General features: G+C 32.9%; 9 protein-coding genes and 2 long non-coding RNA genes across 18 annotated transcripts; 6 read left to right on the plus strand and 5 right to left on the minus strand.

The window, feature by feature from the left end:
• Positions 1–34,362: 34,362 nt before the first annotated feature.
• LOC110995305 lies at positions 34,363–38,085 on the minus strand. The gene is made up of 6 exons (XM_022262390.2): positions 37,830–38,085; positions 36,925–37,267; positions 36,572–36,778; positions 35,816–35,969; positions 35,078–35,211; positions 34,363–34,452 (listed from the first exon to the last, which is right to left on the minus strand). Exons 1-6 carry the CDS (start codon positions 38,075–38,077, stop codon positions 34,363–34,365), a joined length of 1,176 nt encoding a protein of 391 aa, XP_022118082.2. The 5' UTR covers positions 38,078–38,085.
• Positions 38,086–38,998: 913 nt separating this feature from the next.
• LOC110995271 (RUN and FYVE domain-containing protein 2) lies at positions 38,999–62,304 on the plus strand. 4 transcript variants are annotated; one of them, XM_022262346.2, is made up of 14 exons: positions 38,999–39,280; positions 41,956–42,134; positions 42,685–42,794; positions 43,040–43,247; positions 43,607–43,785; positions 45,804–45,940; positions 46,605–46,660; positions 48,411–48,536; positions 54,453–54,593; positions 56,056–56,153; positions 57,764–57,905; positions 59,287–59,361; positions 59,639–59,869; positions 60,100–62,304. In XM_022262346.2, exons 1-14 carry the CDS (start codon positions 39,109–39,111, stop codon positions 60,223–60,225), a joined length of 1,980 nt encoding a protein of 659 aa, XP_022118038.2. In that variant the 5' UTR covers positions 38,999–39,108; the 3' UTR covers positions 60,226–62,304. The 4 variants fall into 4 exon arrangements, with proteins under 4 accessions (XP_022118038.2, XP_045488416.1, XP_045488415.1 ...); XM_045632459.1 differs by lacking the exon at positions 38,999–39,280 and adding an exon at positions 41,337–41,773; XM_022262345.2 differs by lacking the exon at positions 38,999–39,280 and adding an exon at positions 41,337–41,731.
• Positions 62,305–62,444: 140 nt separating this feature from the next.
• On the minus strand, positions 62,445–69,518 carry LOC110995272 (retinoid-inducible serine carboxypeptidase). The gene is made up of 9 exons (XM_022262350.2): positions 69,376–69,518; positions 69,051–69,304; positions 68,884–68,983; positions 68,536–68,666; positions 68,320–68,430; positions 65,714–66,047; positions 65,155–65,232; positions 63,556–63,704; positions 62,445–62,836 (listed from the first exon to the last, which is right to left on the minus strand). The coding sequence occupies exons 1-9, from the start codon at positions 69,434–69,436 to the stop codon at positions 62,771–62,773; spliced, it is 1,284 nt and encodes a 427-aa protein (XP_022118042.1). The 5' UTR covers positions 69,437–69,518; the 3' UTR covers positions 62,445–62,770.
• LOC123690021 lies at positions 66,131–67,813 on the plus strand. Its single transcript, XR_006750864.1, has 2 exons — positions 66,131–66,733; positions 67,007–67,813. It is a non-coding gene; the product is annotated as an uncharacterized LOC123690021 (long non-coding RNA).
• Positions 69,519–69,813: 295 nt separating the features above from the next.
• LOC110995273 lies at positions 69,814–72,444 on the minus strand. The gene is made up of 4 exons (XM_022262351.2): positions 72,216–72,444; positions 71,913–72,147; positions 71,114–71,311; positions 69,814–70,081 (listed from the first exon to the last, which is right to left on the minus strand). Exons 1-4 carry the CDS (start codon positions 72,246–72,248, stop codon positions 69,837–69,839), a joined length of 711 nt encoding a protein of 236 aa, XP_022118043.2. The 5' UTR covers positions 72,249–72,444; the 3' UTR covers positions 69,814–69,836.
• A 1,034-nt stretch (positions 72,445–73,478) lies between these two features.
• On the plus strand, positions 73,479–84,074 carry LOC110995303 (programmed cell death protein 2-like). Its single transcript, XM_022262389.2, has 8 exons — positions 73,479–73,688; positions 73,794–73,960; positions 74,041–74,229; positions 74,496–74,608; positions 74,880–75,004; positions 75,377–75,530; positions 76,206–76,347; positions 82,748–84,074. The coding sequence occupies exons 1-8, from the start codon at positions 73,581–73,583 to the stop codon at positions 83,019–83,021; spliced, it is 1,272 nt and encodes a 423-aa protein (XP_022118081.2). The 5' UTR covers positions 73,479–73,580; the 3' UTR covers positions 83,022–84,074.
• Positions 81,045–82,319, plus strand: LOC123690006. The gene is made up of 2 exons (XR_006750850.1): positions 81,045–81,236; positions 81,959–82,319. It is a non-coding gene; the product is annotated as an uncharacterized LOC123690006 (long non-coding RNA).
• Positions 84,075–84,722: 648 nt separating the features above from the next.
• LOC110995301 (DNA replication licensing factor Mcm7) lies at positions 84,723–92,186 on the minus strand. The gene is made up of 16 exons (XM_022262387.2): positions 92,025–92,186; positions 91,844–91,947; positions 91,633–91,773; positions 91,397–91,524; positions 90,924–91,015; positions 90,481–90,707; positions 89,632–89,814; positions 89,116–89,300; positions 88,341–88,509; positions 87,964–88,116; positions 87,481–87,647; positions 86,603–86,769; positions 86,091–86,202; positions 85,627–85,725; positions 85,167–85,287; positions 84,723–84,858 (listed from the first exon to the last, which is right to left on the minus strand). The coding sequence occupies exons 1-16, from the start codon at positions 92,053–92,055 to the stop codon at positions 84,778–84,780; spliced, it is 2,160 nt and encodes a 719-aa protein (XP_022118079.1). The 5' UTR covers positions 92,056–92,186; the 3' UTR covers positions 84,723–84,777.
• A 488-nt stretch (positions 92,187–92,674) lies between these two features.
• On the plus strand, positions 92,675–99,382 carry LOC110995284 (DNA polymerase alpha catalytic subunit). Its single transcript, XM_022262368.2, has 10 exons — positions 92,675–92,802; positions 92,882–93,079; positions 93,157–93,341; positions 93,519–93,740; positions 93,834–94,397; positions 94,637–94,828; positions 94,990–95,244; positions 96,040–96,169; positions 96,330–98,750; positions 99,099–99,382. The coding sequence occupies exons 1-10, from the start codon at positions 92,787–92,789 to the stop codon at positions 99,317–99,319; spliced, it is 4,404 nt and encodes a 1,467-aa protein (XP_022118060.2). The 5' UTR covers positions 92,675–92,786; the 3' UTR covers positions 99,320–99,382.
• A 697-nt stretch (positions 99,383–100,079) lies between these two features.
• LOC110995280 (uncharacterized protein CG7065) lies at positions 100,080–121,479 on the minus strand. 5 transcript variants are annotated; one of them, XM_022262361.2, is made up of 23 exons: positions 121,255–121,479; positions 117,725–117,910; positions 115,648–115,809; positions 115,277–115,394; positions 115,048–115,171; positions 114,499–114,652; positions 113,544–113,710; positions 112,931–113,040; positions 112,319–112,374; positions 111,524–111,603; positions 110,603–110,681; positions 109,604–109,781; positions 109,044–109,201; positions 108,201–108,550; positions 106,647–106,730; positions 106,106–106,270; positions 105,355–105,487; positions 104,492–104,617; positions 103,778–103,975; positions 102,748–102,912; positions 101,829–101,971; positions 100,904–101,195; positions 100,080–100,824 (listed from the first exon to the last, which is right to left on the minus strand). In XM_022262361.2, exons 2-23 carry the CDS (start codon positions 117,812–117,814, stop codon positions 100,132–100,134), a joined length of 3,825 nt encoding a protein of 1,274 aa, XP_022118053.2. In that variant the 5' UTR covers positions 117,815–117,910; positions 121,255–121,479; the 3' UTR covers positions 100,080–100,131. The 5 variants fall into 5 exon arrangements, with proteins under 5 accessions (XP_022118053.2, XP_022118051.2, XP_022118052.2 ...); XM_022262359.2 differs by having other exon boundaries at positions 106,106–106,285; XM_022262360.2 differs by lacking the exon at positions 121,255–121,479 and adding an exon at positions 118,710–118,803 and having other exon boundaries at positions 106,106–106,285.
• On the plus strand, positions 119,281–120,792 carry LOC111002073. The gene is made up of 4 exons (XM_045632476.1): positions 119,281–119,522; positions 119,604–119,816; positions 120,186–120,269; positions 120,737–120,792. Exons 1-4 carry the CDS (start codon positions 119,474–119,476, stop codon positions 120,790–120,792), a joined length of 402 nt encoding a protein of 133 aa, XP_045488432.1. The 5' UTR covers positions 119,281–119,473.
• Positions 121,480–121,896: the final 417 nt, after the last annotated feature.

Consider the following 121,896-nt stretch of genomic DNA (forward strand, 5'->3'; position numbering starts at 1 on the left):
AAAAATTTTATGTAAAGTATGACTTGTCGACAACAAAGTCTATGTAAAAAAAAACTGAAAATTTATATTGACGCATATGAAATCATAAAATTATTGTAAACTGGAGTTTACAATAGTTTTATGATTACACTTCATGGGCAGAACTGAAAGATTAAAAAAACACTCGGTGCATAAATAAGGCATCTATTGCAGATAACCCACATTATAAGAGGACTAAGAAGAAATAATAGTTATGGTTCTGAACATGTCCTATGCCCGTCTCTTATATCTGAGGCAGAGTACTACCATTTGCTTTTTCCTCTGGTGCTTTTGGTGGTTAATTGTATGAAACATAAAAAATCAAAACCCGATTATAATTCAAAAATTTCGTCTCAAATGCAAGCGCGCTAATCCTAAATCGATAATACACCCGACAATCAACATACGTCTAAAGAAAATAGCAGTTTCGATAGCCTGAGGTCAAGTACATTGAGAGCACTCATCTCGTCAAATGTAGGTGTGAGTGTCGTCCGAAGTTGGTCTGACTTCTCTCGAGATCCTTTGAGACTTGATCGATACGACCCTTTGGACAAATATTTCACAGAAAGGTTTCAAATTTAAATATGTCCACTTTGAATTTGTTTGTTTTGTTATTTAACATTTTAGAAATATTAATTAATGGATAGGGTCACACCTAGATATTATTTTAGTATAATTCATTTGGTATATTATCTATGGTCAGATGTTTATATTTAAATTAGTGAGGAATAAAAGTTTAAAGACTTACAAGTTTAAATAATAATTTCTAGGCAATCCGAGAAAAAATATACAAATATGTAAGAAATTGCGCGAATATTAGATTAATAAGAGATAATACAAAAAAGAAAAGTAATTAATAAAAATAAATCATCCTTTACAAAAGAACTGTTCAAACGGTTAACGAGAATCAGTAGAATAAGCAAAATAAATTGAGTCGCGCATTCAACAAACAGCATCAAGAAACAAACGCATAAAATTCACTTATTCCTTCGTCAAACACCACAGCCGTTATTACTCAGTCGATGCAAACGGTCGCCTCTAATTAACCCAGTTACCGTATAATTAGCCTGCTGCCTTTCCTAGCTCGGCTGTACACTAAATTTTCACTTTACACAAGCTTCATTTTCTAACCTACGGAAATTTCTGCATTAAATATCTAAAGGATAATTGAAACTTTATAACTAATTATGCTGGTATTTTATAATAAATTTGTTCTTATCAAGCACGGAAACATGTCGAGTTCTTTTACAAGGTGGACTTACGAAACATAAGTATATACTTATGGCGCTAATACCTTTAGTCTGGGTCTCATATTCCTATATCCGTTCCGTCATCTTTTCTAATAGGCAAGAATGTAATCAAGTTCCTTTGCCTTACACGCCGCCGACTTTTTGGGGTGTTTTATACTTTTATCTGACATATCGGTTTCCTTACATTTTCCTCGACCGTGAGATATTTGAGGAGAGAAGTTTTTAATTAGTTTATTGAGATTTAGTTTAAATTGAAGAATAATGCACATGCACTCAACGTTAATATATATTCGTTCAACAATGATTATCGCTCGTTATTTAGCATATTTCAAGCAGAACTAATAAACTGAAAAAGATAGGAAAGTATGTGAAACTGGTAACTACTTTGATAGAATGAAATAAATTATACATATGAAAATTTGGATTCTTATTTACACACTAGAACGTTATTTAACATACTGTATACAAACTGAAATTATGCAAATAACGCAACAAGCGTTTACGCTATCACCATTGCTATCCTAAATCTCGCGGGAGAGTTGCATTTATAGCTTATAGTTGTACGTATAGGCGTGAAAGCTGAACGTTTATTAACAGTTTGTAGTTGCGACGAGCCAGTCGGAAGCGATAATGTCCGTGCTCCACATTTATGGTCCGCTGCGTGCCGTTTGTTCAACCGCCCTGCTGATTCATTCTGACTGCACCCGATGCAGATATCGGCTTTGTCGTCACTTAAACTGTTTAAATAAGGTAAACGATAATGTCCACTTGACCTACTTCATTTTGTGGTCACCTTATGGTTTGACTTGTGACGTGAGTAGAAACGGCCAGCTAGCTAGTAGTCTGTGGGTAGGGGGCAAACGCCGCCCATGGACACTCTCAATGCCAGAGGGCTCGCGAGTGCGTTTCCGGCCTTTTAAGAATTGGTACGCTCTTTTCTTTAAGTCGGCCTTAAGTCGATTTGGTCAAAAAATACTTCAGTAGGCAGCCGGTTCCACGAAGCGGCAAAGAAACTAATCCTATTAATACCTAAAAATAACAATCAATTATACAGTATAATAAGTAATAATAAACATAAATTTAAAAGATAATTTTGCATAAACTACGTTTCGTTTTTAAATTAAATTACTTTTTACAAATGTAAAAAGTGTCAATTAGGAGCATTACAATTCATGAACTATAAACAACATTACAATGTTTTTAAACCATGGTTTACGTTACCTGAATACCAATAGCCCTTTCAAGGCAGTAATTTCTCGCAGACACTAAATCTTAGTATTCATTCTTTGTCTGCTGAGTAAACGTACCTAAATCTTCTCAGTTTCTAAACCATTTGGTCCGACATCGCAGACATATGGTTTTACCTTAAGGCCATTTAATAGAATTAATTTTGCCCATCATGAAATTGATATCTCCTTTGTTTATCTCAAAAAGGACCGGTTCGACTAAATATTATAAATCAAACAGAAATCTTAAACAAACTTTAATATGTAGATTATTTTTATAGCCAAGAGTTGCTTCAGAGCGTCTTATAGGATAGACCGTCTTTTAGAGTGGTCTTATAGGTTACAAGGAATATTTTCGACAAAAGGCGTTAAGTAAATAATATGCATGTATTTATAGGTTCTATTAATAAACTGAAATGAGAAAACACAGTATATATAACATAAGGGCATCATGCTATTGGATTCAGTTCTGAACTACCCCCAACGAAGCTCAATGAAACTAAATCCGCACGATTAGTGCGTTCATCGGTTATATCCAAAAAAACAATTTTTATGTATATTTATAATTAGGAGAATATATATTGGTATACAAAAATGCCTGTGAAAAATTGGATTTTTGGGAAAACATTTCGTTCACTTGTTATTTAAAGAAAATTTTTATCTACAACGCGGTAATTTACATACCTATATTTTTCTGAAAATTCAAATATATATTCAGATATATTCTCCTAATTAAATACATAATTATACATACATTTCCCTTAAATTAATATACATAAAAAATTGCTTTTTTTGTTGCAAATAACCGATGAACGCATCCTGCAGCCGGATCGCGTATTTATTATACCTAATTGGGAGGACAACTAACTTCTAAAACAAATTGTCATTAAAGTAAAGAGCAGTCGTAACCTATAACTTAGTTTTTATAATGACATAGAAAGAGTAAGTCATTAAAAACCTTCAAAGCCTTTGTTAAACCTATAAAGATTTGAATAAAGTTTCAATAATTTTAAAATACATATTTATTGTACATAGTTTACAAGAAGAAAATACCCTCGAATACAAACATATTAATTACTTAGCATATACCTGAAGCGAATTTCACTTCTAATTAGACTCATACTTTGTATATGATACAAATATTGTTGACACTCCGCGGATATTTGAGCGGGGCCTAATGGAAAATTTTAATTGGCATCGCATTACTGTTCCGATCTTAAGTCTCTTTTGACTACGAAAATTATACAGAGATAAGACGCAGCGCAGTGTTTGGTCTCATTATTTAGTTAGTCGACTTTAACTTCATAAAGAAAATTGGTAATTGGTACAGCTACAGCTTTGTGAATCTATTTCAATTATTCGAATTATATTTTTGGTATATGATTCATATTTATAAATAGTGTACATACAATAATTCAACGTGCGAAAGTTGGACATCTCATCTTATGTTTAATAAATAAATACTTAGTTTTAGAAAAATAGGGTACGTCATTTCACATGTTAATTTAGAACTTTACCTAAAGAAATAAAATAACTTTTTGTGAGAAAATTTGAGAAAATTATATAGTATGGAGTCTAGGAAGATGTGCAGCACCAATATAATATATATATAGTAATGACATCAGAATGTGAGTAGGATTACGGAAGAAAATAATACAAGGGGAGCCCAGGCGGTGAAGAGATATTTACTCGAGCGCTTCAGAATAATACAAGGAAGACCATCAACCTTGTCCAAACGTCTGCGGAATACAACGAGGTTTAAAAAATCTATTGTTAACGACGTTGGTAAAAACAAAGGCACCAGGTAATGTAAGATGAATGGATTTCAATAAGAAATAAAAATGAGTTTTTTCATTTTAAGTACATATGCATTACATTGTGTAAGATACCTGTTTCAGGGTTCCCAGCTCTTCCATAACAAACTTAATTATAAATTCCTTAAAATATATTTAAAGATAATTTAATTACATCTTTTGTTTTATTTATTTTTGTTTTTTCAAATGTTAACGCGAAAATGATTTCTCACTACCCTATTAAAAAGCTAATTCCATATCAAAAAATTTGATAGCAATTATGTTGATATTACGTTGCAGAATTAACATTTTTAAATTACCAGCAAATTTATTATCGTATTGAATTTATATTTTCAAAATGTATGTCTTTGTTTAATAGGTGACACGACTAAAATGACAAAGTTATAAAAGCCTCGCCAACTCTTAACCTAATTCCTTATTTTAAACTAATTTGTGTATACAAATTTATTTCAATTTTTAGGAAATTATAAACACTGCAAACGACTAGCACAGTTTTTCACAAGCAAGGTTGACGTCGCTTTTGAGTAGTCTCGAATTTTACTAATTATACGAATGTACGATTTAAATTTATTCTACTGTGTTAAAAATATTACTAAAATTACTAATTTATCATTGAAAAATATTTTCTGTTATATACAAGTTGAATATGTAAATGAGTATGTCTACCTAGGATATCTGATTGCTAATAAAGAATGCATGGGCAAAGAACTGTACCAATGAGTTACAAATACTTGGAAGAGATACTGGTCACGGTCAGAAATAATGAAAAACAGAAACTTGAAATTTTTTTACAAAAGAAAAGTATTTAATGCCTGTATATCACCGTGCCTAACATATGTATGTCAAACCTGATCACTCACTGATATCCAAGAAAACAAACTAACAACAGCAGCTTGTCCTTAGACATAGGTCCCCTCTAAGGACTTTTTGTCCTTAGAGACCTATGTTTAATTGAATTATTAGTAAATAATTTTAATTATTAGTATTTCACACTTTTATGTACCTAATATGTAACAGCAATAAAAGCTTTATTATTATTATATATACAAGTTACAATATAAGATCCATAGTTCATAATGCTCCAGAGTACGTTATCAAAGCACATACAATTTTATTTTTATCACAATATTATAAATCGGTTAAAGGTAGGCAATACAAACTATTTATGGTACTGTGATATTCATACACTCTGATTTCACATGTGTTTTATATTATTAGGCTTTTAAATAAAAAAATTAAACTAAAACAGAGTATAGTAATAAGAAACGAGACTATTTTTAGATCGCTCTAAAACTGTTATTGTTACTGCTAAACAAATCCTAGCCTTCGAGAACAGGACGGTTTAAAAATCCTACAAGCTAAAGCTTACATCAGATCGGTCCATGTTCGTTATGTACACGTGTATCAGGCTCCCATCGGACTATTCTGTCCAACTAGACGCTATAAACTAAAATGGACTTCACTCTTTCAGTGTTCCAATACGGGCTCACAATTTTAATTGCTACATTTTGCATATACGTACACCGATTAAGTTTATGTTTGTCGTTATAGCCTTCATATCGCTAGTAAATAACTATAATTTATGTAATGTGTTGTGGTGATTCTAGGTTATTGCCTAGGTCTCTAGTTTTTATGAAGTGTTTTCATTAAAGGATACGTAGACATTATTTTGTTACTAGTGTAGTTTGTTTTTGGGACCATTGTAGGTAATGGAACAACTAATTTTATTTGAAAAATTCTATAGTATTTTTCTTTAATCGTAATAAATGAAGAATAAGATGTTTTAAGTAAATTGATATTATAAAAACAATTTCCTATTGAATAAATTTTCTTAATTAAACCAGTCATTTTACATCACTCTGTAGTGATGTTAAAATGACTGGTTATAAATGAGTGTGTGTAGAAATTTATGTATAAACATAGGTAATACCCGTATGTCAAAATAACTACGTTTTTATAAACATGTGACTTTTACTTAGCGCTAAGTTTCCACTCTGAGTCTTATTTTTTCTCCCGTAAACAAAACGTGTATTTGATCAAAATACTTGCCCACGGATAATCAGACCAAATATTGACATTCTTAACTTTTACCTTTACGTTACTTCCTCATCGATGTTATTAATTTTTATCGACTTATAAATTCCTATTTTATCATTGTTTATTAGAAAAAATCGCCTTTGTTAGAAAAAATCGAAGTGGCTTACTTTAAATGCCATTTTGATTTCCTTCATCGTCCATATTGTTGGTTAGCAAGAAATGTTTAGCCGCCTTTGAAAGAGGTTAATGCCGCTAGGCAGTCTAACTAATGACCGAGGCAACCTAGAACAAGGAAATTACAGATTAACAACTTTGGTCTCCAACATCGCCATATATGAGAGTAATGACCTTGCAACTTCATTAAAATTACAAATTTAGGTATAACTGCGTTCTGACTTTGATGAACGAAGCCGCTTACGAAGCCGCAGGTACGAGGCCAATTGATGTTATTATTCGTTTTAATAAGATGTTTAAGAGTATAATTCATATAATTGTAGTTAATTCTAATATACCTTATAACTAACCTTAAAATTTAATAATTAAAATATATTATTAAAAGGAGTCCCTTTAGGCAAGGTTCCGAAGATACTGTCATCGTTCCCCCTTTGAATAGCTAGACTTATTCTTTGTCCGAGGTGCCAGCTCTTCATCCTCCTGTGATACATAGATATATGAAAATCGAAACACTATTCTTCTAGTTAAAGTATGTATTACCCTTTTAAAGTCGGCTTGCTTAGAGAGCCGAAACCGCATCTTTCACGATACTCATAAAAGTATGGAGCATTAAAAATATAGCATCATTAAATTAAACTTTTATCAAAACTGCCCTCACAATTTTATTGTAACTACCAGCTATTAATTTACTGCTTTCATTACTATTTGAATACATTAATGTTTAATACAGTACTGCATATAAAAACAAAAATGTATGTATTTGTGCTTTTATTGCTAGAGATTATAATGACTATTTAAATAGGCCTTTTTGTACACAATTGCAATCAAAAATTATGTTATTAAATCACTTATTTTTCAATTCGACTTAGGGTCCTTCAAGAAAAGAGCGTACCAATTCTTAAAAGGCCGGCAACGCACTCGCGAGCCCTCTGGCATTGAGAGTGTCCATGGGCGGCAGTATTACCATCAGGTGAGCCTCCTGCCCGATTGCCCCCTGTTCTATAAAAAAAAACTGATTATTAAAATGGTACAAAAACAGCTTCGTACAACAAAGCAGTGAAATGCAAGGTAAGAGCCGGCGCACAAACTCGCTGAAACGCTGACGCCCGATTAATAACAACAGAGTTGTTGGTGTTGTGTATGCACAAAACTGCACAAGTTGGCTTGTTAAGCTATTGTGCTGAGTAATGCCGGCAACTTCATCACAATATCTTCGTATAAACCCCAAAGTGACTTCCGCTCACACACTCTTATGACAGCTTAACGACGATTTAATTACTTATGTAGTAATAACAGTTGCATCGCACAACTGTTTATGGGTATGTCAGATTTCCTAATTACACAACACATAAATTATCGATATCGCTTAACTATTAGTTGAATGTGAACATAATACACATTTGAGATAAAACTTCCAATTAGGGTCAATTTTTTAATTATGTACGAGAAGGTGTCGCTTCAAACCATCCTTGGGTTCTGGTTTCTGCATCTGTTTTATGATTGTTTTTTCTAGGCAAGCTAATGAAAAGAAGGACACAAGCCAGACACGCGTTTTTACATGCCTCTATCCTTATGATATATTGATTATATAATAAAAGAACAATCATTGGTGTTGTGGTGACCTCTTCTGAAGCACTTAACTAGTGGTTAACACTGCGTTAATAACAAACTAATATGTAATGAAATACACAGTATTAAAACTGATCATAATATTTCTTCTTTTCGCAAGAGTAAATTATATTGTAATAAATCTGAAAAAAATCGCCGAAATTGTAACTTTGCAATAAGATACAATAGAAAATTATTTTAGATCTACGATAGTGAAAATATTCACTTTGTAATTGACGTTTAATGTGTATGCAGAAATGGTGCACTGAGAATACGGGATCAATAATTAATTACTCGAACATGACATCAAATTAGTTAACAGCAAGACAACATAAGTTTGATTATTAAACAAACGGTGTATTTATGAATTTGGTATAATGTAGTAGCATGTACATAGTTTATTTACACAACCTGTTTTTAACTGCAATCGTTCTGGAAATTCATTAAATCTACAATTGTTAGAAATAATATGGATCCATGGACGTTGTCTAGATATGAAGGTCTTTTATAACACATGACACATGACACATGACACATGACACATAATACATGAATATGCTCTATTGTCAATAGTTACCGAAGCGTACTCAGGGATATTTATTGGAATTTTTGAACTTTGATTTTAATATCGAAGTTTTTATACAGATTAATAATTAATTTTAAAATATTTTGTTTTTTGTATCAATTTATTAATATATAAGGATTCCAATGACGAAATAATGTTTCTAATCAGTCAAGTAATTTTTTAGCCTGTTCAACGCAAACACACAAATAATTCTTGTATATTTATATTTACTTCTTGAATTGTATCGGAACATCTCGTGAAAAATGAAGAAAAGAGCTGGTATTCTTAAAAGGCCGGCAACGCACTCGCGAGCCCTCTGGCATTGAGTGTCCATGGGCGACATAAATTTAACTTTGTACCTTCAATTTATTGTAAGACATTCTCAATTTAAGAAAATATTTAAAATAATTATTTCAGCGACGTTTAGATTTCTTGTATTCTATTATGTAATCCCTAATTTAGTTTTTTACAATAAAAAAAAATTCATTTCTACCTCGGATAATTAGTAACAAAGAACAAATACTTGTAGAAAAATCGGGAGTCAAAATAAAAGAAAATAGTCGGGGCGTTCCCAAGAGCATTGTTGACCCTGGCTGGTACTTAAATCAAATGCTCACCGTTTTAGAAAATTATAGAACAATGATTTTATTCATCTTGCCTGGAAAGCTACATTAAACAGAAATATTTTTATACATATATAAGTATCACCAATGAGACGTAATAAGTTGAATCATTTGCGTTTTCATTAATTTCAAGTCATTTCGTCATCCCATTATTCCCACTTTTCAAAAGAAAGCCTTCTATTTAACTAGCTAGGTATGTATTTATATCCACATATTTTTCTCTCAAACTATTAAATCACTTTTCCTTTACTTTTTTTTATTTTTCATTTTATTTATTGTCTTCATTATTGTTTATTTTCTCCCTGTTGTGTTTGACTATTTACGTTAAACATTGTATTTTTTTCCATTATGTATTAGTCAATCAGTGTGCCGAGCGTTGGCAAACTTAACGCAGTTTAATGTTTGATTATCATAAAAAGTATAGTTTTTTATTTGTATTTATAACCTTAAAATTTTAATAGTTAAAAACGAAAAACTTGATGCATCTACTTGTAGATGTATGTTTAGTTAGTTCCCTTTACGTTTTTAATATACAGTACTGATCGTTAGTTAAATCTGAACTTATACTTGCTACTCGTAGACACTATACATATTGTTAGTAAGTAGCGCAAACGCATTCGCGAGTTAACGTTAACATGCTCTAATGCTTCAAGAACAGTGTGGAGAAAGTTTTAATCTTTCTTTGCACACATCTGATAATAGGACAATCGTGTCTTCGATACCTTTGTTTGTTTAGGCGTCTATTTATTAAATACATATAAACCCTCTTATGTAAATACAATGGTTCTAGAATTGGCTTTTAATAGACAAAAACCTGTTTGAAAATATTTACAAATAAGTGATCAGTGGTCTAATTAATTAAAGAACGCGTTGATTAATAACGTTAAAAATTCAGGAAAATAATAATAATAAATGTTTCGGGGGATAAAAAAAAAACTACCCTTCTGCTGACATGCCTACATCATTTTAACTTCCCTTAGTTTAATTCTGTTACTGTTACTATCAAATTATCTCAATTATTACTGGAGTGATGTAATGTACTCAGCTGTATTGCATATCAATCGGTTCCAATATAATGTAACATTTCTATATGGCCTGGAATTATGTTAGATATAATAGTAATTAGCAATTTTGCATCGGCTTTCAACATATAATAATCAATTATTATTGTTCCAAGGGTGATACATTTTAAATATAAGTGCGGTACAAAATGAAATCATTTTATTTTACTTTTTGTATTTAGAACCTATCTTCGTATAACTCGTGTGACTCTTAAGGTTATATTTTAGTTTTTGCTTGTTTTTATTTATTTTATTAGATTTATAATTATATGAGTCTAAATCAATTTTTTTTTTTTTAAGTTTAGTTACGCACGTTTTCTACTTAGTATTTCTTGTTATCTATACTTTTACTTTGCCTGGAAGAGATTTCTTATTAGGGACAAATATGCAATCCAACAAAGTCTAAATAAATAAATTAAATAATAACTATTCCTAGTTAGAGCGCACAGAAGGCTAACAGACCTTAAAAGAAATGTGATTAATAAAAAAGCGCCTATGCTATTGGAAATTAGCCAACATATTATAATATATTCGTAAATAATGAAATCGTTACTCATTTGACACGATGGAACTATTGTACCCAATTCAAAGCCGTAATTTTATAAACGAAGTCGACCGCAATAAACCTTTGTTTATACATTAGTTACACTATTATAGTTCTAAATTCTGTGTCTTAAGGACTTTATTACCCTGTGTGGGCCAACCTCTGACTTACTGAACGCCTCTGTAGCTCCAACCTTACCACAATTTACGACAAGAACAATTAAAATTATGAAGGCAGATGGAATGAGCTAGTCTGAACGTTATATGTGGCAAGTGTTCGCATTAATTGCTAATTACACAAACTCAAACTATAATTTATACATGAGTGTCTCTTTGTTTGATTCGTTTTCCTTGCGTCAGACGAAATGATAAGTAGAAATAGAATAAGCTACTATCTCTTGTGATTCACAATTCACTGTTACTTATATATACTGTGTGACTTGAGAAATTAGCAGAAGCGATAAGATCTTGAAGAAACTGATTCTGATAAAATCATGAATAAATAATTTATTTACCTGATATTTGGTAGTTTCTGTACTTATAAATAAAAATAGATTAATCACATCTTGTCTTGTCAATACTTGACAGAAACGATGATTCAATGTGATGAGTATATGTTTGTAACGTTTTGAACTAAATCTATATAAATTTCAAAAAATAAAACGTCAAAGTAGCTTGTGCATTCTATTATATAGTATATTGTTGGATTCAAAGCCTTCTATTAATTACGTACTAAGCTATCAATAGTACCGGTATTGCCACCATTACTGTGATGTCAATAAGTGGCAAACGAGTTATTATATACAACGCTCTTTTGCTTACTGGAAATTCGTAAATGTTAGAAGACGAATATATTTTAGATTGATATTTGTTTATAATTTTTTAATGTAAATAAAAGCCACCGTTTCTTATCAAATGTAAATAGAGATGTTATTGAACGTTCTGCATACATTATATTTTTAGGTCCTCTGATCCCTATTTGTGAAAGAATATTACCTGCACCAGAAATGCAGAACTGTATACACAGGCCGGAGGCAAACTTCGCGTACGGGTTTTATTTAACTCAAAATAAAAAGCTTTTTTTATATTATAAAGACGTTATTTTTACAAATATGTTTATTTTTACATTCTAAGAGTATGCATGAACTCTCATTGTATGACAAATAGATAACAATTTATATGCATTTACATTTCAGAAGAATTTTCTTTTTTAATGTGATAGGGGGCAAACGAGCTGGAGGCTGGAACTGAATTTTTTGTGGTTTTAGCGTGAACTGGAGTCACTTAAATCCATACATTTCATAGTACGCCAATTCAAAATTAAAAAATCATTTATTCATGAAGGTAACATAACGTACTTATGAACGTCAAGATGAAATATACATTAAATGCTTCTAATTTTATATTTACTGCCAGTTCTCAAATCAAGGGCGTAGAAGGGAAGAGAAGATCTGGCAATGAACTCTCCGCCACTCTTTTTAATCGCCAAGTTTTTTCTTTTACACAACGTATTCGTTTAAGTACTATTTATCCAGGAGTATAAATTTAATACCTAAACAAGTAGGCGGTCCAAATTATACAATCAGATGTATACATAATTTATACTTTTATCCGCAAAATTTTGCGGCATTCGCAATTGAGTCTGTATAATGCAATACGCCTACGAGAACAAACAGTGGCATCAAAGGTGAAGAATCAAAAAAGCAATTTACTTTTTCTACTCTCTCAAATTGGTTTCAGATTCATTCCTGTTGACAACTTTATCGAGCGCTTTTCGATAAATTGCGGTGAGGGTAAACTAAATAAATCCAAGGACTTAAGATAACGTAATGGCGTCAGTAATGTCTGCCTTCAGTAATGCAATCGGAAACTAAACCGGCCACACTCCACATTGCTCCAGTTTTTATCCGTTAACGAGTAAAGTAGTTGTCCTTTATCCTCTATTCCCAATCCAAGTTTGAATCAAATAATTACGGTACAGAAATAAAAATAACACTTGAATCAATAATATGTATTATATTCAAATTCAAAAATCATTTATTCATGCAAGTCACACTTATTACGTCTAAAAGAAATATACATTAAATACTTCAGCTGCCCACTGAAGTATTTTCGAACCAATTCTACTTAGGGTCCTTCAAGAAAAGAGCGTACAAATTCTTAAAAGGCCGGCAACACACTCGCGAGCCCTCTAGCATCGAGAGTGTCCATGGGCGGCGGTATCACTTAACATCAGGTGAGCGTCCTGCCCGTTTGCCCCCTGTCCTATAAAAAAAAGCTTCTAATTTTACATTTACCTCCAGTTCTCAAATTAAGGTAGAACGGGAGAGAAGAACTGGCAATAAACTCTCCGCCACTCTTTTTAATCGTCATAGGTACTGCTAAATGGATTAACAACAATTTTACAATTTACTTAGGTAAGGTGAAAAATGAAAATACATGTTATAATAACTTCATTTAGGATGGTCGTTATGCAAAACTCATGGCGTTATTAATGTAAACATGTCCCCGTAATAGCTTTATTAAAAGTGAAAAAGATTAATAATAAAAAAGCATCAAGCAATAAATAGCACACTAGCAGCGTGTTCTGGACTTACATTTTCTAACGATAAATACATTTTATTATTGGAAGCATAATAATTATACTGTAAACTATATCAGTCAAAATTACATTATTCTGTATCATATAGTGACATGAACAATGTTTATACTTATCATCAAGCAAACATTGACTACGGGCGTTAGAGCGATCTAATTCGACGGCATTGGAGTAGCTTCGAAGGATGAAGGACCGCGGCAAGCCTGGATTAAACTTGTTTTTAAGTTTATCGCAGCTTTAATATTGTTCGCCGGAGCTTACAAAACTATATAGCTTACGTATACAGATTAATAATGGTTTAAAATGTATAATTTTATTATGATACTCTTTTGACATGATTAAATTAAATCTTCTGATTAGTTCAAATACAAAAAAGTCAGCTCTTTGGAAGAAAAGAATGATTTCTTTTCAAAAGTAATGGGACATTTCGTGCTCTTTTCAGCTTTACTTAGACGTAGTTTTGAATAAGGAAACGATTATATAATTTAATTAACAACATACATAGCAGGTTTTATAACATTCATTGAGTCACAATTAGTTAAATGTATTGAATACTTTTTGTTTGTTTGTTCCCTTTTGTAAATCTTTGAACCTTTTTGTAGTAAAATGTATGATGAATTCCATCTTTGGCTATATTTTCAGTGTATTTTTTTGGATTTATACATAATTTATGTTAGCTGTAGGTTTACGAAAAAAAAAATAAAAAAAAACAAAGACATTACGTAGAATCTAATTTACCAAGACGAAGCGTCGGACTTGATCCATCAGGTGACGGCTCGGGTTTGTCGATTACTTTTCCTACTTCGTTTATTTCAGACCGTTGTGTGTTTGCATCGTTAAGGCCAAATGTGCTAATATTTTTTACACTCTGGCGCAGCAATAAGCGACTCCGATGGCCGTAGTAAATCGTTACTTGATAACGACTGCGATTAACATTTTATTTTTTTATCATGTTTTGGCGAAATTCGTTGGCAAATGGCAATCCCTAACGAGTAATTAACCTTTTTGCGTGAAATTATTGTAATTCTTTATTTGTATTATTTATTTAATTTATTATTTTGGTTAAAATAAAGATTATTTATATTTAACAGAGTGTTTTTTTACAATCTGCCCGATGGGCCATGTGTCAGATAAATTCCTGTTTTATCAGTCATTCTTATTATTAGGCAAATATATCATCCTGATTTACCCGACAGTTCGTCGATGTCACATTAAAATAATAATAATAATATATGTATAATTATATTCTTATCGTTAAAAAATATTATTTTAAAGTTTGATCAACAATTTATACAGAAAATTATAAACTAATATTACAGAAAATACTTTGATCTTTCCCATTTCTATTATTTTATTTATTACATTTCATATACACGCCTAAAATATACCTACTTTTCCTGAAATATACAAAAACGTGAACATGAAAACATTACCTTTCAGAACACCGTAATATACTTTAGTGAAAATGTGCAATAATTTATACTTATATCCCACAGGCACACAAGGTTTTTCTTAGAATGAAAAGTAATTTACTTACCTTTAATCTTTAATTATCAGTTTTCTTTGTTTAATAGATCCTGTAGAGATTTCTTTGTTTCTCGAATTCCTTTGAACGGAAGTGATTGCTAAAGATATTAATTTAAAGAAATTGTTTTTCTTGTATAACATTGCCTATTTTAACGAGATATTCTAGCCAGGTCCAAATCCACAAAACTCCACTAGATTAGTATTATTTTAATATGAGATGTCTTAATTAGCTATTAGTGGTAAAAAGCTGAATAGAATCAGCACAAATCTGAATGAGTGACTGAGTTTAAATTGGCATTGGCCTTTCTTAGTTAGGCGTTCAATAACGTCAAAACGTTATTGAACTGTTATGACAATTCACAGTCACGTAGCAATAGATCTACCACCACATTAGTATATTTCATTACAAGTGCGGAAAGCCTGTCATTGCAACGAGTTCCGAAGAATGTCTACCCGAGCCGAGGCGCAGCCGAAGGTGATTGTTGACAGTCGGGACAAGTTGCAATGACGGTACCGCACGTGTACTGAACGACTATTTTTAATACAGTTGCGAAAAAATAAAGCAATTTAATTAAACTATTTGCTTTTTTTCTATTCTCTCTACGGAATAAATTCGTTTCACGTAGATATGTAGCGACTTATATGTTTCCGGTAAATTGTTCTCCGAAGCATTTTATGCAATTATACTGCGTTCGGGTGGTATTCATTCAAATAAAATATCGTCGAAATTACTCATTTTGTGCAACAAATAACTCAACTCGAAAGAACATTTTTGGAAAATGGCGCCAACCGCAAAGAATATGAGCAAAGCTTGTTTTTTCTTTTCTTCACCCATTCTGGGTAGGCAAAGGGAACTTGGCCCATACAGCCAATTCTTCAGTAGACTATTTTTATTGAAAGAAAACCAAATCTAACTCATTGAGTCCAATCATTAAATCTGATATTTAAACAAATATCTGAATATGAATCATAAAAACTTCTGTGATTTTTTTTAGTAAAAACTTCATGGTTAGTTTTTTCTTTTTAATATTTTTTTTATTGATATGAAATATAATAAACCTAACCTAACTTATTGAATCCAATTATTAGTAAACTTTTTAAAAATACGTATTTGCATATATTATAAAATTATTTTTAATATTTTTTTAATTGATATGAAATGAAAAGAAACCTAATCGAACTTATTGAATCCAATTATTATAATATTTAGAAATCATATATCATAAAAACTTCTATGAATCTTTTTAATAAAACCTTCGTGGTTGGTTTTTTCTTTTTAATACACATTGTTTTGACAGTTGGCAAAGAAAACGCACGAGTGCGGGAATGGCAAAGAAAAAGCACGAGTGTGTAATAGCCCACTTTCCGAACGCTATACCTCCCTGCAATATGCCACTTTTTGAGCAACTGTATTAAAAAAGTCTTAAACGCGTTATAATGAAACAGAAAATCTTTCAGTAAACAAATTCAATTAGTGCGTATTAAAAATAAGACAATTAGGAATTTATAATTCGACCAATTAGGTACCTCATAGATACTGAAATCTTAGTTGCGGTGGTAATTATTATTAAAACTCAAATTCAGTATATTAAAGCACTTATAGATTTTTTTACATTAACATTTTTGATTGTTTACATCTCATAAAATTTTAAACTTTTTTACTACTCAACAGTTATTGAGAATTAAATTTTATTGTAACCCATAATTCACAAATCCATAAATAACGATGTCTAACAGGACTTAATTTGAAATTGACTCAAAGTTTTCTTAGCTTTTAAATTGAGAGTTGCTTAGAATCACTGAAGTCAACAGAGCAAAGTTTTATCCAGACTTAAATGTTGGTAGCGATTAACTCGATCTAAGACAAACACTCGCTAAGGTACATTAAATAATTGTTGAGGCAGCAAATTTATTGCAAAGCTTTTTTCAAGGCATTACTCATCCTTGCAGACAGGAAATTTTAATAAAGAAAACTACTTGCATTCACTTGCACTTAGCTTTTATATTCAATAGTCTTTAGAAATACCTTGAAATAAAATAATATAACAGATAAACGCGTTTACTTATTTTACGCGGCTTTGTTTTAAAACAATATTCTTTTTACAGACTAATTAAGAACGCATTTTAATCTTGTCTATAAAAGATTTTTATATTTTAGATACAAGAAATATATTTTGTTTCGACTGTAAAACTATAAAATTGTTGCATGGCCGGGCTGTCAGTGTATTAACAGTATATAAACCTTCTTAAATGATACAACATATCTTACATTAAAATTGCTCTTTAAAAACATTAAATAACATACTTTTGATTTGAAATCATTGGACACGTGTAACTGAATATCGAAAAGCTATTTAAACTCTTGTACTGTTCATTATTTTATGAATACGTATTAGTCAATTCAATGATTTTCTAGTCTGTATTCAAACCCCTTCAATAAATCATTATAAAAGGCCAAACACTCGTTTCATTACGCAGAGAATAAGCAAATCGTATCCGAATATAACGCAATCAGGAACACTTCATTGAAATGCAAACTGACATGAATAAACTAGAGAGGTCGTTCGATTGAAATGTACAATGGCCTCATCACTACTCCCTGCGCAGAGTTGTGATAGGAATTTATATTAATTTCCTGTGTCTGTCGAGCAAAGCAGCCGTTGGAGGCTGCGGTCGCCCGGCTGTCCGGCTCTGCAATGGACATGCCCGTATAAACTCGTACGCTAATTTTACCTCCACCACGAAATTTCCATTCACACACGACTCTCGAAATAGACATTGTCAATTTGTTTAAACTATGTTCCAAGTTTGAAAGTACAATTTACTTTTAGAACTCTCCGTTGGCTTTGTCTATCGAGAAAACTATTTCAATATTAGATGGAAGAAAAAAAAATAAACAGCTATATAAAATCATATTGCCTTTTATGATCTGATAAGCCAACCAAAAGCCGTTTAATGCGAGAGCGTAAAGTAACAAACAAGTTTTATCTTGGAAACTTTCACAACACCTTCATTTTTCACAAGATCCTCTCGACAAGAAGGAAATACCAAATAGTTTGATAACTCTGTAATCGTGGTCTGGGTTTTGATTTAAGGACTTTGTTTTGCTTAATACAATGCGCCTTGGACGCGTCCACAAGAAGCGTCTTTCTGGATTTTGAATTTAGAAAATAAATTCTACGATACGCGAGTGCAAAGTTAACTATTATAATAGCTATATATAGCTTAGGCGTATATACGCCTTATAATAGAATAATAATAAAAACTTTATTTATGACAACAGGGTTGTGACAAAATTCATATATCGCTAGTCCCCATACTAGGAAGACCTTGTGTCGTGGTTAACTAGAAAACATTTATTCCGTGGTACGTGGTCCATGTTTATAACAGATAAACAACATAAAAAATAATAAAAATTTTAGTGTGACAAACAAGAATGAGTGAAAGAATGAGTGTGAGTGGGTGTGTATGCGCATGTATTTGAGAGTGTAGCTGAAAGTTGTTATGATCGTGTAGTGTGCCTGTATTAATTTTTTTGAGACCTCAAAGTCATACCAAGATACATAGTAAGGCCTCTGTAGATTCGAAATCCGATTTGACTAATGTAATTTCTATGTGATTTGCGACTTGTATCCAGATAGTTTGACTATCTCAGAATCCATAGATTTTGGAATTTTATTATAAATGCAAAGAATGAAAGATGTCGGCCAATCAAAATCCTTCATTTTGGCGTTGGGAATACAAAACGTCTGTTCTTGTACCATGAAGTAGATTTATTTATTTATTGTATACATAATCACAAATAAAAAAGTTTATAACAGTGTGGTAGGTAGGTGGACACAGTTAGGATGTATGTAATATAAGAGCAGTGTTGGTTTGCAAACGTGATCCCTTAGATCGTTGTTTTCATCCTTCGCTTCGCACCAATGGAGTATCTGTCTGAGCATTTAACACTCGCTCGGACGGTGAACAAACGGTAACGATTTAGAAATCATATACACGAATTTGATGATACTGATTATGTAGGTGTCTCGGAGGACTTTGATTGTAACACCTCCAAGTGATTTTCACTGTAGGAGTTGCGACTAAGTATTAAAAAAAAATTTGAAATTCATAAACAAACCGTCCATTTTCTACTAAACTAAGAAGAAAACCACAAGAAAACAGAGTGAAAACAGATTTTCTCTCCCGCTAGCCAGTGAGAGAGAAAATATCGGCTATTTTCTCTCTCACTGGCTAGCCCCTCGGCACCATGGGATAACCCACGAAGCGGAGCGATAGGAGTGGTAGGGTTCGTCACTTATGACGAGTGCGGTTTTTTAAATTTCTAGATGGCAGTGGTCTGGTAATTCGGTAATTTTCGGTTGAATTATTTCCGGTTTTATTCGGTAATTTTCGGTTGTATTCGGAAATATTCGGTAATTTTCGGTTGTATTCGGTTTTTTTTCGGTTGTATTCGGTAATTTTCGGATGTATTCGGTAATTTTCGGTTGTATTCGGAAATATATTTTCGGTTGTATTCGGTTTCATTCGGTTATTTTCGGTTATTTTCGGGTATGTTCGGTTATTTTCGTTTATATTCGGTAATTTTCGAATGTATTCGGTAATTTTCGGTAGTATTCGGAAATATTCGGGGTTTTTTCGGTTATTTTCGGAAATTTTAGGTAAATTTCGGTTGTATTCGGAAATATTCGGTTATTTTCGGTTGTATTCGGTTATTATCGGTTATTTTCGGTTATGTTCGGTTATTTTCGTTTATATGCGGTAATTTTCAGTTGTATTCGTTTGTTTTCGGTTGTATTCGGAAATATTTATTAATTTCGTTTATATTCGGTTGAATTATTTTCGGTTGTATTCGGTTTTTTTCGTTTATATTCGGTAATTTTCGATTGTATTCAGTTATTTTAGGTTTAATTCGGTTATTTTCGTTTATATTCGGTAATTTACGGTTATAATCGTTTATGCTCGGTAATTTTTGGTTGTATCCGGTTATTTTCACCTTCTTCGAGAATGCCTGAGGTGCAACGGTTACAGTGATGGTGTATATTTCTTACATAAAATCCGAAATAATACTTTCACTTTTTAATTTATGCAATTTGTTTTTTTAATTAAAGTTTAAAATCGGCGGTTATATGTATATAAGTGCATATTATAGTAGCTAGATTATTATAGTGTGAATATTATACACCTTTTATAAATTTGAGGCCTAGAATTAAAAGGTTGTGGCTCTACTGGCTATTTAGAATATTAAAATTATATATTATATTCAGAGTCGCTCGTCGTTGGTCAGTTAAAGAAATTAAATGTATGTTTCCGTAATTAATTTAGAAACATTTGCGTCTCGTGTAATTAAATATGACCGCATTCAAAAAGCCGTTTTACTTACTATTATATTTATTATATATGGCTTCTTAGTCCCATTTTACTAATAAAAACGATCGAGATATATTCATCAAATATTATAACTAACATCACAAACGAATATTGCAAACAAAAAGTTTAAACTGCTGACTGATAAACCACTAAGGGGCTGTTTCACAATGTATTGATAAAGTACCTACCAAATAGCTATGCAACATATAAATTAATTGAAAGATAAAAGTTCCAAATAAGATACTTCTCGTTTCATGACAAATAGCGCTTTCTGACAGTCGTGATACGCAACAATACTGTTTACCCTACCAATAAGTAATAAATATGTTATTTGGGACTTATCCGGACATTGTGGTCCGGGTCTATATAAGTATATTATTATTCGCATAAAAGTAAATTTCAGCCGAAATGTGAAGTAATCCCTATTAGCCGACACTTTATAGTGCAATGGAATTGTCCGGTGTTGAGCCATCGTAGTTTACGAGCAATGAAAACGGGCCCTAGGTAATTATAGGATTACTCATATACTCATATACTTACACGTTACAGGTTTAAGGGCTAAAGGTAAACGCTCATGATGTTTATCGGCCTTCGCCTTTTCACGTTATATTAACGTTAGCGGCAGTCAGCAGTGTAATGAGTATACTATTATAATTACTTGTGTTATATACGTGTATGTTGTATATTTATGTTTTATATTAGTAAAATCAATTGTTTTTATCGTAGGTAAAGTAATTAAATATAGTTTGCCTGTGCAGTATCTTTATAACAATGTAGTGTACATTGTTATAGTAATTCAAATTACATATATGTTTATACAAAAGAAAATATTTTAATAAAATTTACAGGCCTGGACAGGCCATATAGTGAAGCCAGTACTTTATTGACAAATAATAGTTTTTTTCTTTAATTCATATAGTTATTGTTGTATCATAATATTAATACTATATCTTTTCACTGATAAAGATATGTACCAAGATACATCTACATTTATGATAAAACCCTTACTTTAGCAGACCATTTTAGAAATACTTTTACATATTGTTATATTATGAAATCCCAAAGTAATAAGAAAAGGGTTGAAATCCTAGATGTATCTTCTATTAATCACAATTAATTCAGCCGACATATCCTCCCTCGGTGATATATTAATTAGGTCAAAACACCGTGCCAGGACCGATCTGGTCTTGAAGCTTGTAACGTTATATTACCTGATAATGAATCTTCCATGTACGCTGTATTTACCTTCCCATGTTAACCTGTTTTAAATTCAACCTATCGTCACTGTTACGTCGTCGAGTCATTCTTTTTACTTTCTTCAAGACAACCACAGCCATGTACATGTTGGAAAACGCTTCCTCAAAACACTCACTTTTCAAATATTTGATTTTAAAGCAAGCAATAATTGTATGAGTATATAGTTAGTGCTATAGATTTTTTACTCAGTACAGCCTAAAAAGGACAGTCGTCACCCATTTTAGTGAGGCCTTTGCGGAAGTGAAAGCTCTTTTTTTAAACAATTGCTCGCATTTGACAGAGAAGGCCCCCGTAGTCGATTCCACAGTAGACTTGTGATAGATTTTATGTCTCTCTTACATATTAGGATTATTCCTACTTTTGGTGTAGAAAGAAATAAGAAACGAAAGTTCTCTGAGAATATATATAGATAATAAAGTAAAGAAATTTTGCTATTTGTTGGTTTTTAAACAAAAGATTCTTATTGATACAACCGAGTTTGCCAGTACATTTAAATAATGGCCGACAATGCACAAATCCGATACTGCAAGTCTTAACGTTGGTCCGCCTTACTTTTAGAGATACGCATTTTGGCTAAAGGTACCTGTTATTAAACGGAAGGAATCATTGAGAACATTTTAAAAACAATATTTTCAAAGCATCAAAATTGTCAATACAATCTGTTCTAAACAGATATTATCTTGAAGATAGCTTTTCTCAACATTTCCTTTGATGCCTTATCTCGGGAAACTATTAATCTTTTGTTTTTCAACCTTTGTGACCCTGTTACGTTTATTACTACATCGCTATCTCCTTTATCATTAACGGACGGAAAATTAATCTTAAGTTCCATAGAAGTGTTTTTGAAGCAATGTACCTTTAATCAGTGTTTATAAATATTAGTTGCTTTTCTGCATATATGAGAGATGTGTGTATTAATGTAGGATCAAACCAAGAATTTTTATTTCATCAGATATCTTGGCTATTACTTTACATATACTTCAATTAAGATATAAATTTTTTTCATACATGTCGTTACATTTCAAGAGGCGATTCTCCGACAAACACCATGATCACGTCATAGGAAAAGTCTTGACAGTAATCTCTTTTATAACATTTCCTGTAGAAATTCATGCAAAAGTAGGTTCTTGAGCCATCGATGAATCCATTAACGCATGTTTTTGTTATATCTTTATTTACCCTCTTTTCCAGCATATTTTACCGGACTTCGGTTGGCCTACTAAAGTTAATCGGAACCGTTTATGTAGCCAGCTTAACGCATATTATTGTCCTCTGCATATAGCCAAAAATTTTCTAAAATTTTAACCACTACGGACAGAAGACCAAAATATATAGGACTTTGGACTCGTAGTCTTGTGTTTTGTCGTTCTCAGCAGGTTTCTTGAGAACCACTTATAATAAAAACAGTGTTGTCTTAATTTCATGATAATGATAATATTAATATTTGGATTAACATTAGCGAAAGAACTTACAATTATAATTCGATACAAGATTAAAACATCTTGATCATGAAAGAGTATACAGTATCAATGATTCTAAGATTCTGTTGTTTTTTTTAAGGGATCCACAAATATTTGTATAATATGTTTTTTTTATGTCAATTGACCTTGCAAATTTTTGACCTTTATAACCGCTGTCAAACGCCTAACTAAAAACCTGCAAACACTGAAAATGGAAATGACATTTCCGCAGATACATATTTATTCGGTAGAATATGTTTAGAATAAAAGCTAACTTCCGTTTCCGCAGAATTTCGGCTTCGAACAATTTTAAAATTCAACTTCTAAATCTTCCGTGACGCCCCCAAGCGAATAAACTATCATCAATGCAGTAAATCAGTTTCAGTTAGCATGTGCCGGCGTGGAGTGCGGACGCTCGATAAGCTGGACCAACGCTGACGAGACGAATTGCTATTGTTCTATTAATCCACCAGTGTAAGCTGAGCTCTGAATAGAAATACTTCCGTATTTCTATGTCAATAACGGAATGAATGAATAAAATATGAGATATTAATGATGTTATTAGTGACTACATTTATAAAGCGTTCTTTGGAAACAGAGACTACGTACATTCAGAAAGATTCCTCTTTCAATCATATTATAGTATCACATATACTAAAACAGGAAAATATGTGTTCAGTAGTTTCTTAATGTATAAAAGCTTTTTGTTACTTTAGCTTTTTGTTGCCGATACAAATTGAATTCCAAAAGGAAAAATCACAGCAACACAGCGCAATAGTGTTATCTATTTATATTTTTGTGATATTCAACCCTCATCTTACATCCAGTTGTAAAAGCATGAAACCTTATTTGAAAGGAAAAATCGTTTTTGGAAACAATTCAAACTATGAAATCATTTGAAACCGCCATATATACAAACAACAAACAATTACAATTATAATCAGCACACAACATCTGCTTTACACGAACTTTATTAAAACGTTGCTGCTGACGAAGATTGGCTTTAAATAAGTCTTGTTCAGCTCAGTATCAAAACCAGTCATATCCAATAAATTCTACATCGCATTAATTGCACTGGCAATTGCAATTTTATACGGTTAGATTTGGAGCGTTGATTGCATCGAGGTTCTAAGCGAATTGCAATTCTCAATACAATAATTCGATTCCCTCTCCCACTATGAACTGATATTCTGGTCATTTCTAACGTGAGCATATTGATGGGATTGTTAAGGCTTATTTAATGGACTAAAGTAACTAGAATATATTGCTAAACGACTTGTGGGATGTATTGATTGAATTATCTATAAATGCTTTATTATAAAATACTTATGTATAGTTAAAACTTTGTAATTGTATGTATTGGTTGCATTTTTTTTATTTCTGCAATTTAAGTATTTTACGTATCGTATATACAAAATACTTTTTGTCATTTGGTAACAACAAAAAACAAATTTAAGGTTTATTTCATTATGATACTAAAGTGATAAGAACACAACTCTCTTGTCTGATCTTTCATACCAACTTAAACTTAAAGAAACCACCGTCTTACGGGTCTGACGGAAATATAAATTACGGTGGCATAACAATAAAATTTTAATTTACAAATATAAGAATACCTACAGCGAGTCTTTGAAGTAACATTTTACAGTATTAACGTAATACTCATTGGTAATGATTAATTAATTTTGTCTACTTTCATTGTTCACTGCTTCTATAGCGAGCTGAATGCGTTGATGGCGAAGCGATACCGACTCTATGGCTACAATCACCGCGAAAACTGAAACTTTCGTTTTAAAATCTCTCGAAATATTTGAAACAGAACTAATTTAGAGGTACGACAAACCAGGCTTCAGAATATCAAACACCCTTATATGGAAATGGTATTCGTATTTGAAACAAACTCCCAAGCGAAATTAGAGAATTTTCTATCAATAAATTCATAGCTCTCGTTATAAGAAAATAATCAATAAAGCTTTTTATAAATTTGACGAATATTTATATGATCCTAATCCTTGGGATTGATTTGTTACAGTTCAAACATTTGTATGACTCAAAACTTAGCGATTAAAAAGAATGGCGGAAAGCTTCTTGCCAGTTCTTCTAGCCCGCTCTACGCCCCTGACTTGCGAACTGTTAATAAATGTAAACTTAGAATTCATTTAACTTCTTTTTTGAAGTTCATAAGTGTTTACCTATATGAATAAAGTTATTTTGACTTTGACCTCTAAAGAAATTATTGTGCCCGTTAAGGATATCTACAACTTCTCGACCTTGCCCACTGGGGACCTTTGGGCCAATCAGTGGTTAGGCTGCTTCCTTTAGGTTGGGGGAACTGTTCACCATCCGTCCTTTACAATAGAGTTTATTGAATTAATTATATTCTATATACAATCATTGAATTGCAATTAGATTTTATCCTTAGCTTAACATTTTTTCTTAGCTTCCTTAAGTCTTATGTGGCGTGTATTTACTAAAGGTTGACCTATAAAACTTAGGACTCTCTAAACAGCGCTGAATAGACTTCGTCGTAGTGGATTTTCTTGAAGAGAAAATTACTACCTACTTAATCTTCTGCATGACTGCACACAACGATAAAACTCATACATAATATTGCAACGCTTTCACAATGTCAGACTGGGCAGATGTATTAAAAAATAAATAAAGCAATTTACTCAATTTCTTCTTAAATCGAATATTCTCGAACGTTCATTCGGTTAAACCTTTGGGCGGATTTTCATAAATTCTGATATACTCTAAGTGATAATATGTACTGTAATTGTTACGTATTAAAGCACACACACACACACTTACACACCCCCACACATTGCAATTTATCACACACACATAAAAGTGCTAATAATTAGTACATTAAAAATTGTGAATCTTATTGTGGATTTTTAATTAACAGCTAATAAACATAAATTTCTACACTAATAGTTTCTTACAGTTTTAATATTCATTGTCATATCCGCCGGTTGTTATTATTGCAATGTAAGCACCTAGTCTAGTGTTATATGGGTGTAATTAAACCAGGCCTAAGTAGGTCTACAGCCCGTAATAAGCTGGTCCTGATATGATGAAAACATCGAGCCGGGGCTGTCACGCAACGCACAAATGTGTCTGATTTATCTGCGTCGCTCGTCCGACACACTTGTTTTATTGTCGCGTCCTCCCAGCCCTAGTCCATAGTACGGAGATTTATTGCCTACATTTGATGCTGAAGTATCGAATGCTGTTCTGAAGGATAAATTGGTACTTAGTGTCTACAAGGGTACCTGCTACCCGATATCTGTTTGGCTGATAAGGTTTCAGAAGGCTTGAAATGTCTGGGTGTAAAATTCATAAAGAATGTTACTAGTTCTCAAGTTCAATGACATTGGTCGACTCTTATCTAAAACCAAAGAGGCTATTAATGCGTTAGCTCAGCTTAAATCCCTTAGAAAACGCTATTAAAAATATTTTTCTATAATACGAATGTGCGAACTAATAGGCTTAGTAAAATTTTTACTCCAGTTTCAAAAGATATATCGATAACTAACACAGGTGTATTTTCAGCAAATCTTCGAAGCAATTATTTTTTTAAGGTCCCGGCTAAATTGAATATTTACAAGATCAAATTTGGAAAAAAAATTTTAGTGGTGCATTCATAATAAAAAAAGAAATGTCATCAAATTTAATTAGAAACTCAAACAGATTTTAATTATGTTCTATTTTTCATATTAAGACATTGCTTAATACGTTGCTGTAAAATATGTAGCGTATATACTATTTAAATGAAAAACTATTTGATTCGTATTCATATTTGATCAGCTTAAAAACAACGTTTGAAATTTTAATTTTCAAAACACGTGCCAGAATTTAATACTTTACTAAATTGCACACGTTGAAAGAATTCCTTATTTTAATTCATTGTAGTACCCATAGTGAAAATAGTGTATATGTACGAAATTCTAGCTGTTATACGGGTTTCGAGTTTAAGGGTAAAAAGTATACATATATATAATAATGGATTTATGGACAAGGTATTTTTAAGTGGACTTCGTACCCATTGACAAAAAAATATGTATCTTTTTTTTGCAAGACAGGCCAAACGCCCATGAGGCTTATGACGTGATAAAACTCAAACTCAAACTCAAATCTTTATTATATGCCGATCTCGCGAGGCTCGCGAGTGCCGACCTCTTAAGAATTGGTAGGTTCGTTTTCTGAAGCAACTTAAGTTGATACGGTTTGGAAAAACTTCAGCGTGGCAGGTGGCTGTACATGATTTGCGCCTTAAACTCAAAACATTTAGTTGTGAAACGACGGACGTCCGGGTAATACAGGTAAAAAGTCTTATTGTCCTTTGAGGTGCGATGATGAAACTCAGCAGCGGGTACTACCCCAACCACTCCTCTCAATACTATCCGTGGTAAATTAGAAGATGCAGAGAGACTCCACATTCTCAACGTCAAAATCAAGCGGCTCGGAAATGACGATTCAAACCGCTCTCCGTTAAATACGGTCAAGAGGAAGGAGATAGTACTGGGGAACTTCCGCCCGGAGGTGAGAGCAGTACTCCATATGTGGCTGAATTTATTATCGCGCGCGTATCATCTCCTACTACGTAAATGAACATTTAAAAGAATATATGGAATTTCGATAGTTTATAAGCAATACATTTTTAGGCATAAATAAATAGTTTTTTTCTTAATGTTTCATAAATTTGACAACTCCCTAACCAGCGCTTCTATATTTCCAGCTACAGACTGAAAACATTATTTAAAAATCAAGTATACCCGAAACTCCACCACGTTTTCGTTAAATGGCAGTCCTCGGGATGGCAACATACAGATACCGGGACAGAGCTTACTGATTAGACTTATTACAATCAAAAGCTCCACCAACTTACAAACGACCTGAGAAGGTAGAAGGAAAAATCGGATTATGTCACTTTTCTGATTGGATTGGTCATAAAAACCAATTACTGGTCTTCAAAAAATTCGTAGTAATTTCGAATATAGGAGCAGTATTGGCCTAGTGACTTCAACGTGCGGCTCATGAGAGTCACCGACTACCTTTTAGTCATACGTTCGAACCAGAGTTCAGACCATCATGGACTTTCTGTCTATGTGCATTCACCCGTTCGTGAAGGAAAAACATAGCCAGAACACCGGCCTTAGACCCAAAAAGTAGATGGCATGTGTCAGCCATAGGCGCCGTTTGTCTAATTGCATATTAAAAACCTAATGATCATGCAGCAGGTACAGAAATCTGTAGACCTTGTAAGTTTTAGCGCCACTGAGTTTCGGGTTATTTTGAATTTAGAACTCTAGCAATTTATCAATAGCACATTGCTACATTTGCATTTACGACATCCCAAAGACATTACTAAGGCTATTTCCTTATCTAATGCGGCCACAGAATTTATTTAGCCCTTTCCACGCCCTCATATCTCAGTTATCGCTCAATTGCTATGGGTTCGTTTGATATAGATGTTAACAAGACACCTCATAATATTCTTTTCGAATCTCCAATTAAATTAAAACAGGCGCAGACTTTGCAAATCAAGGTGCAAATAAGGAAAAGAGTATTACCAAATAAGGGAATAAATAAACCGATTGACATACTTCATATGAATATAAAACTTAATTGACATTATTAAAGAAATGTTATTTATTCAATAAATGAAATTATAATTAAAGAAATGTCATCAGATTTTTAATATTTTTTTACTATTATTATTAAGTTAATGTATATTTAAAATGCACAAAAATTACAAATATTATTCGTTATTATTTTTAGTTAGTTAATGAATAATATTTCTACCAGAGCTCATAGTAATTAATGCTTTAAGATTTGTTTATTCTTTATTTCCTATTTTAACGGTAACCTAATACAATAGAAAAATATTAATATGATAATTAAACTAAAAACTAATTAAACTATAAATAAAACCTTTTTATTAGTAATAATACAAAAATTCTTGCGAATTCAGCCAGTGTGCAACTAAATATATCCGTCTCACAAGCATTTTATTTAGGGTGCGCAAGACACGCTTAAATGGTGCTTCTCTTAGTAAATTTACGTTGCCACCGAGATATAAGTTAAACAATTTAAAAACACAAACATGTTTATATCATTGAAATGGATAATGAAAAAGTGATTAATGAACACAGTTGCTTTTGTTACGAAAAAGTTAAAAACTAAATAAACAGTTAATAGTAATGTATGTGTATAACATCAAGCAAAATACTATGTCATGAAGATACAAGCGTAAAAAAAAAACAAAAATCTATTGTCCACGGCAATCATTCCCAAAAAGCCAGCGAATACTTCGAGATAATGAAATGGAGGAGTGACAGGGACACGATTTTAACAAATTAAACGTCTAATTCAGAAACTTCAGTCCATTAACTATTAAAAACGAAAGAATGAACAGTTGAAAAAATAAAATTTTGTTGAGAAATAAATTAACCCCACTAAGGGCGAACTCCGCAATCTGCATTAGCGAGACGCACTTCTTTTCCAACGATTAAATAAAATTTCATGCCCGGTTGCCTACGGAAACTGGACAAAGGATATTTAAATTGAATGGATTTAATCCCAGAATGCTATAGATGTTCACTAATGCAGCCTTTTTTCTTATGAGAATGCTTTTGACATTAACATAGCCTGTGATGTTATTTGCAGTAATCGGTTTGTTTGCACTTTTTATTATAGAATTGCTTTAACCAATGTAATTATGAAGTCTTTGATATATGAAGTTTTAAATACTTATATACTTTTTCTCTTTTATTTCTCGTAGCCTCGGAGGAGGGTTGGCTTCAGCATGCGACTCTCATACCCGAGGTCGTAGGTTCGAACCGCGGCTGTGCACCAAAAAGTCGACGACGTGTGTCAGGCACTGGAGGTTGATCACCTATTTACCTATTAGATTTAAAAATGATCATGAATAGATTCAGAAATCTGAGGCCAAGACCTAAAGAGGTAGTAGAGCCCACTGATTTATTTATTTTTTTCTCGTAGCCTACAAGTTTAATAATTATAAATTGATTAATTTAATGTGACTGGTAAGATATAAACCTCTATTTTTATCATAGGTTTTCATAAACCTGATGTAACCGTTTCCATCTAATAAAATACATGGCATGAGGTTTAAGCCTAAGAAACGTAGGAAACTAAATATTTAAAAAAGCGCCTGTCCGAACGCAAAAGCAAATTTTATGTTATTGGCCATAGGACTACGGCGTTACAACCCCATTACACCTTCTGCGAGATTCACACTTATAGCATTTTGTAACAGCCTATTTGCATTTATTTTGAATTATCCGGTAAATTGGATTTGTTTAAAATATGAGCATCAGTTATTTCTTTATATTTTGTTATTAATTTTGATACCGAAATATTTAGATAGTATTAAACAAAATCCTACAAGAATTGTAATAAATTGGGTAAAGTTTACTGAATTATATAGTTTTTTTGGTTATTTACAATATGAACGAAAAGTAGTGCATTTCATATGCCCATTTATGAAGATAATTCTTAATAGGGCTCATGATTAATAATGTAGCTTAAATTAACTTAATACTTGATCACAAATAAACTATCAATTCTCACTACTTAGTAGGTTAGTTAGTGTTATAGATTTTCATTTCAATTATCTCCACACAAACACAACAATAATCGGTATAAAAAAACCAATCATACCTAATGTCCTGTAAACTAAATGATAAATTAAAAATACTATAAAACACAAAGGATATTTCCCCAGGGCAACATTAATGTTCCGGTGGTGGCGTCGGTCCGTTCGACCGAATCTGGAAATTAAGGCAGGAAAAAAGTCAATAAATCCAAGAAGCAGGTTAGGGAAGGATAACAAATGTCTCTGGAACGACACAAAGCGGCAGGCAGACGCGACTGGAGCTATTATGTGATACTAACCTCTCGGAAAGGGTGAATCCGCACTGACATAAACACTGATTTTGTCAATTATAATGTAATTTAATAACTAGAATAAGCACATATTTACGAGGTATGTTGCAAAATTTAAAAATAGTTCTTGTCAAAACAATAAATGTAACGTTAATTGTTATATAAAAATTGCGAAAACATTAAATCTAAAACTAGTTACCTCTGTGCCTAACCCAAATTAATAATTCTTTCACAGGACAGAACCAAATAAACCCATGTGTTACCATTATACCAGGGAAGTGTATAATATGCTGAATTATGCTATGTAGCTTTTTAATAGACACCTCGGTTACAAATTTATTTAATATAAGATCAATTTCATCTAATTTAGTTGGTCAGTTTTAATTAAATTCAGTAATAAAACGTCACCAAGTATAGATGCATGAGGCACAACTCTCGTCCACTACAAGTTTGCGAACTAATCCAAGTTTTCCTTTACCGGCTAATGAGACGAGTTTGATTCGCGTTCCTTGCTTTGAATAGTCCACCTCACTCTTTAGGTAATATTATACAGAAGTTATATCAAAATAAAGTTTATATCATAAGTCTTACATATAATTGATCTACGCTGCAAAAATTTTCGCATATCTTATATTATCTGTAACCCTACCATGAGTACGACAAATTTTAAACATTGTATCTCTCTAACTCTGTAAGGCAATTTACCATAGTGAATTCTTATGTTTACATTCTTTTGTTTCTTCTGTTTATGGATTTAATGTTCTTATTGATAATGTGTTTAATACTTTGTCAATCTAATGATAAAGCTAAAGCCAATAGGTGTCTAAATAAAATAACAATTGTTCGTTACTCGTTAATTTTTTTAAGTTTATTTCACAGCTTTCATATCCCAAAGACAATGATTTACTGAAAATGACTTTCGTTAACGTGATGTACATATACTTTTATCTAAAAAAAATATTAATGAGACATGGAAAATTTAGCCTGAGTTAAAATTGAATGATTTCGTTTTATTCTTTGCGGTTCCAATTTTCTTAAACTGAATTTTAATGAGACACAATGCATTACAATAAATAACTTTAAAATAATCTCTAGCACATACGTCCCAGTATTTACGTAAGACAATGCTTCTCAAAGGCCATTAGAAAACCATTTCTTCTCATACATTAGAACTGTAATTCAACCAACTTCCAACTAGCGTTCAAACAAACGTAGCCCATAATGGAAATTACACACCCCTGAGGTTGGAAATCAAATTGATAGAAGAGGTTATACAAACGATGTGGCCGAGCGAAGACCGAAGCCTGCCGAATATTAATCGGTTGGTAAATGCTCTTTTATTTGTTTTATCCTTCCCACGTTGCCGTCGCTTGGTCAATTGATCAGGCCAACACTTGGACTAGATTAATGGTTCGATAGATTTAACTGATTATCCATTTACTAAGTATTAATGCGTTGTATACAAGGAAATGTTTATGTTGCCTATTTCTAATTCTAAATTTTGTCTTAGCCGTACGCTAAGTTAACTTAAGACTATCAAGATCTCCATAATAATCGTACAATAAATCATATGTAAAGTATTGTTTTCACTTGTGTAGCAGTCAGCAGCAGAAAAAACAGTCCTATTATAAGTTAGGACGCATTATCGTAGTATTACAGTGGCGCTAAAACACTTGGTTTTAGTACCTTATTAAGTAAATGTACATGTTTCTTGATAATGTTTTTAAATGGAAAGTAGGTCATCGCCTGTGTAATAATCAAGTAATAAAGAAAAATGCGAGCGGTAGAACTACAAATCCGTTGAGTTAAATATACCCCAAATGAGGAAAGAGGGATAGCTCACTGGCCTAGCTGTTTTGACTATACTCCAGATCACTCCAGCTTCCTCTGCAAAGATTCTTCGTTACCTGGTCGTCTTTGGGCGGCCACGTTTCCTTTTGCCTTGGGGAATCCAATTAAGAGCTTTCTTGGTAACGTGACTTGTATAATTGGATTCCTTCGGAGCGCCGCTTAGCGTAGTTTTAAGAAAACCGTATTTTATAATTGCACTCTTATGGATGTAAAAATACATGTTATATATAAGACAGATTTTGAGATAAAGAAAACTAAGTTTTATAGAGGCGCGTCCACACAGAGCCAGCAGCCTCGCGAGGCATTTGCCGCGCGAAGCAGCAAGGTTAGTGTGGACGAGGCCAAGGCAAGCTCGCGCGCTGCCGCAGGCGAGCGACCGAGCGACCGAGCGACCGAGCGACCGAGCAATCGAGTGTCTGCTTTTTTATTTACTCAAAGGCGCCTCATTCGTGCGCACTCTGCAGCTCAGGCTTACCGCGTCCGACCGCCTCGCGATGTTTCCTCGCGCAGCAAATGCCTCGCGAGGCTGCTCGCTCATTTCGGGTTCGTTCGAGTGGTTGTTTGCGTGCTCAGCTTGAGCATGTTTCGTTCGGGATGAATGCCTCATGAGGTGAGGATGGTTGAGGCATGCGAGACGAACCATTCGCAACGCACGCCTCGCGATTTCTGTACGCGCCTTTAAGAATTTAGAATATGGGTATTTCTATTCGATTTCGATCTAAAGACATTTTAACATATGCAATCAATTTTTTTTAACTTTCATATTTATTTATAAGTTGAAAACAAAGTGTACACATAAAAATATACATGAAAATAAGACATCACGAGTTGTACACACATACACAAACACATCAATGATGTACATAAGCAAGCTAGCAAGGGAAAAAAAACAACCACAAAATAAAAAAATGATTAAAACGTAATAATAATAACTAAAACTAAGTGAAAACGCGATGGAGTCGCCCTCTACCCCTCCTAGGGGTTATAGGACATTAAGTAAAAAACTTAAACATCATTAAGAGCATGATAAACCAAAATAACGGTAAGCTATAGACTGTTGTATAAAATATATCAATGTTAGTAATCAAATTGTAAGAGCGAGATCGAGAGCCTATTTACTGGACAATCAAAAGTAGCAGATTTGAGCTATATATCTGTTTACCATAAAACATTAAAAACAATTCTTTGGTTAGAGAGCACCTGTGTTACAGGTTACAGGTAATACCTACACGTGCTCTAACCTTTATCAGGCATCAGTCTCACATAAACAATAATTATCCCTCAAAATAAGAACGACAATTATTTACATACATTAATAAATAGTTGTAACTTATCATGTATGAAATTATGTGAGAAAATAAATAAAGATTATTATTACTAATCTTTCACCATTTCAACGCAAACCAATATAACACTTTACAAATAAAAAGCTTCATGTTTTAAAATCTTTTATTATTCGGTTTCAATATACTGATCCACTATCAACGTCCGACGGTATAAAAGCTTGATTAATGACATTTTCCTCTAGAAACCGTTTGCAATGAATTATCAACTGCAACAATTTTATAAAATGTATTTCGGTTAGTGAAATTTTAAATTTTACACGTTTTAATTTTATATTTTTCAATAAATATATATTTCCTTCTGTCTGAAAAATTAGAATGGTAGCAGAAAATTCTTTAAAGTTTAAATTTACTTGTAGTTTACTGAATAAAATAATTTAATACATATTTTATCCTTTGACCTTTCATCGCAACTGTGGTGATTAACTGGGAAGTTGAGTGTTCAAATCTCGGTATAATGAAGTATGTTTTTATCTCACTGCAGTTTGCTTTGAGTACCTAATGGTTTAATTTTTATTGACTATTAAAAACTTTATTGACCATTAAAGTCTTAAAAAACTATTTTATTTATTTATTACTAGCAAAAATATGACAACTATTTAACCAACATAATATTATTTTTCCTTTTTTAGTAATTGTGGCATATATGTGATATTTCAGTATTTATTAACTTAAATAAATTTTAAAGTAAATTAGTAACAGGTGTTATGATATTATTTGTTTTTTATTTAAATAGAAAAAGTTTTTGGTTTGAGATTTGCCTGTAATTTCAATGAACCACCCGTCACTTTCATAGTATTTTAAAATAATAAAGCTAGAAAAGAAATATATTACTCTCTTATGGTGATTTTTCACAGCGACGTTTATCCGTTTCAGCTCTTGCTTTAAGTGCGCGCTCTCTTCGTAGAAACTGGTGTTCACATTCCACGTTTCACCTTTCATTATAATAGGCAGAACATAAGGAAGACCTACGATAAATTATCATGTAGATATATGAAAACTGTCAACAGCAATTTCTTGGAAATTTTCGGGATAAAAGTATGTTTTTTATAACGAACACTAGACCACCAAAGTAATCATAATGAACCATTATGGAAAACACATATAGAGGATGATGAACAAATGATATCGTTATTAATTTATTTCATTCAGTTTTGGTTTCCAGTACCCTCAGAATCCTAGTATTAAACAAAGTCTCAAGGTCTCCATTTAATATCTTCTCGTACCTTCCAGTCATTAAACCCATGATGTTACTTTACATGATTTACACGCCTAACCCTTAATTTTCCTTTACTATCTTTTAGATAAAACCGTACAATAGATATCTGCTATTATGGCCAATGGTTATTTATTTATTAATTTAGACTTTATAAAAGTTTCGTTAATAGTCGAAAGTTCCAATGCACATTGTAATACTCGCCCAAACGATAAAGTACTTTTCAGTAGAAGCAAGCAAACCATCTGCTATATCTCCATAAGCAAGCCCCTTTTTCTTCAATTCCTTCTTAATAATAATGAATTACAGTTGATTGTCTATTAAAATACGAAAGATATACGTCACAAATTAGATACCTTTGGCGGTGCCTAAAGATCCATCACTTATGACACCCATATTAGAGTGTATTTCAGAACTGTCTCGGGCTTTCCAAATGTTCCTCAAAGTTCGCGCAAACTCCGCCGCTTTATAGATACAACCGTATGGGTTCTTAGAAGCAGACATTGCTATCTGTAGAATTATAAATTTATAAGGATACGTTTATAAGTATTCAATTGCGCATCTAGAAAAATGCGATTCAAGGGTTCGAACACACAACTGTACAGCCGCAGGCTTAAAGTATGTTTTCTATTAAAAATGTACTAGATGAGTGGCGCTACCTTTTCGATATCAGATTTCTGTTTCATGATCATTCGTAAATCTAAACAGTCCCCTGACACACGTCGGACTTTTTGAGTCTAAGGCCATCTGGTTTCCTTGCAAAGTTTTACCACATCGTTCAAAGTCCAAATATAAAATGCGCGTATAGACAAAAAATTAATTGGTGTAGCGGGGAATCGAACCTGCTTCGCACGCTGAAACCACTAGGCCAACACTGCCCTCAGAGTGACATATATACATATACGTTATCTATTCTCCTTTAATATAGGTGCGAAATTCGAACGTTAGAAATAACATAATCTATCCTCTATTTATTCAGACCGAGTAAAGGAGAAAAGAAACAGTTTTGTTACATTGTATGCTAAGCGATTTTTAAATTTACATGCACAACCTAGTTTCAGTAAGTAATATATCTCCCAGAATTTTCTTACAACGCTAAAAACCGATAATACCTTCTCAATAAAATCCTTTTTCATCCAAGTAGCGTTGAATTGAGTAGGATCAAGATTCAGTGATTCCAAGAAGTCTTTAGCGAGTAATCCAGAGTCACATTGCGAGTCACTTTCTTCGTGAATAACGAAAGGTTTTTTAACCTCGATGTGAAATGTTTCGTCGTTGGCGGCCCATACTAAGACTTTGTTTATAACGTTGCCGTGGACCTTAAAGTATAGACTTAACTTAGGTTTTGTAAAATGGGAACGCTTATACATTTTGACTTTACATATTTTTTTAAATAAACAAAAATTTATATTTGATTAGATTTTGCAAGAGCGCGAAAAGTTTCTATCGAATAAAATGCTGTTACATTTAAATACTCAGCGAGAATCGACTTTCCGATTGCGGTTATTGGAGTTGAGCAATAAAACACATCTGGCGGCATATTCTTTGACAACGAATTTAAAATGTCAACAGCAATAAGACCATCAGTAACAAAAATTGGTTTCCTTTTAGTTTTATTTTGAATTTCTTTGTTATTATATCCTTCGTTTCTTATATCTTCCGTGTCTTCTGGCCATACAAAATTATTAGCTAATTTTGTTATAAGATACAATGTGTCGAACACTTCCTCTGATGGCTCTTTATTAAAATCAAACGAATTTGGATTCGGGAAGTTTGTTATGAAACAAAACACGTCACCGTCTGCAACGCTGAAACAATAGCAAACTCTCCTTCATACCGTAAGACTCAAACTGTAATAGGATTTGCAACTTGCCTAAATAATTATAACATTTATGAATACTAAAATATGAATGATTTAAAAACCAATTTCACCTCTCATTGTGTGATTAAAATCTTCCTAATATTCGCAACAAAAAACAAATGAAAGCGAATGTGATCTGTGTGTTAGTGTGTGTGTGGCATGGTAATAAGCCACCCTGTATACCCTGAGGCCTATGTTCTAAGATGACCAGCGTCGGTACTATGTAAATTCATATAGTCATAACGATATCATTTCCAAAGTTTGTGTGGAACAAACTGTACAAATATGTCTTGATCGCAATCTTTACCACTATTGGGAGTAACAGAATACCGACGCAATCCAAAGGATGATGATGTAGGATTGTGACAGCTGAAATGGGAGAGAGTCTCTCTTATTATTACATTTTCAACGTGATAAATCTTTGCAAGATTTTTTCAAAATGGGCAACCCACAATATGTTTAAAATCTTTATAATAAATATAAAGAGTTTAAACATATTCTTTTTATACCTGGGTAAATCTGAAGAAACTTTGATTGAATTTATACAGGGAAATGCACATGCTATAACCTCATTCTTCAATCCTTCAGCTATATTGATTTCATTCGAGTAAACAATAATATGAAGGTCAACCATCTGTGCCTTCCCAAAGACTATACCTGACATAATCTTAGCTATAATTAACTTGCTAGTTGGGGATAATCCATTAAATATTAAGACTCTTAACGACTCGTACACTGGTTTGCATTGTAAATTCATAGTTTGATGAGTACCTATTACTTGTAGCGAATATCGATAAATTTAATATTATAATTATTTTATTCAATTAAAATAATCTCTTTTAATCAAATTTATTGCCACATTTACAGATATTAATAATATTAATATTTGTAACACATGTCAAAATAAGACATGTGATTACCGATGTTTGTTCAACTTTATTCTATTTAAGGTTCTATATAAAAGTACATGTGTGTGTACTGCGTAGACGCGTTAGAGATTAGGTATACTTCTTTGGCGTAATAATATCTTTTTTTTTATATTTTGTCTTATTTTACGTTTGTAGAAAAAACGACATTAACAATAGAAATAAGGTATTTAATACATTGAAAGTTTTATTAAAACACATTATCTATTTAAATAAAGTTTACATAAATATCTCAAGCAAATATTTCTACATAATTAAAGAAATTTACATTTTTATTTTAAAATGTTGACTATGCTAACTTCAGGCGGTCGGTTATTGTGACGGTAAGCGCGTGCATCGTAAAAATTTACTTGAAGTTGGTCCTAGGGGGCACATTTTGTAGAAGTTGGCATTACTGCACGGAAGCCGTTTGTGCCTCTTGGCTCTTTGTATCTCGTACCGTGCTCTCGCTTGCATTTCAAGCCTTAAATGGAAGACCTCAGCGAGTGCTCGTCAAGAGCGAGTTAGCGCCGCATGCGTCATGTTTTTTCCTGCGTGCAGCCGGCTTCATCGAAATATAAGATATTGTCACGTCAAAAAATTTCACGGCGATTTCTAAAGTCCCTCTTTGGGATTTTATGAAGTCAGTTTAAAATGCACAGATAATTATGAATTAGTTGACGTTTTGTGATCTAACAACGTCAGCGTCTAATAAAGCTAAGCTAATTGTCGAAACGACAACTGACAACTGATAAATGATAACAAATTTAAGTTTCAAACTATTTTATTATAATTTCAGCGAGAAGCGAAAACAAGGACACTTTCGTATTATTTAAAGAGTTTTCTCTTATAGACATGTTTTGTGAATTAATTAATAGATAACATGGCTTCTGCTTCCACTCAAGACAATTCTGAGGGATCTCCAACGGCATCAGTATCATCCCTTAAAAATCCAAAACAAGAGCGTTCCCCATCAAGATCTTCATCGAAAAACGAAAGATGGCCGGAAATGTTGTTATCCAGGCCAGAAAAATCTTATTTCTACACAACAAAAAGTAAGTACTAATTCAATACTACTTCTTATTTAAATAATAGTATATTCTATTAACCGGTTCAAAAGTTATTAATCAAAAAATGTTAGAAGTATTAATTCCAGTGAGGTGTCATCAACATCCCATATTGTGAATGTTAAACTCTGAGTATTTATTTTACGTGTTATCCATTCCATATGCACAATGTCAATCATTATCTTCACATGTAATTACAAAGAGAATATTGCTTAAAATTTTAGTGCCTTATCAATTTTTTTCCCATATTGATAAAACTTGACTTTCTGTTTTATCAAATTTCAACACAATGTCAACACTTTTTAAATTTATTATATGAATTTAGTGGTCAATCCTTGTCTCAAATATACCAAATTCTTTAAAGTATTATTTATCATATATGTATTTAATAATGTTCAAGTATTTAAATCTAGTAGAGCAACTATTTCACATTGATATGTTTGGTTTTCAATATATTTTCAAATAATTACCTTTCATAAAATTGATAGGAATTTGTTACGGAGCACAGCTCTGTACAGTTTACTCTATTACATGATAGAATTTTCAAAACATTGTAATCTCAAACTAAGTCAAGTCACATATTAAGAAAAGATGTTTTAACAACCTTTGAACCAGGATTCCATTGTTTTAAATTAAGCTATATACTTATTAAATTTAGAAAATATTGCTTTTATTTAGGCAAAATAATTATTTTAAAATATCTATCTTGTATTGACTCACATACATAATTGGAAACTCAAAAAACCATACATAAATTTCAAATTACCAAGAACCAAAAATTTAAATAACCATGATGGGGGAAGGGGAAGAGTATGTGGACTCTGTTTCCGCATTAGGTTAGATGCTCAATAGGTCCGTTGTGCGTAATGGGAGAAGGGGGACTCAAGTAAATAAGAATGATCACAATTCACAATTTATTATGTTTTAAGAATTAAATAGATTATTTATTTCAAAAATAATCATTGTTATCATCTAACAGTCACAGGATTTATAAATGTTTGAAAGATTAAAAGGCCGGCAACACACTCGCGAGCCCTCTGGCATTGAGAGTGTCCATAGGCGGCGGTATCACTTAACATCAGGTGAGCCTCCTGCCCGTTTGCTTGTTCTATAAAAAAAAGAAAATTGAAATATGAATTTACCCATATTTTATCTATATCTATACAATTGACAAGTCTGTGCATGTTAAGTACTTCAAATTATAGTTAGTAGGGAAGTCTGAACTTCAAATTACTTAATTTGCTAAACTTTTTTTACTACTTCTTTTCTTACATTTAAATTAAATGTATAAAGGATTATCCAACAAAATATGGAAATGCTACTAAGTGTATACAATATGTACCTCTAATTTATTTAACTTACTACTGGTAAAAAAATCTAAAATCTGGTAGCCCTCCCAACCAAATTGATCTTAGCCTCAGATTGTATTCACATATCTAACAAACCTATCATCAATTCTTGGATTTGAGACAAGTTATTTCCCCACAATGTTTTCATTCACCGCAGGATGTGAGTGTTGTTAATTGAGCATATTGAAAAAAAAAATAATTGGTTCATATCCATGTTTCGAACTTCGGACCCCAAAGCTACGCCAGCACTGCTCACAAGAGCAAAGAGAGTTTAAATTTATAACAGTACCTAATATTGCTATTGAACGACGGAATTTGTTGGTACTGTTGGTAGAATGCTGAAATTTAAGGGCTATACTTAATATGTATTTTTGAATGTGTAATCTTAAAAAATATAAAAAAGAAATTTTGGAATGAAACTCTTTATTACTACATATAAGTAAATTTTCTACTGGTCTCTGAAACGAACTAATAGTCATTTTAATTAAGTCGAAGACAATTTAAATATCATGGTTATACTGCCAAATTACAAAGACCTGAAACATGTCATCTGTAGGAACTGGACGTAAAAACACAGGTTTCACGCATATTGTAAGTTTCCCGCTTTCCCTAAAGATGGCAGCTCGTCGGTAGAGTATTGATTTTCCCGTTTCCGCCGCGGTCGCCGGAAAATCAATATTCACTGAACTTGCTGGAAAAACCATTTGTGTATTGTCTCTACATGAATCATATTGCACGTATCTTAATATAAATTCTAAATTTGTCTTAAAACACTTTCTATCGGCTTAGTTAACATGCAGTCAGGAGTATAATCAAAATAAATAGACCAGTGTTTGTATTTTCGCTTCAAAGTTTATTTGCTGCTTTACTATGCGTTCTCTTGCCGCGGTCCGTGGGGTAGAACCCGTTCAGGAGTTGGCGGTCCCGTCTTCCATCGAAGGCGACGGGAATTCTGATGCCGAAATGGCTGGAGCGCAGGATACCATATACCTATGCAACTTCCGCGTGTCAGTAGATGGTGAATGGCTGTGCCTGAAGGAACTACACGACATGGAGATGCAGGATTCCTATATCCGACCCTCAGATAATGGTGCGATCACTTCTCCGGACGATCCTATGCATTCATTGATGGGTAAATCTTTGTTGCTACGTTTGATACGTAGTGACTAGCGCAAAAATGTGATACTAGATGCATGTTTTATTCGCATGTCAACTCACACCGACCATGCATCGATTTTTACGCTCCCATCACAATCCGAGGCCCTTTTAGATTTTAAAATGGTGTGCCCTTTATAAAATTTAAATATTTTTTAGCTCGTGACCCAGTGGTGATAGAACGTAGCAATCTTGTGAACATCTCGAAGCTGATTGTAAAGGAATTGATTGAACAATCTCTGCGCTATGGCCGGATGCTCGACAGCGACCACTTACCGCTACATCACTTCTTCATTGTTCTCGAGCATGTAATGCGTCACGGCCTCAAACCTAAAAAGGTATATTTTCTACCTCTATAGCATGCATTACAGTTACCGAGGTACATGTTATAAATGTTATGTCAGCAAAGGTGAGGCTATTTATAACTTGTAGACGTCGCGTGTTCGTTTTATTATTGAAGACTATTCTTAACTATTGACAATCTAATACAAACTATACTTAACATTTGTTTGTGAATAAGCACGACTGTAATGATAAAGATAGAATTTCGTAAACATTTCAAAGCGAAAGTCAAAACATTTATTCATATAGGTCACACAATAAACATCAAAAAAGAAAAATAAATATATAAAATGCTTCTAATTTTACTTTTACTGCCAGTTCTCAAATCAGGGCGTAGAACGAAAGAGAACTGGCAATAAATTCTCCGCCACTCTTTTTAATCGCCAAGTTTTTTGTTGAAAAACAATGCATGTAAGGAGCTACAACCCTTACATCTATCGCTTCAGTTAAAGCCATGAATATGAGAAACATACATTGGTGAAGTAAAATTTATATCGTTTTTTAAAACTATATAAATCTATCTAGTTATTTATCGATGTCATATAGGGACTCCTTGGGCCGAAGAAGGAGCTATGGGACATCTTGCAAATGGTTGAGAAGTACTCTCCTGAGGCGGCAGATATTACAGCAAGTGTGCGAGACTTGCCCACCGTTAAGTGAGTTTCGATTTTTTAAAAACAATATTAATTACAAGTGAAAAATTTACTCGTAAATTTCTGACATCGGATCAACTTTTAGTTTTTGATAAATTGGTGGACATACAAACATTTAAATTAGGGACACGTGCTTGGAAGCCTAAATAGATCATCATACTAAACATACGTTATTTAATTTAAATACAGGTAACCCGACCTCCTTTTTTGTAGTCAGTTAAATATAAGTATGTTTAACTTATGTGTAGAACGGCTATGGGACGCGCCAGAGCTTGGCTTCGCTTGGCACTGATGCAGAAGAGACTTGCCGATTACCTAAGAATACTACTGGAGCACCGTGAAGAAACGTTGGAGGAATACTTTGAACCCCACGCCCTGATGCTGAATGAGGAGGCGGTCATAATAACGGGTCTACTTGTTGGATTAAATGTCGTTGACTGCAATTTGTGTGTCAAGGTTAGTTTTGTAAGCTTTGTACGAAATTATTTATTTATTTACATAATATTGCGCCTAGAAAATAAATAAGTAAAACAATAAACTTATAACATGGTGCAACAGGTCTTATCGCTAGTAAGCGATCACTTCCAGGCAACCCTAGTTAAGAAAGTCACAGATGAATAATTTTGGATAAGCTGATTTGCTGTATTTGTACATTGGATAAAATATATATGTACGTTCAACAAAACCAACTAATGCGCTTAATTAAACAATTTTTAACCGACTTTAATAACAGGAAGAGGAGGTTATCAATTCGATGTAATATTTTATTAATAATATTAATTTCACATTAAAATTTCTAAAAATATTTCATACAGGAAGAAGATTTAGACAGTCAGCAAGGTGTGATCGACTTCTCTCTATATCTGCGCGGGAGTAGCTCCTCCCACGATCTCGCGAATAACGGTAACAATGGAAATAACGAGCCCAAGCAACGACACATCAATACTATGCTGGATCAGAAGAATTATATTGAGGAGCTGAACCGACATCTTAAGTGAGTAATTATTTTTACAGTATAGATAAAAAATACACTAAAAAACAACCCAAGTAAACACTGTCTAAGTCAGATTAATAAAATCCTTAGTAAAAAAGTAATCGGCAAAGATAAATAAGATGTAAACACTTTAGTTTAGACAAACCAGCTGCACACTGAAGTATTTCAGAACCAATTCGACATAAGGAACAAGAAAGGAGTGTACCAAGGCGTATGCGTAGGCTGTATCACTTAACATCAATCTCGTGGTACATAAAAAAATGGCCCCGGTATATAAAAAAAATAAGTTTTTAGAAATAAATTATGGAGAAATGAATTCAATAACTAAACCACATTTACGAACGAGTATATTTTTTAAAACGTTTAATTCTAACATTGTACACTCATACTACCTTGTCTTGTATAAAATAAGCGTGTTCGGAGGAATTGTTAGTATTACCTGCAGCTTATAAAACTATCATCAAGATATAATAGTAAGTTCGTCCGTCGTTCTACCACTGAGCGTTTTTAATGGCAGTTTCTCCCGCACAAGAAGAGAGGAACCTCTTGCCTGTTTACTCCTGCACTACAAAAAAAAAATTAGGAAAAATTAAACTGTTTCTTCGTGCTGTCCATCAAATACGAAAGGCGAAATGATGACGTGCATCCTACGTATGTGCTTGTTATTAAAGTGATAAAATTATTTATTTAGAAATGCCGTTCACGTTTAATGAAATTTGTTTGGACGCTAATGTAGACATTGTTTAAATATGTCAAGTGAAGCATAGCGTAACGGTTTCTAACAATTTCCAAGTACAACTAAACTTGGCGATTAAAGAGAGGCGGAGAATCGCTCATCTCGCTCTACGCTCCTGATTTTAAACTCTCAGTAAATTTAGATACCACTTTTTAATAATGACGTTCATAAGTATATATATATGATATGATTTTAAATGACGTGTAATATGTAATTACTAAATACATATATTCTTAGTTTAGTTACTTACTTAGTTTTTGCTTTACTGTTTTCGTTTTATAGCCATAATTGGCGAGCGTTAAAATCACAAAATAAATATTATACTTGAAGTTATCGCGTTAATGCATCGGAAGTACGGTCCATAATGAAATGCTAATTGTACAATTCGACCGCAGACCTCTGTATTTTATAATTGAAGTCACGAAAGCATCTAATGCGTCACGATAATACAAAGCTTTATGGGCACGACTTTCCATCCATACAAATAAATAATGGACATACCCACACTCCTTCAAACAAGCCGTTTTGGCTTTATTTTTACTTTAAAACTTATAAATATTACAATTAAAAGTTATAGATTATCTATAAACTATTTAATCAATCAATCAATCTTACCATTTAAAAGTTTTTAACTCTCTTTACAGCTTAAACTCAATTTTAATCTTATAAGTCTTTGGCCTTGGTGACGAGGCACGCTATATATTGTAATTTTCTATGATATCATTATATTTTGTTTCTAACATGGAAGTGAGATAGTGTTCGTCGATACATTGAATTAACACTTAATATTAAAAACATGCAGCAATATTTTGATAAATAAATTTCCTGATTCGGCAAATGCATTAAGTGAAACTATTAAGTTACTGTGCCAGGTTTTGTTTCATTTACAAGGAATCTAATTTTCCAATTCTCAATTTAACCAATACGACTTACCTTCCAACCAATTCGACCAATTCCTAAAACATCAGTAAGGCACGGGCGAGCCTACTGGCAGTGTGAGCATTCATTATCACTTAATATCAGATGAGGCAGTTTGCCCTCTGTACTATTACTTCAAATCAAAAATCTTCTGAGAAATCATTATCATAAGCCCCGTTTCTTTAAAATGGTAAGATATGATTGATCCAAAGATAAAGATTCCAATTGAAAAATTTACCTTCATTTTAAGATATTAAGGCTTTGAATTTAGAGCCATAAGGAATATAATTAACACTTAATATTAAAATACTATATATATATATAATTACATATGATATACCTAAATTATAATGTTATATTTTAGTGCCACGGTAGCAAATCTGCAGTCGAAAGTGGAAGGTCTGACAACGACCAATGCTCTCATGAAGGAAGATCTAGCAATCTCCAAGAACACAATGATACAGCTGGTTGAGGAGAATAATCAATTGAAACACGCATTAGGTAATATCGATCTTTATTAAAAAAATCTGTCGATTCATTTATCCTAAAGTAGGGGTACACATTTGAGGATAATAAGTCTTATTCTAACTCCGCTGTGGTTATTGGAGTATGTTCACCTATATGAAATACTTTGTTTGAACTGTTGCGACGCTAACAAAAAAAAATTAACTTAAATTATTTAAGAGTTCTTATACATAAGTATACTCATTCTATTAGACATTATCCGAAATGAGAATGTTATATGACAATTTTGGAGTGTATGAAAAAGTAAAGCGGAAGTGGATTGCTAACATTTGATTATCGCTTCTAATTATTTACTAAAATTTATGTAAGTACAATATTACTCGCGTTAAGGTTTTAATAAAGCAGTGGCTTAAATTAAAACAAACTAACTTTAGTCCTCCGAAAAAACGAAAAGAAGACGGAAGGAAAAGTCTTGCAAAATGTAAACATTCAGAGATAATTATTGTGAATTTCGCAACAGATAACAAATGAGTCACGTCTATTGTATCGCTTAGTATACATTTAAATTTCGCCGGCGCATCACGTGTGCTATGGGTAATTCAAATAATAAACGGAATAACTTTTGGAAATCATGTCAGTGTTTATATTGAGTGTTCTTTTCGAATTACTTCGAGTGTCTAATGTCCATTATTCTGTTCAGGTCAAGACATTACTAAAGATAGCAGGATCAAAGTGACAGAGTTGCATGAAGAGGAGGTGAGTGATTTATGCGTTTACACTTTTTTCCTTTTTGTAGTATACATTTGCGATTTAGTTATTTTTATAACTTGTCATGTTCTGTAATACAGATTACGGTTAATTCATACGTTTACCCAGAGTTTGATTCCCGGTAACATTTTTTTTTAAAGTGACGAAACGTATCTTCGTGCCCTGTTGGAGGCTTAAGAGGCTTGATATATTGTTTTTTTTATTAATATAGTAAAGTATAATAGGTTTAAAATGTCTAACAACATTGCAAATTGATAATAACTCTTCTGATTATTGTTGTATTATTATTATTATTTTTAAATTAAGGCGATTCTTCGATTGTTTTTGTCATGTACACTTAAGACAATATTTATGTTTGACGTCTTAGACTTATATTAGTAAATGTTTTTATTAAATGCTTACAAAATAATTCATTACAATTAAATGTTGAATAAACATTTGCATTAGCAAATTATTCAAGTCATTATTTTAATTTAAAAAGTAGCAAATGATATGTGAAATAAATTTTTAGTGGTTTTATTCAACACAAGGGCAAGTTTATTGCTAACAATCTCTTATTCAGGCTGTCGTAGTAGTATAAATAAAACACCGACAACATTTTAAGAAATATGATATTGAGTATGAAATATTACTTATATAGAAATATTAATTTCATTTCTAGTATAATAAACATTTATATAGAAGAACATGAGAAAATTTCTTTTTAATTACACGCATAATGTCAATACGGTTCAGTTGATTTAATGTCACTTACTTAATAGCCAGAAAAACAATCAAATGGAAAGATAATATGATTAACGACACCCATATTACATATCTAATTTAATAATTTTTATAGATTTTTACCTTTCTAAGTTTTGTAAATGTTTGAACCTTTTTGGCTATATCTTTAGTGTAATGTTTTTTACCGTAGGAGTACAAAATAAATAAATTGATGTTTGTATAAAAAAATTAAGACTCCGTGGGGTAAACGGGTACAAGATGCATCTACCGAATAGAATACGGCTTTTATACATTTTGTAAGTCAAAGAGATGTCAAAATATGAAAATGTATTATACGAATACTAGACGAAACTATCGTAAATGTAGATTTAATGATTCGTAACGAAAATCGTGGCTGATATAGCAAACATAGTAGCAGTACGTTTTGCTCTAATTGATACTAAATAAACACCTTGTGACAGTTTTATCTTAACACTTGTTATAACCTAGTTTATAGTAGTACTTTCGATACATAGCACGAAATACGCAAATATATGAAAAATTAAAGTCGTTAAATAATAAATAAATATATATAATAAATAAATATAAATATATTAGAATACTATAATATTAATCACATTTAGTTAATGTTATTATCGCGAAATAAAATCAAATCGTTAATTCGCAAAGAAAGAGGTTTCACATTCAGATTGATTTATTATAAAACACCGCACAATCAGCGATATAAAATAGGCAGGCACATGTCATACTAATTATCATAATAAGAACAGTTTAGTTATTTGTAATTGTTGTCAAAACTCTCCCACACTATAACAGCATTTGGATCACCTGTCCCTTGAAAGCATTACACGGCAGTGATCTATTACTTCTAGGAAGTTAGAGCCATTGTAACGTATAATTTTTTTAATGCATCATGTTGCAAAATGCAGTCACCTACAGCCGTGTTAGATCCCTCGGTACATATAGGAAAGTTTCTTTAACAACAAATTTACAAAACTATAATTTGTGTTTTTAGGAAAAACGCAGCGTGAAAAGCACAACGTCAGACAAGTCTAAAAGCGACAAAGACACGGAATCTACCAAACTTTTGGAGGAGGAAAGGAAGAAGAATGCGGAACTTCAGAAAGAACTGGACTTGCAAGTAAGTTGAGTTTTTTTAATAGAAAACCCAATGCAATGTTCATTTATAAACGTCATTTGATGCCAGCCTCTTGGAAGGCAGTCCTCGCGGCACTGGACTACGCAGCGGCGTATCTTCGTAAAACAAAAGAACTTAAGAGAACATCCCTTTTTATATTGAGGGGAATACATTTCTGCACAGAGTATGGGAGTCGTTCTAAAAGCCCTACCCACAACTCCCGTCTCACCAATCACGACACTGTTGGGGTAACTTGGGGTCGCGTTAGCATTCTACCAAGAGACCGCGTGACTGACTGCTGCAGCAACCATCTTCCATTACATTGACATCGCCTTAGAAGATAACACCCCTCGTAGAATGATTATTATGTATTGATGATTAACTTAAGAGTCTTGAATTGTCGTGGTTTGCGGGAAATATTTATCTTTTATTATTCAATTATATATTGAAATATTTGTAAGTGCACTTGCTAAGTAAAGACGCGTTTTCAGCAAAGAAGTTTTCAATTTTCAACCGTGGTGGAAGGTAGTCCATAGCCGTGTTAAAAGTATTATTAGCCGTGTTATAAGTGTTATTATTCAATTTTTAACAATAGTGTTAGCTTTTATAAGTCAAATTTGAAGTAATACAGAATACGTAAAATCAGTGAAGTGAATAATAGTGAATCTAATCAAGCTATGAAGTGCCATGGCTGTAATAACGTATTAAATGTCGATCATTTTTTAAAGTGTAATAATTGCAAACGCAAGTTTTGTTATGAATGCCTTGATGTTGCTGCCGGGTCGACTAAGCAGCTCAGTGCTGAGCAATTGGCATCACTTAATTGTCCTCTGTGTCAGAATGTAACTCGGCGTAAAAACAATGACGATAATACTCCTGTCCGGCGGGGTCGCAATAACCAATCACCAAGCGCCTCCTCATATATAACGACGTGTAAAGAGCCGGAGTGTGATTTTGCTACGAAAACTTCTGCAGGCGCTGACTTTTCTAAGCAGCCGGTTACGTTGGACAGTATTAGCAAACTTATAGACTTGAAACTGTCCCCTGACTCATCGTTTATGCTAAATCTACGGTCCGCGCTTAGAAAGGACTTGAAGGACATGGTGACCGACGAGGTTAGCCGAGCTGTTGAGTTGGTAAAGGCTGACTTCACGACGACAACGGATTTTATCATCTTAGAACAAAATGATTTGAAGTCAAATATTGCAGACAAAGACAATCGAATCAGGGTACTCGAGACTGAACTTACGAAATCTCAAAACACGTTATCAAAACTCCAGAGTCGTTTATTTACAGTTGAAAAGATTTCACGTGACTTAAACCTCGAGATTCACGAGGTACCCGAAAGCAAGACTGAGAATCTGATGGAGTTATTCAAAAAACTCTGTGAGTGTTTAAATGTTGTGGTATCTGAGAGTGATGTTAAAGCATGTCGTCGTGTAGCTAAGATGGACTCAAACTCCAAAAGGCCGCGAAACATACTAGTTACCCTCTCAACGCAGCGTCAGCGTGATACACTCTTGTCTGCGTTGACTCGCTTCAATAAGTCCCACCCTGACACCAAACTATCTACTACCGATATTGGTATTGGCGGCTCGTCGTCGAGCAGGATATACTTGTCTGAACATTTGTCTCCTGAAGCTAAAGAGTTACACCGTGCGGCACGTAAATTTTCTACTGACAAGAACTACAGGTTTGTTTGGGTGCGATATGGCCAAATTTATGTTCGTAAGGATGAATCAAGCCCGGCCATTCTAATTAAAAGTCATGATTCCTTCACTAAATTGTCTTAATTGTTATTACTACTACTAATTTGTTTGTTTATCATTGCTTAGTAAGTTACTTGATCAATTTTTGTTTTTATATACTGAATCACACGTTATTTCCACAATGATTAATATATTTTATCAAAATGTAAACAGAATTCGTAGCAAGTTAACTCAATTTTCTTTAAATCTGTTAAATTCTAACTTCGATATTATATGCTTGACGGAAACGAACTTAAATATGAGTGTTTTCGATGGCGAAGTTGTTGACGCCCGTTACAATCTCTTCAGACGAGATCGTGCGGATTCCTCCTGTGCTAAAACCGAGGGAGGTGGAGTTTTACTCGCCGTCCATAAAAAATACCAGGTCATCCGTCAAGCATCGTGGGATAGTGATATGGAGGATGTCTGGGTTACTCTTATTCCTGAAGCACGTGACACTTCTCGCATAAATTTATGTGTTTGCTATTTGCCTCCTGATATTAGAATTAACAAGCTTGAACTCTTTTATAGCCATTGCCAAAATTTACTTCTTAATCGTTTCCCTTTGGATAATTTCTTATTAATTGGTGATTTTAACACACCTGATTACTCTGATTCGATTAATCCCTCTCTGTCAATTTCCCCTAACCCGAGTAAGAAGCTCCTTCTACTAAATGAATTAATGTCACTGTGTAATCTAAAACAGCATAACTTTATCACAAATGCAAACGCTCGCTTGTTGGATTTGGTGCTTTCTAATATAGATTGTATAAGTGTCAATGAAACACTTGCATTAAGTTTGTTAGATAAAAATCATCCCGCAATTTTGATTACTCTTTCTCCGATTCAGATTTCTAAAGGGCTTCAACGCGCTAACATTAAACGGCTTAATTTTGCTAAATGTAATTTTGAAAACATTAAATCTGAACTCCAGTCTGTGAACTGGTCCGAAATCTTATCGTCCCCTTGTATTGATGAGTGCACCGAAGCTTTTTATGAGCTTTTATTTGAAATAATATCAAGAAATACACCAAGTTGTTGTAGCAAATTCTCATCTTATCCAGTCTGGTACAGCAAATCCTTAATTAAATGTAATAAAGAAAAAAACTTATATCATAAACGGTTTAAGAGGTTTGGGAATCCCCGCGATTATGACGTTTTCTCTTTGCTGAGGGAGAGATGCAAATTTCTTACCAAGATTTGTTACGACAAGTATATCGCATCCATCGAGGACTCGTTGGCCAAGGACATAAAATCATTTTGGAGATTTGTGAATAATCGTAAAGGCCATATTTCAGTGCCTCACACCATGACACTTGAAAATACTTCTGAGACAGACGGTCAGGGGATATGTGACCTTTTTTCGCGATACTTTGGTTCAGTTTTTGACGATAAAACTAATAAAACTATATACACTGACCAATCTGGTGCTGTAAATAACACGTATTTTAATATATTATCTGGCTTTTCTATTACGGTAACAGATATCAAACGTAAAATAGATAGTTTGGATATTAACAAAGGGGCGGGTCCTGACCTTCTGCCTCCTATTTTCATAAAAAGTTGCGGAAAGGAGTTGTCCATTCCATTATGTGTTCTCTTTAATAAATCGTTAACTAGTGGTGTGTTTCCTAAGCGCTGGAAAACTGCCCACATAATACCTATTTATAAAAGTGGTGATAAGTCCAATTGTAAAAACTATAGACCGATAAGTATTTTATCTTGCGCTGCTAAATTATTTGAGTCAGTGATGTATACTCATCTGTTCAGTCATTTTAAGCCTGTTCTTTCAGACAAGCAACATGGTTTTGTTAGAAACAGGTCTACGGTCACTAACCTTCTGGAATACAAAAACTATCTCTGTCAAGTGTTTGCCACAGGTGGCCAAGTTGACTCTGTTTACACTGACTTCTCTAAGGCTTTTGACAAAGTAAATCACCATCTGCTCTGTCATAAGTTAGCGTCACATGGTATCCACGGCAGTTTATATAGATGGATCTGCTCATACCTAGACTCTAGAACTCAGTTGGTTGCGTTAAAGGGCTTCATCTCTGCACCTATCGCAGTTACATCGGGAGTACCTCAGGGTTCCCACTTAGGGCCATTATTCTTCGTAGTTTTTATTAATGACCTTATTCAACAACTGTCCTGCAATTGTCTCTTATATGCAGATGACTTAAAAATATTTACTTCTATTACTAATTTAGATGACTGCTTAACATTACAGCGTGATATCAATACCGTATCACTATGGTGCAAGACGAACTACATGTATTTAAATATAGACAAGTGTTTTGTCATATCGTTTACTAATAAACGAAACAAAATCGTATGGAACTACGTCATAGATGGTCAATTAGTTAACAGATCAGATGTTGCAAAAGACCTAGGTATCCTGTTCGATGACAAGCTTTCATTCCGTGCCCACTATAGTCACATCACGTCTAAAGCAAACCATCTACTGGGTTTTATTCTTAGATCCACAAAAGGTTTTAAAAATCCTCGTAGCACCTTGTACTTATACTTCAGCCTCGTAAGAAGTATATTAGAATACGGTAGTCCAATATGGTCGCCGAATTATAAGGTGCACATTGACGATATTGAACGAATTCAGAGGAAATTTCTCAGAATTTTATGTTATCGTATAAAACCTGGCCGGTCTAACTTAAATTATTGCGATAGACTCCTGAAATTTAAAGTTCAACCATTAGAATCCAGACGCATAGTCTTCGACTTAGTTTACCTTTACAAAATCACCCACTCCATTATAGACTCTCCCGAACTACTAGCTCACATTAGCCTTAACATTAGATTTAGTGCCCGTAGAGCTAACGAAGTCAATTTATTTTCCCTTCAAACTTATAAGAATAACATCTCTTTTTACAACCCTTTGACCAGGATGGCTCGTCAATATAACGAGATGGCAAAGAGCAACCACTTACTTGTGGACATATTCTGTCGCAACATCAATAAATTCATTAGTGTCGTTAAAGACATCCTCCATCGTAGGTTAAGTGCTGACCCTTGTGGTCCTGGTTAACGTTACGTTAAATTGGTGTCGAGGAACTTATTATTATTATTATTATTGTTTTTTTTTTTTACTATGTTACCTTTGTTAGTTATGAGCCTTTTATTGATGTAACATTAATTTTGCAGTGTGCACATGGTTTTACATTAGAATCCTGTTCATAACTATTAGTTTTAAGTTTATTTTTGTAAAGATTATAATGTGTTTTGTGCACCAAATAAAATAAAAAAAAAAAAAAAAAAATATAGTAAATTTTATAATAGAACTCCAAATTCACCAGACACCATTACACCAGTGTCTTTACCACATTAGTATTTTTTCAAACAACCATAATGAAACAATGCTTAATTAAAAATAACTTAGTCTTCGCACGAAAGATTAACGGAAACTTCGTTTAATTACCTTTTAAAAGTCCAGGTGTTCAGGTATTTAAGAACTTATTAATCACTAATTTAATAGGTATTAGTTAATAAATATACCTATTAACAAAAAACAATGTCTTTAATTTATCAGTTGATTTTAGATTTGCTGGAAAATTTTACGTTTTATGTAGGCTGTTTTTTTATAGCATGTTAAGTTAAAACGTTCTTATCTCTTTAAAGAATACCAATGATTCAACAGTCGTGGTACTGAACCTAACATTATGAATTGAAAAATAGATTATATAAATATAAAACATTTCGAAAAAACGGCGTTTGTGCACAGTTTTACCTATTTTCTATCATATATATATTTATTAGATATCCAAAGGGTATTCTCATAAGTGAATTACTACTACTCTACTAGTACTGGCATTAGTGTTATTGAAACTTTCTTATGTTAAATATCCTTTTAAGCAAATTAGATTAGACTTAAATTACTTATAAGTGTTATGTTAGGCTAGATCGTAATGTTAAATTATGAGTTTGTGCGTAGACAATTTACAAAAATGTATATTTATATTAAAATTATTTTTTTCCTTATTGGATTAAAGATTACTTTTGATTTCACATATTAATATTTTCTTCTTATCTGCGGTCGTGATGGCTATGTGGTAATAGAAGGGGCAGATGTGATGCTCTTCGCGATGTTCCACCATCTCCAATATTAATATTATGTTTTAATAAATTGTCGGATTTTGATGAAAAAATACGAATTTTCCAGATATCGCTTAAGGCAGAAATGGAGGTCGCAATGAAATTGCTAGAGAAAGATATACACGATAAACAAGACACAATTATCTCTCTCAGACGGCAGCTGGATGACATAAAACTGCTCAATTTGGAAATGTACAAAAAATTACAGGTAATTTTCTTTATTATTAATGATTATTTTAACTGTGGCAGTTTTTATTAATACGAATAGAAATGTAATATGATTCTAAACAATCAAAAATCGAGTTTTCTTTTTAGTAGCGTAATAATATATTATAAATAACGATGGATTACATCACTCTTAATAAAATGTTATAATAGACTGTCTTAGCTGATTTAAGACAATTTATTTTAAAGACCAATGCTTTTGATTTTGGTTTTTAGACTTTATTTTTACCATAATTCTGCTAATCATTACAATTAGAGCATGCCCTATGTAGGATTTTGTACCCTTTACCTACCTTGACCGTTTATTGTAGACCTTGAACGAGTTATATTATAAAGGCTATTACTATAACAATTAATTGACCTCAAAATCAGTGAGTCGTAATGTTCAAGGTCATAGCAAATTTTATGTTGGTATAACATGTCGCTGGTAGTATTACACCTTTATGGAACTATATATATGTGCTGTAGTTGTGTGTAGTTAACTATATATATGTATATTTTCCGCTTAAAATACTTTGTTGTGTTGTAAAGATGCTCTTCATTGCCTGGTATTCTTATATACATTAAAAGTGACTGACAAAGAAACCATACATTTTGTTAGCTATTGTCCTTTTGCTGGTAATAATAAATATAAATCAATAAGTTTAAGACTAATAAATTTGTGACAATACAATTTCTAACAATTCCTTCTGGTATTGTTATGTTCAAACCTCCGATTACTATACGTGTCATTGTCCCGAGAAGGTCGCACTTGAGTGTGGGAGCAGGTATTCAAATACCCACGCGTTCTCAAATTAATTATCCGTTACATTATTGAATAAATCTTGTCATACGTATTTTCCCGCATTTATCATATAGCGATTGTTTCAATAAGAAGATAAACATTTCGCACTGCAATTGCCAGAAATTCTGAGAAATTAAAAAAAATGCTTTTCACCGCTGTATTTGCTTAGTACGCTTTACCCAAGGCTTATATAGTTCAGATATTATACATATGTAACTAATGCTATTGTATTCACCAATGCCGCGCTTATATGGAAGGAATGCGAGGTGGATCTCACGAAGAAGGGCGAAATGGTCTCCAGGCTTCAAGGAAAGGCTGAGCAAATTGGCAAAATACTTCACAACTTAGAAATATATAATAATTTGCTAGGACCCGAGCACGATCTCGTTAAAGCGCTTAGATCGCCCTCTAACGAATCTCTCGGGGCCAAAGTAGACACTAGCGCTCAAAAGGGTACAAAGTCGAAAGATGACGGTCCGCCGAAAAAGAAAATTAACCTTCAGGAAATACCACCGTTTCGTAAAAATAAAACTATTAAAGAATAAATTGATCGTGTACTTAGATATATATAGGTGGTGTTTCCTAAAAATTATTTTTAACCGCTATGTAGAGAATCTTTATTAGGCAATAATTCTCGAGTTAAATAGTGGCTTTGTTTTAGGAATGTGAAAGTTCCTTGAAACATAAAACAGAACTAATAGCCAAATTGGAAGCAAAGACTGAGTCAATGGGCAGCACGATACATCAACTCGATGAAAAGTAGGTTTCTAAATATTTTCTTAAAAGTGCCTAGATGTTAACGATCGTGTCTTTACTTACGGCTTGACATATCAGGGCCTAGTGTGGATTGACAACGAAAAAGACATATCTATTGCGTTCAGAATTTGGCTTAGAACGTTTTGAATATTCTTGAATTTGTTGTATGTCACGAAATGATTGAAACTGGCAGTCGTTAGAGATTTGTATTCTGAGTGTATTTAATTTCTCGTTGTTTATTGGATTATTCACGTTTCTACAGAACGTTTGACGGACATCGTATGACGTGGTAGTTAAGTTTTATTCGTTGTTAACTTAAACTAGGCTTACAGTCGCACATTGTGAGCGATGCACAGCTTATTTCGTCATTGGCAAACCGTTACAATAAACTTTCGTGATTTTCAATATTTTGATATCAATTTTATTGAAATGTATTATGATGAATGAAATGATAATAAGCGAGGCGCTACGCTTTTGCTTCGTTGCTGTGGTTAACATGTTTTTTATCTTACCAAATGTATTGTATTATTTTAAAATTACAATTGTCTTGTATTAAATATTTAAATTATTTTGTACTCTTTATCAGTGATAGTAGTAAGCATATTTCAAATATATTCATGATCTCATATATTACATTATAGTCGGTATGTTTTAGTCAAAAAAGTCACTGGTGACAACTATCTTTACACATTGCGCAATGTAAGCGTCGTTATTTAGCGTTTCATGTGAATTTTTCTTTTATAGTTTTGTAATTCAGAGCTTAGTTGTAATGCCTTCGTTATAATAAAGGTTATTCGAACATTAATGGTATTTCATTTATCAAAACCGCAGATTATGTTTGGTTTATTGTCTAGGTTTGCCATTGTCCATTTATTTGCATGATGTGTGTTACGCCTGTTTTTTATTTGATTTTGTTTATCTTGTATCGCTTACCCATTTCCAATACAGCAGACAACATTATTTAAATATCCAATCGATATTTATGTATTCATATTGGTAAATTACTGAAACTTTAAAAAAGGGGGGAAAGTCCCAGGGCCCAGAATATTTTTTTTAGTTTTTGTGTTTTAATGCTTATCAATTTTGTTTAGCAATTAAAGAAAATACCTTTATAAAATACCCCTCCACTTCTTTAAGATTTTATATTAAACTTTGAAAACAGTTGGAGTTCGTTGTTAGCTAGAGAATTGTCACATTAATTATAAAACAAAATATACCACTTATCAATGAACTAGGAGTATTTTAATAGTTTTGTAAAACAAAAGATAAAAATGTGGCCCTTACTACTTTAAAATAATTAATGAATATATGGGGTACATAAAAGATATATACAATATGTTATAGATAGTTATTACCACATTTCAATAACTTAAGTAAACTCAAACTCAAAATATCTTTATTCATATTGGTAAACAAGTACACTTATGAACGTCAAAAAATTCATTAAATGAAAATTTACATTACCAGTTCGGAAGTCAAGGGCGTAGATCGGGCAATAATTAGATAATATTAAGAATTAGCAAGTAAATTGAATTAGCTTTTTAATTTTGTCGAAATCTGTCTTTGCAAAAAGTAAAGAACTTGGACTAACATACGTTATAAATGGGGCATAGGTTACAGGAAGATAAGATGGTTAGGAAGAGTCTGGAGGACAGTGCACGTACGTTAGGACAAAAGGCGGTGACCGCTGAAACAAGAGCCGTGGCTGCAGAGAGTGATCTTAGGATAGAGAGGGAGTGGCGGGTATCATTACAGGTTGGTTTTGTTTATAGAATTACAATTTAATTGTATTATTGTGTTACGTATGACTGAAAGCCTATACAGCTTACAAATTTCTCAAAGATGACTAGGATAAACAGACTAGTTTTTTTATAGAATAGGAGGTAGGAGGTTCATCTTAAAATTAATGATGACTGGAACACCAACGCAGGTCATTAACCACCCACTATGTGGAACCAGCTTCTAACTGAAGTATATCTGAATCCTTTCAACTGTAATATAAAAAAGTCTTAGAAAAGCCCGCAACGCACTGAGCCATCTGGCAAGTCGGTTACTTTTATATAGAACAGGGGGTTTATAAAGATATAGTACGCTCTTTTATTGAAGAATTTAAGAAAGTTGAATTGGTTGGGAAATACATTAGTGGGCAGCTGGTTCCACATAATGGTGGTTGATAACCTACGTTGGTGTTCTAGTCGGTCTAGTCATAAAACTTACGGTCATGTCCAACTATGTCTAGCGCCTTATTGGAAATAAACTGTGCTAGTAAGGACACATATGTTTTAAAAGTTAAAGCTAATTATAAAGTGATAAGTTTTAGCTTTTAATATTTATTTAATTAAATTTTAAACTTTTTTTATTGAACATATTCTTTTCTTAAGATTCTTGCTACAAGTGCGCATGTGCAATAGTTGCTCATTTGACTCGTTCGGTTGTTTACGAATTGTTACGAATTGATTTGAACATCTCCCCGAAGTGGGATGGTGAGACGGAGAAGGGAAAGACTATAAAAAAGGTTGTGAGACATGCGCACGGGCCATTTCTTGGTATAAATTTAAGTTATACAGTTTACATAAAGTCAATGAATTATAGTGAATCAAGTCATTATTGGAGGGTTTAATTTCCTACCCTAAGAACCAGATCAACTAGCTCTTACATAAGTCTCAATATAAGTTAAAGATAAATAGATGAAAAGGCAATCTAGGTTCCAGAAAGGAAATCAAAGCTAGCAATAGTCTCATTGTTGTGATGGTAATTCTGACTTTAGTAGTAATTGGTCCCACAACACGCGACAAGAGGGACTAGTATTAACGTGAAATTGGATTATAACTTATTTCATGGATATAAAACACGAATGTATTATTTAATGCTTTTGACCAATTTTGTCAGTTACTGTAAAAAAAGTATCGGTTGAAGACTAATTCTAAACAAGTTCCTTGCATATACATAGTTTGTAAATACAAACAAGTTTTCTGTCAAAAGACTATTAAACTGAGCCTCATACATCATTTTGCCGTATTATATATTAACATCAGCCTTCTGTAAGTCGCATGTCTGTGTGCCTCTTTTACTATAAAAAAGATAACAATATTTTTATATTTAGGAGCCAAAGAAACTATATTTTTTATTCTCTTAGGATTCAATGATACGGGATCGCGACAAAATATCGGCGTTGACCCAAGAAGTAGAATCATTAAAATCAATAGGACAAGTGAGTATTGAATAATATAAATAGTACGTTTTAATCTTCCTAAATCAATTTTCTTATTAACTGATTATTCTGTCTTTGCACTATTCCAAGTAACTTGAAGTCCCACAAATAATTGGTGCATATGACAGATATTTCTATGCCCATAACCCTTCTCCCGTTACAAAGTCTTAATGCCAATTAAAATGTAACATTATTTTGTGATTGCATGTATCACCTACATTTAAAATCCCCGCCGAAAATGTGATTCATACAATTATTCGTCTTATTAACCTTTCAGAAATATATGGCCTTACAAGAAGAACAACACCAACTTAGAGTTCAATACAGTGATGCGCAGAAAACTCTAGAAGAAGTCGGCGCTACGTTAAGTGAGAACAAATTGCAACTGGCCGAATTGTTAGAAAAGGAAGCGAGGGCGGTACAAGACGACACTCCAAACTGGACTAGCGATAAGGATGCAACGGCTTGTGCGGCGTGCGCTAAAGAATTCACTATTGCTAGGCGGAAGGTATTACTTTAGCTCCAATAATTGACATTATAAGCATCCGAGTTTTTCTAACCAATTGCCTTAGTGTGAGTGAAAATTATTTAAAATAAAATACAGACTGTATAAAGTCCAATTAAGTTCACTTTATTTAAATAAAATGTTATGTAATGTCTATGATCATAGACAAAGAGTTGTATCATCAGTAACAGTTTTAACAGTCCTTTGTGTTAAAAATATTTTCCCGTTTTCAGCACCACTGTAGAAGATGCGGTAACATTTTCTGTGGAGCGTGTAGTGAAAAAACCGTAGCGTTAGCTGGCAACACCAAACCTGTTAGAGTGTGCGACGCATGCTTTGTCGAAGTTCGACTTACGTAACCCAAGACCTACAAGCTTGTGGTATGACAAAGACTTATGTAAAATTTATATTATAAACTTGAAATTTATCAGAGAAACATTCAGCGAACTTGGTTGTAAGATTATATCTATAGGAATTTGGATTAAATAATACATGGATTAGGAATAGTGTGCTATTAAAAAAATTCCATACAAGGGTATTCAAAGTCTATTACGTAAACCTTGATATCATAAACACACTGGATTTTAAATAGCTTAGTTACCCTGAGGAAAGCAATCGAAGGACTTCATGCTGTATATACATACAATTTTGTGTATTGAACGCATTTCTATTTATATGATTAGACTCAAAAGAATATACGGCAATTGGGTACAGAAGATGGAAAAAGATATATTATATGATTAAATAACAGTGTGCATGCTTTACAATAAATAACGTTACTATTCTGTCACTGTCTTTGTTTGTTGTAAAGTGTATTCACCGTTAGGTACGTTGTAATTACACAATTCTTAATCCCATATATCCAATCTTTAGTCATAAAATAGTTATCAAATTCGTCTAAAATGTCTCATGCACGTATTGTCTGGATATCCATAGTTGCTCCCATCACAGTTTTAAATCGATATCGTTTAGTTTTTTTTTTAATTTGTTTTGTTTAATGTTTTATTATATTTTCGTGTATGAGTTGTGCTTGTCATATTTAAAATTTTATGATTTTTTCTTGTTCCAATGTAAACAAGCTTTTATAAATAAATAAAGTTAGACATATTTGCATGTAAGATGAGATTCTGACTTGACATACGACGCGCATTACGTATATGTCCAATACAGTCTACGTTCTTTACAATAAGCGACGCGGAATGTTTGCATCAATATGGGGCTAACCGCCTTTATCATTAACACTTTTTTTTTAAAGTGACCGGGCTTTTTGTGAAGTCCGTTGACTGTTTTTATATCAATTATGTTTTGAAATTGCTTATTTTCATAGTTCTACCAAAAGATGGCGCTTATATCAACATGTCTTAACGAGTAAACGAGTTTTAACCCGATAAAATACATGTAAATGCTTTGTCGTAAACAAAGTGCTCAATATTATTATTTTATTATTACAATTAATTGAGTATGTTAGTTAATTAGCTAACTTAAAAATCATGATTTTATAAAAAATAAAACTTATTAGCTCATTCATTGGATGATGGTTATATTAATTACATATTTATAAATATAATAATGAGCAGTGTTGGCTTCACCAAGCGACTCTTATCCATGAGGACATAGATTCGATCCCCGACTGTGCACCAACGTACTTTCTTTCATAGTGCGCATTTAATATTGGCTCGAACAGTGATGGATCGTGAGTAAACCGTCTTGCTTTTTACCCAAAAGTCGGCGATGTGTGACAGGCAAAGGAACCTGATCACCTACTTGCCTATTATATGAAAAACATACGGAAATCTAAGGCCCAGATCTGAAAAGGTTGTAGCACCACTGATTTATATATAGTCATTAGGATTTATTTTACTATTGCTATAAAATCCATCCATCTATTTGATAAAGGTTAAGATCATTCTAAAACATGAGACAAAGTACCTTAATCTAAATTCTAAACTAATGTTTAAACTATTATTATCTCAAGCGAAGCAAACTTTTGTTCTATATAAACAAACTGTTGGATGCTTCTGGTACATTACAAAGGCGTACTGTGGCAATAATGTTTATTTACAAAATGTGTTTTATTAGTTAAATTTCAAAGAAAATACACTTTATTTGAAATTAAATTAAAATAAAAATGATTTTAAAATAAAAATATACATTGCTAGCATGCCCCGTGGTTTCACCAGCGTTTATCCTTGTATAATCTTATTGGAAAACTCAAAATTAGTTTTATTCGAAACTTTTCTGAAATTAGCGTACTAAGCCATACAAATCAGCTATTAACATTGCTTTACCGTGCAACCTTCGAGGACATACGTTCGCATTATGCCTGTGCACAAATGGATGTTTATTTTATGTGCGTAATTAGCACGTTTTGATGATGACTACGCGATGAAACCGGTATGTCTCAAACCCAATCTACATGTGTCAGACAGAGGGCTATACTTGACTAAAAAAAATAAAAACAATCGAAGAACACGATGCAATCTAAAGCCAAGGTCTATTTAATGTTATAGCGCACTAATGTACACAATGGATTCGTAATTAAATGCGTATGGTAAAATGTATTTTCTTTTGAGAGTAATTCTGTGGCCATAGGTCAGAATATGATAAGTCGTACTGTGTTTCTCAGTATATTGTTATCTATGACCACAGAATTATACAGTATTTTTTATTAAGCTCTGCTAATCAAAATCTATTATAATGAAATGTGTTCTTTTTAATAAGAACCTAATACAGAGAAATTAGAATATAATATTGAAATCGAAATATGGTCTCGAATTACTTTTTTAATTTGTCTACGTGCTATATAATCATTGTTATTGACTGTTTATGTAAATATTGTATTATTTTAAATTCAATATACTATTTTATTTATATCTTTTATTTCTTACACCTATAATAAATATTTTAAGAATCGTTCTCAGTTAAAAACTGTAATATTTGCTCCATAGCGGTTGGATTGTCTTCGGGGACCTGGAAAATAGATAAATTCTTTCAGTTTAGTTTTATACAAAGTTAAAGTGCGTTGCCGGTCTTTTGAAAACGCTTTTTTCCTAATGGTCCCCAAGTCTTATGCTTGGGGACCATTAGAATAAGCGAAAGAGTTATCTCTCTCACTCAGAGACTAAGCCAATAGTGAGTTTATCTCAATCCACGAAGCTGACTATTCGCTGCCATTTAAGCAATACACGACAGAAATATGTTTTTTGCATATATATGTGTAGCAATGATTAAGTTTTCATTGGGTATTTAAAGGGATGCATTACCTCCCTAACCATTTTTTTTAATAATCCCTATCGGTAGGCTCATGGGTTCCCTGTAATGTCCCTTAACATCCGACGTCCCACATCGCACCACCACTATGTAGAACCAGCTGACCACCATGTATTTTCGAACCAATTCGACTTAGGGTACTTCAAGAAGAAAACGTACCAATTCTTAAAAGGCCGGCAATGCAGCCTTCCAGTAATGCGAGTGTCCATGGGCTTATCACTTAACATCGTGTTAGAATCCTGCCCATTTGCCACTGTTATATAAAAAATCAATGTCCTTGTAAACTTGAACATTAAAAAAAGCTTTGAAGAGTTGCAAGTTCTTCTCACCCGCTCAATTGGTTTGGGAACCGATTGTAATGGTAAATTTAGATTTGATTATTATATTACATATATCCTCTCAATAAAACTGAAGCATACCCAATGACCGGAACCGAACACTGCCCAAAAACTCAATTTTCCGTATGTTTTGTAGAAGCCGTTTCTTTCACCTCGTATTGGCACTCTTTTCGCATCGAAAAACTGTTTTGATCCGTGCCATTTCAAATTATGAACCCAACTTGTAGCACCTAAAAGTATCTATTACGTTAATAGTTATTTTCGCAAGAGTCCAAGAGAAGAACTGAAAACACTTTAAGCATTTATTGAAAAAAGTTTATTATATTGTAATGCGAAAATGTTGGAGAGCCGGGCTGCGTGTGCCAAATTCACATTCGGTGGCAATTGCTCGAGGACGTACAAATATCGCTCAGACGAGCGCCATTTATGCTTGTCTGGCGCATACTGATTACTGAATACTATTGCTTGTGACTTGTGAGACGGATATATTTAGTTTCACGCTGGCTGCATTCACAAAAAATGCTTTTAATTACAGTTATAAAGTGGTTTAGGTGATATATTTCCTTATTTTGTTTATATTATGTTTTCGTTAAATTTTTATATTAATAAGATTTCAATCTTTTATCAGAATTCTTACAACTATAAATAAGTGATCTAAGTATAAAGCGAGTCTGTGAGTAAGAATTCTTGGTAAAAATATAATAGAATTCGTGAATGTACCAATTAAATAAGCTTCTTTTATTTATACCTACTAAATTTCTGATTATTATTTCGTCCTTGACAATACCGTTATCTTGTCAAGATGCCTGCTGTAAATGCTTAAACTTGATAGTTTTCTAATAAAATACAAAAGTAACATATTGTAGGCCGGTAAAATCTACTGTGATACATGTCATGTGTATATGTCTTAGGCAACTTAATAAGCCGTTCAAATAACAGCCTAGCCTTTTTACTATACATCGAAGTTTAACTAGTGGCCTAATAGATGTTCAGTCGTAGCGTTTGTAACAATATTGAATTAAGTGGTTGGCTAATGATTCGGCGATTCGTACGTTACCAGTGACCACGTGGTAAAAATAAGAGTAAAACAGAAATAAAATATGTTTCATAGGTACTACAAAAATATTTCTTAAGTATTATTTTTAAAATACTGCTTGAGTCAGTCACACCTAAATTCGGGTTGGACATATAAATACGTTGCCTGAATTTGATGATTATGTAGATGTCTCAGTCGGGGTTGACCAACCTTGATTGTTGCCAACAATTTTTTTTTAAGTGCTTAGTGACAGAAAGTGGACAGGCTATTCAAGTAATGCAAAATCATCGACACAAGTCATTTAGGTAGCCGATTGATAGTTGATATCTTTCAGGCCGCTAGTTAAACGGCGCTGTTTAGTTAAGAAGCTGTTGATTGAACGGCTAAATAAGCCTGTTTGCTGCGACATATATACTCCACTTATTGTGAAAATAAGCTACATACTTGTACATGCGTTTAAAGGATAAAGAAAAACAATTATAATGGCGTAATCCTCAAAAATAAACATCCTTAATTCTTGTTTAAACTTTTAATAATGAAAATATTTCAAAGGAAGTTGTTAATAATCATGAAAATTAACATCTCAAAAATAATGATGGTACTTTACCTAATAATAACGGAAAAGGCCAAATTAAATTACTCACCACACAATGGCGTCACTGCATCCAAATTTCCATTGTACACAGCAACTTTTAAGTTTGTTCGATTAAGTAGAATTTCTACTGAAAAATAAATGTTTAATTGTTAATTCAAATGTGCCGACGCAAAGTAAATTTCATGTTTATACGGTTATAAGTTTTGATTATAATATCGATTGTGAAATTGTACCTTTATCTATAAGTCATTATACATGTACTGTTTTTTGTTAATATTCAGGTTTGGTCATTGTTTATTTTAAAACCTAAAGTAGTAAAGTACTTTTACGTACGTCTTTCATTAGTTACGACCTTTTGTCTAACGTACTCATTCTGTCATATGTGTGAATATAGGAGAAATATATCATGAATTAAAATTGATTAACACCTAAACTTTAACACGTTTTCACAAATTTTTATTTGTTCTTTGAATGTGGGACGTATTTTACATATATAGACATAAGAAACGATAGCTATCGGCACATAATATCTACTCATTCCAATTACCGCTTATAATTTTAAATATTCAATTTCGAAAATAAATTAATCCTCATAAGTAAATACTTACAAAATCTAGTACCAGGCTCAACAAAGCTATTTTGCAAACTAAAATAGACATCGTATGTCAGATGTTTCCATTCGATACTTTGATTAACGTTTAGAGTCGGCTTAACAAACGTATTCATATTCTCATCTAGTTTTTTCAAAAGTAATCTGTAGCTATAATGATTGACATTTTCCAAATTTATCATGTCATATCCGAAGGACGCGTCGTCCATTATTGTACCGAACATAACGTAATCGAGTTGTCCCGCCTTATAATAATTCCTCGTTTTAATAAGACTACTGATATTTTCAGCTATTTTTGTAGCTGTCCTAAAGGCTTTGATGTCTATTAAACCCTGAAACAAAAATCAAAATGACAGTTTAAATTTATTATCTGTGTTAGTGCTATTTTACTGTTTACATTTCTTTTTAATTGTAATGGGGCTTCTAAACGGGCCATGTTTTTCTGCAATTGATGGCTGCACTATTGGCAATTAATTGTCCGGCCATCACAAAAATGTTTTAATGCAGATGATGGCCGAGCAATCTATGGCCGGGCCATGTGTTGCAATATGTCAGCAATAGTATGGCCCATGATGCAGACTCCTAAACGGGCCACACATACCGGCAACAATGGCTGATGAAATCACACTTGTCGCAGCAGCTTATATTAATTTTAAAAGAACAGAAAAAGAAGAGATTGAGGATTCGACCTTATTTAAATAGGCGTGAAACTGTAGACAATTTGAGTCTAGCAGTAATAAGCCTTGATAATAAATTATTCAAGAACTTGGCTAGAATTTCAAAAGGCGACTTTGACTTTCTCTTAAACAAAATTGGACCAAAAATAAAAAGAAATGATACAAACATGAGAACAGCAATACCTGTTTCATCGCCATCACGAGATTTGCGATAACTCTACAGTTTTTGGCAACAGGAGATTCATTTAAAAGTTTTATGTACCTGTTCCGAGTGTTAGATTTCAACTTTTATACAAGAGGTGTGTACAGCTATTATAGAAGGATTAAAATAATACATCAAGGTAAGTTAACATAGGTTTATTAAATATGTTACGCATAGGTAGTAACTATTATGTACTTTTTAAATTTAATAATAATGGGTATCTAGTAGCAACATATTCGTTTTTATTTTCGCCAGCATCGCGTATAATATTTTGAGCCTTTTAGTACGTGGTTTTGGAGTAGTATTGACGGCTTCCAAAGTGTCGGTTGTTTCTGATTCTACGACTTCACAGTATGTAGTTTCAGTCGCCTGTGAATGCATAAAATTTTTAGTATATCTTTAAGCCTTTCAGATGCCGTCAGGAGTAACAGAATGGAAACAAGTTGCAAAAGATTTCGAGGAAAGAAGTCCAATTTATCAATCGATATGATACATACGTAATACAGAGATATGTACATTTATAATGACTAAAATATTTTATTAAAGATACTTACGTTAGAAGTTTTCATTTTCACTATGTAATCCTATATTCGTGGTATTTTGAGTAAATAGAAACGATATCGCATCTTAAGCAAACCACTTTACTGTTTTACCGCCAGCACTACCACTTTTCTTCTTTTTCTCCTCATTATTTGCGTAAGTTCTTAGGCTTCTGAATTTTTTGTAAGCCTCGTTACTTGTTATGCCAAACTTTTCAGCGATTTCATTCCATGCATCTTTTTTAGAATTTCTATCTTTGTATGAGCCGGTTTTTATATTCCACAACTCGGGGTGCAAATGTATTTCTTCAATAAAATCAGTAATTGTCTTGTTAGACCAGTAACCATTTTTACGTAGTTGTCAAAATGCAGCTGATCGCAAAACACAGAATATAGCAACAGGCACACTTCACTCATAGCAAACTTCATGTCGCGTAGAAAAGGATACACTATGCCATAACAAACAGAGTGACTGAAACAACAATAGAACTGGCTGTGCAATATTGCAGTTGAATTCGATAGCCTAGCGATCGTTCGGCAACCCATCGGGGCCATATCGGCCATAAGTGGCTACACAAAACATGTTTGGCTATATGGCCGGGACATTACTGCAACATTGCATAGTGTGGCTGACATTGTTTGCAATGTTGCCGGGCCATGTGTTGCAGCCATCAATTGCAACAAAACATGGCCCGTTTAGAAGCGCCATAACTAACATATAGTACCTACCAATCAGTACAGCAACAATTTACAACTTATAACTAACATACTAAATATAAAGTTCTTTTTACGGCATTTAACAAATCTTATCATATAATTAAGTAGGTACTTAATTTTTAAATGAATAATTAACAATAACATCAATCAAGAAAGCAATAAACTAAAATTTGTTGAGGAACACAACCCTAAGTGTTATAGGTATATAACTTATACTCTTTTAAAAACTTATCAGACACTATTATCTATTCCACCGAGGAACTCGGATTGTATTTGCTGGATAGTAATTCAGTAAATCCTTTAAAATTTTACTGATACATCGACGACTAAGCAAACTTTTACCGATTAAGTCGGCATTAAATCATTTTATGAAAACTATTTTTTATATACAATAACAAACATAAACATCAATAATAAGAGATAATTACGATATTAGTAGCAAGACTATATAAATATATGAATAGCATACCATATCAAACAAAAAGCGTGGTTGCTGCTTCGAACTCTCACTAGTGTCTATCCAACCTCCGCCAATCCCAATTCCCTTGAAGTTCATCTTTAAACGTTTTCTTTCTATAGCCTTAAAAATATAACATAATACATATTCTAGAAATATAATATAGTTTTAATCTCTACATGTACAACTTTGGATTAGTGTATATTACAAAAACATTGCAATATTTACCGTATGTAGAAAATATCCCAACCTTGCAGTCAATTTACCGCCATAGCTTTGACCGACAACATAAGTCGGTGTTTTACGAAATTCCTTATGAATTTTGAAAAAGGCCTTCGTAAACCGGAGCAAATCTTTTGCTGTAAATAATATGTTTTATAATACTGGTGCTTTAGATAGTCTATGAAAACAAAGGATCATCTATTTGTCTACTCTTTCTTATTAATGTTTTGAAACAATCAAAAAAACGTTGCCATATGGCATTTTAATTTGTGTTCATATTACGAAGTTTAAACATATTAGATATTTTTTAATAGACGAATAAATATTCTATATGTTACGGTCTGTATTTGATACCTGCTTCTCTGTCGCTAGTCACATATAAAGATGTGTTGACAGCGTAACTAAATCCCGCACCGACTGGATGGTCAATTAATAAAATGTTTCGACCATTCACCTAAAACAGTAAATAAATTCGTGTTATGCATTTTAACTCAAAAAAATTACAAATACACATCGTTTACCCATGTGTAATTTCGTGGTGACATATCGGTTTTCAAAGGCCCAAGCTCGCAAAAATTTCCAATTCCACTCGCAGCATTGCCCGGACCACCTTGAATCCATATTATCAAGGGTTTTTGATCAGCGCCTGCCCTCGTTGCATCAGCATAGTACAGCCAGTAAAATAGAAATGCCCCAGGTCGAACTTCGATATATTTATGAACTGATTTCCAAGGTCTCTGGCGTAAGGCTTCTAGATATATATTTGATTCTGGAACTATATATCGCGACTCTGATACATCACGAACATGACACAATGCAGGAAGTTAACGTAAGGTGAATACTTACCTTCACATACAGCTAAGATTAACCCATGAAGCAAAACAAGTAATATATAAATACACTTCATAATTCTTTAGTACATTAGGTCTACTCAATAAACAAGCACACGATAGCTTTGAAGCATAGTGTTCGAATGCGCTAAAAACTGTTTGCGGTGAGATCATTGTAATTTTAAATTAATGAACTAATACGCTAAACGAACGAATTAAAGGATTATCCCGATCGCCACAATTTTCGTCACGTGTTTTTAGTTACACGTAGAGGACATCCGATACATTAATTACCAACGTAATTGTCTACTAGAACGTATATTGGTCACATTAGCGCCCTATAACATTTTAAAAGGTAACCAAGGTTGCACTGTAGGGCCGATTAGAAGTAAGCACAAAGGAAATGAAAGTTGTTCTACCGGATAAATGTATATTCTATAATAAAACTAGAAAATAACTTAACAATGCAATAATTTATTAAAATATTAGATCTATAAAGGAACGAATTACACCGGTGTCCTGAATGTTCCTTGTTTTTGGATGTTTATGTTGATGTTTGGTTGGTTCTGTGGTAAGGCTTTTTGAGTCTCTGTTTTGTAACGATTTCGTTCCGGGTTTTACTTGCTGCACACCCACAACATGACCAAGAGGAGCACCGACTAAACCAGGCTTATATAGAATTTGCGGCTCTTGATCATACTCTTGAACAGGCTTCAGATGATCTAAAATAAAAATGATAATGACAAATGAAATTTAAGAAGAAAAATCAAAAAACTAATTGACGATTACAAATTGATTTATACAGTATGTTTAAGAAAGGCTTTTTTCGACACTCCGGGTATAAATATTTTGAAAAATTTCTGTTTGGGATCATTTCTCTAATATAATAAATTTACGTATGTATGTTAGCGTCGTCGTTTTTATATATACAGGTAGGACTTTGAGCAGTGTTTTTAGATATCATTAATTAAAATTAACACAGAATTTTTATTTGAATATCAAAAACTCGCAACTAGATATTGAACTTATTACGTCACGTCGTATGCATAAAGTTAATAAAGACAAATTGGCACTGTTATTACAGTAGTTTATACGGGGGCATTTAAATATATTGATCAGTTTAAACTTATCATAAGGATGAAAATACGCCCAAACTGCACACAATTGCAATAATTCAAAGACCTAAAAATAACTGCAATGTCAGCCTTGAATACATTTTTTCTTACGACGTTAAATATACGTAATAACTATAATAGTTGCGATACGATGGTCACTTTGCTGTCAAATTATCGATTTTATTTCCATGTGATACCATAAGTATGCTTTATAAAACCTGCGTCATTCTCACATTAGTGAATCTACATAACAGTTTGTTATATAAAACTTGTTAGAACAATACTTGGTATTAAAATAAAAGATTTCCAAGTAAACGATAAAAATGGGAATTATCCTCCCTAATAATGAATTACTTTAAATGCTTTAAGCTAAATATATTACAATCGATGAAATTTTTCATGATTTATTACTTATGTTCCCGTTAGCAGTAACGGTTAAAATCATACCCTACGGTGCTTTATTGTAATCTTTTTGTTTTGTTTTCAATATAAACCTCGTTACAAAGTTTTATAACAAAAAAAGTGCAACATTAAACTAGTATAAAATATATCGAGGAAAATCCATGTAATCGCGTATTTAAGAAATACTGTTTAGATGGAATCTTAATAAATAAACCAATAAAAGGGAAATATACATACCAGATGGAGTAAATCGCATTGGAGGTCTATAGGGGTTAGTGCCGAAGTAGCCTCCGGGCGGAGGTCGCGTCGGTTGATAAGAAGGCTTCACTGGCCGCTTTGTTGGAGTTTCTGTTGGCTGCTGACTTTGTCCGAAAAGGAATCCGAAAGGATTGAAGAACAATCGCTCCTTATCGTGCTTTTTTTGATTTCGTGTAACTGTTGACACAAATATTATGTAATTTTGAGTCATGTCAGGTTTTGCGACACGCGTAGCGTAATAAAATGAACCAAAGTTGTATAAACTCATTTAACCTTTGGGACATGAAAAGTGGTATGTAACATCTTTACTGCAAAAAAATGTTGTAGTCTTAATAAATAAATTCGGAGTTTTATTAAATCTATTCTTTTTGTGCATAACATAAATAATTATATTTATTTTAAGCACCTGTAATAAAACATTTGTTGAACCCGAAACGTTGTTGTTGTTAAACTCGTAGTTCAACAACAACAACAAACGTAATGATGAAGGAACACATTTTAACATTTAAAACTTTCGTTAAATATAAACTTATAAATATAAAAAAAACACGCTAATTATTAGATATTATTTATCAAGATATGTACCTTGAAATGCTTGTAGGTCAAGAGAATGTGTGTTTTTACTACCTTTAATTATATTTATTGAAACTGAAATATACATTTTTTATTTAACATTAATTTCAGTTAAACATGTCGCAAAAACATTTTTATCCAACTTAGGACTCTTATTTTAGGAATTTTATTAGAGCAAGATATTATTTCACAAAGAAGAATTTACCTGTACTTAAATCATTCTCGTCGTAATCTTCGACATCACCGCAGTCATCGGGTTCATCCTGTGTACCACCCTGTAATCCGCCATGATCTTCTTGACTTCCATCAGCAAACAAACTGAAAATATGCCCAAAAGTCCTGGACTGCTGGCTATATCTTGGATATCTGCTATGTGGGGCTATTTTATTTGTAGGGCATGGTTTAACTGTTATTGTTGTCACTTCAGCCAAAAACAACACCTGTAGAGAATTAACGTCAATAAGAAACTTTCACATATACATATTTAAATATTTAAAAAATTACTTACAAATAAGATTTTAATTAAATTTATAGAACTCATTGTCTTAACAATACATTACAGTGCGATGTCAAATTGATATCTGAATGTAAAATTTTAAAAGCTCGAGGTTTCCCACGCGCCAAGCGAATGCGTAAATCCTTGGGCAACGACCGCTCCTTTTACGATAATGAAAATTTACAATGATGTCCGAATATAACCAAATTGACCTAAAATATTCTAACCCAGTTTTGGAAAGACACATTTAAAAATCAAATTCTAATGGGGCCTATACAGTTGTTTTAATTTTTATCTGATGTCACTGTTATATTTCTGTTTAAAAAGTTATTGTCTGTTATGAACCTACGGCCTCTACGCCTATGTGTATTTGAAGTCACAATATCCTTCAATCAGGTACTTATATACGTTTCCGCGATTGTTTTGACGATAATTCTTTACTGTTTTTCTTTATATTATATCATATTCAATAGCTACTGCTTGTTGTTTTTATCCTTTTTTATTCATAAGTTAACAACGTCATTTCTTTTACAAGAAATGACGATCCAAATAATATATATATTGCATCAATAATATATTACCAGTATGTAATTGAAATAAATAGTGTCGAAACCATCATGCTATATTTTTAGAGTAAAATGTATTTCAAAAAATTTTGCAACAACGACCATCTTTACCAAATTTATCTAAAAATATTATGAAACCCTATTTCACAATATTCCGTATTTGTTGATCCTACTTGGTTGGTATAGCTATAAACTTTGAATTATGATGGTATTAAATTAATTAATTACCTATTCGCCCCTAGTATTTTATTAGAACATTAAGACAATGATGATAACGATTTTGTAAATCCATAATTTAAGATATGTGTACCTATAACTAGTGATTTAAGCAAATTATACTTTATATGTATGTGAGTACGATAAGTGACAGAGTTAGGCTTTATTTTAGAGATTATGAGTAAATATTATGTATATATATTGAGGCTTATTCGAAAACCGTGTTAATTTAAGGCATTATTGTTTTTGTGAAAGCATTCGTTTCAGTACTTTCAGCTGTAATCTATAGGCTAAAAAAAGATTACTCGTAGGGAAATGATGGTGACTTCTATCTGGTGTACCAATTACTACCAGTGCTGGACTTGTATATCACAGCTTTTTACCGAATTCAATGGCACAATAGTAACAGCAGGTTCATTGCCAATTGCTTCGACAGCGCACGAACTAGTATGCAAATGTATCAACTACGATAATGACAATTGACAACTGCAACATAATGTCTAATCTGTGATCTGCATCACTGCAATACAACACGAGAGAAGTTCTTGTTATTGATTTTTGCAAATCTATTTACAAAATACATTAATGAATTAAAATGGCAAAAAAACAGGAAAAGGTGTATTTAGGATATGAAGAAGAGATCATAAATGATAAAAATCGAACGCTTCTTAGTTTCACAGTTAATAAAATTGGAGGTTTACCCGTAAGTACTATTTACAATCTTATCTCTTCTATTTCATACTTATACATGATGATGATATTTATTTATATAAATATTTGATCGAAATAAAACCTATTTATATTATAGGACTGGCCCTTACCAGAGAAATTTAACATTCCTTCAAAATGTCCGATATGCAGTTTGCATAGGCTTTTAGTTGTCCAATGTTATGCTCCACTTGAGAACTCTGAATATCATCGAACCCTCTATGTGTTCGCGTGTATTAATTCCAATTGCTGGAACCAATCAGAAAGGTAAGGAATCTTACATGTCTAAGATCAGGTGTCTTTATATCAATTAAGTAAAATCTAAGTATGGTGTAAAACCATTCTAGCTGGAGTTGTATCCGCAGTCAAATTAAAGATGACTCAAGTAAAACAAGTGCTGTTGTTGCTATACCTAGTGTAGACACTAATTTAAGCTGGTGTAAAGGCTCTGATGATTGGGATGAAAATGACAATGGAGATTCAGCTAATGGAAACATAATGAATGTAGATAATATTTCAAGCCCAAACATGCACAGGTTAGTAGAATTTTCATTACCTCAAAGTTAAAATTATATTTTCAGTTTGTTAAAACCTTCTTCTTCTTAATACAAAAGATCTTTGATATTATGTATGTAAAAGTCTTCAAAAGTTAAGTCTTATATTTTTAATGACATAAAGATTTATAATTATTATACTGATATTTCCTGAATTAGAAATCTGAGATTGAGTATAAGGTTTAAGGAATGGTGGGCTATACCTTTAAAAATTAAGTTTTCTAAATTAAATACTGTAATTTTTCTAGAAATTCAGATGATGATGATGAAAGTAATTCTTATGACTTAGAAGCCGTTGAACAAGCATTGGGAAATATACACATGTGTGATGCTCATAATGCAAATCTCTCTCCATTGCAAGGTATATATATATATATAAATTATATGAAAATGGTTTTATGATATTCTTAAAAAATAAGTTGTTATTTTATATAGCTTATTTTCAAATAATTTCATAACATTATATATAACTAAGCTAGTCTTAATTTTCTCACTAAATCTGATTCTTTGAATATCTTAGAAACGAAATTTGTTAATATAAAAAATATTACATGCTAGGTATGAATCCAAAAAAAGGTAATTGTAAAAGTATAACTCTACTGGTAATAAATATTAGTTTGACATCATTTTAGGAGCAGTTGGTGCTATAGGTGTTCCTATGCCAGCAGCAGAATTGGAAGGTGGAGATGAACCTGGCCTGGTCACAGTAGAAACCCCTACAGCGCCCACTAGCAATATTGAAATGTTGTTACATCAGGTATGCTCATATTATGTTTATTGTTTATGATTTCCTACATAGCTGCAGAGAAAGAGTTAAGAAAAAAAATAACAGAGTATTGGTTAATACAGTATAGAGGAAAAAGTAGCAGTAATTAATTCGTTCTAAAGTTCTTATATAATTAAAACATAAATTGTAAGGACAAAAATGTCTTTGGATTTAATCTCCTAAGAATTACGCAGACAGTTTATTAGCAGTTTTTTCTTGTCCTTCCCACACCTTTGCATTAGATATAAATTTAGATTTTTTTTTATTGTTCATGTGCATCAAAAACTACCTTCATACACAATTTTTTTAATTACTTTCATGTCCTGTCAACTACACTAGTAATAATTATCATTTATATTACAGACAGCTGAATTACCTGCTGACTTGCGAAGTCGACTCATGTATGGCCCTTTACAATTTCTCCCAAAATATATCTATGTGGAAGAAGAATGGAAGAAGTCTTCGTATAATGATGAGAAAATCACTGAATTGCTCAACAAATACACAAAAGAATCAGGTTATTATTAGCCTTTTCCGAAAAACTTAATTTTACAAACAATGAAATTCATTAATTTTTTTTATTAATTTGTAATAAATGCTTAGTTAAAGTGTTTGTTATGAATTCAATATACAATGATTATATAGAATCAACTAGGTATAATATGTAATATTCTACGTACATTTTTTTTTCAAATTCAACCATAAGGTTAATTTAATTTACAGTAGAGTTTCCAAAAAGCAAGATTTAACAAAGTATGAATTTATCTTTGTCAATCAGTTATTTCTCAGATGAGTGAGATCTTATCAATTACAGATAAATGACCACCCCATGAATCACATTTTAATTATCTTATCTTAATATATATAAATCTCGTGTCACAATGTTTGTCCTCAATGGACTCCTAAACCACTTAACCGATTATAATAAAATTCGCACACCATGTGCAGTTCGATCCAACTTGAGAGGTAGGATAGTTTATATATAGTCTCAATTTTATTTTATTGCAAATTATTTGTTTTTAATTTGATATAATTCTAACAGATGGCGCTGTGTTAAAAGTACCAACGTTTCCCATAAGTTCTCCTACCGTTTCCCTTAAATAGTTTACTACTATGTAACAAAAACCTTAGCTACAGCAACGCTTGTCAGAGTCTGCTAGTATATTATATAACCTTTTGTTTTTTTTTTTAGATTTGGAACCAAATGTGAATGTTGAAAGAGGAAGCTTGGGAGGAGAAGAAGAAGTGTATGAAGAAGCCACACCGCTTCACGGAGATAGACTCTTCCACTCCTTCTTATCACGATTGCAAGACAACCCAGGACAGATACTCAGGTATGCCATATGAAAAGTTTCATAAAGTCCTAATATTAGCTAATTAGTAATTTTTAAATAGTTATATAATGTTACAAAAAACACATACATACTTTCTTTAGCTATTGTGACATTATTTTAATAAATTATGTTTGTATTGAAAGATCGTACCTAACCCTGTTGGTTCAATTTATTGTATGAAATATTAATAATTTTTTAGTGTTCTATTTGTTTATTTTTATTATTTACAGCTTGGATTGTATATATTATTTAATAATCTTTTTATTATTATGATAATTAATACACTGGAAAGATCTTCTTTGTTATCTTTGATTGTATATGTAATTATTATTAAAAATAATATTTTAAGAGGGCTGTTTTAGTTTTGTATTAATTTTATTTTAACTATTAAAAGCTGTAATATTGTTATTACTGTGAAATATAATGTGTGCGAATTAAAATAACTGATAGTAAAAATTCTTAAAGTTGAAAAATTCTTGAAGTCAATTATTATAATGTATTTTATTCTCGTCCTTATACTTAATCATTCAACAAATTAATTAAGTAGGTCAGCAGCTACCTTAAACCATTTAAAAAACCTAACCTGTTGCTTATGTGATGAATTCGCCCTATTCGATTCTCGGTGTATAATAATAAACGCCTGCTTTGTTACAACAATAATTAAGTATATTTCCAACACTTCTTATTCTTAAACAACCACACAGCTTACAATTTAACGTCCGTCCTTATCAAGCGGATCGGTCCGAATACCCTCACTTATTTTAGATCGTATCAAGACTACCCGTCATTATGTTTGTAACTGTCGGTATCGAATCAATCAACTAACTTATATCGAGTAAAACATATTAAACAAATACAATCATCAAATAATCTATACTGTTAATTATAAATATTAATTATAAACATAATAAAATTGTAAAGTAATAACATATCATCATAAATTCGTTACATCGTGAATCAAGTACAATCTTCAAAATAAAGTAGCTTGTAAATTGAATATAAATATTATTTAAAAATAAACGTGATTTAAATAATAAATTTGTAAAATAATAACAAGTAATCTTAAATTCATTACACTTTTTTTTTTTTTAATATTATGGCCCGCACGGTTTGTGCACTGTGGCCCAGGGTCAAAACAGGGAAACGGGTAAAAAAATAAACGTAACGGATGGAACGGAATTAAGGAAAGGAAAATCTATAAAATAAAAGATCAATTCTTATAGAGATAGATATAAAAGGAGTGTAAGAAAAGATATTTACATATATACACATTCATAGGATCTAAATTTTTATATCATTACTTAAGATAAAAGCTGCTAAAAGTTTATATATATGTGGGTCCATTGTTGAAAGTAAACAGGATATGGATGAAGGGAAAGGAATTTGAAGGGAAATGAGACCGTCGATAAGAGCCGACCGTTCGCGCCGAGAACAAACAAAAATGATGTGATTCAAATCAGCTTCAGCATATCCACATTCGCACGTAGGGTTGTCAATAATATTAAACTTAGCAAGGTGAGCTGGGGTGCAGACGTGTCCCAGACGCATACGAGACAGTATTGTTGTAACTCTTTTACCGAATCTCAGTCTCCAAAACCAGGGCTTAATGGGTATAGAAGGTTGAATAGCACGATAATGGCGACCTTTTGAACGATCTTGATTCCAGGATTCAGTCCAGGAATTCCGGAGATAAATCCCAGAAAGAGCCATCAAGTCATGCGCATAGTTTCCAAAAATATCCACATCTCCACTATCCACTGCCTCATTGGCAATACGGTCGGCTTTTTCGTTTCCAGATATTCCACAGTGACCAGGAATCCATGCAAACGATACGGAATAGTTTTCTTTCAAACATTTCAATAGTAAGTTTCTAATTTCGGAAATGACAGGGAATTGATAATGTGATCCAAATGGGAACCGGGCTAGGGCATTTAAAGAACTAAGTGAATCTGTAAAAATTACAGTTTTTTGAAGTTTCAGTAGAAGGATGTATTCTAAAGCTTTGAATATGCCAATACATTCGCCAGTGAACACGGAGGATTCGGGAGGGAGTTTAGTTTTTTGGACAATATTGTAGTTAGAATGTATTACACCTACACCTACACATCCATCACTGGAATGTTTAGATGCATCTGTAAATATTCGATGCCATTGTGGCCACTTAGTGTCAACAATATAATTAAATGTTAACTTTTGGTTTTTCTCAATTTTAACAAGACCTATGTTAGTATGTATAACGGGACAGATTATAAGGGAATTGTAACTATATTTAAACAAAGGATTGGAAGTCGCTTGGTGAGTAGGAGCCTTAAGAGAAGTAAATCTTGTGAAACTTTTAACCAAACATGGTGTGCGTTTGTTTTTCCAAAATTGAGAAGTGTGGATTAAAGATGTCAAGGATGTTAGTTTAGATGTAAGGATATGGTTACTAAATTGCATACAGCGGAATAGGAATTTATCAGATAGAAATTGTCGGCGTAAGTTTAATGGTGGCTCTACACATTCGGTTCTCATACAGTTGATTGGGGTTGACTTCATAGCTCCTAAGACTATTCTCATTGCTTTTGCTTGAATACTATCCAATTTTTTGAAAGCAGAAACATTTCCTGGTTCCAACAGGAAAGTACCGTAATCCATTACACTTCTGATTATGGCGTTGTAAATCAGTTTTAAGGAGTGTGAATGCGCTCCCCACCAAATGCCCGATAAACATCTAAGAATATTTAAATTTCGTTCACATCTCGCTGTTACATACTCACAGTGGGATACACCGGTGAGCTTAGAATCTAGAACTACCCCCAAGAATTTGATATTATTAGTCGAGGGAATCAAAACATTATCAAACTTTACCTGGACCGGGGGAGGCTTACGCATTCTGGAAAACAACACAACCCTGCTCTTGGATACAGATATGTCTAGACCATTCGAAGTCAGCCATGAGTTTAAAAATGAAAGGGAAGATGTTAGAGTTTGACAATTATTTTCAATTGATTTGCCCGATTTGTATATAAGAAGATCGTCTGCATATTGTAGTACGTTTGTTGATGCCTGCAATGATGTTTCTAAATCATACGTATAGATGTTATAGAGCAAAGGACTGAGTACAGAACCCTGTGGTAATCCTTTCCATACGGTCCGAGATAGTTTGACATCTTCAATAAATAAATTTATGTATCTTTCACTGAGCATATCTATAACAAAGTTTGTTAGAATTGGTGGTACGTTTAAGCATAGCAGTTTTTCCCTGAGAACCGATATAAGAACATTGTCATAAGCTGAGCTTATATCTAAGAAAGTAGCTACTACTGACTCATTGTTTGAAAATGCTAATCGTAAGTCTGTAGTGAATATTGCTAAGCTATCCATTGTGCTTCTACTTTTTCTAAAACCGAATTGGGTCGTTGCTAATAGATTTTTATTCTCTAAAAACCATTCTAAACGGATTTTTACTAGGTGTTCTGCTATTTTCATTAAAACAGAAGAAAGGACAATGGGTCTGTAAGAAGAAGGATCATCGGTTGGCTTATTCTCTTTTAAAATAGGTATAATTGATTGAGTGATCCAAGACTTGGGAATGCACCCAGAAATCATAATAGAATTTATAATATTTAAGTACAGCATCAGCATTCGGTCCGAAAGATTTTTCAAAAAAGAATATGGAATCCCATCTTCTCCTGGAGTAGAGTCTTTTACCTTATTAAGCACACCTTTAAGTTCGATCAAAGAAAACGGAGCGTTTATTCCACTTAGGTCATCAAAAATGTAAGCAGGAATAGTTAATGGAGGAAATCTCTGTTCCGGTACAGAAGGGGGAGCAAGATGATCCATAAACTGATCAGCTAGAGTTATCGGTAATTTAGAAGAAGGGGAATTATTATATGCAGATCTAAATCTACGAATATTACGCCAGACCTCTGACGGGCTGACATCTGGACTAATGGATGCACAAAATGATTGCCAACCATCGTATTTCTTTTTCTTAAACAATTTTTTAGTTCTACGGGCAGATTCTAAATATAACTCGAAATTTTCTTCTGACATATCCTCGCAGTATTTTTTTTCGGCCTGTTTTCTTTCTTTTATTGCAGCTGTGCATTCATGATCCCACCAGGGAGGTGAAGGAATTTGCGATCGGACCTTAGTTTTAGTGCAAAAAGATTCATCGGCAGCTTCAATCAAAACCTGAGAAAGAATTTCTGCGGAGATCTGGCTACCTTCTTGAGAATAAGTATTAGTTTTCTGCTCTACTATTTGGTTGAATAATTTCCAATCTGCGTTGTTTAATCTGTATTTAAAACGAGGAGAGCGATTGGTTTTGATAGGTTTGTATGAAGGAAAAGTAATTACAAGTGGAAAGTGGTCACTACCATACGAAGATGCTAGAGGGTGCCAGTCCAAAGTTGAAGCTAAATCAGGTGAACATAAAGATAGATCAGGCGCACTTGCACCTTCGCTTGGACCAGTAACACGAGTTGGCAGCCCAGTGTTTAAAATACATATACCATGAGAATCTATAATATCTAATAATTGATCTCCATAATAGTTGGAAGAAGTGCTTCCCCAAGATTGATGTTGGCAATTAAAATCACCTAGGACTAAGAAAGGCCTTGGGAGGATGGAGAACAGTTGATTAAGATGAGAAAAAATATTTACATTAGGACGAGAAAAATAAATAGATACTATACAAATTTTATTTACAATAGCAGCAATGACTGACAAGTCATCACCGAATGAGGGAAGTGGAAATAAGGAATAGGGGAGATTATTTTTAATGACTATGGCAACACCGCCATAGCCGTCAGGTCTGTCCTGTCGGAGAATAACATAACCTGGAATTCGAAATGTCAATTTCGGGCGAAGCCATGTTTCCGACAGAGTTGAGACAAAAGGTTCAAATTTATTATGCAAATAGATTAAATCGTTTTTATTGCAGATTGCGCTTCTGCAATTCCACTGGATTATTTGTTCGCGTTCTGGACGCATAAGTGGATTTTAATTGAGTTAAGGAAGCAAGTGTTGGGCGGCGTTGTTCGGTTACATTGTTGTCAGAGTTAGAAATGGATTTTATTTCAGTCAAAAGTTGGATAACATCAGAGATTGAGAACATTGTTTCATTATTGTTGACGTTACTGTTTATTAAAGCGACCCCGTTAGGAGAAGCTGGAGCATCATAGTCCTTTATTAAACTGAAGTGTTCTGTTTTGTTATACCCCAGTCGTTTTAGTTTGGGGGTTGTTGGTTTAACAAATATGTTTTTCTTATAAGATCTACTATACGACGGAATCGAGGAAGAGGAAGGCGATACAGATGGCACAGGAGAATTAGGAGAATTATGCATGTTTGAAAACTTTACTATTTCAGCAAAAGATTTTGAGACAGGATCATACACTTTGTTTGCTTCTGCGTAAGATAATATAATAACACCCCGCACAAGCCCCATTCGAGTCACATTAAATGAAGGAATAAAAGCTTTAAAATTATTAATTGTCAGGCAAGGATTATTAACAAATTCATTTGCAAATTTGTGGTCTGAAAATGATAGGGAAATTCGGTTTCTGCCTATCCTTTTAATGCTACCATTAATAATGTTTTTAAATGAATTTTTCTTTAGGAAATACCCAAATTGGACTGGGTGCAAGGAGGCGATGCCAGTATCTGAAGAAACTTTTTGCACATGAACTACAAATGGCCCTATGTCATAGGCCTCATAAAACGATCGGCCTGTAGGGTTTTTTGGAGACTGAGAACTATCTGATGGGGGGTGTTGTTGGGTATTAACAGTTACACTTGTATTATGTGCTGGGTAACCTTTTTGCTGAAAACTATCTATATCGTTAGCGTTCTTAATCTCAGTACATAATGAGGGAAATTCAATATCCGGTATTTGGCACGAACAATCAGTCTCTTTTTGCTTGTTACGACGCGTCGGGTCAAATCTTTTTTTCCTCTTATTACAATGTTTGCAAATTTTACCTAATCTCATTCTTTTACGGTCACTCCGTTGATCCACATCTGTGTCAACACTGGACTCGTCCAGTTTAGAAAATCTATTTTCTACTATAATATTACACGCAACCTCAGGGGGCGAGCCCCCGATATCCGGGGGCTCGTTCATTTTTTCGCCTGATTCCAGGCCTTGAGGAAAAAGTATAAAAACTTACCAAATGCTGAAGAATATATACACAAATTAAAGAAATAAACAATTAAGTTAAACTACTACATACAATATATACAAATTGATCTTTTATATCAATTAAATTAAATTTATAAATTTTACTAAAAAACAAAACTCCCGCCACGACCAACGTTTCCCGCCTTTTTTCTTCATTACACTTATGAACAAAAAAGACCTCGGCTAAAACCATTGGTGCTGCTGCATTTAAAAATTCTATTTTTACAGGTACAGTCGCGGAGAACCACCACTACTTGGAGCACCTATAACATTAGACAGCCCATCTTCTCCTTTAACTTGTACCCGATGTGGTGCCAATCTAATCTGTGAACTTCAACTAATGCCGGGCTTTGCAGAAACGCTTCAAGTGATTCCCGGAAATATATGTCTGTCCCATTTGCATTTCTTATCTGTGCTCATTTTCACTTGCGCTCAAAGTTGCTGGCAAGCCAGTGACATATATGTTCCGGAAACTGTTATATTTCAACCGGAAGTTATCTAATTCTCTTAAAATTTGCATTGACTTTAACGTCATGAGATGGAAACTGTTTGTCAAAGGTTCGGTAATAATTCATATTAACTTGTGGTCTGTAAAATTGACAACATATGAAAGTAATATAAATTGTATTTCACAGAAAGTTTTAAAATTTCATCAGCTCTTACATTAATGGTTGCAATCATTAATTTTTATTTTGGGCATTACAAGGTTTTAGAATGTAGTTTTAAATCCCAGTTCGTTATGGTAATATTTATTATAGTATAATGGAAACCTTGTAATTACATCCCTTTTCAATGTCAATCAGATATTTTTGAAATCCTTTTTTTAAATAACGCACATACTTGTTACTTTTTTTTTTTAAATCAATCTACATACAGTTTTAAATTTAGTATTGTTTTGTCTCTTTCTATGACGAAAAGAGACTTTTGTAACTGTTAGAATTCTAATTTAGTTTTTATAACTTTGTTTTCGTTTATGTTTGTTTAATTATATGACTAATATTTATATTGTTTTAAGATTTCATATAATATATATGTTACCGGTTTAGATCATAAGAGACATTTCTTCCTTTTAGAGCTTACCAATTTATTAAATAACTAGTAATAAATCACATTTTAATCTTACAACTTACTTCTTAAAATTCGTCTGTATCTGTGATTATTAACTTTAGAATATAGGATTTCTCTAGTGTGGCTGTATGCCATTGGGTACCGACGACAAACAAATAAAAAAATAATTTACATATTACATAATCAGATGGCTCCAATTTCTTTAAATGTATACTTATAAAAGCTTATTATGTTAATTGACCGCTGAAACTGCTATCAGTGTACCAATGTCAATCCATTTAAATAATATTTAACAATTTATTGAGAAATCGTGCCAAGGCTTAGTTTGTCGTCTGCACTATGTATTGCATTTATTAAAATTGTCCATTCGATACCTGCCAAAAGTAGAAACTACGTTCTAACTTAATCTTCAGCTATGTAGTGAAACATGGAAATAATATGTTTTATCTGTGTTTTGAGGGTAGTTTTAAAATTCATTGATATTAATTGTAAGAAGTAAAAGCAATAAAAATATTAAACTAAATTGAAGTTTATTATTGAACCTTAATTACGTCATATGTCAACCTGGTACAATCAGAATATCTCCAATCTTTATTTAATTACAAATATAAGATTGTGATCTGATATTGCGATCCAATTTTAATTTAATAAACATAATGAAACAAAACGTTTCGTTCTACATAACATTAACACATAGATGTGTCGTTTCACAACTGGGCGTATCTTAAGGAAATTTTTGCCGCGCGCCAGCACCATGTGGAACCAGCTGCCGTGGAAGTATTTCTTAACCAATTCGACTCGGGTACAAGTTCCAGAAAAGAACGTACTAATCCAAAAAGGTCGGCAACGCACTCACAAGCGTTCTAGTATTGGATGTTCATAGGCGGCGGTATAACTTACATCAGAAAAGTGTCCTTCCTGCTTGCCCACGTTTTGTATTAAAAAAAATATCAAAATTTATGGAACATCTTTTGAGAGTAAATTTTCCCGGAAATATTTGTTTCAAAATCTTTCTAGTGACAGTGATAGATAGTTAACCGTATAAAAAGGATTTTATAGAAAGAAAGTATAGAAAGTATATGCAGAGTATACATAAAGTATTTAGTTAACAGTCCACAAAATAAAACACAAGGAATTATTTGAACTTCTTTTTTAATTATCAAAATCACACTTAAAACAAAAAGACATGTCTACATAAAAGTAATCTTGGTCCGCACTTGGTTCACTTGCCATACGTTGAGGTTCTCGTACTCTTCGATACATGCGTCCACCTGAAATGAATATTATACTTCCATTACCAACATCAATAAAAATACATCGCGAGAAAACTGGCAACCCTCATTATATACACAATACAAAAAATATCCAATAAAAGGGGAGATTAAGTCAGTCTCGCCTTCAATCTTATGACGTCAGTGTTTAATTTAAAAAAAAAAACGCTTTTAAGTACTAAACAAAATTATTCCATACAGACTCGTTTGGAGTCTATATGTTTGTTATAATTTCAGCTTGTACAAAGAGTTATGAACATTTAATAATTTAGCTAATTAAGTCATTAACATTTTGAATAAATTCTCACCTGATCTGGCTTGAATCCCTTGTCAACACAGCGTTCTATGACGTCGGCTACCTTCACAGTGTTATTGGAACCGGCAAGTTCACGAACCACGGCGAAGATACGATCCGTTGCACTTATACCCCTGTTTTTAATAAGTTTTAATTACTTTTAACTCTATATAAATGATTTATTTGCATGAAATGGTGTAGATAAAAATCTAATCAAAGATTTTTTTAATCTATGCTATTCTGGTCTCTTCAAAGTTGTCTTTGCATTCTACTTATATAAAACAAAAAACCATCTAAAAACAAATGGAGTAGAAATTAACACGGCTTTCGAATAAAATTTATTTGAATTTCGAATTGCGCGCTAATCCATAGATAATTATAAATCAGTACTTGCTACGTTACATAATCTACAATTAAACAGATAAAGATCTATTATATTTTTTCCTAGTTTTAATTTCATTATACATTTATACCTTTGCACATTATCTTCAACATGAGTGAGGGACTGCTTGGACATGTCCACGAGACGAATGGCTTCCGACACATCCTCCTTCTCAACCATGTCTGATAATCTGTCAGAAAACAACAGAAATTTCTTTATACAATACTAATCAAAAATAATTTACGCCATAGTGACGTTATATCTAACAAATACCTTATGAAAAATTTGTTGGAAGAAGTACTTCTTTTCATGCAAACCGTACTTTCCAAATGGCATTAGAACGCGAACAAAATAATAAAAACATTGCAATGTAATCAATCTGTAACTAAACACCCTATAGTTTTTAATATTGTTTATACCAGACACGGTTTATACCAGGCGAGACAGTTTTAGCTATAATTTTTTTTTTCGAGAATATCCTTATACTTAGTATCATCCAGGGGAACTCAATATCTTTCACAAAACCGTTTATTTTTTTAAATAATAAAACATTACCTCAGTCTAGCAAGTGCGGTAGACAATCGCAGTATTGCTAGAAGGTTCCTCGCTGACGTAAACGTGACGTCACGGCTGTTACGTGCCTCACGACGTAACTCGACGTACGACGCTGAAATTTTACCATTTTAGTATAAGTCAGTAAATTTCATTGGGATTTGAGTTTTTTTTTTCAGAACATGCGGAGCAATGGAGTTACTGTCACCGTCATAATATGTCACAGAGTTGATTAACAATTAAATTTAAAGAGTTTATTGGATTTGCTAATTTAGTTGAATCTATAAATTCAACATACAACTTCTCGGTTCATCCAGTAATAGTTTATTATTATTAATAATGAGTAATTCATTTAAAACTTAGCTGTAAGTGTACAAAATATAAATGCAGGTTATGTTTAAAAAATAAAGTTAAAATTCAGATAGAGCTTTCCAGTCATTGTTATTATTTTTCCATGTGAAAAAACCTTGCATTTGCAAATATAACAGGGTATAAATATACATTTTAATACTCACAAACAATATAATCAGTGAGGTGGGTAGGCACAGTTGGCTGTTTCCGTTTAGTGAGAGCGATGTACCGACGGACGAGTCGCATAGACAGAGCGCGTATTTCAGTCGGCGGCTGACACGAGTGCTGGTGCACGTACGCTATGTGCTTGGCTAGCTCTAAGTCCTTGTCTCTGGGAATTAAATCAACATAATATTTATACTACATAATTAACATTTATTAATACTAATCTATATTGGAACAAAAAAATAATATTCATTGTGGGAAAATATATGTATAAATTAGGATTTTATTTTTATTTTTTATAAAAAACAAATTAAAATTTGCAAAAGGTATATTACTATATTTATCTATAGATTTGTTTTCACTTCGTTATAGCAATTTACTTAGAATGGCAGAAAAAACATTGTCAAAAAAGACTCAAATTGGTCAAGTCACAGGATGACCAATATGTATCTGAGACATTTTCACTGAGACGTCATAGAATATAAAGATTTAGTCTAAGTTTAGACTAATAATTAATATAAGTGTTGCATATAAAGGATATTTAAGACTCTTTGTGATTTTATTTTTTTACTTCTGTTTAGCATTAATGACTAAATACTCACTCTTATTGTCTTATGCAAAAGGATTCTTTCTTTTAAATCTCTTTTCTTCTCGCTGTGTATGCAAGACAATTTGAATGAAAATAAAATTATCAGCCAAATGACATTTCATTTCACATTACTTACTGAGTGAAAATGAGTAAAAAAAACTTTGGTTGGTTTGGATAATTTTTAAACATGTAATTATAATTTCGATAAAAATTTCTAGTTTATGTGGCGACATTAAAACAAATTTACACAAATGATAAAATTTTAGTTTTGTTAAAAAAATAAAATACCTGTTAGGTTTATCCTGTATAAGCCAAAGCAGATCGAATCTGGAGAGCAAAGCCGCGGGTAGTTGTATATTTTGTTCAATGGTGCGCTTTGGATTGTACCGTCCATATGCAGGGTTGGCAGCCGCAAGGATCGACACCCGGGCGTTTAAACAGGTCATTATACCAGCCTGAAATTTAACAATCTACTAGTAAATTCATTCGTTTTTGACGTGATAACGTCTTATAAAAAAGTTAAATAGCTCAGGCAATTTAAGAATTTGTTTAGCGATATATACGTCAAAAAAAAATTCAGTTAACTTCTTTGTATTATACATAGTAAATAATCATAGTTTAGTTATAATAATTAAAATTCAATTCATAAAACGTTTTTTCTCGCGTAAAACTATCTTAGACAAAGATTTTTTTTTAACTTGTAATAAATCGTATGGGTATAAAAAAATAAATGACAAACTCATGATCATCATAAATCAAAAGCAACATTACCTTAGCAATACTGATGGTCTGCTGTTCCATGACCTCATGTATAGCGGTTCGGTCGCTGTCCGCCATTTTGTCAAATTCATCGATACAGCACACGCCTTGGTCCGCTAACACTAATGCCCCACCCTCCAACATCATTTCACCTGTGAAGGGATCCTGTGAGACATTAAATTTTTATGTTATTTAAATAAACAAAGAAGTTTTCTCTACCAGAAAGGTCAAATACTCAGTAGCAATAGACTTAATAAGTCTTAATAATCCATTTATTATTTAGCTGAGAATAGAACCCAAACTCTCCAACTCAAATAAATAATAGAATATTTTTTGCTTTAATTAAATAAATTAATATATACATGTATGTACCAGGTTTTTCAGTATACCTTTAAAACGGCAGCGGTAAGACCGACTCCAGAAGACCCTCTGCCAGTGGTATACTGGGAGCGGGGAGCCAGGCGATCAATGTAGTTGAGGAGCTGCGACTTGGCAACTCCAGGATCTCCCATGAGACAAATGTTAATGTTACCACGAATTTTCATACCGTTTGGACGTCTGTAAAGAATGTTTATAAATAATTTAGTTGTAAGTTTTATTCTCAGGCAAGCCTATAGGCGTATGGGTTTTGAAAATAAAATAAGTATGTAACTATAAACCTATGGTGATATACGATGTAGACTTATAGTCTGATGATTAGAAACACGAGTTCTAAAATTTACTTATGCTTGTCGGGTTTGTAATCAAAGTTTTTAAATAAAATCATTTATTTAGTTATATAGGTATATTTAGACCATTTCGACAATATTTAGCTGGCAAATATAACGTCAATATATTAAGGGCCTGTTTCACAATGTCCGGATAAGTTCCAAATAAGCTATTTGTTACTTATTGGTAGGATAAATAGTATTTTTGCGTTTCACGACTGTCAGATAGCGCTATACGTCATGAAATGCGAAGTATCTTATTTGGAACTTTTACCTTTCGAATAATTTATGTGTTGCATAGCTATTTGGCACTTTATCCATACATTGTGAAACAGGCCCTATATATACTAAAAATGTAGTCACAAAATAAAATACAAATGCACAATATAAAAATATAGTGACAATATTAAAAAAATGGCAACATCGCAATGGCACATAGAACAGAACAGAACCTTACCTATCAACACCGCCAACCAGCAACAGCAACAAAGCCTTTTTGACATCTTCGTGGCCATATATTTCTGGCGCAAGGCTTTTCGCCATACGAGAATAGAGATCGTCTTCCGCCAACTCCGCTAACTCCTCCTCGGTTAAAGCTTCTGCCAGCTCGCTTTCGTCAGCTTGGTTTAGACATGTTACAGCCTAAATATTCATCATTATTCATTGTTTTTAATGTACCGTAGGTAAAATTTTATAAAACTAAATAAAATCTAGGATGATATATCGCGAAAGTGGTTTTGGTCTAGTGTTTTTAGCTTCATCACCGAAGATATAGGTTTGATCGTAGTTTGTGCGTTTCTGTGCGCATCTAACATCGCTCGTACGGAGAAGGAAAACTGAGGAAACCAATGGCAAACCCAATATGTGTCAGACAGACACAACATAATTTTCAATGAACTGATATTTAAAAAAATTAAATTTTATGAATAATATAGTTTTTAAGCGTTTTACTAATATGTACATAAAATCTTACATGCGCCTCTAAATAGGTATCTGATAGCAGCCCTTGAACCATTTGCCTGAAGCCAGAATTGAGCAGCGGCAGGAATATCCCAGTAACTGCTACATGGTCGCCCGGTTGAGCGCGACGTGTTGTCTCACCGCGACAGTACACTGATAATTGACGAGGTATGTGGCCTACTGGCACTTGGTCAGACTGAAAAAGGGCAAATATATTAACTGAAAAAGGGCAAATATATTAACTAAAAAATCACTGGCTTCATAGTATTTTATCTATTTAATTACTAAAGCACAATACAGAAATAGATGTATACATAACAACATGGGACAATTAAAAATCGTCACATATAGTTTTCTATAAATAAGAAAGAAAAATGGCCTGTTATTTTGATTGTAGAACAAAAAAGAAAAAATAATAATCAGTTGACAATGAATTCATAATGATCGTAATAATTTTGTGTCAAAGCTCTCCTTGCTATCACCACACTCGTAGTGAACATATTAATGTCTTTAACACATTATTATTATTATTATATTCCTTTATTGCCAACAAAAACACACATAACAAAAAAAAAAAAAAAACAGTTACCAAAGATATAAGGCAAAGGGCGGCCTTATCGCTTACAAGCAATTTCTTCCAGGCAACCCTTTATTAAATTTATTCCAACCCACATTAAATCTGTTCGACAAATAACAATACAATAAAGTTCCTCCCTCTATAATTTGTATTTACTTTAGGTACATGTAATAGGTTCATTTTAAGTAGGAGCATGCTTAACCCAAAATAGCATTAAATAACAAGACAGACATTTTGAGCCGTAAGGGAAATCTTATGTATCAAGCCCTTAAAGAATGCACTCACATGCTCCTGTATCTTAATCTCTTGGAACTTCTGGAACCGTGAACCGCGTGTCTGTAAGTGTAATTGTCCAGCAGTCTTATTAACACGACACTCATCTGCTGTACAGGCAGGTGGCGGAGTAAACTGTAGAGAGCGGACTGGTTGGTATGTCTCAGCTCCACAAGCGCTGCATGAGTATGTAGCTACTATGAGTAGCGGTTTTACTTCGGTACAACGGGTTACTATTCCTGGAAAATGCAATTAAATTTGTTTTAAAAGTGTAAATATTTCACTTAATAATAATAATAGCCTTTTGTTCAGATACATTTTACATTTTATATACATTTAAACAAATTTCCATTTGAATCCTCTTTTAGTATCTGTGGTTTTTTAATTATATTTAAAAATTATTTCACCTAGACAAAGGTAACTATAAAATATACCAAGGAATAAGAGCAACTCACCTCTGACTGTAACTAGTTTGCCAATGTGTTCAGCTTTTACATCTCTGATGGGCACTGATTTTGATGTTGTTAAGTCTTTGAAATACACTTCACTACAAGAAAAAAAAATAGTTTATTATTCACAATATAATTGGACACAGGATTTCATACAATAACGGGCCAATCAGTAGGTTTGATTTTCATATTTGGTGATTACAATTATGTCAACACTAATAATTTACACATATCGGTATTGCTTGGAAACATACATTTGTTTATGTACTATTATTTTTGAGAGCTTTGCTTACTTATGGTGACAATATGGGGGGGGGGTAAATTGCAGTAAGTCTGCTTATGACATTTTTGAATACCCCCATGTGTTCAATATAATAATCAATTCAGGATTCAGATTCAGAACCTCTGCTTCTTTACAACATAGAGAAGACCATCTTAAATAATTTGTATTTGTAATTATATATTATAAATACGCTTACAATCGTCTAATAAGTTCAGGGGGGTATCTGTTTCTAGGGTCTCGCATTTCTCCCGGAATCCTATGACTTCTTGATTCCAACATAATTCTATGCTCTATATATACATCCAATGCATCTTTTGCTTCAACCTAAAACATATAAAAAATTACTTAGTCCAAATTTAGATAGATATAACATTGTTTTAATTGACACACAGTAATTTGATGTGAAATAATTATTTAATGAAAATATGTAACCTCTCTGTGCTTGTGGTCAGGTAGCATTTCATAAACTACATCGGAGACCATGGTAGTATATCGTCTCGTATTTTTGAGCACAGCTGCACATAACTCTTCATTCATCTCGTGTAAATCATCCAAGTCAACCACAAAGGCAGTCTACAACAAACAAAAATATAAATAAACAATGCAAACGGATACAATTATAACCTCAATTACTTAACATTACCTGTTCCCTGTGAGCAACTTTGGTAAGCTGCTCAGAGTATTTAAAAAACTTTGCTCCATCTTCGTCTGTCTGGCAAAAGTCAATAAAGAAATTTTTAAATGACTCTGAAACATAAAGTACCTATTTTTGTTAAACGGTAAAAGTAGGTAAGGTTTACACCACTGGTTACACTGCAATTTACCTCTATCGGCAGTGTAATCTCGCATAGCCATAATTAAATTCGATATCTATTTATTCTATCCTGTAAAGAACTCACTAAATTATTAATTTAAAATAAATGCAGATACTGCTTACTGACCAAACAAAACAAAATAAACGTTTTGGCGCGTAACGGAAACCAAATAACCATAGTTATTAGTTAGTTTTTTTTAGCAACAGATCAAGACAAAAATATTATGCACCACAGATTACTTAATGGCACTATACTAGAGGCAGGGCGCATGTTAAGTAAAGTTACAATAGCATGTAGTGAATAGTCAGTTCTTTTATAATTATACAGGTTCATTATTAATTTAAAGTATTTCCTATAGGTGATAGGATTCATTTCTTTAAATATCACAAAACGTCTTAAAATGTTGACTAAATAGCTAACTTCAGTTGCTTGCAGATTATTTTTAAAACAACAGTTTTCTTCGCTCTTCAATGGTTATAAAATAATAATATAGTACATCTGTGTATATATCACTATTATATCACATTAACACCATTATCAATAGGTAATGTGTACCTCTACTATATCTATGTGGCTTAAAGGTCTCGTTACCAGGCCATAAAATTAATTAAAAAAAACTAAATCCGTGTTGTAATGTCAATTTTGGCGCCAGTTTGGAATGTCAACGACAAAGTCTAAACTTTGTTTTGCAAATTCCTGCAGTGATACTGTGATACATTTATTTGCAAAATGTATGTTCTTTAACGAAATTAATGTGTGAAAGTTATTAACATGGGAGACTCTGTTGGTAAATGTTTATTGAAATTATTGCTGTTGTTTTAACTTTGATATTAATGAGAGTAACTCCACGTATTGTTTCTTTACAGCTGGTCAAAGAGCTAAACGGCAAAAAGTTGATAAACATGGTCGCTTATCTGCTTTTGAAAAACTTAAACAATTAAAGGGAAAAGGATCTAAGAATAAATACGATGTAGATGAGTTAGAGAATGTGTATGATACGGTGGATGAAAAAGAGTATAGTGATCGCGTGTTACAAAGACAAGAGGAAGATTGGATTGAAGACGGTATAATTTTAGTCTACTTTCGTACGTGTATAACGTGTTAATATTATACAAAATTTTCTTAATTATTCATATTTTAGATGGTACCGGCTATGTTGAGGATGGGCGTGAAATATTTGATGATGATGAAATTGACGATTCGTACGCTATGCCTGACAGCAAAGAGAGTGGTAGAGGTGTTAAAAGAAAGGCTAAAGTTGCTCCCCCTATAGGAAAAGGAAATATTAAGAATCTTTTGGGAGCTATGCCAGCAAAGAAAAAAGAGGTAACACAAGTTGGTTGTTATTGTATGTAATGTTCTTAAATTAGCTGTATAACCAAAATGATTCTGTGTTGGTTCTGCATCTTATTAGTTTTATATTACGCTCATGCATTCTAAGAATAATTTTATTTATTTGTGAACAATAATTTTTTGTTTAATGGAAAGTTAAAAAAATTTCAGGATGTAAAAATATCTGATGACAATATATTGTCAGATATAATGTCTGATTTAGATGGCACTGCTGCAGCAACAGTAAAACCTAAAGCCCAAATACACAAATTGAGTAGTATTGATTCCAGCAAAAAGGATGCACAGAATTATTTTAAGTCATTAACTTCTGCTGTAAAAAAATCTAAACCCACAATAGTACTTGAAGATCCACCTAATGTAAAACAGGAAATTGTAAGTTAAAAAAGATAAGTGCTGTATCATAAGATTTGTTTTATATATTTAGTGTAGACTCTAGTATATTTAAAATTCTTGTCAATATTATAGGAAAAACCTGTGCTAGAATTAAATGGAGGTTCACCAAAAAAAAGCACTTGGAAAATAGATAAAGAAATTAAAAAAGAACTTGAAGATTCACAAATACAAAACATAGAGGAATTTCAAACACAAGACATTGATTTGGGTGATGATTTTAGTAATGATGCTATATCTGCTGTTAACATAAAAGAGGAAATACCTAGTTCATCTAATACTATAACAGATGTAGCTGAAGAATTTCTCAATGAGGACTTTGATATATTCGCAGTAAAGAAGCAGTCGCCTAAAGAATTGAAACCATTGCATACATCATGGAATGAACAAGTTGGTGATAACAATATTATTTCCATACAGTCTGATGGTAAATTGCCTCTTCAAAGTAATAAAGATGGTAAAAAGGTGCTCAGGTTTTATTGGTTAGATGCCTGGGAGGATAAATTTGTTAAACCAGGTGTAGTGTACTTATTTGGTAAAGTGTATGTGAATCCCACTAATAAGAAAGCGGGTTGTGTCTCATGCTGTTTAGTTGTAAAGAATATAAACCGTCAAATGTTCCTGCTGCCTAGAGAATATGTAAGTTGTTTTCAAATTACTTCTATTTTTTCTGATTATTTACTATAAAAAAATTACAATTAATATTAAACATTAATTGTTTAATTTTTATAGGAGTCTATAACATCATTAATTAGAATTAGCCTAGGCACACCACTAATAAAGCTTCAAGAACTAAAACCTTATTTTACAGTTTATATTAATTTTATATACTGCTTTTGTAAATAAAATATATTCTAATAAGTTTATTTATGTTTTAGAAATTAGACCCAGTGACACTAGAGCCTACGGATGAGGAGGTTGGTATAATGGATATGTATCAAGAGTTTAACACTTCTGTGGCGGCTGAGTTGGGTATAAAAGAGTTCAAGTCGAGAAAGATTACTAAAAATTATTGTTTTAATATACCAGATGTGCCTGCACAGTGCGACTATCTGGAAGTCAAGTATACGGTGAGATAATAATAAATAGTTTAATATAAATAACATTTCATTAACATAACTTGACCTTGCTATTTTTGAGATGAGTTATATAAATAATAGCTGGTATAATTTCTTTTTTAATGTATCCTGCTATATTGACTATAAGTCTTTATTCATTACAATAATTTCAGGCTTCCATTCCACCGCCGCCTAACAAGAAATATCTCACATTCTCTCATATATTTGGAGCAAACACTTCATCGCTAGAGTTGTTTCTCCTTGAAAGGAAGATCAAAGGACCTTGTTGGCTTGAAGTTGTTGAAGCTGAGAGTGTTGGTGCAAAGGTGTCATTATGCAAACTGGAAGCAAGTTGTGATAATATGGAAAATATAAATGTTATTAGGAGTGGTGAAGATTTGGAACCTCCTCCTGTTATTATTGCGGCCGTAAGTAGACCTGTTCTAATCACAAATACACCAATTATGAAAAATTAGAAATCATTCCATTGGGATTCAAACCCGAAAAAAAATTTAATACATTTACATACATATATTTTTTTTAACTCTTAATTTGTTAGTATTTATTTTTTTATAACATAAATACATACATTATCCTCACAGACTATGCCAATACGATAATGTCGAGAAACATTTAATAAAATATAATAAAGTACATATTAAACACATGATATACACAATATTGCTACTGTGAATTCACTCTGCGAACATACAAATATATCGAAAGTGTCTGAGATAATATTCAGTAAACGCAACGTCCTGTATAACGGGGATCTGTGCATCATAACTATATATAGCGTAATTAGTTTTATTATAATGTCTGATTTTACTTTTAATGAACTTATCCAAGATATTCAAGCAAAGTGTTTTAAGATTTAAAAATATGTTACTTATCCACCTGAATTGCGTATCGTCCTGGGTTTGTTTATTCCACTAAATTTTTTTCGATTTGATATCAAATTATGATTATCATTGTGAAAAAAAAGATGTATTATATTATATAGAGTAGGCAGAAATGTGTTATTATGTTTGTGTGTGTACCTAGTGCTCGGATGGAACGTGAGGCGAGATTTTTTAACATAAATCTAACATATGTATATTTCTTTAAAATCTAACTAACATTTATTTTCTTTATTTCTAACCGGGCTAAGCAATCTTGTTATACAATATAACAAATTAAACAGTATAAAGAAATGTTTTCGATTGTGAAAAATATAATTTCAGATAAATATGAGAACAGTGACAGATGCAAAAACAAATAAAACAAAAATCTTAATGATAAGCTGTTTATCGCACAGCAGTTTTCCAATACACAAGCCACCCCCTAATCCACCTTTTCAACAACATTTTTGTGGTAAGTTTTTCTTTAAAATAGTAATTCAAAAATTACTTTTTTTACTTTCCTCTTTTGCCCAACCCACTTCGATTTAAAAAAAAATATTTTTTTAGGATAAAGTATTACTAAAATACATATATACTAAAGACATTTATTTGAAAAAAAAATTTCTTTACAGTAATGACAAAATGCAATGAATTATGGCCAATTGATCTTAAACAAAAGCTCCCGCAGTACAAAGCAACAAAATTAACCAAATGTGACACAGAAAGAGAACTATTAAACTTCTTTATGGTTCAGTTTTGGAAATTGGACCCCGATCTGGTCATCGGTCACGATCTGCAAGGATTCCAACAGGACCTCTTAATAGGAAACATTCTAGACCTAAAGATACCGAATTGGTCTCGTCTAGGCAGGCTCAATAGATCTGTGGCCCCACAGAAAAGATTTGCAGCCAGAGACGCCTTTTTGGGAAGACTCGTTTGCGATATTAAAATCTCAGCTATGGAATTAATTAGAGCGAGAAGTTTCGATCTGGATACATTGTGCGTTAATGTTCTGAAGATGAAAGAAGGCGACAGAATAGAAGTGGCCCTAGAAGATTTACCTCGATACTACGAAAACAGCGACGATCTACTCAAACTCATCACGCTTACTATGCAAGATGCTTCATATATTCTAAAAATCATGTGCGAACTCAACGTTTTACCACTGGCGTTGCAAATTACTCAAATCGCCGGTAACGTTATGTCTAGGACGCTTTTGGGGGGTCGGTCTGAGAGAAACGAGTTCTTGCTCCTGCATGCGTTCACCGAGAAGAACTATATCGTCCCTGATAAGGTTTACGGAAAGAAAAATATCGTCGAAGATGAAAATGAAGAGGAAGCGGTCAACAAGAAACAGGGAAAGAAAAAAGCGGCCTATTCTGGTGGATTGGTTCTTGATCCGAAAAAGGGCTTCTACGATAAACTTATTCTTCTAATGGATTTCAACTCTTTGTACCCAAGTATTATACAAGAATTCAACGTGTGTTTCACGACTATAAAAAGAAGAATCACTACAAATACCGATGACGATATAAACAATCTGATCCTTCCTGCACCTAATACTGAATTTGGAGTTTTACCAACACAAATTCGGAAACTCGTTGAGAGTAGGAGGGAAGTCAAAAAGTTAATGAAGGCCCCAGATTTGCCCCCAGAACAATACATGCAGTATAATATAAGACAGACTGCCTTGAAACTGACTGCAAATTCTATGTATGGGTGTCTCGGATTCGCACACTCGAGGTTCTATGCAAAGCCGCTGGCGGCGCTAGTCACCATGAAGGGCAGAGAAATCCTCATGGATACCAAAGAAATCGTCCAAAAACTTAACTATGAGGTCGTCTACGGAGACACCGACAGTTTGATGATAAACACAAACTGCTTAGACTACGATCAAGTATTCAGAATCGGAAATGATCTAAAACGGGAGATCAATAAAAAGTACAAACAAATCGAGTTGGATATCGATGGAGTTTTCAAGTATCTCTTGCTGTTGAAAAAGAAGAAATATGCCGCCGTAGTTGTGAGTAGAAATAAAAATGGGGAATTGGTGTACGCTCAGGAGCACAAAGGTTTGGACATTGTGAGACGAGATTGGTCCCAGTTAGCGGCCGAAGCGGGGAAGTTCATCCTTAGCCAGATCCTCTCCGAACAAAGTGCTGACGAAAGGCTTGAAAGCATTCAGAATCATTTAAACAAGCTGAAAGATGACCTCATGAGCAATCAGATACCGCTATCGCTTCTAACAATAACAAAACAACTTACGAAAAACCCGAACGAATACGCCGACAAGCACGCTCAACCGCACGTACAAGTCGCCCTCCGACTGAATAGTAAAAACAGTCGCCGATTCAAAAAGGGCGACATAGTCCCTTACATCATATGCGAAGACGGAACCGCGAACTCGGCAACCCAAAGGGCCTACCACGTGGAGGAACTAAAAAGTTTGGAAACTCTCAAAATCGACTACAGATATTATTTAGCGCATCAGCTACATCCGGTCATATCCCGTATATGTGAGCCCATCGAAGGTATGGAGCCGGCGAGAGTGGCAGATTGCCTCGGCCTCGACCCGTCCGGATATCGTCAGGCGAAAAAAGAAAACACGGAAACGTACGAAGTTGAGAATGAGCAAGAGAAGTACCGGCACTGTAGAGAGTTCACCTTTGTTTGCGTGAACGAGAGATGTAAAGTGGAGAATCGGATAAGAGATACGTTGCTGAAAGGGGATAGAGATAGTGTGACGTTTTTAGAGAAATGTCAAAACGAAAAGTGCGAATTGCGACCGGTTGACTATTTGGCGAGTGTGCAAAATCAGTTGAGTTTGCAAATACGGGAATATCACAACGAGTATTATGCGGGGTGGGTCTCGTGCGAGGATCCGGCGTGTGGCGGCCGAACAGTGCGTCTGCCTCAGACATTCACGGCCGGATATCCGGTGTGCCGGCATTGTGAAAAGGGACTGATGTTTAGAGAATACACTGAGAAAGACCTGTATTTGCAGCTTAACTTCTTCCTCTATCTCTTCGATTTGAACAAACATTCCAACGCAAGTGAGTATATTTCATTTGTTTATTTAACTAAAACTAGTCTTACCACTAATATCTCTTTCTAGGCAATTATATTATTAAATGTTAGGCCGTAAATTAATTTGGTTATTAATAATTATATTTGTACCAATAATTACCATAGTAGTCGCATTACCTGAGGCTTTGGTCAGAAGTCATATTTATCTGTCTGTCTCGGTCGCACTTAGTACGTCTTATGATGTGGCCATGATAAATATTATTTTAGTGTCAAAATCATACTCGTTTGTAGATTCTTACTCATTTTCGTCAGGTAATAGCAGGATAGTCTTCCAGAAATAATTTATTTCCTATAATTAATGTTTATCTTTCCAGAAACGAAAGTATCAACTCAAGTTGCCTCCGCATTTTTGGTCTTAAAGGAAATGGTTGAAAACTGGCTTTCACATTCAGCTTATTCAATAATATCTCTAACAAAATTGTTCAGATTCTTCAATGTGGATACAAAACTCAAAATGAAATCGGAACCCGTAGAAATTGATATAACCCCAGAAACAGAACACATTGACGCATTGATGGAAATGGGCGTTTATTAAAATAGTTATAAATTGTTGTAGTGTAATCTGTATATAGATAGCCTAATAAATTTTATACCTACATTTTTGTATTTTTATTTTTTATACCCAACACAAAATATTTATGCAATCATAATTTAGAAAATAAATACTGGTTTAAATAAATGTAATAAAAATTATGTTTTAAATCATCTGAAATACATAGACTACAAATGTTCTAAACCTCTGAAAATTCTTCTTAAATCTTAATGATTTTGAATCGTTGAGTAATATTTAAAAGCTTAGCCCCAGTAATTCACAAATAAAACACTAAACCTAACTAAACCCTTCTATATTTTTTATATATCTGGGGCAAATGAGGTTTACCTGATGGAAGTAATACCACTGCCTATAAACACACATAACCGGAGGGATCATAGTTGTTACACTCTTTTTTGAAACACTGTCTAATGGGTTCGTAATATATCAGCTGGTGGCCACATAGTTCTGGTTTGTGGGATGTAGTGTTATTTCGCCGAGTTACTAAAGTATTGACTTGCGACAATGCAATTTTTTGACTTAGTTTACACATCTTTATAGACTTTGCTACTATAGTTTAAGATTTATTTACAGATAGTTGAAAATTATCAATAATTATAATATTTTTGGGGATTTTTATGCCCACGGGCGACTGAATTACATTAAATCATATGCAGGTATAAAAATAATGAACGGCGTGTTCATATCAACTGGAGATGAACACCTCCAATCATATAGGTTAGACATTAATAAATGACCTTGCTAAAACTTCCTATATTATTTATTATTCAAACCATAATACACAAATCAAATATTTAATAATAACCCCTCCCGCGACCTCTTCCACCTCTGCCTCGGCCTCTGAAGTTGTTTTGCTCAAAATTTCCAAAAGGCCGATTGCCATATTGCGGACCCCGCTGCCTAAAATTATGATTGTGCTGTTTCCCACCGTTCATTAAATGTCGGGGACCCTGATTATTGAAATTCCCAGGAGGTTCATAATTATTCTGACCGTATTGCGAGTTATTCGGTTCCGGGTTAAAGTTATTTTGGTTCCCTAAAGGCGCATTGAAATTCTGAGTTTGGTTGTACACGTTCGGAGTTTGATATGGGTTCTGCTGATGTCCACTATTGTAAGGATCCCTAAAGTTGTGCTCCGAGTTGAACGAGGGTATGCCGAGCGATGGTATCTGGTTAGGGAAGTCGGGCTGCGGATTCCTCTGCTCGATGTTTTCTTGGGGGTCTCCAAAGGATCTCGGTTGGAATGATGTTGTGGGAGTGACATCCGCTACTTGTGCAGGATGAGCCGAACTGGATTTGATGGAGGCTTGCACTAGAGCGAGAAGATCTGAGGCGGAAGAAATATTCTTCGCGAAGTCGAAAAGGGGAGGGGCAGCCTTTGGACTCTCTGCTTCCGGGGGGGCCTTGTTTTCTAACGATTTCTTGACTATCTCCATCTCTTGTCGCATCTGATCTTCTTTGACTTTTTGTGTTGCCGATTGGAATACCTAGAAAAGCAAGATTATTCAATGTTAATTAAATAAAGTAAGCAAGTATATGTACAAATGAGAGAATTTGACATCTTACCTCATCAACGGTGTAATCATCGTCATCGCTATCAATGGCGACAGGCTTAACGTCTACTCTCTCTGGTTGTCTCGTTGGCAGAGACTCCGAAACAGCCGCTGTCTCCGCATCTGCGCTGACGTATTGTCTCAAACGCTCAACTCTTACCGGTTCGCGCGCTTCTAGCTTCTTCAAATACGCTATTAAACTGTGCTGTTCTTCAGCTGAGAGTTCGTTGAAGTTCTTGAGTAGAGTCTCAAGGTCCGAGTCTGAGAGGCCGTCCATTGCGTCCGGGAGGTCGTTAGTGGCTGATCTAATAAAAAAAAATAATCGTAACGAATACGTCATTTTTCAAATTAACCGCTTACATAAGTTAAGTACTTCATTTCACCTAGATATTGTATTTGCGTGATATTGCGTGCAAATATTATTCACGCGGTCTTTAATCGTTTATCTATAAATAAACGATTTTTTGTACTTTTAAATTACGAGAAAATTGGGCTTAAATTGCGAATTAAATGTAAAACTGTGAATTTCATTTTTCTTGATGATATTACTTTGTTTATCTGTTAAACCCATGCATCGTGTGCGTCATGTGTATTGCATTCTATGTTTAACACTACATTTTACTTTCTGTAATCAGGCGAAACATAAGACATTTGGGTGCAAAATAGATAATAGTTATTTATTGTATTGTATGTATTCCGAGACAGAAATTCTTTTACAAAATATTATATATATTCAAATAATTAGATATTATTACGAAAAACGTCTACTACAAAATATATCGAGACAGGTATAGTTACATTGGATCGCGAAATTTGTATTGACCGTATCACCCCTTCCATACATAGTAAAAACAGTATTTTTTTTATTATATTTCGTATACCTTCATTAAATGTTATTTGTCAAAGACAATTAAAAGTTATTAATAATTAATCCTTACCTCTTATCATCATAAGCAGACTGAAGCATTTGTAAGGCGGAAGCGGCGGCAGCGTCGCTCCCTTCCGTTTTCTTGTTGGATTCAATGGCTTTCACTTGCTCCTTGAGCTTCGCCTCCCTTTTCTTCGCCTCGGCCATACCGACCTGAACATAGATCATAATATTTTAAAAGGCTATCACAATATCTAATGTAAATAAATATCCATTAATAATTGAACAATTTTCACCCAGAAGGCGTAGAATACTGAGTATATATGTCACCGGAATATAACAAAATCTGCAAATCTATAAATTTCCTAGGAATTTTGGCGACGTCTCGTGGTCAATTTATAAACTAACGGATATCCATTCGTAAGATTCTACGGATAGGTAAGGTTAGTGACTTAATCGACCAATCAGAGCGCACATGTGGGCGTAAAATAAAACAATTTATCTCTCGTTTAGAATCCTGCGAGTATATATGTCAGAGATTATGTTGTAATAGAAAACATGTTTGTTTATTTTTATTCACAAATACTTGTAATAAAATTGAAACCAATGCTTTTTGAATATTTTTGATGTGAAACATCTATAGCCGCACGTAAAACCGATTACTGGCGTGGCGACGCATGCCGTGGCGACGCACCGCCACGCTATAAGATATACAGTCTAAATGCAGTAGTAAATTTCACATTAAAAATATTTAATGAAAATAATGTTTATTCAACAAATATTCATCGTTATCTGGAAAAAAATCGTAATATTTGATTTTATCATTATGACATATTTAGTTCCTATCACATTCTGTTCTTTTCTGCATATTACTTTAACAAAATAATGTCGATGTTTCACATCTGCCAGGCGTCCCGTGACAGCTCACATTTTTTATTGTAATTCTTTTGTAGTTATTTGTTCGATTAATATTAAAAATCAAGACTCACCACAGCATCAACGAGTTGAGCCAACTCTTCCGAAGAGACATCTGTCTTCCCTTGAGCAATGAGTGCGGCGGCCATCTGTTGGGCGATCTCTTCCCGGTCTACTTCACCGACACCCGCTACTGGGACTATACTTGCTTTGCTACTCGTTGGCTTATTGCTTTCTTGCTAAAATATTAATGAGAAGGTCGATATAGATCCACCTGGCGTTACAACACTATGGGACTTTTATATTACATTAATTAATTTTACAGTTACTTATTATATTACCATATTATAGAATTTGAGTTGTTTTAATATCGCCTACGGTTTTTGTGATAAACCAAAAAAGGGCAAATTCCAATTAATCTCACTAATTTCATAGTACAATTTACAAATTAATTTAGATAAATATTAATACATATAATACGCCCTCGTTTAAAAAGGTAAAACATCCGTAGCATGAACTTCGATTTTAGTATTGCACGTCTGAAAAAGGTTATATTTTTCTAAATTTCTATCTAGTATCCGTATAAAAACACGCCACTTCCTAAATCCACAGTTAAAGCTTCGTATATATCATGTAAACAGTATTAGAAAATAATTTAAGACAATTTATAATACAGTACCTGGATGGCCGAGCTTTGCTCCGTATTTTTATTTTTTTATAAATTGTGTTTTTGGAAATTATATATAAGTACGAATTACATACTAATAAAATGATGAAATATGAACAATATGGATTATATATGCTGGAATAGCTTTAGTGTTGTTGTGTCCTTAAAGCAATAAAAAAAAATAGTATTATTATTCGCCGATAGATGTCAGGAAGATACATTTTTCAGTATGAATTGGGACTTCTCAAACACCAACTTTTTGTTATTTTCTATCATTTATTCCTAGCTAGATCGATTTATTGCCCCCGAAACCCCCCGTATACTAAATGTCATGAAAATCGTTGGAGCCGATCCCGAGATTCCAATTATATATATATATATAATTATAAATTATATATATAATTGCTCCTTTAAAGATATAAGATAAGTGATGTTACCCTTTGCCTAGCCCGCGTACGTTTATCAGCAGCATGAAGAGTAGCGGCCGCACGAACGACGGCCGCCCTGACTGCGGAGGTCGCAGCCGGTGGGACCAGCCCAGCCTGCAAACCCCCCTTCAGTTTCTCCTTCGCCGTCTCTATTAGGACCACTGCGGTCTCTCGGTCTAAGAGCTCTTCGGATGAATTCGCTTTTTCCTAGAAATTAAAATATTATGTTAAAATAAAAAATTTATACAGAAAATTGAGTTCTCGAATTAACCAGTTTAATTATTTAACTGCGCATTTAACAAAACTTCAAATCATATAGCTATCTATAACTAAACGACCACATCGTCGTTTCGACCAGATTGGATTACAAATTTGACAGATGACCAATAAAAATAACCTAAGTTTTAAGTTACGTTAAAGTTTAACCTAACGTTTAAAGTTTAAAGACATTTTGTTTCGTTATTATAAATTTGTATTTAAGTACACCTAGATTCCTTCTTTGGAAAATAGTACGCAACAAATACTCAAAGGAAATTAAAAAAAAGCGATATTTCATTTATCACAGACAAAGACCTGTTCCAATATAAGATATAGTTTAACATCACCAATCTTTCGAAAATATAAAAAACATCAACAAATAAAAATGTATACTTATTTTAATTAAACAAAATAATAAGATAGAAGTAATAAAAACAAGAATGTTAGCCGAATTCAATTAATTACCTTCTCCATACGTATGGCTTCGGCTAATAAGTCCACGACTTTAGGCCCCATACTCCCAAGATGGTCCTCCAACGCCACAAGCATACGCAACGTCGCCACTATATTATCTGCTGAATTCGTCAATTCCTGAAATATGAAAACAAATATATTATGCTTGTAAAAGGTGATTTCACCTAATCCAGTTATTATTTTATTGTTGTTTTCAGTGACAGAAACCTCTTATCCGTTGACTAAGGTAGAACGTACGTCAAAAAACTGGATTTGACCTAAAAATCGATGGCGTATGTTTTTACTAATTCCAAATGCAGTAACACTAATAACAAATGTGCGTTTTATGTTCCATTTTTGGTATTTATGTATATAATGTTCAGAGTTTTTGCAGTCCCTAAACAATGCAATATTATTGAGTTTTCATGTAGTTCCAACTCGAAACAATGGTAATTCATCATCAAGTGAAACTTCTAATGCGAGTTCCAAGGTTGCGTTAAACGTTTAACGCTACCATGGAAAAGAAATAGAAAGAGACAGCGAGAGTGAATACGTGGCATTCGAACGCAACCGCGTAGTATACCTGTTACAGGCCAGCGCGAGCGTTAGCAACGAGTATTATCCAATATTCCAACGCAAGTGGGAGAGAGAAAGAAAGATGAGGAATGATTGAAAGTAGGAGGGAGACAGAGTAAGTCGCTTGATCGTCGATGTGCTATTGCTATGCAGCGAAGTAAACAGTGTGAGCGTCATGAAATTAGCTGAAATACGTACTTATTATTCTTGTTTAATTTATAATATTCATTATTTCATTTACAAAGACGCGACCAATTGTGAACATTGTAAGCAAGTTTAATAAAGTATTTCTATATTACCTTGTAGTCTTGGCTAGTATGCCGTGCATGTGACATGCGTGAAGAATGACTATCGCCCCTAGACCGTGAAGGCGGCGAACGCATATCTGGTAATGACCCGAGCGAATCACCAGAATCCCATGGAGAGGTTCCACTGAAATATCAGAAACAAATAAAATATAGCCAAACGTCTCTGCCTCTCCAAGGGTCAACCATAGTGAAAATACTTTGATGTGACCATACTTTTGACACTGTCTATGCGAGTTATGTAACTTATTTGTATTTTTACTGAATTAAAGTACAAAAATTATTAACAAATAGCCTATTAATTTGGAGCTAAAACCCAGAAGTATACATTGTATGTCGTAAGCATAATTTGGTAAAATATAAAGATTTTTTTAAGAAAATGGAATGGTCTTACTCAAATTATGACAAAAATAAACACTTTCATTGAATTCATCTAATTCAACTTAAAAGGTGAAAGAGATATAATGAAATCTGTTTAAAAATTGTATAAATTAATAATATAATAGTTTATTTAAAATTAATAACAATGATAGTTTATGGAAATTTTGTCCATAACATAAGTTAAAACAATATGTTAACCGATATTTCCATGCAAAAAAAAGGGATTCATAAATCCTAATTAATTTTAACATCCACTGTACGCGCAACGTATGTATACGTTGGGCAGTCCTATTTTATCATTATTTTACATCATCGTTATGTTAATTGTGATATTTGCTAGAATAAAATTTATTTATATAATCACCCTTGTAGCTCATCATCCGAGATGAGTACGGTCTGCATAGAAGGTTCCACATTCGATGTAGTGGGACTGGGGTTTCTTGCTGAGGAGGACGCAGTACTGAGGTGTCCTCTTTGGGACAAAGGACTTCCTCTGCTATGCCAGGTACTGCGGCTGGGGCTTCGCGACCTTTTATGTAAATACCTGTATTGCGACTTGTATTTATATAACAATTAAATATGTTTATTAACTTATAAATAAATGGAATGATCTTCTAGCGATAAATGGTTTGAGGTGAGCAAAGAATACTAATTATTCGTATCAATATATATATACACACACAATATATCAATTTATGGTTTATAACGTATTTATTCCATCAATTTTATTTCGACATTTAGCAGGGCTAGCGTTCCTTTTAGTTATCAAAAAAAATAATAATACTGATAATTTTTTACAAGTCTATCTAGAAAAAGGATATAGCAATTAACTACCTAATAATATGTTAAATATGAGTTTGTTATAGTTACCATGATTTATCGATATTACCATCAGGTATTAGTACCTTTTTATCGGGCTCCGAGATCGCGTGCGCAGTGATCTCAGAGGTGAGCGACGAGGTGGAGGGGATATTGAGCGCTCTTTAGCTCTGCAATAGTCAAGTTAAAAAAATATATGTACACTTATAAAAATAAATAAATAAATAAAAAGTTTCTTTATTTGACCCAAAAACAAATACTACATTACATATATTACAACATTCATTGTGTTCAACCTTGTATATAATATACATCTATGAGCACTAGCGTTTAAACTAGGCCTAGCCTGTACCTTAAACGCTAGTTTCTTCCAGTGTCATCAAGAAATTGGTCATTTAACCAAATGGAGGTGGAATCAAATTGAAATTGTTGTAGTTAGTTAGATTGGTGTAAGTGTGAAATTCGACAAAATAGTTTTATTTCAAATCTTGTGAATGAGTGAACTTGGATATGAGATGAAGTTAGTGTCGTTGTTTAGTATGGAAACTAATATTTATTATAAAGATTGTATTTTTATATTAAATTACAACAATATATTATTATTAAGTCTGAAGTAAGAAATTGAAAAAGAAAAAATTAAAAACCTAATTTTATTACTTTATATTAAGAAACAAGTCTTCTACTTCATTATATTTTCACGTTTTTAGCCATTCTTCTAGTTTTTTTTTTGCATTGATAGATTGACTTATAATTTATAAACATTGAAAATTTTCGTCACGAATTTTTTATTTCCCAATTATTTTGTTTTACTAGATGCTTGTACGAAGCGGTAACTATTACATATTGGACCGCATGGCATGCATCATAATGAAAAGCCAACGTTAAGTCCGCTTCCAGTGGTTTACACAATGGAAACACGCGCTTACATTCGAATCAAATCATTCATTTAAGTAACAAGAAGTATACACATGAACGTCAAAAAGAAATACAAACTTCTAATTTTACATTTACTGCCAGTTCTCAAATCAAGGGCGTAGATTGGAAGAGAAGAACTGGCAATAAACTCTTCGCCAGTCTTTAATAAGACTCACAACTGGGTATAAGTGTCTGGACATAAGTGGAATAAAAAAGTTCTCCACCGAAAAATTAACCATGCTACGTATTTTTTGTTTCACATAGAAAAAGTAAATCTCAATATTTACTTGAGTGACTTAATACAAAAATAACAAATATTTCAATATCACGAACAATATATCGGATAAACTTTAATTACTTTATTTTATTTCTTTACCTGGCATTACTGCCTTAGTAGGCTAAGTCAAACTTAAAAAAAAACCTTTGTTTATGCGTTTTTTTCCTGTTTTGTGATGAAAATGGACATAATTATCACTCGCCATTAAAAAACTTTTAATGTGGAGTACCGCACGTAAATTTATGGAATATTGGACCGCATTGACTAAGAAATAAAATGTATGTTTAAACTCAGATATTCAGACGTATGGAAATTGAAAAATGTCAGCCAAAAAGGTTAGCCATCTCTGACATGTCAAAAAATGAAAGCTGTCAGAATTCTACAGAATTAAAAAATCTGAATACAGTTTGAGTGTGAGTTATATTATATGTAATCAAGATATGCATACCTCAGCTCAGTAACAGCAACAATGGGTCGGCGATCAATCTTGTACTTAGATTCCATAAATGGTCTTGGCACTGAACGTCTTAAACGATCGGGTGACCTTCTACGTTCTGGTGAACGTCTCCTCTCAGGCGATCTTCTTCTTTCGGGAGACCTTCGCCTATCTGGTGTCCTTCGCCTTTCTGGTGACCTTCTCCTTTCGGACGACCTTTTCCTGTTAGGTGATACTCTTCTGTCAAGTGATATTCTACGGTCGGGCGAATGTAGCCGGACTACTTTCTTATACTCGGGTGAGCGCCTTCTATTCTGCGGTGAGAGGGAACGTTTCATTTCCACTGAGCGACGTCTGCGATCCTAGAAGTTTTTTAAAAATGAATTAATATTTTGTTTCCTTTTAAGTAAACAAGGCTAATAGGCGTTAAGGGTAAGTGATATCGTTAAAGTCTCAAAAATTACATAGTTTTTCTTCCGATATTTGCTTTGTCTTCATTTTTACTGGACAGAGCGTCTTGTTAATCCTATATTCAATTAGGCTATTAAAAATTTGGTAACCACTCTTTAGAACAATGGCGAATTCGTATACTCAAACATGTAGTCTCCGGAAAGAGAAAATTATTTGCAAAGTCAGTGATTGGACGCCATTTTTTGACAAGAGTAGATAACAAAGAGTATATGATTATTGATCCTTTAAATTTAATATTTATTTTTATTATTCTTAATACATATTTAAATTAAATAACCAAACCGCGTCGCTGTGTTATAGCACTATAAAATAAGCACAGAATATTTGAATATCAAGACAATATTTCAGATAAGTAATAAGTGATATCAGACTTAAAAAATATACCTCCTTAGACGGAACGTTATTAGGTGTGGCAAGGCTGAATTTCCGGTAGATCTCATGCACGGCCACGCGCAGTTCTTGGTCATGAAGCTCCTTCATACGAACCGTCCAGAATTTTATCCATTCGGGTTTGAAGTCGTGCTTTGATGTGTCTTTTCCCTCTATTAGACAATATTGAGGTTTAAATATAACCAGTATGTCTTACATATAAAGGATTTTCAAATAAACAAATGCTAATAAATGAAATGAAAAAATAATGTATACATTTTAACCAAACTAATCTTAACGTATTTAATTTGGTATTCTCTATAGGGCCATGTCAGTTTATTATTTAACAGTTAAAGACAGTCGAAAATCTTTGCATCTTTAGAAATTAAAATGGAGTATTACATTGGAGTATTATTGAATAAAATCTGAAAGCAAATCTACAACAAAAAGGCATCTTCCTAGGACAACTACCGTACAGAACCCAACAACAACACACAAATCCATTGAAAAGTGCAGTTTCATTTACATAAATGATTTTATTAAACAATTTGTGTATGAATAAAAAATCAACCCACCAGCCTGCAATTCCTTGTACCGTCTATTCCAGAATTTCTTCCACTCCTCAGGGTATAGGGGATGTTTTTCTGGATTCTTCTCATGATAGGCAAGCATTCTCTTCGCTGTGGTTTCTAATTTTAGGCTCATTTCCTTTGCGCGTTTGACCTTAAACTCCAAATTGCCTGGTCGTTGTCTCTATTAAAAAAAATGGTTCTTGTTATAAAATAACTCGAAAGCAATGCGTATCATAACATTTTTTCAGTACAATTTCTTTTTCTATTCCCTGGTTTATTTAAATGTCAGCGGACTTGTCCTGTTTAGGAACGCAGATGCATATAGAAGTTGTTAAATTTACTTTTTATGTAGGTTAACGTTAGGCTATACAATAACCAACTGGTTAGGCCATTTATCAATAAATCTGGCTCAGGTATTCTTAGCCAACCCAATTACACTTTTGACGGGCGGTGACCGCTTCCCAGTTCGGATCATAGAAAGAGAAAAACCTTTCTGAAAGAGTTATGTAACTTAACATTAGTTAAGTTACATATATATACAAAATAATTGTCATAAAATAAATTGTAAAACGTCAACTTTGGTAATAATAAATTAGCCCTTTAGTTTTTCACAAGATTCATTAATTGTAATATAACATTCTCGATTCCAAAAATGAACATACATACATAATATATAGTAAATAATCATTAATTATGTTATTTACACATTACATACTCCTTTATGTGATAAGCTCTTTTTTAAATGTGTCCATTCAAATTCGAAGTCAATTGTCACCTAGCTTCAAACATTGTTTCATTTATTAGAACATCCCTTCAACAACCGCCACAAAAGTTATCTCTAGGAAAGTGCGATTTGATATAACTAGAGGAATATAAAATAATTTTTGATAGAATTCAAAATTATCGACATCTGAAAGCATCGCCGAATGAAAAGCTTTCTTTCTTCTATCGCTCTGTTCTCTTTTTTGCTTTCTTTCTATATAAGCTATTAAAAAAACTCACCTTCTCTTTTGTCAAGACATGAGAGTTTGTGTCGTACTTTTTGCTATAATACTCCTCCGGAGGCATTTCTTGTACATTCCTGTAAAATTACATTATTCCTGTTTATAGCTTAAATATCTTATGGTTACCGGTTATATACACGACAGATAATGCTAGGTTCATGAGGAAATGTTTATGATTGACCCGTAATTTCTCTGTTGATTAATTAAGATTTCTTCCATTGCTTTTAAGAATCATTAATTTATTCAAATTATTATTTTAGTCGTTTAAAAAAAATTGTTACGACCAATCAAAGCGCAAATGCATCAAGTGTCGAAACGCGATATTAAATTTTAACAGTGCGTACGGAGAACGCAAGGCAGTATTGATTTAGTATTCAGTGTAGTCTTCGCCTGGTGGCTTCATAGTGCGACTTCGCATTCGCTCGATCGGTGAGTAAGGAGGATTGCCTTAGACCCAAAAAAATCGAGGGCCAAAAGTCTTATTTATTCCGTTATGCAATTTTGGAGACTCTTGCCCCCCCCCCCCCCCCCCCAATTCGTGACGTAATACTTGAACGCGTCTTAGAAGGAATGTATCACCTCATTTACATACAGCCGTAGTGAGCTGGGAAGTGGCCAGGACGAGTGTGTGGGATTACGGCTGAATGTAAATGCGGCATATCTAAATAAAATATTGTACGATAATTCGTGTCTTTCGTGCTCGTACTATACCCACATGACGCCAGCTGAGCACGCTAATGATTATGTCCATATATATCGTTCACTTTTCTACAAATGTAATAAAAATATAAATATATTTAGGAATTGCTAAGAGATTTTGTTAGATTTTCTTTTATAAAAATGTATATTTATCATCTACGTTTGAACGTGCTGTAGAAACGGTTTCAATTAAAAGTATCTTTGTATGTCAATAAAATACCTATTAATCTCATTTTTGCGGATTTCATCGTCGTCACTGATATCCGATAGTTGCTCTGCTGGTAGACCAATAGGTTTAATCTGGAAAAAATATATAATTACAAACCAACTTTAAAAAAGGTGATTAATCGTTGACACGTATGATAATAAGATATTTAGACTTCCAAACAGGTTTCTACTACCTATCTTCTTGTTAAGGATGCTCGAAGCGAGCAATGCCGGATTAGCCACGTAGCAAGAGTAACTGTTGCTACGGGCCCCACGAATTTGGGGGCCCCCCGCTTCTGGGTACGCAGGAACAAAACAAACACAACAAAACCCGTAACCATAATAAAAAAATATTAATTTACATTGCAGCGTAATCTCAAATCATCGTATCTTGCACCATAAAAATCAAAAAGTCGATTTCGTCACGTTAAATCGCAAAAACAAGTAGGTATTTTGTCTTACTTTGTTGCATATATTATTCAGATCATGATTTGCTTAAATAAGTCTATCTCTAAATTTGTCGAAATTAAATTAAAAAAATAAGATTTGTAACGTAATTTGTGTTGTTTTATTTAATACCCTAAACGGTACTAGAAGAGAGGTATGTACTATGACCTTTTATTTTAGGATAAAATTATGTTTCGACAGCCACCGAACCATGCTTTGTGTTACAACTCGCAATAACACTATCTACATACCCAATATTTCACACAGTCAAATAGCCTATCGGTAAGGCACAATGCATATCACTATCTAATCTATCTAATGATTTGTTATTAATTTTGATAAAAGCATTAGCAATATATACCTTAATTTTCGGCTTCGAAGGGGCAGCTACGATGGGCGGCGAAGGCTCCTTGCTCTCTAAAAAAAACATTTTCATTTGTATAACTTAACATATATTTACCGCTATTCAAATAGCCGAAGAAAAAGTAAGACTGGTTGAGTTATATAGGAAGTAAGTTTTTTTTTCGATAAACTCTCAATTTTAGAGAGCTCGCGTGAAAATTGCCAGCCTTTTAGGAAATGGAAACTACCCTGAATCAAATTGGTTCGGAAATACTTCAGTGGTCAATTGGTCCACATAGTATTAAGAACATACATAGCGCAAAATCATCTACATCATAAGCACGACCCACATACACACCATCACGTACACACCCACACTTTACACCATTACACAACACAACCAATTTAGGCTTGTTTAATTAAATTTAATCAGTTAATTGTATTAAATACTTTGTTTGTTCCCTTTTGTAAATCTTTGTATTATAATGTATCATGTATTCCATCTGTGGCTATGTTCTCGGTGTATTTGTTTGCTATTATATGTATTTTGTGTTAGCTATAGGAGTACAATATAAATAAATAAATAATAGTGGTCCACACCACCATAGTTGAGATATCCTAGATGACTTACCTAACAAGGCTAAGTTGGATATCAGGTCAGCGTCAATGACCTCTTCAAACGTGCATCCATCAGCCTCAGTGAAATGTTTCCCAGAACATATCCATCGCCCAATTTCTTCTCTGTTAAAGAATACTTCTAATATACAGATCTATATATCTATTGTACGACATTTCAAACAAAAATCTGACACCACCGCGTACGTGTACGCTTTTTTATATAAAGAGGGAGCAAACGAGAAGAACGCTCATCTAATGTTAAGTCTCTGGTATATTGCCAGAAGGATTGCAAGTACGTTGGCGACTTTTTATTATTTGTTACGCTCTTTTCTTCAAGGACCCTAAGTCGAATTGGTTCGGAAATACTTCAGTCGGCATCTGGTTCCATAAAAACGAAACTGATGTAAAAAACGAAGGTTGAGGTGATACGGGTGGAATTTCGAATTCTCCTCCCTTGACATTCGATGATGTCTCTCTGACACTCAGCTGCAGGTATTAATCCGACTAACTCCTCTAAACACTTTCTATGTTACGCATACAAAAAATAAAAATAATAATAGGTCTAAGAAGTACGTTAAAAAATAACTAAACTAAACTTAAAAATGAATTACTAGATTAAAACTTACTTATTCCGTTGATATTCGTCCTTCTGAAAATTGACGGGTTTCATACGTCCATACTTCATTTCAATGCATTGAACGAGACGATTCATGACCATCATCTGACCAGTGCGACTACATTTCTGATTGCGGTAAGGCAGCAACGCCTTGTGCGCTTTTGGGAAATGTTTGCTCTGAAATATTGATATTACGCTCTCTAGAGACTGTCTCTATCTATCATAGGGCATACACTCATTTGAAAGAAAGAGACAAATATAATATTGTATTCGATTCTTTAACACTTCATCATCACTTTTTATTATAACCTGCATAAATGCTGCCTATTTTTATTTAATAGTACATAAATATACTAACAAGAATAGTTCTAATAAATGAATTTCATATAAGGTATATACGTTTTCATTTTTACATATATTGCTTCTGCCAGCGCCCCACACCCAAAGGATCGCATCAGTATGTAGCTTATATTATACTTTATGAATTAAACATAAAAATAAACAGTGTTATATTTACATTTCGAAATTAATTTTATTGAAATTTTATCAAAATGTTAGACTCGTACGCAACCACAACATCTATTGTTCGTTCCACGTGTGCGTGCGCGTAGACAACTTGAAATTAGTGCGTGCGGCACTGCGGCTTGTGACTTATTGTTGGATGTTATATATATATATATACACATAGCATCCAACACATATATATGTGTATTATGGAATTTTAAAACATTAAATTAATTGTTTCTTTAAATGGTGGTCTACTCGATATGTATGTTTATGGTTTAAATATATAAAATATTAAAATATATTTTATATTACATTGCATAGTGCTTACATCAATGCTGTGTAACGCAAACGGTTTGTTTTTACCAATGTATCAGTGTGCCGAGCGTTGGCAATCTTTATCAATAAAAAATAAATAAAAAAAAAGTACAGACTACTTTAAAAATCCCAAAAATAATTACGAGATAATGGATCCGATGCGAGTAACAGGTCAGATGGTTGACAATTGTCCTTGGGTGTCCCTGCTTGTAGCAAAGCGTACACATGTACTGCGGCTCATGGTGAGATTCCTCAGGCGGGTGCTCCACCAAGTACTCTACGCCTATCAGCGGAGCCCTAAAAACCAAAGATACGAATTTAACATCAACAATCTGTGTCGAAATTATGGGAAGATCAATCGGAATAAAACACAGTACCTATGATAAATTAACTGTATAAGACAAGGCATTAAATTTTTTATGGAGAAAATCCATAATTATACGTCAGTCACGTGACACGTAGGTCAGTAGTCAGGTCATTTAGCAATCGTCACTTACTTTATTTATCAAGTAAGTGAGTGAGAAAATCTATGAGTAACTATGAAACTCAAAACTATGTCCACTTCAGGGAGTTAAGGCTACAAACCTTTCAATTGAGTTTACTAATTCATTAATATTTATCATTAAATTATTATAAAGTAACATTAATTGTCCTCTTCCGCCGTGTTAAAGCTATGATCATATAATACTTACTTCGTATCATCAAGTATGTCTTGTATGTGGCATCGTAAATTTCTATAATGTCCATATTTTTGTTCCAGCGGGTCCAATATTTCCTTTGGTTTTTCATCTTTAAGGGTCTTGAGCGCCTCTGAAACTATAAATATGTGTTAATTTTCATTAATTCCTGGCAAGTTTGGTAAAATAATGAAATTGTGTGTTTATATAAAACAGAAATAGCATGTAAAATATAAAAAAATACCAGATCTAATCGCGGAGCCTTTTTCATTAAGAATATAAGGATGCTCATGGAATATCGACAAAGGCCACACAGTTTTCTGCGACAGCTTCATCTTATGTCTTTTCCCCGCAATGTGGAGCTGCAAAAAACATATGTAATCTAAAGAATAATATTAAATTAACAATCTACTTATTGGTAGGGTATTTCAATTGTACCAGTAATATACACAGAGTTAGAGATTTTTTAGTCATATTTTAGAAGAATAACTGGCAGTAAATATAAAATTAGATTCATTTAATGTATATATTTTTTTGACGTTCATAAGTGTACATTATGCTACCTATATGAATAAATGATTTTTGATTTGATTTACAATAGCTACTATGTCATACCTGAAGCACCTGCTCTCCGCTACACTGCGCCGCGCAGGGAAAGCACAGATAAATCCAATTCCCACAACCGTCGCGCCCTCGCCGCTCCAACATAGCACGAGCTGACCCATCTTCTAATTTGATCTTCAAAGTTTCTAAATGCTCCCAAAACTCCTGTTCAGCCTGTTAAAACATCGTTTCATACTCAAAAAATAGCTGACCAGTTGACACTCACTTAACCAATAGGCACTCGGGGATCAAAAATAAAATACGACAAAATTTTATCTTCAATATATTTATTTCTTATCTATAGGGTAATATTATGTTTCTGAAATATACTCACCAGGAACCACTTATATTCAAGCACAAACACAAGACTGTCTTCCGAAGGACATGTTGTAAAATTATGAGTACGGTAATATACATTAAATACCTTCACGTTTTATTCCGTTACAAGACGAAAGAAGCATTCGATTCAATTTAAAAGAGAAACGTTAAATAACTATTCGATTGTTTTACTATGTTTAGTTAGTTTTTTCGTTATATGATTTGGAGTTACGTTTTATTAAACAGAGTCATAACTTGCTAAGCAACAAATGCTGACACATGTTACTCAAATCCAATAGGTTTTTGCTGAATCTGAGGGTTGAGTTGTCAGAAATCCGGTTCAAATATCGGCACGTAATTTGGACAAATTTGGCGTGGCGTGGAAAATAAACGCGTGTGGAAAAAAAACAAAAATTACACCAGCTTAATTAATGAGACTCACTTTATTATTTACCTTTCGGAAATTTATAAGAAATGAATCATATCAAAGTTGATTGACTTTTATGAATATTGAGTTGTATCAATGTTAGTATCATCTACCATATATATTCTTTATAATCATTTTATATCGGATTGTAAACCATAGTGAAAACAGAACATTTTCAAATTATGTTATTTTGCCAATTGTTTTTTCTTTGAAAGTGAATATATCCTGACACATCTGCCACACACTATATCCATCACATACAGGATATGGTTGAGATTTTCCATGATAATTTATTTTAAGCAAGCTTGTTGTCACATTATTAAACATTAGTAAATTCCAAACCCAAAGGATAAACAAGTCAGAAACTATGCAGTTACCAATCTATTACCTTTAAACTATTATCCTATTACTGATTGTTTCACAAATTATTTTACATCTAATATAAGGAAATTATTGTTCCCTGAAAAATTAAAAAAAAATAGACTTTTATGTGAAAAAATTACTTTCATAAACATATAAATTACTTAAACCACTATTTAAATTATTAATTTTCCCAATACCAAGTCCCCAAGATGGCAAAAATCTTCAATCCAAGTCTTATATTACCCAATTATAATAAAAAATATATATTTACCTGATTAATAGTATTATAATACAGTGAACAAGAAACAAGATATCAAATATTTAAAATCAAGTCTTCATAATATACATGCATGGTTCATAATATTAAAATTTTAGATATTGTAAATTTGGGAAAGTCCTTTCAAAAATACTGTCAGATGTTATTCTCTCGAATTTGGTAATATATTGTCTTGATTGCCAATCACAAATTTTGAATATTCAAAATAGTGATTGATAGGTAAAATAAATAAATAAAATTAATAATAATAGAATAATAAATGTTCATTGAATACCTGAACACTTTACACAAACACACCAACTCTTTATTAACCATCAACCAACTATAGCATTCCTCAAAAACATTAGAGCTTTTAATCTTGCTTGCTTTTTTGCTAATACTATAACAAATTCTTATATAACTAAATGAAATGATCTTTTTTTAGAATTACTATGGTTGCAACATATGTATAGTAATCTCTATAAATATTCTACTAACAAACAGTGTAAAAGAACAATGTAAATAATTGTGATATTTTTAATGTTTCATGCAAACCAAATCACTTTTAGTAGAACATGATAATCTTCTACAATTGAAGAAATTTGAGAAAACTATAATATGAAATATGAAGAAATCTAGTAGACTTCACTAAAAGTAACTAAATGTTTAAATTCATTTAATTCAAATGCAATATGAATATAAATATTTTAAATTTGTATATTTACCTTAGTGCCTTCTACACCAAGTTTTTTTGGAACTTCTGTCACAGTATCTTCATATCCTTCAGCACCTGGTGGACAATCAGGAAGGTCCATCTTGTCTCACTACACTTTAAATTTATAACCGTAGTAAGGTTATAAACTAATTTTCACTTCACTATCTTCAAATCTTCTGAATCTTGAGCATTTACACTGCAATGAAATTAGTGTAAAGATAATTTCTAGCTATAGTATTTTGCTTGCTCGTTACATTTACTATTAAAAACAAATTGATACTTACTCAAAAAAATTATTGTAGAATACTTACATCCTTGTGATGGTTTGATAATTTTCACATTGTGGGCATAGTCGAAAAGTTTTTAAATATAAGACTAACAAAATTTTCAAATTAATATTTTTTATTACATATAGATAAACCTCAGAGGTAACATCAGTAATTTTTTACACGCTTATAGCCTTTCTGAACAGATTATATACAACCCTGTTATATAATGATTTATTGGCATCCCTTCTTTTCAACAAGTCTTTTTTTTCACAGTACAGAAATTATAATTTTTTACGGATTTTAAATATCAGCATCATCATATATCATTTTGTCAATTTCATAAGCATTAGATTTCTTAAATACAAAGTTTCATCTAGAAAATATATATTATTGTAATGCATTTGATTATGGTGACATATTGAAATCATTAGATATTTGAAAAAGTTAAACAAATAATGAATGCAAAAATACTTATAGTATATATTATTTCTAGGTTCTATGTAATAAACCTATCAGTTTATAACGTAAGTCCCCCAATATAAAATGAAATATTTTCTCTTATTAATTAAAAATATTTTTAGGTTTTAGTCTTTAATGAAAACTTTTTGCTTACTTTTTATGTTAAAACCTAATACCTGAAATTGGCATTTTTTGCTACAGAAATTCGCGAGCATCGACCCCATTTCATTAGAATATGGATATGACTAAAATTATAATTATACTTACTATTTACTCCAAGTACTAAGGCCGTTTATGATATTAAATCGAAAACAACATAACAGTCGTAATTTCTTTCTCGAATAGAAATAATTAATAGCACCAGGGGCTACAATCTTAGTACAAAAAGTTTGGAATTGCAATGATATAAAGAAAACTTTTAAAGATGGTCATCTTTTGATATACTTCTCTAACCAGTGATATGTTTATTTAATTTGGCCGCGTATTAAGGAAAAGTTTATTAACTTGCGCATACAGATGGCACTAAAGTACCATAATACGTCTAAATACGATTGTTCCAAGTATTAATAGTATGCATCTTCAACAGTAACCTTCTTAATTTAGTCAGGCTATAAATTGGTAGAAGTGACCATTTTTACACATTTCCTTAATTTGGTAGTTTTTAATCAATGAGCAACACAAATGGCTTACTGGTTCTTATACAAGAATTACTTTAGTTTATTTAACTTGTTGGCGTAAGAAACTCAATTTTACTGAGTTTTATCATAACTTTCGATGCAGAAACTAAAAAAGAAATGTTTTAATAAGTATCAACAAAAATAGTGGTAGATTTTTTTAAAGTGTATTGCAACATTGTAAAAAAAGTTAGTGTCATGGACGCCGTGCTGTGTATACTGTGCGTTTGCGTTTTTAAGTGTTTTTTTGCCTTAAATTCGTGCTCTTTTCATAAATCCGTTGAGTTGAGTTCGCTCCTCCGGTTTTATAAGACTTTAAGTTATTTATTGTGAGACAGGACTCCATTTACTTCCGATATGTCGTCGGATAAAAAGTGTTGTGTACCTGGGTGTTTTGAGTCCGTTGGTATGTAAATAAACAGTGTATAGAAAGGAATTCCATTCATAATCTGTTTCCTTTAATTAATTTAATGTTGGTGTCTTTCAGCATCGCATAAAGTGCTGCATCTATTTACCAACCCCAACAAAGACCCGGATCGTGTCGAAGCTTGGAGAAAGGCTGTTGGCGGAAAGATACTTGAATTATCTTTCGAGCATATTTACAAGTATCGTCGTGTATGCAGTGCTCATTTCGAAGATAAATTTCAATGTCGCTACGAGAGACTGTCCAACATATCAATTCCAACCGTTAATATGGCAGGTATGTATTTTAATTTAATAGTTAAATACCACAAATTTTAGATCAAAACATCATATTGAAGCATTTATACTATTTACTAACTAACACCGAGTCACATCTTTGAAATGACTTCAAATATTTGTATGAATCAGATGTCACCTGGCGGAATTCTCTTACCACATCAAATATTTTTTACTTATCAAAACATGATATTATTTGATGGGTAAAGGTAAAGAAGGGTCAATACTTATATTAAGATTGCAAATTAAATTGAGTACATTGTATTAGCTTTCAATATTGGCTATGAAGTGTATTGAATTATACAACACCCGACATGTTGATTATGTTAATTCATAAATACTGTTACTGATACTTAAATTATGTTGTCAGGTAAACAAAGAATGGCTCCAACTCAAGCTATAGCTTCTGATGAATTGAACGAAAATACACCTGTAATAGAATTACCAATTGGTCATAAGTAAACATTTATCATATAATTGACTATATTTTTTAATTCAATTCACTGGTGATAGAAATGTTGGTTATCTATCTGTTCTGTTCTCTTGTTTTAACACTAAGTTCATGTTTGTAGTGTGTGGTGACTGGTGAGTTGTTTGTATCGTAGAAAACAATTAAAAATTGTATTACATGTAAACTCATCAATGTCAATCTTGTTGCATAAATATTATATACTAGCGGATCCTCGCGGTTTTATCTGTGTGGAACCCGTTCCTGTGGGAATAGCCTAATAAAATATAGCTTATATGTTAATCAGGGATAATGTATCATTCCAAAAGTGAATGAATTTTTGAAATCGGTCTAGAAGTTTTTTGAGTTTATTCATTACATTATGATTTGTGAATTTTTTCCGATATCCACTGCCATATTCTGAGTTTCATATTATCCATAGTGCTTACCAATACTTTTAATATTGTTTTCAGATTTAAGGAATTTGAAGAAAAGAGTGAAAATGAAAGCACTGAAAGATCAAAAATAAACTTAAAAAACAAGCAACTCGTATTCTTTTTATCTACTGTGTTAGAGAACAATGGCAAAGGCTTTTTTTTGGCGAAATATTAGATTTTAAAGAGTAGTGATGATGAGAATTTCCAATGTTCATGTACTTTGACTAATAAATCCTGTAAACATAAACGTTTTATTTCTTCTCCAATTCCCAATAATATTTTAAATTTAGATACTGTTTAAAACAAATGCTGCCATTTTTATACGAAGCGGCATTTGTTTTAATCAGTATCTAAAAAATATAACAATTTATTAAAAACTAAAAATTTGATTTTCCCGCTTCCTCGTAAAGTAGTTCCAACTTGCGCGTAAGGAGGTCGCTGATCAAACCCGGTAGTACAAAAAATGCTTGAAGATAGCTCTCTATTTCCTATATAAGAAGTTACTCTATGAATAGCACTGAACATATATATGTATATAGGATGTATGTACTAACCTGCGCTAAGTATGTATTGTTTACGTTGACATCTGACAAAACACTAAAAATATATTTTAATATTTCTGCGTAACATATTCAACTATTTTTGAAACATCTAATTAAAATAAGATATTTACTTAATATCCTACAATGAACATGCTAATAAATTATACAATTACATCTAGCAGCTATTTAATAGCTATTAGTATTAGCTAATATGCCATACCACAGACTACAGAGCCATACACAGTCGGTTGTACGCATCTGTCATGCCGCATAGGCGCAAAACGTATTCCAAGACTACTAATTAGTAGTGTAGAAAAAATAATGATTAGTAGCGTACAGTACATTAATAACTTTTTCTAGCATCTAAGAAGAACATTTTTATGGACAAGCCGTTGGGTTTGAGACTAAACCAGTTTGCGACAGGCTTGGCCCTCTAACGCCTACCCATTTGTATGGGATTTGACTCAAGTTTTGTCAACTATACAATGTTTTATATTTGGCTAATGCTGTAATGTTTATATACTAAAGTGTTGATAGGTCTACTGACTCTCTTTTTAAACAAGCAAATTTCCATGCTTATTCTTAGTTTCTGTTGACGCACCCCAGGCAGCTTTTTCAGGCTTTCATATCTTATGGATTGAAGACTGAAGACTG

This window comes from Pieris rapae, chromosome 19 (assembly GCF_905147795.1).
Source record: "Pieris rapae chromosome 19, ilPieRapa1.1, whole genome shotgun sequence".
NCBI lineage: Eukaryota > Metazoa > Arthropoda > Insecta > Lepidoptera > Pieridae > Pieris > Pieris rapae.

Coding starts and splice junctions, on each gene's coding strand:
- LOC110995272 (XM_022262350.2), bottom strand. CDS start 69,436: ATGAAGTGTATTTATATATTACTTGTTTTGCTTCATGGGTTAATCTTA. Junction 68,431..68,535: donor TGGGATATTTTCTACATACG/GTAAATATTGCA, acceptor TATATTTTTAAG/GCTATAGAAAGAAAACGTTT. Junction 63,705..65,154: donor TGCAGTGACGCCATTGTGTG/GTGAGTAATTTA, acceptor AGATACTTTTAG/GTGCTACAAGTTGGGTTCAT.
- LOC111002073 (XM_045632476.1), top strand. CDS start 119,474: ATGTCGTCGGATAAAAAGTGTTGTGTACCTGGGTGTTTTGAGTCCGTT. Junction 119,523..119,603: donor TGGGTGTTTTGAGTCCGTTG/GTATGTAAATAA, acceptor GGTGTCTTTCAG/CATCGCATAAAGTGCTGCAT. Junction 120,270..120,736: donor AATAGAATTACCAATTGGTC/ATAAGTAAACAT, acceptor TATTGTTTTCAG/ATTTAAGGAATTTGAAGAAA.
- LOC110995273 (XM_022262351.2), bottom strand. CDS start 72,248: ATGAGTTCTATAAATTTAATTAAAATCTTATTT. Junction 72,148..72,215: donor ATTTAATTAAAATCTTATTT/GTAAGTAATTTT, acceptor AATTCTCTACAG/GTGTTGTTTTTGGCTGAAGT. Junction 71,312..71,912: donor CGAGAATGATTTAAGTACAG/GTAAATTCTTCT, acceptor TTGTGTCAACAG/TTACACGAAATCAAAAAAAG.
- LOC110995305 (XM_022262390.2), bottom strand. CDS start 38,077: ATGAATTTACAATGCAAACCAGTGTACGAGTCGTTAAGAGTCTTAATA. Junction 37,268..37,829: donor GTTTCTTCAGATTTACCCAG/GTATAAAAAGAA, acceptor CTATTGTTTCAG/CGTTGCAGACGGTGACGTGT. Junction 36,779..36,924: donor TTCTCGCTGAGTATTTAAAT/GTAACAGCATTT, acceptor CTATACTTTAAG/GTCCACGGCAACGTTATAAA.
- LOC110995301 (XM_022262387.2), bottom strand. CDS start 92,055: ATGGCTATGCGAGATTACACTGCCGATAGAG. Junction 85,726..86,090: donor ACCGCACTTGCTAGACTGAG/GTAATGTTTTAT, acceptor GTTTTCTGACAG/ATTATCAGACATGGTTGAGA. Junction 85,288..85,626: donor GTTGAAGATAATGTGCAAAG/GTATAAATGTAT, acceptor TATTAAAAACAG/GGGTATAAGTGCAACGGATC.
- LOC110995280 (XM_022262359.2), bottom strand. CDS start 117,814: ATGGACCTTCCTGATTGTCCACCAGGTGCTGAAGGATATGAAGATACT. Junction 103,976..104,491: donor AAGCCATACGTATGGAGAAG/GTAATTAATTGA, acceptor TTTAATTTCTAG/GAAAAAGCGAATTCATCCGA. Junction 101,972..102,747: donor CTCAACTCGTTGATGCTGTG/GTGAGTCTTGAT, acceptor ATCTATGTTCAG/GTCGGTATGGCCGAGGCGAA.
- LOC110995271 (XM_045632459.1), top strand. CDS start 41,512: ATGCGTTCTCTTGCCGCGGTCCGTGGGGTAGAACCCGTTCAGGAGTTG. Junction 43,248..43,606: donor ACTGCAATTTGTGTGTCAAG/GTTAGTTTTGTA, acceptor TATTTCATACAG/GAAGAAGATTTAGACAGTCA. Junction 57,906..59,286: donor AGTGGCGGGTATCATTACAG/GTTGGTTTTGTT, acceptor TTATTCTCTTAG/GATTCAATGATACGGGATCG.
- LOC110995284 (XM_022262368.2), top strand. Junction 93,342..93,518: donor TGCCAGCAAAGAAAAAAGAG/GTAACACAAGTT, acceptor AAAAAATTTCAG/GATGTAAAAATATCTGATGA. Junction 96,170..96,329: donor TTTTCAACAACATTTTTGTG/GTAAGTTTTTCT, acceptor ATTTCTTTACAG/TAATGACAAAATGCAATGAA.
- LOC110995303 (XM_022262389.2), top strand. CDS start 73,581: ATGGCAAAAAAACAGGAAAAGGTGTATTTAGGATATGAAGAAGAGATC. Junction 75,531..76,205: donor CAAATACACAAAAGAATCAG/GTTATTATTAGC, acceptor TTTTTTTTTTAG/ATTTGGAACCAAATGTGAAT. Junction 76,348..82,747: donor AACCCAGGACAGATACTCAG/GTATGCCATATG, acceptor CTATTTTTACAG/GTACAGTCGCGGAGAACCAC.